Source organism: Salmo salar, chromosome 21 (genome assembly GCF_965601325.2).
Source record: "Salmo salar chromosome 21, fSalSal1, whole genome shotgun sequence".
In the NCBI taxonomy this organism is placed as follows: Eukaryota; Metazoa; Chordata; class Actinopteri; order Salmoniformes; family Salmonidae; genus Salmo; species Salmo salar.
The window spans coordinates 20,788,959-20,933,137 of record NC_138311.1 but is presented as its reverse complement, the minus strand read 5'-3'; the positions used below and the strand labels follow the sequence as shown (position 1 = coordinate 20,933,137).

The 144,179-nt window shown below is 42.1% G+C and overlaps 5 protein-coding genes and 1 long non-coding RNA gene across 12 annotated transcripts; 3 read left to right on the top strand and 3 right to left on the bottom strand.

Moving 5' to 3' along the window:
- Positions 1 to 15,846: 15,846 nt before the first annotated feature.
- On the bottom strand, positions 15,847 to 28,855 carry LOC106581924 (uncharacterized). The gene is made up of 3 exons (XR_014382013.1): positions 28,582 to 28,855; positions 19,800 to 19,935; positions 15,847 to 16,095 (listed from the first exon to the last, which is right to left on the bottom strand). It is a non-coding gene; the product is annotated as an uncharacterized LOC106581924 (long non-coding RNA).
- Positions 27,931 to 46,338, top strand: LOC106581923 (NGFI-A-binding protein 1). Its single transcript, XM_014164398.3, has 8 exons — positions 27,931 to 28,193; positions 32,377 to 33,215; positions 33,544 to 33,677; positions 34,776 to 34,827; positions 37,021 to 37,140; positions 37,972 to 38,155; positions 42,639 to 42,803; positions 43,009 to 46,338. Exons 1-8 carry the CDS (start codon positions 28,169 to 28,171, stop codon positions 43,095 to 43,097), a joined length of 1,608 nt encoding a protein of 535 aa, XP_014019873.1. The 5' UTR covers positions 27,931 to 28,168; the 3' UTR covers positions 43,098 to 46,338.
- Positions 46,339 to 70,377: 24,039 nt separating this feature from the next.
- gpm6bb (glycoprotein M6Bb) lies at positions 70,378 to 120,818 on the top strand. 4 transcript variants are annotated; one of them, XM_014164393.3, is made up of 7 exons: positions 70,378 to 70,622; positions 111,235 to 111,421; positions 113,973 to 114,129; positions 114,510 to 114,678; positions 115,235 to 115,308; positions 115,795 to 115,860; positions 118,136 to 120,818. In XM_014164393.3, exons 1-7 carry the CDS (start codon positions 70,619 to 70,621, stop codon positions 118,283 to 118,285), a joined length of 807 nt encoding a protein of 268 aa, XP_014019868.1. In that variant the 5' UTR covers positions 70,378 to 70,618; the 3' UTR covers positions 118,286 to 120,818. The 4 variants fall into 4 exon arrangements, with proteins under 4 accessions (XP_014019868.1, XP_014019870.1, XP_014019869.1 ...); XM_014164395.3 differs by lacking the exon at positions 118,136 to 120,818 and adding an exon at positions 116,504 to 117,728; XM_014164394.3 differs by lacking the exons at positions 70,378 to 70,622; positions 118,136 to 120,818 and adding exons at positions 96,926 to 97,223; positions 116,504 to 117,728.
- A 116-nt stretch (positions 120,819 to 120,934) lies between these two features.
- ofd1 (OFD1 centriole and centriolar satellite protein) lies at positions 120,935 to 132,852 on the bottom strand. Its single transcript, XM_014164391.3, has 22 exons — positions 132,538 to 132,852; positions 132,254 to 132,454; positions 131,605 to 131,673; positions 131,488 to 131,515; positions 131,291 to 131,398; positions 131,070 to 131,206; positions 130,801 to 130,974; positions 130,556 to 130,662; positions 130,334 to 130,453; positions 128,872 to 128,945; positions 128,678 to 128,769; positions 127,191 to 127,380; positions 126,043 to 126,173; positions 125,664 to 125,775; positions 124,245 to 124,994; positions 123,724 to 123,886; positions 123,534 to 123,634; positions 122,132 to 122,257; positions 121,739 to 121,896; positions 121,459 to 121,647; positions 121,279 to 121,352; positions 120,935 to 121,107 (listed from the first exon to the last, which is right to left on the bottom strand). Exons 1-22 carry the CDS (start codon positions 132,631 to 132,633, stop codon positions 121,068 to 121,070), a joined length of 3,240 nt encoding a protein of 1,079 aa, XP_014019866.1. The 5' UTR covers positions 132,634 to 132,852; the 3' UTR covers positions 120,935 to 121,067.
- Positions 132,853 to 133,000: 148 nt separating this feature from the next.
- On the top strand, positions 133,001 to 138,904 carry trappc2 (trafficking protein particle complex subunit 2). 2 transcript variants are annotated; one of them, XM_082966890.1, is made up of 5 exons: positions 133,001 to 133,116; positions 133,325 to 133,445; positions 133,674 to 133,820; positions 136,428 to 136,509; positions 136,599 to 138,904. In XM_082966890.1, the coding sequence occupies exons 2-5, from the start codon at positions 133,351 to 133,353 to the stop codon at positions 136,695 to 136,697; spliced, it is 423 nt and encodes a 140-aa protein (XP_082823016.1). In that variant the 5' UTR covers positions 133,001 to 133,116; positions 133,325 to 133,350; the 3' UTR covers positions 136,698 to 138,904.
- A 306-nt stretch (positions 138,905 to 139,210) lies between these two features.
- On the bottom strand, positions 139,211 to 142,852 carry LOC106581920 (ras-related protein Rab-9A). Of its 3 annotated transcripts, none has more exons than XM_014164386.3 (4): positions 142,533 to 142,852; positions 141,936 to 142,069; positions 141,792 to 141,821; positions 139,211 to 141,689 (listed from the first exon to the last, which is right to left on the bottom strand). In XM_014164386.3, the coding sequence occupies exon 4, from the start codon at positions 141,644 to 141,646 to the stop codon at positions 141,041 to 141,043; it is 606 nt and encodes a 201-aa protein (XP_014019861.1). In that variant the 5' UTR covers positions 141,647 to 141,689; positions 141,792 to 141,821; positions 141,936 to 142,069; positions 142,533 to 142,852; the 3' UTR covers positions 139,211 to 141,040. The 3 variants fall into 3 exon arrangements, with proteins under 3 accessions (XP_014019861.1, XP_014019864.1, XP_014019862.1); XM_014164389.3 differs by having other exon boundaries at positions 141,936 to 142,019; XM_014164387.3 differs by lacking the exon at positions 142,533 to 142,852 and adding an exon at positions 142,367 to 142,526.
- Between the last annotated feature and the right edge of the window lie 1,327 nt (positions 142,853 to 144,179).

The window sequence follows — 144,179 nt, the reverse complement described above, 5'->3', positions numbered from 1 at the left end:
GAATTGTAAAAGAAAATCATCCCTGGAATGCAAATGCAATTGAACATGAACCATCCTTGTAATGGAATTGGAATTTAATTGGAATTGAAATGTCTGAATTTGAATTTAAATTGGAAAATAAAAACATTGAATTGTATTATAATTGTGCAAATTGCAGTTACTGGAGTTAATGCATTTAACATTGAAATTGAATGCAAACTTTGTTTTGAATCAAATAATTATATACATTGTGGTATATACACACATTTTTTTACAAGTTTTCTAATGAGGAATTGACGTGCAATATATTTCCAGTTAGGTTATTTTGGTCAAATTAAAGTGATAGTTCACCAAAATTACTTAATGGTTTCATTACCCTTAAGCAGTCGATGAACTATGGCATTGTCGTTTTGTAATTTGGGTGAAGTATCCCATAAGGATGCCTTTTTATATGGAGGAAAATGTTTCATTCCACTGAGTATTGTTCACTCAATTATTCTGCATTGCTTTATAATTCTACAACATATGCCATTTAGCAGACACTTTAATCCAAAGCGATTTACAGTCATGCATACATTTTTTTTAACATAAAGGTGATCCCAAGAAGCAAACCCAATATCCTAGCTTGGCAAGAGTCATGTTCTACCACCTGAGCTACAGAGGACTACAAGTCATATCGCTTACTTTTACCTTGGAAAATACATTTTAAATGGCGTCAGGGGGCTGATTAACATGTTTCCCAGAATGCTGTTTTGTCAGTCCGTTTTTCAAATTCTTTGTTTCTATATCTGTGTTTTTGGATGTACATTGATTGTTATTTATGTTATGCAGACAAAGATAAATACAACATTTACAAAAAAAAATCTACTCTAATCTGTTAGTGATTGGATTTATTGCACCCGTTAGTGAGATGGTGGAGACAGTTAATATGGTTAAGGTTGTCTTGCTAACTTTAAACTCTTTACCTTTGCAATCAGTCTGAGTATTAAAGGTGCTTGAAGAATTATTCTAAATATTGCAAATCTGCTATTTGGTTGAATTTTAAGGGAGATTATCACTCTCAAGGTTATTGTGATTTGTTAAAATGGCTTGAGCTGGTGTGAGAATCAAATATATTCTTTGGCTGTGCTAGGCAGTAAACAAGTAATTAAAGATGTACCTTCTGGTAGCTGAACACTTACAATTACATATTATTTTATGTAGCCCTTGATAGAGGTTTAACGTGCAAGGGAATGCAATCAGTAGGTCTCTGTCACTAACAAAAACAGTCATGGGTGGTAATTCCAATGTTCATAATCGTCAGTAAGACCAAGGAGCTGATCGTGGACTACAGGAAACGGGGGTCGAGCACGCCTCCATCCACATCGACGGACCGCAGTGGAGCGGGTCGAAAGCTTCAAGGTCCTCTGAGTCCAAATCACTAAGGACTTAAAGGTCCCTAACAGTCACAATGATTCCCATGTAAAATAGCCTTTTGAGTGACTAAAATATCACCCATAATATTTGTTTTGGATAGAAATTCTCAAAATGTGTGAAAAATGACTTTTTCTCTCATGGCTGACTACCAGGAAGTGTGAAAAGACACGCTGAGTGGGCGAGGAGTTTTTATTCATGAGCTCGCCTTGACTGACAGCTCTTTGAAAATGCCTATGTCAAGCAACTTGGATGCAGTGTTGCAGTAAAATCATCTCAAGCTTATTTGGTGATAGGGCAACTCAAACAACATTGACATTGCATCAATAATGCTCCCATTTTGCATGTCTTTTGTGATGCAGTTCACAGCATCACTGATGGATGTGTTGATTTGACAACTGCTTCAGAGTTTTGAATGACCCTTCACCCCCTTTTGTTCCATGCTGGATGAAGACCTAGCTAGCAACTAGCTAACACCAGACACAGATGAAAGTGGAAACATATAAGTATCTTTGCAATAGATGAATAAGATAAACTTTTTATTATAGCTGCTGACACCCTACAGTAAAATGTTGGCACCAGTAGAGTAGCTATCTGGCTATATTAACCACACCCTCTCCGGTGTTGATTACAAGGCAGTGCTCATTTAAATTATGTAAGAGAATATCATGTTACCATGGGTGTATTAAAATGAGATTTGGGGTGATGTCACCCTATCCCCTTAATGTTGAATCCAAGTGTTTGACATGGGGAGTGGACCAGTAACTTTATGATCAAACTTTATCATTGTAGAAGCAACAGACATTTTTCATACTTTGGTCATCATACTTTGATCTGGTTTCATCCAAATATCATCCAGTTTCATGAAAAACATGAGTTTGACTATTCATGACGTTTAAAATGATACACTCACAGTCGTGAAGAAGGCGCAATAGCACCTCTTCCCCCTCAGGACATTGAAAAGGTTTGGCATGGGTTCTCAAGTCCTCAAAATTCTACAGCTGCATCATTGAGAGCATGTTGACTGGTTGCATCACTGCTTGGTATGGCAGCAGCACCACCCTCGATCGCATGGCGCTACAGAGGGTGGTGCAGACAGCCCACAATGAGAGGAGTTCCTTACTAATTAGTGACCTTAATTCATCAATCAAGTACAAGGGTAGAACGAAAAACCCGCAGACACTCGGCCCTCCATCGAATGAGTTTAACATGTGCCATAGCCTCTTCATAGACTGTTCTCTCTGCTTCTGCACGGCAAGCATCAAGTCTGACACCAACAGGCTCCTGAACAGCTTCTATCCCCAAGCCATAAGACTTCTAAATAGCCAACAGAATGGCTACACGGACTATCTGAGTTAACCTTTGTATTTTACACTGAACAAAAATATAAATGCAAAATGTAAAGTGTTGGTCACATGTTTCATGAGCTGAAATAAAAGATCCCAGAAATGTTCCATACCCACAAAAACCTTATTTCTCTAAAGTTGTGTGCACAAATTTGTTTACATTCCTGTTAGTGAGCATTTCTCCTTTGCTAAGATAATCCATTCATCTGACAGGTGTGGCATATCAAGAAGCTGACTAAAAAGCATGTTGATTACACAGGGGAACCTTGTGCTGGGGACAGTAAAAGGCCACTCTAAAATGTGCAGTTTTGTCACAGAACACAATGCCACAATGTCTCAAGTTTTGAGGGAGCGTGCAATTGGCATGCTGACTGCAGAAATTTCCACCAGAGCTGATGCCAAATAATTGAATGTTAATTTATCTACCATAAGCCACCGCCAACGTAATTTGAGAGAATTTGGCAGTACGTCCAACCGGCCTCACAACCATAGACCATGTGTATGGCATCGTGTGGGCGAGTGGTTTGCTAATTTCAACATTGTGAACAGAGTGCCCCATGATGGCGTTGGGGTTATGGTATGGGCAGGCATAAGCTACGAACAACGAAAAAAAAATGGGCCTCATAATGGACCTCAGGATCTCATCACAGTATATCTGTATTTCTGTGCATTCAAATTGCCATTGATAAAATGCAATTGTGTTTGTTGTCCGTAGCTTATGCCTGCCCATACCATAACCCCACCACCACCATGGAGCACTCTGTTCACAACATTGACATCAGCAAACCGCTCACCCACACGACATCATACACGCTGTCTGCCATCTGCCTGGTACAGTTGAAACCGGGGTGCATCCATAAAGAGCACAGTTCTCCAGTGTGCCAGTGGTTATTGAAGGTGAGCATTTGCCCACTGAAGGTCAGGTTAAAAGACCCAGGTGAGGACGACGAGGATGCAGCTGACCTTCCCTGAGACAAATATTAAGATATGTCATTTGTAGCTAGTAACTATGTTATTGTAATACTCACTTTCCTAAAAAAATAAAGGAGAGCCACACACTCTAGGAGCTCAGATGCAAAAATATTTATGTCTAACGTTTCGACAGACAAGCTGTCTTAATCAGGGTATAATGACAAACACTGCAGGATGACTCATTTATATAGTGTCAAAAGACACACAGGTGTCTGTAATCATGGCCGGTTGTGGCCTGATATCATTGGTCAATTCTCATATTAAAATAACATACAAAAAAACATAAATGCATAACGTACGATCAAAGATTCAATTTGGCTACATAAGCCAAAGATTTTACAATAGCAAAATCACAATAATCACAAGAATGGCTTCAGATCAAAGTCTACGTTAAGACCGAAGGGAGCAGGGGTCTTTAAATTAAAGATCCAAGCCTCTCGTTTTAACAATAAATTGTCGAGGTCACCCCCTCACACTAGGGAGGGTGACATGTTCGATGCCAATATAACGTAGAGACGAAATCGAGTGGTTTTCTTCCAAAAAGTGGGCCGCAACTGGGTAAGTCGAGTTTTTGCACCTAATGGTGCTACGATGCTCTGAGATTCATACTTTTAATACACGCTTTGTTTTACCCACATCATTTTTACCACAAGGACAAGTTATAAGATAATAACTGCCTTAGTGGAGCACGTGATAACACCTTTGTTTGGGATTTGTTTCCCTGTTTGGGGGTGTTTGAAGGATCTACATTTATAAGTGCCATTGCATTGAGCACAGCCATAACACTTGTAGTTTCCATCCAGTAGTGCCGCAAATACACGTTGTGCAGGGATATCTTGGGGTGGTCAATCAGAGTTTACCAGTTGATCTCTGAGGTTTCTGCCCGAAGAGAATACGACCAAGGGAGGGTCCGAAAACACATTACCGATTCTATCATCGGATCTTAGAATGTGCCAATGTTTGTGAACGATTCCCTTAATACTCACTTTCCTACCAGACCGTCAGGTCAGTGAGCATGATGGCTTAGCTACAATAAGTTATGGTGAATTTTACAATAACCCACTTGTAACTACTTGACAGTCAGACATTGAACATTCACTTTCTCTGAACCAGCTTCCATTAAGCTACTAGAAAATGCACAGTAATCTCTTAACTGTGCACCGCTTAATTTTCACAAAGAGTACATATCTGACTATGTCGATACGGGTGCTCAAGCTTCATCAACATAACGATAAAACCACCTAAACTGGTACAGCATTTCCACTAACAGTTGGCACAAATACAAAATATTTTAGACCAGGCCCTCAAATATGCTAATGAGCCCCACCAGCACAATGCCCCCAGCTACTTTTCAAAGTGCAGTAACTCTGGGATGCTGGCTTTCTAGGCAGAGTTCCCCTGCCCAGTGTCTGTGTTTTTTTGCCCATCTTAATCTTTTCTTCTTATTGGCCAGTCTGAGATATGGCTTTTTCTTTGCAACTCCGCCGTGAAGGCCAGCATCCTCTTCACTCTTGACGTTGAGACTGGTGTTTTGAGGGTACTATTTAATTAATCTGCCAGTTGAGGACTTGTGAGGTGTCTGTTTCTCAAACTAGACACTCTAATGTACTTGTCCTCTTGCTCAGTTGTGCACCGGGGCCTCCCACTACTCTTTCAATTTTGGTTAGAGCCAGTTTGCTCTGTTCCGTGAAGGGAGTAGTACACAGCGTTGTACGATATCTTCAGTTTCTTGGCAATTTCTTGCATGGAATATCCTTCATTTCTCAGAACAAGAATATACTGATGAGTTTCAGAAGAAAGTTCTTTGTTTCTGGCCATTTTGAGCCTGTAATCGAACCCACAAATGCTGATGCTCCAGATACACAACAAAACTAAAGAAGGCCAGTTTTATTGCTTCTTTAATCAGAACAACAGTTTTCAGCTGTGCTAACATAATTGCAAAAGGGTTTTGTAATGATCAATTAGCCTTTTAGAATGATAAACTTGGATTAGCTAACGCAGCATGCCATTGGAACACAGGAGGGATGGTTGCTCATAATGGGCCTATGTACGCCTATGTAGATATTCCATAAAAAATCAGCTGTTTCCAGCTACAATAGTCATTTACAACATTAACAATGTCTACACAGTATTTCTGATCAATTTTTTGTTATTTTAATGGACAAAAAATTTGCTTTTCTTTGAAAAACACGGACATTTCTATGTGACCCCAAACTTTTGAACGGTAGTGTAGTTCGTTTTTGTATATTTACTGACAAAATATAGTTCAGCTGTGGAAAAAAACTAAAGTTGTTTCCACTTTTATCACCGCAACTCAGTAGCCGGTAACTTACTCAAATTTTTTTTTTTTTACAGTTTGTGCCACAAGAGCATCTAAAGTATCTATACGTTTAAATGCATTTGAGGCATGCCAAGTTAATTTGCAGGACGGGCCAAAAAGTAGCCGACTGCATTGCGATTGACTGTAAATATATAGCAAAACACTAATACAGTGTCATATTACTGTAGAAATGTACCGTATAATGACTGTAAAATTGACCACAAAATTAACAGCAATGGCTAACAGTATTTTCTGTGTAGTTGGAACAGCAATGGCAATTTGAGGTTTTCTGTGTAGTTGTCTAATGTTGATGAGGCATATTATTCTGTTTTGTTGTTACTCTTGAATAAATACAATAGTTTTTCTTGAGTTTATTTTTAGCAAAGCTGCAATTGTGTACGAATACAGGTGTACGAATACATGTAAATTCAGTTACTGACACACACATGGTGGCGTAGCAGGATGATTGGAATGCTGTGAATCAAGAGGTTGTGAGTTCAAATCCCTGGTAAGGAACATTTTTCTTTATTTTTCTATTTTTTAAACTTTACTTTTTACTCCTTTTTCGTGATATCCAATTGGTAGTCCCATCGCTGAAACTCCCGTACGGACGGGAGAGGCAAAGGTTAAGAGCCATGTGTCCCCCGAAACACAACCCTGCCAAGCCGCACTGCTTCTTGACACACTGCTCGCTTAACCCAGAAGCCAGCCGCACCAATGTGCTGGGAGGAAACATCATACAACTGCCGACCATGTCAGTGTGCATGCGCCCGGTCCGCCACAGGAGTCACTAGAGCGCGATGGAACAAGGACATCCTGGCCAGCCAAACCCTCCCCTAACCTAGGCCAATTTTGCACTGCCTCATGGGTCTCCCAGTCATGGCTGGCTGCGACACAGCTGGGATCGAAACCGGATCTGTAGTGACGCATCAGGCACTGCGATGCAGTGCCTTAGACTGGTGCACTAATCGGGAGGCAGGTAAAGACATGTTTAATAATAATTACTGTATAAATAAACATACACAATGTAGTGTCAAAGTGTGTCAAATATGCAAGTTGAAAACACTATGTTAAAAGCACTGTGTGTATCATAATGACTTTTAGTTAACATGACATAACCTATGGAATTTTATGTCATCACGCTAAAATCCACACTTGAAACTTCATGTGAAATATCAACACGTGAAGTGTTACAAAAATCCATGGTTTTACATGATTTCACATTTCAGATAGTGTGATTTTCCACGTGAAATCATGTCATTTTTCCGTAAGGGTATAGATTTCAATACATGTTCCTTGTCCCCAAAGGGCAATTTGTTAGCAATTTTCTTTGCAGCAGCCTCAATTCGTCGGGTCATGGACTCTACAAGTTGTCGAAATTCCACAGGGATGCTTGCCCATGTTGACTCCAATGCTTCCCACGGTTGTGCCAAGTTGGCTGGATGTCCTTTGGTGGCGGAACATTCTTGGGAGACTGTTGAGTGTAAAAAAAAACAGCAGAGTTGCACTTCTTTACACACTGAAACCGGTGCGCCTGGCACCAACTACCATACCCCGTTCAAAGGCACTTCAAAATCTTTTGTCTTGCCTATTCAACCTCTGAATGGTACAAATACACAATCCATGTCTCAATTGTCTCAAGGCTTGAAAATCATTATTTAAACTGCCTCCTCCCCTTCATCTGATTGAAGTGAATTTAACAAGTGACATCGAGAGCCTAGTGGTTAGAGTGTTGGACTAGTAACCGTAAAGGTTGTAAGATCGAATCCCCGAGCTGCCAAGGTAAAAACCCACTGTTCCTAGGCTATCACTGAAAATAAGAATTTCTTCTGACTTGACAAGTTAAATAAATGTGTAAGGGATCATAGTCATCACTCTGTCATGGAAAGAGCAGATGTTCTTAATTTTTTGTACACTCAGTGTACATCATACAAACACAAAAACTGTGGTGATATAAAGGAATCTGAGAATTCAAACAGGTTGCTCATTTTGGATAACAAATCTTCAAACGTTACCAGGTTGGGATATTAACTGGAAACTGGAGTTTTGTACCACTGTGCTGGTGTATTTATCCTTGCAACAAGAGGAGAGGGATAAGGAGCAGTCTCTGTTGAAGTGCCTGGTGGTGATATTCTAACAAAGCTGCAGTTGTTGGAGACGCACGAGGCCCACTAGCAGTGAACTTCCTGCTGGGTTTAAAGTGGAGACTGAAGAGAGAGGGCTGGTGATTGACAGAAGGAGAAGGCTGAGAAGAACCAAGCCGGGGCTGAATCAGAGGCCAGGTGGGCGGATGAGTGGGGGAGACCAATCCTCAGCAGAGTTACTGTTTAATTGCTCTCTGGTTAACATCAAATACACCGAGACCTGATTTCATGCACAGATACAGCGAAGCACGTCAGGGGAAAAAAAATCTAAATGCTTGTTTTGAGCTTTTGTTCTCTTGTAGAATATTCCAGAAGGCGACAGCGTTTGCTGTTAAACATTTTGGATCATAGAACAGACACAGACACACTTGTTTGAGACTCTGAATGTTCTTTATGTATGAGACAAAGTGACATAGGCTATGTATAGTTGAAGCTAACAGTTACTTAAAACATTGTAGCTAATGTTATAATTCAGTTAAAACATTGCAGCTAATGTTAACATGCAAAAGGAAAACCTGCGTAACCTGCTGTCTTGCCAAAGTATAACTTTATGAAAGATTTCCAACTGTCCAGAATATTGACCTGTCAGTGCTTTCCTCTCGACTTTTTGGGGGGCCATTGTGATACAGGATAGTTGCACTCCAGTCTAATACACTCTGACAGGAACAAACAGACAGTGTTATTTCAATGCAGACAACATAGTTTGATCTTTGCTGCTGGTTGTGTTAAAGCACAGTATGTCAACTACATGCAAACACAGTATTTCAACTATACGCCTTACCAGCTCTACACTTGTGATATTTGGGTGAAATGAAGTGCAAAGTAAATAATATAATGTTAAACTGAATGCTTTTTCTCTCAGTTCAACCCTTCAGTATGTGTTGGAGATCCATGGTGGATACCATTCAAGTCAGCCTATGCATAGGAAGCATTTAAAAATCCGTGTAGCTTCAGGGTAGCTTCTCTAATGTCATTGAAATTATTTGGTATTGCGCACAAGGGCTTTTGCTGCTCGATCTCCGTGGCAAATAAAGGAATTACGGTTGAATTTAATCACCCGCCTTTGTGCTAAATAATATGTCAACCCCCCCACCCACACACACACACACACACACACACACACACAAAGACACACAAGCACACATGCACACACTCCCGCACATATGCATACCTACACAAAACGTTTCTTATACAAAATTCTACTTACTTAACTTTTCAAACCAGTGTTCTCTTGAAGGTCAATTCTGCAATTGCATGAGCTAGGAACATGCCTTTGATTGACATTTCATTGTAATGATGGCAATGCCTTGGAAGAGAAACACATATGGTCATGTTGTGTAGAGTGTTGCTCAGCATCCTATGTTGGTACATTGTAAGACATTTGATGGTATATTTGACATTATATTGACAGCAAAACGTTCTTCCCACGCAACAAGATTTGTTGGAATGTATGAGTTTCTTTCTTTTTTTCCCACACCATTAACTTTTTGATGATGAATCCAATATGCGTTCCTGCCTTGCAGAAATGTGTGATTTTGACGTATTTATTCTACTTATCCTGGAAACCCAATGCTATGTTTATTGCAATTTATGCAAACAGAACGAATACAACTGAAAGCAGCTGAGAATCGGAACAACATAACTATTTCCTCACAACGGATTGCTACGAGGCGTTGAATTACTATATCATATACTTCTGAGTGAAATAATGTACTTCAATATAAAAAGTAATGGTTGCGGTAAAAAAAAGAAACATTCTAGAGTTGTGAAGTTGAAGTACATTTCTGTATTCTCATCATCGATGTCCTCATCTCTTCAAGCACAATCAGTTTTAAATTGGGCCAAAATAGAGTTTTACTGTAGGTGAGGTCCTGACCCCTGGGAGACAAGGACTGTGAAGAGCCCTTACCTTATCAACACCACACTGCTGCTCCTACTCCCACTCTCTCTCTCTCTCTCTCTCTCTCTCTCTCTTTCTCTCCCTCGCTCTTTCTCTTTTTCCAACATTTTTTTCCCCTCTCTCTCTCTCTCTCTCTCTCTCTCTCTCTCTCTCTCTCTCTCTCTCTCTCTCTCTCTCTCTCATACTCTTCCTTTCTCTGTAGTTCTCTCTCCACACTCTTTGTCTCCCACTTTAGTTTGGGGCTTCATGAAATGGATTTCCATGGCCAAGCAGACACACACTAGCCTAAGATCACCATGCGCAATGCCAAGTGGTGTAAAGCTCGCCGTCATTGGACTCTGGAGCAGTGGAAATGCGTTCTCTGGAGTGATGAATCACTCTTCACTATCTGACAGTCCAACGGCCTAATCGGGGTTTGGCGGATGCCAGGAGAATGCTACCTGCCCGAATGCATAGTGCCAATAGTAAAGTTTGGTGGAGGAGGAATAGTGGTCTGTGGCTGTTTTTCATGGTTTGGGCTATGCACCTTAGTTCCAGTGAAGGGAAATCTTAACGCTATAGCATATAATGACATTATGTGCTTCCAACTTTGTGGCAACAGTTTGGGGAAGGCCCTTTCCTGTTTCAGCATGACATTGCCCCTGTGCACAAAGCGAGGTCAATACCGAAATGGTTTGTCGAGATTGGTGTGGAAGAACTTGACTAGCCTGCACAGAGCTCTGACCTCAACTCCATCGAACACCTTTTGGATGAATTGGAAGGCCGACTGCGAGCCAGGCCTAATCGCCCAACATCAGTGTCCGACCTCACTAATAATCTTGAGGCTGAATGGAAGGAGGTCCCCTCAGCAATGTTCCAACATCTAGTGGAAAGCCTTCCCAGAAGTCCCTGCACATTGTTCCAACATCTAGTGGAAATCCTTCCCTGAAGAGTGGAGCCTGTTATAGCACCAAAGGCGGGACCAACTCCATATTAATGTCCTTGATTTTGGAATGAGATGTTTGACAAGCAGGTGACCACATTGTGACGACCCTCCCGCTCTGTCTGCCGAATTCTTTCTCTCTGCTCTTGTTTTCCTTAATAGGATGTTGGTGGGTGGAGCTGGGAGGGTCGTCAGGGAAATGGGATACACCTGGGCCCGGGTGTATCCCAGGGATAAATACACCTTTCCCCCATACATCGAGGGGAAGATCTCCACGCAGACACACAGTTGTTTTTAGTATATAGGTTACATTATTTAATAAATATATGTTTGTTATTCCTTTATCTCCACTTTGTCTCCCTCTTTGTTACGGACTACGAGCCAGTTCATAGTGTATGTGTTTATTCCTGTCTGTGTATGTTTGTAATTCTTCTCTAACAGTGTCTCCAACCCACTCATAGCTTGTTTCAGGTTCCCCACATGAACAAACACACACACACACACACACACACACACACACACACACACACACACACACACACACACACACACACACACACACACACACACACACACACACACACACACACACACACAAACTGTAAACCCCAATGTGCTGTCATTACTCGAAACTTTTGAGAAAACCCGTTGCACTTAATATATCTGAGTACAGTTACTTAAAGTGATTTTGTAGTCATTACTCAAACTGATAGAGTCACTGTGACCCTGTATGGGGTCCAGTTTTGAGTTGTATCAGTGTTATCACACATGACTGTATTTGCTAGTGACATGGTTGTTGACTTCAATAATCTTCAGCCCTGTGGCCTTCACCAAGTAAGTTTGTAGGTGAATCTTATAATTAAACTCAAGATGACATTACATATATATTTGAGACCTATTGTAGTAAAATTCTGCTAACTTTCCCCAAATTCCCAGATTGTTTCCAAAAGTCCTGGTTGAAGAATTTCCAGGAATCTTCCAACCGAGATTACTGGAAACCTGGAAAATGTACAACCATACCTGCAAGTCACATTATGCTGGCTTGCAAAGTGATGTGTAATTCCTATTGGACTCCAGACAGAGTTAGGATATCCAATAGTTGTAATTTTTATTGACCCGCAACCAGTGCTGGGAAAAGGAAGCAATTGTCATACTTGAGAAAAAGTAAAGATACCTTAATAGAAAATGACTCAAGTAAAAGTGAAAGTCACCCAGTAAAATACTCCTTTAGTAAAAGTCTGAAAGTATTTGCTTTAAAATATACAGGACTTACAGTTGAAGTTGGAAGTTACATACACCTTAGCCAAATACATTTAAACTCTGTTTTTCACAATTCCTGACATTTAATCCAAGTAAAAATTCCCTGTCTTAGGCCAGTTTGATTCACCACTTAATTTTAAGAATGTGAAATGTCAGAATAATAGTAGAGAGTGATTTATTTCAGCTTTTATTTCTTTCATCACATTCCCAGTGGGTCAGAAGTTTACATACACTCAATTAGTATTTGGTAGCATTGCATTTAAATAGTTTAACTTGGGTCAAACGTTTCGGGTAGCCTTCCACAAGCTTCCCACAATAAGTTGGGTGAATTTTGGCCCATTTCTCCTGACAAAGCTGGTGTAACTGGGTCAGGTTGGTAAGCCTCCTTGCTCGCACACACTTTTTCAGTTCTGCCCACAAACTTTCTATGGGATTGAGGTCAGGGCTTTGTGATAGCCACTCCAATACCTTGACTTTGTTGTCCTTAAGCCATTTTGCCACAACTTTGGAAGTATGCATGGGGTCATTGTCCATTTGGAAGACCCATTTGCGATCAGGCTTTAACTTCCTGACTGATGTCTTGAGATGTTGCTTCAATATATCCACATAATTTTCCTCCTCATGATGCCATCTTTTTGTGAACTGCACCAGTCCCTCCTGCAGCAAAGCACCCCCACAACATGATGCTGCCACCCCCGTGCTTCACGGTTGGGATGTGTTCTTCGGCTTGCAAGCCTCCCCCCTTTTCCTCCAAACATAACGATGGTCATTATGGCCAAACAGTTCTCCAAAAAGTCCGATCTTTGTCTCCATATGCAATTGAAAACCGTAGTCTGGCTTTTTTACTGTGGTTTTGGAGCAGTGGCTTCTTCCTTGCTGAGCGGCCTTTCAGGTTATGTCTATATAGGACTCGTTTTACTGTGGATATAGATACTTTTGTACCGCTTTCCTCCAGCATCTTCACAAGGTCCTTTGCTGTTGTTCTGGAATTGATTTGCGCTTTTCACACCAAAGTACATTCATCTCTAGGAGACAGAACGCATTTCCTCCCTGAGCGTTATGATGGCTGCCTGGTCCCATGGTGTTTATACTTGCGTACTATTGTTTGTACAGATGAACGTGGTACCTTCAGGCATTTGGAAATTGCTCCCAAGGATGAACCAGACTTGTGGAGGTCTACAATTTTTTTTCTGAGATCTTGGCTGATTTCTTTTGATTTTCCCATGAAGTCAAGCAAAGAAGCAATGAGTTTGAATGTAGGCTTTGAATTACATCCACAGGTACACCTCCAATTGACTCAAATTATGTCAATTAGCCTATCAGAAGCTTCTAAAGCCATGACATCATTTTCTGGAATTTTCCAAGCTGTTTAAATGCACAGTCAACTTAGATGCTGGAGGATGCCGCTTTATATGTTTTCATACCCCACATTACTCATCTCATATGTATATACTGTACCCTATACCATCTACCGTATCTTGCCTATGCCGTTCGGCCATCACTCATTTATATATTTTTATGTACATATTCGTATTAATTCCTTTACACTTGTGTGGACAAGGTAGTTGGTATGGAATTGTTAGGTTATTACTTGTTAGATATTACTGCATGGTCGGAACTAGAAGCACAAGAATTTCGCTACACTTGCATTAACACCTGCTAACCATGTGTATGTGACAAATAAATTTGATTTGATGTAAACTTCTGACCCACTGGAATTGTGATAGATTATAATTTATAATTTACTGTGTCTGTAAACAATTGTTGGAAAAATGACTTATGTCATGCACAAAGCAGATGTCCTAACCGACTTGCCAAAACTATAGTGGTTGAAAAACGAGTTTTAATGACTCCAACCTAAGTGTATGTAAATTTCCAACTTCAACTGTAAGTATCAAAAGTAAATGTAATTGTTAATATATACTTAAGTATATAAAGTAAAAGTACAAATCATTTCAAATTACTTATATTAAGCAAACCAGATGGCACCATTTTATTTTACATTTTAAATTTATGTAAAGCCATGGGCGCACTCCAACACTCAGACATAATTTACAACGAAGCATGTGTGTTTAGTGAGTCCGCCAGATCAGAGGTTGAAGGGATGACCAGACATTTTCTCTTGATAATTGTGTGAATTGGACCCCTTTCTTGTCCTGCTAAGCATTCAAAATGTAACAAGTACTTTTCAGTGTATGGAGTAAAAAGTCAATCATATTCTTTAGGATTGTAGTGAAGTAAAAGTAAAAGTTGTCACAAATATAAAAATGTAAAGTAAAGTACAGATACCCCACAAAATTACTTAAGTAGTATTTAAAGTATTTTTACTTAAGTACTTTACACCACTGCCCGCAATCGTTATTCATAATGACTGTGACCTAAGCCATTGAAACTGGAACAACCATTTCAATACAGGAGCAAAAAATGTGTTAAAAAAAATGTACATATGTTATATTTGTATAGCATAAGATGAATCAATGAATCACTCAATGTACATGCAAAAACACTGTAGAGCATGTTGGGGGAAAAGTTCATTTGCTATCATAACTTAAAAACATGTAAATTGGTCCCATGTTTCATGGGCTGAAATAAAAGATCCCAGACATTTTTTCACACGCACAAAAAGCTTATTTCTCTAAAAGGTTGTGCAAATATTTGTTTTACATCCCTGTTAGTGAGCATTAATCCATCCACCTCACAGGTCTGGTATATCAAGAAGCTTATTAAACAGCACGATCATTACACAGGTGCACCTTGTGCTGGGGACAAAAGGCCACTCTAAAATGTGCAGTTTTATCAAACAACACAATGCCACAGATGTCTCAAGTTTTTAGGGAGCGTACAATTGGCATGCTGACTGCAGGAATGTCCACCAGAGCTGTTGCCAGATAATTGACTGTTCATTTCTCTACCATAAGCTGACTCCAATGTCATTTTAGAGACGTTGGCAGGTGTATTTGGCCAACAGATGCATATCTTTATTCCCAGTCATGTTAAATCCATAGATTAGGGCCTAAGGAATTTATTTCAATTTATTTCCTGATATGAACTGTAACTCAGTAAAATTATTGCATGTTGAGTTTATATTTTTGTTCAGTATATAATGCATCAGAAAACAAACACAACGTTGTAATGTGTGTGTGTCTAGGACTGTTATGGTGACCTAATTACCGCCAAACCGGCGGTCACAAGTCATGAAGGTAGTCAAATTCCACGTGACCATTTAGTCATGGTAATTAGGCTTCTCCAAGCTCTGATGCTGCTGATGGTCATTAGTAGCCTACCAAACTTGCTAACTGCCTGGTACTCAGCACTCTATTGTCTCTAATTACTCTGACATCAATGAAAATGTTATTGTAAATCTAATCAAACACTTCATGAGAGCCTATGAGCTCATGCTGCGCAACATTTCTATAGGCTATGCAATTGCGTGAGAAGAGTGATGGCCTCTATTAAAAAGAGGAGGATCCCATCAGCTTTCTATAGGCTAGGCCTACTATATTTATTTCTCAACTTTCCTAACATTAAGGATATTTCTTCTCTTTACAAAATGAGTATAGCTTCAAATTAAGTATATTAAACTGCTTTACAAGGGGTGTAGATATCATGATACAAGGCGAGACCCAGATGCAGACACAGGAGGCAGATGGTTGGAGTCTTACAATGTTTAATAATCCAAAAGGAGTAGGCAAGAAAATAGTCATGGACAGGCAAAAGGTCAAAACCAGATCAGAGTCCAGGAGGTATAGAGTGGCAGAAAGGCTCATGGTCAAGGCAGGCAGAATGGTCAGGCAGGCAGGTACAGAGTCCAGAACAGGCAAGGGTCAAAACCGGGAGGACTAGAAAAAAGAGAATCGCAAAGGCAGGAGTACGGGTAAAACCGCTGGTTGACTTGAAATGTACAAGATGAACTGGCACAGAGAGACAGGAAACACAGGGATAAATACACTGGGGAAAACAAGCGACACCTGGAGGGGGTGGAGACAATAACGAGGACAGGTGAAACACCAGGGTGTGACAGTAGCAGCTAACTGGCATACATAAGCAGCGCGTGAGTATCAAGTTGTGGGGAAGATATAATAATAAAAGCATTAAATGCATAATCACATTTGCGGTCACTTTCGATAATGGTGTTTTCCTGCTAATGGAACATTTGCGACGATAGACTATTGCCGTGTGTGCATTGCTGCGATTATAATGTGAAGAAATAGCCTAGTAGTTTAGCAACCTTTTAAGCTAAACGTTCTGATCTGTTGCTCATTGTGTAAAAAAGTGTTTTTGCTGCTAGTGGGTGTATTAAATTGGGATCTATTGCATCCCACAACTGTCCTAGATTATGTTTGGAATATTTATTTCTCACACAGAATTAAATAGTTCAACATTTGTAATATGGGGGATAGTAGATTGACATAGGCTAGTGCTTTTGCTGTTCGTTAGGCCTACTCATCTTGTTAGCTGATGAAAAGTAAATGTGAACAGTTCTTCCAATATCTACAATATGCACCTCGGAAATGGATAAGAACGCGCACAGTTGCGTCCCTGATGTGTCTGTCTTCACTTGTAGCCTGTGAGAAATACCCGATCATATGATGGAGAGCCATGTGAGTGAGAGGTGTTCCGGAGCACGCAGCACTCAGGGAGAAGGAAATTATAATTATTATATTCAGCTCAAGGTCACAATGGCCACTGGCCGCAAAAGGCATGCATTTTTTTATGGGGCATTACGGCCACACAAAGGGGATGCCGCTGGGAAATTCAAGTCAAGTGCTGTGCAAAAGTGAGGCCACTCTGTGCAAAAAACAAAGCAGAGTTCATGCCTTTAATGCAACTTTTTTCAAATCATCATTAAAGTTGCATCATGCAGCCTTACAATGTATTAAAAATTCAAACATATAGCCCAACGTTTGTAGAACAACTAAAGTTTGATGAATAACTCTAAATTAAGCATATAGGAATACCTATTTCTTTGTTAACCGCTCAACACAGTATGTGTGCACTCCCTCAAATCGTTTGGAGAAAATATCCTTTCTATTTTATTCATCTTTGTTCAATTGTATTCTTCATACTATTAAAGAATATAAAATAATGCCACGGAATTCTACGTAAATCTTGTCTGCTAAATTAATTAGTGTAGCCCACAGCCATATGGCATAGCCAGATGAGGACCTAACATAATGATAACTCAGAGTATGCTTTTCTGATCTGAAATAGACTACATTTTCTTCATATCATGTTTCTTTAGACCTGTCTAAAATAAATAATGGATTTATTGTGAAGGTGTAGGCTATATTACATGGAGTTATTGGACTTTTTAAAATGTAGATGTTCGAAAGGTCTGCATCAGTGTGTCGAAGCCAGGACATGCTAAATGTGTTTATGTTAATTAACGGTCTATTATCGTGAGAGCCCTATGTGCGTCACACAGACACACAGACAGACAGACAGACAGACAGACAGACAGACAGACAGACAGACAGACAGACAGACAGACAGACAGACAGACAGACAGACAGACAGACAGACAGACAGACAGACAGACAGACAGACAGACAGACAGACAGACAGACAGACAGACCACTCACACACAGGAAGTTAAACTGTTTACTTTGTGACATTTGCACATAGAACGTGTTGTCCCCACAGTCCTATCTAAGATTAAACTCTATGAACTGTAAAACTGTTTTACAACTATATAACTGATCAATAACAGAATATAACTGAACACTTGCACAAATAAACCACATTTGGATATACCAGTAAGTACAAAAACAGATTGGCAAGATTGGTCACTACATAAACATACAGGTTGGTTTTCCCAATTCTTCACACAATGATCTTGTACCACCTTTCCACTAAGGTAGTTAACCTCAGGACAAAGGACAATGGAAACTAATTTTCAGTTGAAACATTAACAAAGTGACCACCCTGCCTCTCTTTTGGAAAAAGCTGAAGGATGGGCTTGGAGAAATGTAACCACTCTCAAATTCATAGACCGAGCTATAGATGCAAGGACTGACCATGATATCACAATTATAGTTTTAACATAGTTAGTTTTTGAGGCAAAATAATGTTTGTTTACATTTACAATATTTATAAACCGAGTAAAACAAGCTTATATTTTCGGTTCTGATGTGGTGTGATAGTTGAACTAAGCTCATTCTAAGGCATTCAAAAGTTATATTCTTCAAGCATCAATGGGTAAATATGTAGTCCAAAAATGGACGTAGCAACTCTAAATTTCCCCTTTAAAGTGCAGTTCTTTCCCTGGTGGAAACTAGTATTCACCAGAGCAGATGAGAACCCTCTGACCCTGACTGAGCGGCTATGGGAAAGTAAGCTGGGAGAGCTGGGAATGACGCTTAGTTTGTTCCAAGTCCCCAGCACTCTTATCTTTGGATGCCAGACACCCCAACCCGCATGCAAACACACACACACAATACACACCCAGGCGCAAGGATCTGCCCACGCTTGCACATACATGCACTCGCAAAGACATTCACACCCTTCACTAAACACCCATGTGAACCAGTCATCTACCCACACACACATACATAACAACACTTCTGTGTACGTACATACCTGCCCACGCTTGCACACATTACACACATAAACTGAGACCTACACACTCCCACAGATGTGCTGCTTGCAAGCACAAAAATTCCCTACAATTCCGTCACATATATCACACTCATAGACATATGGTGCATATGCCCTCAGTCCCTTTTGCACCATGAACACAAACACAGACACAAACACGCAAGAACACACACACACACACACACACACACACACACACACACACACACACACACACACACACACACACACACACACACACACACACACACACACACACACACACACACACACACACACACACACACACACACACAAAGCTCCAATGCCCGCTTTAAAACAAACTTAGTGTTTTCTCACTCAGTCACACCCAGTCACACACACTGCCGTTCACCTCCCACTCATTGACACATACACACACACAGACCCTGCCAGAGTGTGTAGGTGTGTGTGCGGGGGTTTTGTAATAAGGAAGGCGAGGAGGACTTGGCTGATGGGGAGACGGGTCAGTAGATTAACAGGGTCTCTGGCAGCTGGGATAGAGAGAGGGAGGGAGGGAGAGAGAGAGATGGAGGGAGAGAGAGATGGAGAGGGTGTGAGGCATGTCTACAAGCATGTGGGAGTATGAATGTGGATGTGTGTCTCTGTGTGCATATGTGTGAGTGACTGAGTGAGGGAGTGAGTAAGAGAGAGAGAGAGGCTTGTGGTTGTGTGTGCGTGTGCTTAAGATACATAGAGAGAGGCTTGACTTTGTGGTGTGTGGTTGTGTGTGTCTAAAAGGATGATAGAGAAGCCCAGCTCAGAGGTGTGTGTGTGTGTGTGTGTGTGTGTGTGTGTGTGTGTGTGTGTGTGTGTGTGTGTGTGTGTGTGTGTGTGTGTGTGTGCGTGTGTGTGTGTGTGTGTGTGTGTGTGTGTGTGTGTGTGTGTGTGTGTGTGTGTGTGTGTGTTTGAATGAGGCCCGGCTCACTTGTTTTGTTGCGTGGGTGTGTTCATCCCAGAGTCAGAGGCTGGCTGGCCCTGCCCAGGCCTTGAGGAGGAGGAGTTAGTGTAATTGGGGAAAGTTGCCGCTGCCCACCCAAGGCCAGAAATACTGCAGTACAGACCTAGGAGAGAGGAGAGGAAGAGCTGGAATGGTGGAAGCTGTTATAGACTATTGAAAAAAGAGCCAATTATCAAGCCACGTATAGCTGCATTTTGCATTCCATGTGTTAAATATCTACACTGAATGCTAGTACATAAACAAACATTGTTGTTTTTGTCTGGGAGAGAGAGAGAGAGAGAGAGAGAGAGAGAGAGAGAGAGAGAGAGAGAGAGAGAGAGAGAGAGAAAAAACTATGGGTAATTGCCAGGCCTGCCCAGCAGTCTGTCTGCCTGGGAGGCTGGGTCAGGGAGAGGTGAGCCAGAAGCGTGGGGGATGGCCGGGGCTGCAGTGTGGAGTGCATGGGCGTAGGGAGCGCAGGGTCTACCTGTCCCTGAGGAATAGCCATCGATACAGCCTGGCTGTTACTGCTCTCTACTGCACCAGGCATCACCTCTGGCTCTGGCTGTGTGCATACATGTTTTACTATACTTGTGAGTACCAGAAGTCCTCACAAGAATAGTAAATCAACAAAAAATCTGAGAAGTGAGGACATTTTGCAGGTCCTCACTTTTAAAAAGGCTACTTTAGGTTTAGGGGTTAGGTTTAGGGTTAGAATTAGGGTTAGGTGTGTGTGCGTGCGTTTCTCTCTCTCTCTCTCTACAAAGGTTTTGATATTATATGAATGTGTTAATTGACACTATTTTGACTTTCACGTAGGGCATTGAGGACAATCAAAGTGAAGCAAATACGTCCCAAACTGATCGTTATCCTTATTAACAGCTAAACCAGGAAGTAAAGAGAAGACATTTTTCCCTTCCAGACACCAATTATCACATTCACACAGGTGAGAAAATGAGAGCATGCTGCAACTGCCTACAAGAAAGTTAAAATAACTCCTTGAGTTCTTATTGAAGTCTTATATTGTATTCTACGACAACAATGTTTTCTTGTGTGTAGGTCTTAATTTCCCCCAATTGGTACCTAATTTCCACCTAGAGTTGATTAAAAGGAGACTTGTCATTTATATCATAGTGACACAGGAAGAAATAGATACAGACCAATTAAGACCATGGCTTGGTTCTTCTATCACGTTACCTTAATGACCCTTCTTCTTGTTGCTTTACAACACTGTCATTCTACTATAGGTTTGTAAAAGACTCCCACATCACTACACTACAGGGAATTTGCATTTCAAACGTGTCTCCCCCTCAACTAACGCACCACCAAGCTTCACATCCACCACTCTCCTCTTATACCTGGGTAGTCTATTGTTCCAGTGAAGGAGGAAATAGGCCTTCTGTGTTTAGCGTATTTTAGCTGCTTTCATCTGTGCCTCCTCTTGCTGTTCATCTGATTACGTTTCATCTGAATGAGCTGTGGATGCATTTACCGAAATGGCTTTCATTCTCATGTTGATTCACCGCAACAAAACACTGAAAGGCCCTTATCAAGACCAAACTTCACCTAAACCTTACGGCAAGACTTTCTAATGGAATACCTCCAGTAAGTACGCAACCTTATTAATTCATCCCTCTAAACCTGTATTACAGGCCAGACGTAAGGCCGTGTTAGCCCATTGAGCTAAAGTCTAGGCATTATGTCTTTAAACAAAACTGAGTTTTGACTAATGACGATCACTGCCTAAACTAGAAAATAAATAATAGAAAATAAATAAAGACAGCTCAGTGTGTAGATAAAAGAGGAAAAGGGAAATAAAAACAGAGAACCTTAAATGATGACACCCTCATCCAATTGGCAGAAAATGGGATGAAAATTAGATTAAAAGCATAAATAATGCGAATTCCTGTTCGCCGGTTGTAACGATACAAAAGACAGTGCACGCATGTGAAAGTGGATTATGGTCTACACTCTGTGGTGGAGGAGAATCAGAATCAGAACTCGATTGTGGCGTCGCAGACAGCATTCACACTGAATTTGCAGGTTTTTGCGTCAGCCCTGCTCAAACACATCATTCAGATAATCATGGCCCGTTAGATGATTAGTAGAATCAGGTTTTTTAAAGCAGGACTCCAGCCTGCAGACCCATAGCTCCTCAGGAGGAATGTTGGCCACCCCTGGTCTAGATTAGAGGGTCGCTGGTTCAAAATCATGGCTGCCATACTAGTGTCAGAGAATGGAAATGCTAAATGTCACACTGTAGGTAAATGCATTGGTTACACTTTATATATATATATATATATATATATATAGAGAGAGAGAGAGAGAGAGAGAGAGAGAGAGAGAGAGAGAGAGAGAGAGAGAGAGAGAGAGAGGGAGTCACCCACAACCAGTGGATTATATGACATTTAATTTTATTCTGTTACTGTGGCATAATGAGCTCCACTGTTGCTTTAACTCATATCTAATAAGGAACAGGATTTTTAGAGTTACATGAAGAGAGAAGACTGGAGGATTAAAAATGAATCAGAAATATGAATAAACCATTTAATAAGAAAGAACCTGGATGAGGAAGGATGAGGTTTCTAAAGTGAGTCCCTACTCTCTGTGATCTGGAATACTTGACTGTAATCTTTCTCTCTGTCTCTGTCTCTCTCTCTCCCTCTGTCTCGCTCTGTCTCTATCGCTCTCTTTCTCTCTCTCTCTTTCTCTCTCTCTCTCTCTCCCTGTCTCTCTCTCTCTCTCTCCCTGTCTCTCTCTCTCTCTCTCTCTCTCTCTCTCTCTCTCTCTCTCTCTCTCTCTCTCTCTCTCTCTCTCTGAATATGTCTCGATAAAATTGGGACTCCTTGCCAGTGCCGCATACCCAATGGCTACTTATGTCTCAGATCTGATGGTGTGCAAGTCTTCCAGAATTTTTTTTTACAATATTTTGTTTCACCGTTGGCCAGTTTTTCCTATTGTTGAAAGAAGAGCCACACGTTTGGCAGTGTGTGTGCGTTTTTTTGTTTCAAAGCTCTGCTCTGCATGTTTTTTTTTCAGGGATGAGAGAAACAAAGAGTTCCGTCATGTCTTCCCTAGGCTGTTAGCCGGAGCTGGCCTACTTCCTAAAAATAGCTTCTGATACCGAGGAAGATTAAGAGTTTTAAATGTACTTCCCGCTATCACTCTCTCTGTGTCTCTATTTCCCCCATCTAGTCACCCCTCTCTCTCTTTCCCCTCCTAAGTAAAATTGAACATTGAGAACCCTGTTTATGTTTCATCTCTAGCTGCTAAAGTCGGATAGAACCAAGGCTACTTCATTCAGATTTTTTGTGAATGTATTTGTATAATAAGACTCATATTCTAATGTCACACGTCCCAATGGCCGACAGATGATTCTGATATCAATGGACTGTGATGCAACAGGTTATGGATGTTGTTTCCTCTGACAGGATCCATTTGATCATCAATCAACATTGAGTCTGTCTGACTATCAGTGCTTGTCGGAAATAACGCCTCCTGTCCATGGGAAACGTTTCATGAGGTAAATAGGAGGGGAGAGAGAGAGACGGAGGGAGGGAGGGAGGGGAGGGAGGGAGGGAGGGAGGGAGGGAGGGAGAGAGAGAGAGAGAAAGAAAGAAAGAGAGGGACAGAGAAGAAGAGAACTGAAGGGAGAGAGAGGGAATGAGAGGAAGAGAAGGAGGAGAAAAGATATGAAGGGAAAAGAGAGAGGGCGAGGTGGAGCCCATCCCTGGTGTCTGCTAGTAAAGTGTGTGTGTATGTGTGATGGAGGCTGATCCAGGGCCTGTGTGTGTGTGTGGTTGGAGAGGCTGCCTGCCTGCCTGCCTGCCTGCCAACTGAATCACTCAGCGTGGGAGTGTAAATATCCTCAAAGAGTAGTCTGTAGTCTCTGCTGCATGTGGGACCTCTCGCTCTGTCACTCTTTCTCCATCTCCCTCCTGTAGTTCATCTCTCTTCCTCCTCTCAGTCCCCCAGCACTAGTCCCTCTCCCCTGCACTTTCTCTCCCTCCACCTCTCTACCTTTATCTCTTTCTCCTATCTCTCTGTCTCTCTCTCTTTATCCATCTCCCCCTCAGTCTCCCTCCTGTTCACCTATCAGCACCAGTCCCTCTCCCTTTCTTTCTTTCTTTCTTTCTTTCTTTCTTTCTTTCTTTCTTTCTTTCTTTCTTTCTTTCTTTCTTTCTTTCTTTCTTTCTTTCTTTCTTTCTTTCTTTCTTTCTTTCTTTCTTTCTTTCTTTCTTTCTTTCTTTCTTTCTTTCTTTCTTTCTTTCTTTCTTTCTTTCTTTCTCCCTCCCTCCCTCCCTCCCTCCCTCCCTCCCTCCCTCCCTCCCTCCCTCCCTCCCTCCCTCTCCTCTCTCTCGCTCTCATTTATCTCTCCTTCCATCTCTCTTAGATCTCTCTCTCTCTCGTTCTGTGAAAAGAGCTCTGTCACTGGACATTGTTGATTTAGCAGAATGGTTTGGAGTTTAGTGTAAGTGTCCCCTGTATTTTTTGTCAGCATCTTGATGGCACTACTGTATACGTAGCCAAACACAATTTGTTCTCTGAATGCTGTTGTTTTGCTGTTGTTACTATTCTATTACAGTGGGATTGAGAAAAATAAGTGAAAGGTGGCAATGGAAAACACTTGAATTAGCCTGCAAAAATATGTAATAAATAGAGTGAAGGTTGTCCACAAGACAATATACAGTACAGAATAGCCTACTAGCCAGTGGGGTTTAGGCTTATTCAGGGACGTCATGTACCCCAAAAATCTGAGGGGGCACAAAATATGTGAGGATGGCTGCGGGGTGGTTCCAAGGGGGGCTAGCAGTGGTGGGAAAAGTAACCAATTGTCATACTTGAGTAAAAGTAAATATCCCTTAATAGAAAATGACTCAATGTAAAAGTAAAAGTCACCCAGTAAAATTCTACTTAAGTAAAAGTCTAAAAGTATTTGCTTTAAAATATACTTAAGTATTCAAAAGTAAATGTAATTACTAAAATATACTTAAGTATCAAAAGTAAAAGTAAAAGTAGATAATAATTTCATATTGCTTATATTAAGCAACCAGAAGGCAACATTTTCTTGTTTTTTTTCATTTACGGATAGCCAGATGCACACATCCAACATTCAGACATTATTTACAATGAAGCATGTGTGTTTAGTGAGTCTGCCAGATCAGAGGCAGTAGGGACATAGACCAGGGCTGTTCTGTTGTTCAGTGTGTGAATTGGACCATTTTCCTGTCCTGCTAAGCGTTCAAAATGTAACAAGTACTCTTTGGGTGTCAAGGAAAATGTATGGAGTAAAAAGTACAATATTTTCACAAGGAATGTAGTGAAAGTAGAAGTAAAAGTAGTCAAAAATATAAATAGTTAAGTAAAGTGCAGATACCCCCCAAAAAATGCTTAAATAGCACTTTAGAGTATTTTTACTTAAGTACTTTACACCACTGGGAGCTTGGCCCCCCATCTGGAAGGGTTGGGGAATTTTGCATGTGAAACAGCTTTTTCCTGCAATTTAGAGACATAATTATTATGCTTGATTCTATGTAACAAAAAAATGTCTGCATGTCTAAGCATACCTCTTGAGGTGTCTGTGTCCTGACTGGTTTTATTTTTTTAGCAACTAAATATGCTTCTCTGCATCTCTGCTAAAATTTGGGTAAAAGATATAAAGGAATGTGAGTCTTATTCAGTCCATTTAGTTATTGCTTGCTTTTCTTAAGTCGACCAACCTTGCCAGCTACTCCAACATGATTGACAGCCTGAAATTGCTTCTTGGTAGCTAGGATATTGGGAACCTATCTGCACTAGCTAAAGCCAACTTCATAAAATTGCTATGGCTAGGGCTAGTAGTAGAGGCTAGTAGGCCTACACTGTAATAAATTGCTGGAAATATACAGCAAATAATTTACATTTAGCTACTGTGATTTTACAGTAAAGCACTGAATTACCTGTTTTGCAGTACATTTAGAGCAGTGTACTGTGAATTATGGTGCGTTGTGGGAAAATGTTGTTGGTGGGGAAATAATCTCTGGCTCATTAATATATTTAGAGGCGTGCCTTGAAAGATGCTATAGTTTATTGTACCTGTTAGTGAGAATGCTGTACCAATGGAACTGATATTTGGTAGTAGTGCCTTAACAATTGAATGTGTGTAGGGACAGATGAGATTGGAAGTAATTCTTAAATCTTTACTGGTTGAGTGTCATGCCCTGTAATTATGGCCAGTTTGGAAGCTATGGTTTAGGCCTCTAGAAGTGTAAGTGATATAAAACACAGAATATTCATAAAAATGCTGCTCTCTACATATACCAAGCAGCCAACCTGCCTGTACAAATTATATGTAATTACAGTAAAATACCAACATTATGATTACAGTAGCATTTACTTTACAGTATAGTAGGCACATTTTACTGTATTGTTGCTCTGATGTTACACTAACTTGCAGGAAGCTGGTGGCAAGTTACTGTGAATATTATAGTAACATAAGAGTTTAGGTGGTTCTTGGTGCTTCAACAAACAAAGGAAAGGAGAGGTGCTCAACAACAATGACAAAAATCATGAGAATGGCTTACGAAGAAAAACTTCCCAAAGGACTAATTCCAGGTAAGAAAGAGTTGGAGCGCTCTACAAAAAAAGTCTGAGATGGATTTATTTACAGTAACGTAATTGGCACTAGCCAGAGATGGTTAAAGAAACATCAAAATACCAAATGCCTTGAACAATGTATCATTAACTACAACATTCCCAATAATGATTACAGAAATGTTTTACTTGATATTACTGTGATCTGTTTTGTTTTAAATCAACCTTAGTTTAATGCACTTACTGTACTGAGCTCATTAGAGTAATATCCAGCAATGTGCTTGGCAGGTGTTCATTTTTACATTTTGGTCATTTTGCAGATGCTCTTATTCAAAGTGACTTACAGTCACTGTGTTCAACTAAGTTAGATTAAAAAGATCACATCACAAGGAAAAAGATTATGTTACTGAGAATGTTGTTGAAGTTAAGTGGGCTACTTGCAAGTTTATTTTTGTATTAGAAAACCACATCTCTAGCTTTATCTCTCTCTCCTGGCTCTCTGTCTCTTTATCCATCCCCCTCAGTCTCCCTCCCGTTTACCTATCCTCTCAGCACCAGTCCCTCTCCCCATTGCTCTCTTTCTCCCTTCCGCTTCTCTCTCGCTCTCTCATTTCTCTCTCCTTCCTACTCTCTTAGATCTCTCTCTCTTGTTCTGTGAAAAGAGCTCTGTCACTGGACATTGTCGATTTATCAGAATGGTTTGGAGTTTAGTGTAAGTGTCCCCTGTATTTTTTGGTCAGCATCTTGATGGCACTACTGTATACGTAGCCAAACACAATTTGTTCTCTGAATGCTGTTATTTTGCTGTTGTTACTATTCTAGGTAGCCTAGTGGTTAGAGCGTTGGGCCAGTAACCGAAAGGTTGCTAGATTGAATCCCCAAGCTGACAAGGTAAAAATCTGTAGTTCTGCCCCTGAACAAGGCAGTTAACCTACTGTTCCTATGCTGTCATTGTAAATAAGAATTTGTTCTTAACTGACCTGTCTAGTTAAATAAATAAAAATACCGTGGGACTGAGAAAGATAAGTGAAAGGTGGCAATGGAAAACATTTCAATAGCCTGCAAAAATATTTGATAATAGAGTGAAGGTTGTCCATAAGACATCTGCAAGACTGTGCTTCCAATAATGCACTGTACATTCTAGAAATAATGCATGTTTCTCTAGTCAGGTGTTACAGTGTAATGCTGTCAATTTGTGTTTCAATAAAGGTCCTGTAAATCTACATACATTTACTGGCTACTGTGCAGCCAGTATTTTACTGTAAATGTATAGTAACTTACTGGCTACTGTGGTGCCAGTAATTTACTGTAAAAAATTCCTGGAAATATTTTACAGTGTAGAGAGAAATGTAACAATGTACTTTATTTATTTCTTTATTTTTACGGCGTGTGCCCCTGTGCCCACTATGAGCATGACGCCTCTGGGCCTATTTTCAGTACAACTGGCTTTTTAAAAAGCAACTGAAGCCTGTGTGTGGTGACGCGCCAGTATCTCCCTCCCTTCCCTGCTTACCGCGGTCGCTGCCTGGTGTGACATGATGCTTGGTATTCCATGCAGCAGCCTCCACGCCCCGCAGCCACCCACGCCAGGATCTGCGTCACGCAGCCGCGTGGGAGTGAGAGAGAAATGTAGCAAGAGAGGAGCAACCAACTCGGAACAGTAGGGGAGTAGGGATAAACCAACACTTAGCAGGTCCTTTATACTAAACTTCTATTACCCATACTCGTTTGGCTTCTCACCGTGAGGGGGAGAATTGAAGAGCAAGAAAGGAACGAAAGGTTGGATGAGCGGTGCGAAGAGTTCTGCAGGTACGCGCCCGCGGTGGCCGCTTTCTTTCAATTTCTAGCAGGGAGCAAATGTAAGACGCGTCCATAGATTGACTAGACATTATGCTAAAGACAGACAACTTTAGATTGGACTTTAATGGCCTAAATAATTGTGTGGGCATGGGACAGCATTACGGATAATATAAAGAAGAGAGATAGGCTAGGGACACTTGTTTATAATAGCCTATTTATGAATGTTATTGATGAAGAGAGTGCACATCCTACTGTAACTAAGCCTCATTCATTCTGTTGGCACAACATTACGACGTTTTGTATGACTTTTATATGCGGAACGTGGAGTTTTGCACTGTGCGCTGAGCTACACTGGCAGACAGTAGAAACAGGATGTTTATTTATTTTTTTTACTCACGGAGTGGGAGACGCAAACCCGTTTATTCCCGGGCGCGGGGACGGCGGCGGTGGGAGTCTATCCGCAGCTGTGTAAAGAAAGCATCTGCTTGCTCCCTCCCTTGCTTCTGTCGTTTTCCCACAGTTACTTAAATAACGTATGCTTTCCTGGTGGATTTTTAAGCCTAGTTGGCATTGAGTACGTGACTGAGAACTTCTTTGGTGCATAGGCCTGCTTGGTTCAGTGCTTTCCAATAAGGAAGTGAGTTATGCTAACCTGGGAAGGCAATTGTAAAGCATGCTTTCTCATGATATCAGGGATGATAGTCATCAGATTTAAATTAATTTGAGATGACATGATCATTTCAAACAGCGAGAGCAGGGCTTGAACCAATGACTCTGCAGTTACAGGGCCAGTGCAGAAGCTTACCTCCCCTGTGCCATAAAGGTTAGGACATCTTGGCAGAGACATAAACCTCACCTAACAGGGGCCCCAAATAGGAGGAACACATTTCCTGGGAGAAACTGAGGGATTATCCCACCACTGTCACCTTTGTAGTGTTCTGGCAAAGGGTTTTCCTCTGATTTTCAGTTTTACTTTTTGCATAGTCTACAACTACCCTTTTTTTTTTAGACCGTGATTCATACTACTGTTAGTTATTTGGATATTTTAAAGGTTTTCTAGTCAGAAGTAAGGGTACCCAAACACCAGATAGAACATCTAATAAATGCTTCATAATAGAACATAAGACATTGACAGAATTTGTCCACAGATAATGAGCATGGCACCCAGTTTCTTGGAAAATCACTATTTTCGTGTCTCTGAACCAGATTAAGTAGATGATATAGGGTATGTTTATAAAGTGATTGTACATTTCTAGATAGGCTTTATTTAGTGTATTTTAATTCCATGACTAATATTGCACGACTCAGGAGGTGCAGAAGAGGTGGATCTATGAGATTTGAAAGTCTATGTTTGAAATAAAATATGTCACCAATTACTTTTCCAAAAATATATATTTTTTATTAAGAAAACGCATTTGTCAGATCTTTTACTAAATGATGGTGCTCCAAACGCGCGCAAATTCCCATAGGAACACAGCCATTTTAAAAGCGCAGGGCTTGTGCAACGTGCCATGGCTTCATTTTTCCTCTTACAGGAATGATGGTCATATACATATGAGGAGAAAGCTGAAGTCGCTACCTACTGTATCCATTGATGTAAATATATCCTCTGTCTGATTTCCAGTTCGTCCACTAGAAAGCAGTAGGAGCTCACATGACGTCTCTTGGCCTCTTGAAACCAGTTGTGTCTGGTTTGGGTAGTGAGTCACTGTGCCAAAATGGCTGAACTGATTTTGAAGCCTGACATCTTAAAATGACCCTAGCAATTAAAAATAAATAAGACAAGACAGGTGAGGAAACTTAACGCTTATCTTCCCATTCACTTTTCCTATTGTAAACGAGTGAGATAGATCATGGAGCATGTGGAGGACGCATAGAAGTTCATGTGGATGGAGAAGGAAATGCATTGCTTTACACTGACCATCAGCCGGTACCCTTTCCATGCATACTACAGGGCCCCAAACAACCACTCAGAGTTTAACAGGTTAATATGTCATTTGAGAGCACTTTCCCAGAAACTGCTGTGCAGAGGCAATGGCCAGAAGCCCTCCAATGTTATCACACGTTTGGTGAGGGCTCTGATGAGGTTGTGTATCCTAAATGGGTTTCAACAGCCACCCCTATAAAGTCCAGCTTCTGTGTTAAATATTCAGCTCGAGTACAGCACGACCTAACTGTCTCTGCAGCACTGACAGATTGACCTTTTCTCTCCTGCGGATGATTCTTTACAGAACACGGTGGTTTTTTTGAGAAAGTTAGAGGTAGTCGATGCCATGTGCTGTTTCTGAGAATAGCCAAAACACTGGATGCTTAGAGGGGTTTTGGGAGAGGAGCAACTGCTTTCGACCTCTGATATTAAGGCGGACATGTGACTCAATCAACAATATCACAATGGGGCTTGAAAGTTGATAACTAAACAGACAAATTAATTGATTTCATATCGTCTATGTAGCATGGCGAAGGCACCAGTTATACTGTAAGTGTCGAGTAGAACACATAGCAGTACAGCAAGCTGTCCTTCCACCACGCAACTGGAAATGTAAATTGCATCGCATATTGGTTAGGTCTGATCTTTCGTCTTTATTGCAGGGCCAGAGAGGGTGAACAAGAAGCCATTTATCACTGTCCACAAACATCTAGTCCACATGAAACAAGTGACTGTTCACCTGTGCCCGTTTCAGTGTTCTGTTTCAAATTCAGCTTCTAAGGAAAGACAGAAAAAAAAATTATGTTATTGTAAACAACAGCGTCTATCTTGTGTGTCTTTGTTCCGTAGTGTGCTCGGTTAAGGTGTGTGTGGTGTGGGTAGGTGTGAGGCATGCTCCATCAGGGGGAAAAGGGGTAAAAAGGAAGCCCCTTTCGGCACGTGTTTGTCTGCATAAGGCTGACTCGCAGACAGGGAGAAGAAGAGATACAGAGTGGGAAGAGAGTAGATGTGTTTGGAAAACAGACTGTCTGCAGCCAGGTGAGATGCTGACGTTACGTTTGTGCTGCACTCATCCTCTAGCCTTCACATCCTGCCCACTGGGCAAAACTGGTTGAATCAGTGTTGTTTCCACATAATTTCACCCGAAAAAAATCAACGTGATGATGTTGAATCAACGTGGAAAACTGATTGGATTTGCAAAAAGTAAATCAACTGAAGGGAATTTGATATTTTTCTCACCCAAATTTTAAACTACATCCAATGGCATGGGGACATTTTGTTGTTGATTTCACATTAGTTGACAACTCAACCAAATGTAAATCAATACTAGATGGTGAACTGATGTCTGTGCCCAGTGGGTGTCCACTTTTGTAATCGAGTTATCAACAGACTCCATTAAGTACTGGGACTCAGTGTCACAGTCATGATCAGTTGATGAGGGGAAAAACACTGGCTACTGGATGTAACTAGCAATAATATAGCCGCCAAACAAACATTATATGGCTGGTCCAAGGGATAGAGCTAATTAGAACTGCACATCGGGATAGGCAGAAGTGTGTGTGTGTATGTGTGTGTGTATGTGTGTGTGTGTGTGTGTGTGTGTGTGTGTGTGTGTGTGTGTGTGTGTGTGTGTGTGTGTGTGTGTGTGTGTGTGTGTGTGTGTGTGTGCGTGTGTGCGTGCGTGCGTGCGTGCGTGCATGGAGGGCATAGCTTAAGTGGAGGGTGAGTCAAATCTAAATGGGCCTCTGTGCTAGCCAGCAACCTGCCCTGTATCCCGCTGTCACCTTTGCTCCATTTCACTCCCCTCACTGGCTGTGTTAGGTAGCTATAAACTATACTGGGAGTGGGGGAAGAATGCACACACACACGCACAGTGGTTGACTCCATGCTGAGAGAGAGAGAGAGAGACCACCTACGTGTGCTGCAGAGGTGGCGTCTGGTATGTGACTCTCCCTCGTCTCCAGGAGTGTGGCAGGCTGGTCTCTCCTTAAACTGTGTTCAGATCTGCCTGTCTGACTAATAATGCACCATTATCACAGCTTCACACTCTTTATTCTGCTAATCTAGCTCCACTACTTTATACCTCACACCCGGGAAGGCTAATCTACAGTACTTATTGGTTAGGCTGTAGTAGTATGTGTTTTTTATATTTTTGCTTTGGTGGAATATTCATAGATTATTTATGATTTATTTATTGTTCAAGGTTTCCGATCTGAGCTGTGCTTTGTTTCTCTGGAGGTTGATTTGCCTGTGTGTTTCGGTCAGGGATGGCGGCGGCGTTGCCCAGGACCCTGGGGGAGCTCCAGCTCTACAGGATCCTCCAGAGGGCCAACCTGCTGTCCTACTACGAGGCCTTCATCCAGCAGGGCGGCGACGACGTGCAGCAGCTGTGTGAGGCGGCCGAGGAGGAGTTCCTGGAGATCATGGCCCTGGTGGGCATGGCCAGCAAGCCCCTGCATGTAAGGAGGCTACAGAAGGCCCTGCGAGACTGGGTCACCAACCCGGCCCTGTTCAACCAGCCCCTGGCCTCTCTCCCTGTCTGCAGCATCCCTGTCTACAAGCTAGAAGCTAACGGTAATGCTAACGCTAGCACACATGTCAAAGTGCCCAAACTTCAGGCGTCGGCGTGTGTGGGGGAGCCCAGGAGAAGCGAGGCGTCGGCGTCAGTGGTGGGGGGCGAGGGAGGAGGGGGTTCGGCCTCAGGGTCTCCACTGCAGAGGGGCAGCGAGCCCCGCTTCTGGGCCTCCTTGTCCTCCCACGGTGGGGGAGGGGGACCGGAGAGCGAGCGCAGCCTGTCCCCAGCGGAGTTGACCCTGGGTCTGGCTTCCCCCTCGTCCCCCCGCGGCGAGGAGGTACTAGATGCCGCAGCGTTGAGGTCGGTGGTGGAGTGTGTGGAGCGGCTGGCCCAGGCGCTGCCCCGGAGCGACCCGGCCGACGTGAAGGAGGGGCTGAGGGGCAACAAGAAGCTGGCCAAGATGATCTGCCACATCCTGGACATGGACGAGGACGACCCGAGGAGGGCGGAGGAGATACGCAAGTACAGCGCCATCTACGGACGCTTCGACTCCAAGAGGAAGGACGGCAAGCACCTTACGCTGCACGAGGTAGAGGGGAAAGAGGGTGTGTGTTTATGGCTATCGCTGTGCAAGGAGTAGACCATTTTCAGATGTTTGTTCGTTGCTATTCTGCTTTAGATACTTTTGACCACATGCTTTCAAGCGATTGAGAAAACCTGCTTTATAACTGCATATGACCGTATCCCTGTACCTCCACTCTCTTCTTCTCTCCCTCCTCTCCTCTTCCTTCTCCTTCTCTTCCCTCTTCCCCTCTTCTCTCTTCTCTCTCTCTCTCTCTCTCTCTCTCTCTCTCTCTCTCTCTCTCTCTCTCTCTCTCTCTCTCTCTCTCTCTCTCTCTCTCTCTCTGTGTGTCTAGCTGACAGTGAATGAGGCAGCAGCTCAGTTGTGTATGAAGGAGGTGTCCCTGCTGACCAGGAGAGATGAGCTGTTTGGTCTGGCTAGACAGGTCTCCCGGGAGGTCACCTACAAATACACCTACAGGACCAGCAAGTGAGAACAGCTACCACACACACACACACACACACACACACACACACACACACACACACACACACACACACACACACACACACACACACACACACACACACACACACACACACACGCACGCACGCACATCTTGAGGATGAATGGTAATACTTTAATGTGACTGGGTGAATGCCTTCTCATGAATGGTTGATGAACAAAGTTGAAGTAAAAAATGTCACCCGATTTATTGAGTATCAGATATGGTGCTCCATCCTCCTAGTTGCCAGAGGGGAAGTGTGTTTGCGTATGTATTTCTGTGTGTGTGTGTATGTGCTTGCTACTAACCTCTCACTGCTTCTAGATGACAGGTTTAATCTGACATGCAGGTGCTTCCTGGCTGGCAACCACAAAGATGGAAAATTCCACCCAGCGCCACGTGTCTCTCTCACTTGTTCTTGTAATGATGATGTTGCATGTTGATTCATAAATCATTCTTTACACACGACAGACGTTGTCCCCACTTCCAACCTCCCTTTGGCGTACTTGACGTAACCTTAATGTGGTTGCTTTTGTGAAGTAGGCCAAGCCTAAGAAATGGGCATGTTTGTATATTGCAATCTGTGTACTGCTTTGAAATATAAGTTGTTGTCCTAAAGAACTTTGTTTGAAATGGGTTAATTTAAGCTTAGTATGTTTTTCAAGAGAGAGGAATGTTGATACATGATCAGATGGATCATTGGTGTTGCACCAGAGGTTAAAGGGAAATGAATAAACATTTGACAATGTTTTACAGGAGTTTCCATATTTAAAATGATTTTCTTGAGGCATTACAGATCAAGAAACGGTTATCCTGTACACTATTAAGAGGTTATGCCCTTTGAAATGTTCATCTTGTGAATTCTCTCTCTCTCTCTCTCTCTCTCTCTCTCTCTCTCTCTCTCTCTCTCTCTCTCTCTCTCTCTCTCTCTCTCTCCCTTTGTCTCTACCTCTGTCTTGTTCTCTCTCTCTCTCTCTCTCCCTCTGTCTTGTTCTCTCTCTCTCTGTCTCTCGCCCTCTCTCTCTCTTTCTCTCTCTCCCTGTTTGTCTCTCTCTCTCTCGCTATCTCTTTCTCTCCTGTAGGTCCCGATGTGGTGATAGAGATGAGATTTCTCCCAAGAGGATTAAAACAGAGGTGAGCCCATCTCTTTCTCACCGCATGATCCAATGACCACGGAGCTTTCCACAGAGTTTGACTTTATATAAGTTAAAGCTCACTCCTATATCCCCAGTTTCCTAACACCTGTGTGCTTTTAGATTCGAAAGGGTAAATCCCTTAACAATCCCGGATTCCCACAGACCGATAGTGCATGGTTCTGGATGGGTGTGTCCAGTGCCTTTTGTTTGCATAGCTGCCTGTCAGCCAGCTTGGCCGTGTATATGGGGCTCGGCGGACAGGGGGCGTGTCCCTCAAGACTACTGGGTGTCATAATGTAGGGGAAAGATCAAAGTTCACCGGAATAAAAACTTCCTCTGTCGAATCAGGTCACCTCCTCCTCCACGCCTTACGTAACGCCCTGAGGACCCACAGTGAGAGATTGACTGACACACCTCGCTGCGTCCACTCCTTGTCTTTTGAAGTGCGTTGGATACCGTGTAGTAGAGGGCTTTGTCTGTCAGTGTGTCAATGCTTCTTTAGTTCCGTTCCTCATAGTGTAGTGCAGGTGTTGAGTAAAGAGTTCCCCCAGAAACTCCTCTGAGTTGTTTTGAGTTGTTAAGTAAAGAGTGTCTTTGTGTAGGGAACTGTTGTGAGCTGAGCTTATGGCAGCTGTCCATTCATCTCTCTCCAGTGGTATGTTTGATGACGGTCCAAATCTCTGATGTGAGTGAGCTTCCCCTACGCCTCCACAGACCAGGGGTGGGCCAGGGTGAGACTAGCTAGCAGGCCCACGCCCCCCATCACCTTCCCCCCTGTTTCTCAGTCCTCCGGGGCAGTCACATACCAGACAATGGTAGAGCATATACAGTTATTTGTTTGAATGAATGAATGGGTGGAAGTGGATTGTTTTCATCGAAAATATATTTTCTGGAATATTTTGGAGACTGCTGAAGATATTTGCTACAGATGTAGGATCTTAATTTGATCACTCTTTTGTTTCTGCAAATATTCCTGCACAGCAGGCAATGTAAACGTATAGTGTATTCAAGGTTAAAAAGGCTTCTAAAGTTTGAAATTTCCATATTAAAATGCCCTAATAAATTAATTATAATCCACATTATATTATATTATAAAACATTTCCTGTTGCAGGATTATTTTCCTGCTGTATGACACACCTTTTCAGTTTTTTGTGGCACTTTTCTCTTACTAAAGGCGAATTATTCTCACAACCTGGTTGTTTTCTTTTAACTACATGTTACTGTGTGTCCTTGAGATGAAGTTTTACATATTTATCTCCACAAAGGACTTAACTGGAGTTAACCATGGAGAGTTAGAAAATGAATCCCCACCCACTCTTCTGCCCTACCCCCATCTCAAACACACACACACACACACACACACACACACACACACACACACACACACACACACACACACACACACACACACACACACACACACACACACACACACACACACACACACACTACTGCCACCCTCCCATTAAGAGCCAGCCACACGCCCACATTGACAACACAAAAGCCCAAATGAGCTCAGTCACGCCTACCCATAGTCCTGAGGTTTACATGACATCACCGCATGGGCGCGCTCGGAACCACCCACCCCCATGCACTTTCGCAGTTGGGTTGTCCGCACACACGATACTCATATGCTCTTTGTCGATCTGTCTCTCCCTCTCTTTCACATACACACACTCTGACTCCACACCTTTTGTGGGTGCTTTGAAGGCGTGATAAATCATAAGGTGTGGCGGTAGGATGAGCTCAGATTTACGTCACTTGTAGACATGTGTTAACCTTCCCCCTACATCCTCCACAAACCCTGTACAGAGAGGACGGACAGCCCTCTCAACCCAACCCAATCTGGCAACCCAATGTCTCCTTATTCAGACTACAATTTCAGCTTCAGAATCCCATAAACAGATCTAAGGGTAGACATGCTGAAAATATAACAGTTATTTTTCACAGGAGATAAGTGTGACAAGCATCCTCTGGTGAGACTGGGTGACATTATTTCAGCTAGACGGCATCATGAGTGGAGTATAAAAGGAGAGAAAATCTGAATGGGACCATGGTCTGATAGTGGTCTCTCTCTCTCTCTCTCTCTCTCTCTCCTCTCTCTCTCTCTCTCTCTCTCTCTCTCTCTCTCTCTCTCTCTCTCTCTCTCTCTCTCTCTCTCTCTCTCTCTCTCTCTCTCTCTCGTATCAGGAGGGCTTCTTTGACCTCCAGGAGGCCCTGCAGGCCATCCACATGAGACAAGAGACCCTGAGGGAGCAGCTGGCCACAGCCAAGTCTAAAGGAGAGGAGACCACAGGACGCAACATCCAGGTGACTACACTGACTGACTGTCTGAGGGATGGCTGGACAGACTGACGGACAAACAGACATAAAGACTGGCTGACCGACTGTATGGCTTGCTGTCTGACTGACAGACTGACTGACTGGCTAGTTGACGTTCAATCTGCTGGTGGTGCATAGGCTGGGTAATACCAATTAGAAGAAATGTGAGAAAGCGAAGATTCACCACTGCATATAATCAGCAGAGTTATTGACAAGCTATTTTGTTTTATAATACAGTTTGGATCCTCGTTTCTCATTTCTAATTGAGGAAAAAACGGAATAAGTAAAGCAGTAGCACGTCCATGCCCTCTTTGTCTGTTATGACATCATCACCAATACCCACCTAATTATCCCTCTTCAAATTGCAGGCTTATTTTCTGTTGTTTTGGAGAAACAGACAAGACAGTGTAGATGCAGGAAATGGCTGACAGATTTTTTATTTAACTAGGCAAGTCAGTTAAGAACAAATTCTTATTTACAATGATGGCCTACCGGGGAACAGTGGGTTAACTGCCTTGTTCAGGGGCAGAACGACAGATTTGTACCTTATCAGCTCAGGGATTCAATCAAGCAACATTTTGGTTACTGTCCCAACGCTCTAACCACTAGGCTACCTACCACCCCAAAAGATACATGTAAACAACGAGTATCTAGACTAGAGAAGGAATTTAAGATTGTGCTGCCCTTTTAGATGGTCTTTGATAGAACTTCAGGCTCAGTTGTTTGTGTGTTATGTGTTTTCTAATGTGTGTGGATGTGTGTGTAACATTAGACATTTATCTTTAACTGATTATATGCATCTTTGTGTGTGTGTTGTAGCTGCAGCTGGAGCATCTGCTGGCCAGGCAGATGGAGATCCTCCACGAGGCCAAGGCCCAGGACAGACTTCAGACCCTGGAGTGGAGGGTTCCTATGGGGGGCTTCAAATTCAGACACAGCACAGACCCAGAGCACCGCCACCATACCAACGGAGGCTCCACTGATAACACCAGTCTACAACCAGGTCAGACATTAGACATTTACAGTTGAAGTCGGAGGTTTACATACACCTTAGCCAAATAAATTTAAACTCAGTTTTACACAATTCCTGACATTTAAACCTAGTAAAAATTCCCTGTCTTAGGTTAGTTAGGATCACCACTTTATTTTAAGAATGTGAAATGTCAGAATAATAGTAGAGAGAATGATTTATTTCAGCTTTTATTTCTTTCATCACATTCCCAGTGGGTCAGAAGTTTACATACACTCAATTAGTATTTGGTAGCATTGCCTTTAAATTGTTTAACTTAGGTCAAATGTTTCGGGTAGCCTTCCACAAGCTTCCCACAATAAGTTGGGTGAATTTTGGCCCATTCCTCCTGACAGAGCTGAGTCAGGTTTGTAGGCCTCCTTGCTCGCACACGCTTTTTCAGTTCTGCCCACAAATTTTCTATAGGATTCAGATCAGGGCTTTGTGATGGCCACTCCAATACCTTGCCTTTGTTGTCCTTGAGCCATTTTGCCACAAATTTGGAAGAATGCTTGGGGTCATTGTCCATTTGGAAGACCCATTTGCGACCAAGCTTTAACTTCCTTACTGATGTCTTGAGATGTTGCTTCAATATATCCACATAATTTTCCTCCTCATGATGCCATCTTTTTGTGAAGTGCACCAGTCCCTTCTGCAGCAAAGCACCCCCACAACATGACGCTGCCACCCCCGTGCTTCACGGTTGGGATGGTGTTCTTCGGCTTGCAAGCCTCCCCCTTTTCCCCCCAAACATAATGATGGTCATTATGGCCAAACAGTTCTATATTTGTTTCATCAGACCAGAGGACATTTCTCCAAAAAGTATGATCTTTGTCCCCATGTGCAGTTAGTTGCAAACCGTAGTCTGGCTTTTTTTTGGCGGTTTTGGAGCAGTGGCTTCTTCCTTGCAGAGCAGCCTTTCAGGTTATGTCTATATAGGACTAGTTTTACTGTGGATATAGATACTTTTGTACCCGTTTCCTCCAGCATCTTCACAAGGTCCTTTGCTGTTGTTCTGGGATTGATTTTGCACCAAAGTACGTTAATCTGTAGGAGACAGAACACGTCTCCTTCCTGAGCAGTATGATGGCTGCGTGGTCCCATGGTATTTATACTATTGTTTGTACAGATGAATGTGGTACCTTCAGGCGTTTGAAAATTGCTCCCAAGGATGAACCAGACTTGTGGAGGTCTACAATTTTTTTCCTGAGTTCTTGGCTGATTTCTTTTGATTTTCCCATTTTCCCACTGAGTTTGAAGGAAGGCCTTGAAATATATCCACAGGTACACCTCCAATTGACTCAAATGATGTCAATTAGCCTATCAGAAGCTTCTAAAGCCATCACATCATTTTCTGTAATTTTCCAAGTTGTTTTAAGGCACAGTCAACTAAGTGTATGTAAACTTCAGACCCACTGGAATTGTAATACAGTGAATGATAAGTGAAATAATCTGTCTGTAAACAATTGTTGTAAAAATGACTTGTGTCATGCACAAAGTAACTGTCCTAACCGACTTGCCAAAACTAGTTTGTTAACAAGAAATTTGTGGAGTGGTTGAAAAACAAGTTTTAATGACTCCAACCTAAGTGTATGTAAACCTCCGACTTCAACTCTATGTTTGGAAGTGTATATTACACCGGCAGAACGAAAACATAAGTTTAGCCATAGGGGTTGAAATTATACTGAACAAAAATATAAATGCAACATGTAAAGTGAAAGTGTTGGTCCCATGTTTCATGCGCTGAAATAAAAGATCCCAGAAATTTTCCATACACACAAAAAGCTTATTTCTCTCAAATGTTTTGCACAAATTTGTTTACATCCCTGTTAGTGAGCATTTCTCCTTTGCCAAGACAATCCATCCACCTGACAGGTGTGGCATATCAAGAAGTTGATTAAACAGCATGATCTTTCCACCGGTGACCCTTGTGGCGGGGACACTGACAGGCCACTCTAAAATGTGCAGTTTTGTCACACAACATAATGCAACAGATGCAATTGGAATGCAGGAATGTCCACCAGAACTGTTGCCAAAGAATTTATGGTTAATTTCTCTACCATAAGCCGTTGTTTTGGAGAATTTGGCAGTACGTCCATCCGGCCTCACAACCGCAGACCACGTGTAACAACGCCAGCCCAGGATCTCAACATCCGGCCTCCACACCTGCGGGATCGTCTGAGACCAGCCACCCGGACAGCTGATTAAACTGTGGTTTTGCACAACCGAAGAATTTCTGCACAAACTGTCAGAAACCGTTTCAGGGAAGCTCATCTGCGTGCTTGTCATCCTCACCAGGGTCTTGACCTGACTGCAATTCGGCATTGTAACAGACTTCAGTGGGCAAATGCTCACCTTCGATAGCCGCTGGCGAAGTGTGCTCTTCATGGATGAATCCCGGTTTGAACAGTTGTCAGACAGCGTATATGGCGTTGTGTGAGAGAGCGGTTTACTGATGTCAACAGTGCCCCATGGTGGTGGTGGGGTTATGGAATGAGCAGGCATAAGCTACATTCAACGAGCACAATTGTATTTTATTGATGGCAATTTGAATGCGCAGCGATACCGTGACAAGATCCTGAGGCCCGTTGTCGTGCCATTCATCTGCCGCCATCACCTCATGTTACAGCATGATAATGCACGGGTTCATGTCGCAAGGATCTGTACACAATTCCTGGAAGCTCAAAATGTCCCAGTTCTTCCATGGCCTGCATACTCACCAGCCATGTAGATTTGACCTAGATAGTTTGGGTGTATCTATTGATATGTAGGCTACGTGTGCCATTTTCAAATGTCTGTAGTTCTAGCCTTGAGCTGTTCTTGTCTATTAATGTTCTGTGTTGTCATGTTTCATGTTGTGTGGACCCCAGGAAGAGTAGCTGCTGCTTTCGCAGCAAATACTGTAGCAAGATCAAGGGTGTGGGGTTTCCACGTCACCAGGCTCAATAACAAAACCGGTACCAGTAGCACAAATCGAATGCAAAACGGAAGTTTATTAGGGATTTTGGTACACGGGGAAAGAAGCAGGAATTCACCAGTCACCTCACAGTCCACAAGCCGTTCTCTTTGTCCATTCCGTGCTCCAGGGGTAATCCTCACACTCGGGTCCTCATCTAACCTGGTCCGGTACACAGCAGGAGGGGTGGGGGTAGTCCAACGGTCCAGGTCACAATGGGCAATCACACAGGTTTTGATCTCATTTCTCTCGCTCTTCATACCTCTCTTGTCTCTCACCTCTGCCCCTTTGTGCAGGCTGCTTCATCCTTTATCCCCAAGCGCTCCCTGGCTTAATGACCCACAGCCTTTCCTCGTTGGGGCAGGAAGTCCATATTAGGCTTGGTGGGTGGATCCAGCTACCTGCAAGATCTCTCTCCTCAATTACCACTCCCCTCACCTCTCCCTGCCGGCTGCCACAATACCAATACCAAATATGAACTGTAACTCAGTAAAGTCTTTGAAATTGTTGCATGTTGCGTTTATATTTTTGTTCAGTGTAATCAAGTGTTGAAGTTAAGTTTAGGAACAAGGGTTAGGTTAAGGTTCAGTTTAGGTGTAGTTTCAATGACATTTAGGAAAGGAAAATGCATAAAAGTTAACATTGGTTAAGCGTACCACCATCCGACACAATTATTTTTGTGCTGGTTAAATATTTTGCCTTTATGTTTCGTTTCTCAGGCAAATGTTCATTTCTTCCATTCATTTGTTAGCTGTTTGTGGAGATTTTGGGGAGTTTCAGGAAGAATCCACGTGTGTGTATAGTTCTCAGATAGGGAAAAATGTACTTACATAACCATAAATGCTATGAGTTGCTTTAAGCTTGCTTTGAGTACCATAGGCTGATATTGTATTGATCTGAAGCCCTCTTAAGAGTGCGTGGTGAACACAGAGGATAGAGGGTGACACCTTTCACACCCACAACCTCACACAGTCAACAGCATGACACTGCCGTATTAATACTGCTTATTCTCTTTCCCTTCATGCACACTCACACGCACAGACATACACACTGAAACACACGCACAGACATACACACTGAAACACAGGCATAGGCACACACAGGCACACACTCACACCAGTGGAGGCTGATGAAGCGAGGATGGCTCATACACACACATACACACACGCACACACACACACGTACACAGCATGAGTTATCTTCCTTTGTGCTCTACCTCTGGCTGATCTAATGGGTCTTCATTGACAGCATTGACAGCAATGTGGCGTGACTAACACCTTTTTATTTTATACACAGTACACACACCGCTCTTTCATTTAACAGCCTCTATTCATTACAGAGCGAGACATAGATAATGGTATTTTCTACAGAACAGACACAAATCATTATTTTGAATAACGCTGTTTTAATGGCTTTTTATGAGTTGAATTGAGTGTTAGAATAAAATGGAATAGATAAGTACTGTATTGTCATTCTGTTTTTATAAAATGTTTGGCCTTACCTAGCTGTGTGTTCCTGCAGGGGAGAGGCCACTGAACCTGCGTGTGGCGGGTCAAAGGTCAGATGGAGACATACCCCTGGGGAAACAGCTAGCCAATGAGCTGAAGAGGCATCACAGCAATGGGGAGGGAAAGACCCCGGCGACGAGTCACCATGGCAATGTCGAGGGCAAAACTTTGGCCACAGGTCTGCACCTAGAGATTCTCTATTGTAGTTAATTCACAATGAATCATTTGATATGGAATCAGCTCAAAGATTCCATCACATTTAACCTTCATTCTGAATCATTTGACACTGAATCAGCTGGTTAATTCTCTGTCATAGTTCACTCATGCTGAATCATCTGATAATAATCCAACTCCTCCTATTTGTTTTCTCTTTCTCATTCCAGAAAATGGGAACGGGGCCGACTTCTCTCAAGGGGCTCTCAACCTTTCTGACAAGAAGACCATCAAATCAGAGCCAGAGGATTCCAGATAGCACCTCTTCTCCTCCTACTCCTCCTCCTTCCTCATCCCTCTCTCATAACATAGTCGTCGTCGGTCAATACTAAAAAAGCACAGCTGCAGTAGAGCCTTAACAACCAATGTTGCCTCAAGTAAAGGGATTTTACTTTTTGTTTATTTTTTGCCAAAGCACCTAGAGAGCCTTTATTTCTTTCCTTGTAGAAGCCCAGTTTTTTGTGTTTTCACTGACTGTGCTGATTCCCCCACCCCTCTCTCCTTTCTTACTATCAAGACTGATGGCGAGTGGTCTGTAGATGTCGTTTTTGTACATACATAATTCTGACTCTGAAAAGCGTTTGTCATTAATGTTATTTAAATATGTGCTGTGTATAATAAGGAAACATATTTCTGGTGGACTATAGGATATCAGTTATGTCCAGATTGGGAAGATGGATGTCCCAGTTGTTACGAGGACAGGTTTAGCTCTGGTTTGTTAAGAGTGTATGAGGACAACACCAGAATATCCTGGTAGTATTCCCTTTCACTTCGAGTCAACCAGGATTTGGCTCAGAAAAGTCTTATTTAATTTGACAATGTGGTCCGATTTGATCAAAGCACTAACAATAGGGTGTGCAGGTCATTCGGGAAGTATTCAGACCCCTTGACTTTTTCCACATTTTGTTACATTGCAGCCTTATTCTAAAATGGATTAAGTAAGAAAATGTCCCTCATCAATCTACACACTATACCCCGTAATGACAAAGTGAAAACAGGTTTTTAGAAATGTTTGCCATTGTATATGAAAAAGCAAAACAGAAAAAGCTTAGTTACATAGGTATTCAGACCCTTTGCTGTGAGACTCAAAATTGAACTCAGATGCATCCTTTTTCCAGCGATCCTCCTTGAGATGTTTCTACAACTTGATTGGAGTCCACCTGTGGTAAATTGAATTGATTGGACATGATTTGGAAAGGCACACACATGTCTATATAAGGTCCCACAGTTGACAGTGCATGTCAGAGCCATGAGGTCGAAAGAACCTGCTCAAGAGCGCTCAGGACCTCAGACTGGGGCGAAGGTTCACCTTCCAACAGGACAACGACCCTATGCATACAGCCAAGACAACGCAGGGTTGGCTTCGGGACAAGTCTCTGAATGTCCTTGAATGGCCCAGCCAGAGTCCGGCCTTGAACCCGATCGAACATCTATGGGGAGACTTGAAAATAGCTGTGCAGCGACGCTCCCCATCCAATCTGACAGAGCTTGAAAGGATCTGCAGAGAAGAATGGGAGAAACTCCCCAAATACAGGTGTGCCAAGCTTGTAGAGTCATACCCAAGAAGACTCAAGGCTGTAATCACCGCTAAAGCTGCTTGAACAAAGTACTGAGTAAAGGGTCTGAATACTTATGTAAATGTGACATTTCAGTTATTTTCTTTTTTGAAATTTGCACCAAAAAAAAACAGCCTGTTTTTGCTTTGTCATTATGGGATATTGTGTGTAGATTGATCAGAAAAAAAAATAAACAATTTCATCAATTTTAGAATAAGGCTGTAATGTAACAAAATGTAGAAAAGTCAAAGGGTCTGAATACTTTCCAAATGCACTGTATATGGGACGACAACTTTATGTGATAACGTTGGGTGTGTATTATAGCCATCAATAATAAGCACAAGTGGTCTTAGCCGCCATATTTTCAAATGGAGACGTTGACCTTGTCGATTTTACTAAATGGAGGGAATTTAAAATAGTGTGAACCATAAAACAGTAATAACTGAATTTGAAAGCAGGGTTTACCATCGCACCTTCTCAATTTGATTAGTACAATACCAATTGTATGTTAGTAGAGCAATACCGACTAGCTGTTGTTTAGGAACCCAGTGCAAATGTCTAGTTGTCCCAGTTTTGGGGATCTTGTTCACTGTACAGTTGTTTTATTTCTTGTTGACTAGCGTTAGCCATAGTCCTAGGTAACCCCGGCCCACACCCATCCTCAAGATGACTGTAACAGATATGCACTATTGTTTGATTCTAAAATGCATCGTATGTTTTTAAAATTTCCGTCAAGTATTTTTCACATTTCTGATAGTCTCCCATGAATGATGTGCTGTACATGTTTGTATAGCAACGTTTGAGTAATGTAGTCAATGACATGCATTTCTGGGGTACTGGGGTCCTCTATTAATGTCACTTTAGATCAGGCAATTTTAGAGCCACCATCATATGAAGTCATTTTTCAGGTTTCCCTCTCAAATTCATATTTTAGTCACGTACCAGTTCAGCTGTCTCACTAATTGTATTGATGTTTAAAATGATTACCTCTTCTTTCAGTTACACTGATAGATTGTGTTCTCTATTCTCATGCAATAGTTAAAGGGAGAATTCACTAAAAATAGAAATTGTATGATTTACCACTTATTGTGTTTCATGTTTTTAGAGTACAGTATTCGATAACAATGCCTACGATGGTGTGGTTAGCTTTTGGTCAGGGGAGGCTATCCAAAGCATACTGACACATACACAATAACCAGGATAAGCCCTGAACAACTGTCGGGTTGATCATTGCAACACCATGGAGTAAAAAAAAAAACGTGAATTTTTATATTTAGTGAAGAACCAAAATGTGAGGATAAAATATACATTTTTATAATCTATTAGATGGATGTATTTTTGTTCAGAACACAAATCATTTTTAGCATGCAAATCTTTGTTCATTTACCTAAGTGGGGATTGTTATTTAATGGCCATTTTGAACACCGTATTATTAAGTCATTTGAATGCTTCAATAGATACCCCCTACGTCATGGAAATATTTTGGCAGTATGATTTATTCAGAAATGTTTACCTAATTCTACCTAATTCTGTACATGACTGTTTCTGTATTCAAAATAGCAATCTCTAAATAAGGTAAAGCAACCACAAGTTGGCTCCAACAGAAACAGATCAGCACCCAGGCTGCCACCAACCAGCTTCACAAAAGGAGGTTATCTGAACCACCTTAGCTCCCTGTGAGTTCCTGTTCCTCTCTAACACCTACCTTTGTTCTTACACTCTGTTGAACTTGTAACGGCTTTGTATTATACAGTAGAATTATACATTTATAACTGTGGGATGAAACTGTGTTTGTTGTCGATAGAAGTTGTTCTTATCACTGTTGTTGTTGGTAAAAACATAATTAGGTTATGCATTGTCATGCACCCAATTGTTTTGTAAACACTAATATATTTACTTTGTTATACAGCACATGAACATTAAACTTTATTTTTTTAGATCTGATGGTGGATTACCTTTCATGCAGCTGTCCTTTTTCCTAGAAAAATTATTGATGTGCTTTATATTGAACTACGTTGAACATAAATCGAGTTCTTTGTGGAGAGCCCAGAGTTCTGTGAAGTTCTTAGCTTGACAAACCAAAACAACTTCTGAGAACTAATTTGAGGTAAAAGTGAGGTAAATATCCTCTCCTCTGTGATAGGGTTGCAGATCCTCTCTCTGAATCGAGATAACAACCTGAGTAGATGAGGTTTGGGCAACTTTTTGTGTCCTCAGCAAATACTGTGCTAGTTTTGCGTTCAGAAAACCCCAACGAGGTGGATGTAAAAGCGTCTACGAGGGTGTACATAGTGAAAAGGCAATTCAGCCTGCACAATTCTCCATCTCTTTCAAGTCCAAAAAACAACCCACATTTGCATACAAGATTTGGAAATTCTGCCGCTGTAGTGCTTCTGAACAGAGTGATACTGATTCTCCAGCATACAGCATATTCCAGCTCAAACTCGCAAACCTTTGACTCTCAACACCATCTTAGTGTCCTTATTCATGCGTAGCCATTTAAACTCGGTTAGCATTTGGATGTTTTTGGAAAAACTTCAGAGAGGAAAGTTTCAAGTCACTGCTATGTGCTATGTTCTAAGAAACAAACAGTTATACACAGCATGTATATAGGTCAGATAGGTCCTATCAGATGCCTGGGTGTGGCTGTGTTACACATAAATATAGAACCCTGATATATTGTATATACAGTGCCTTGCAAAAGTATTCAGACCCCTTGGATTTCGTCAAATTTTATTGTGTTACGAAGTGGTACTAAAATTGATTTAATTGTCATTTTCTTGGTCAACATCTACACAAAATACTCTGTAATGTGAAAGTGGAAGGAACATGAAATGTTATTTTAAGAGAAATAAAAATGGTATAACTAAACTATAGTTGTCGTATAAGTTTTCAGCCCCTTTGTTTAGGCAAGCCTAAATTAATTCAGGAGTATAATTTTCCTTAACAAATCACAGAATAAGTTATATGGACTCCCTCTGTGTGAAATAATACTGGTTGACCAGATTTTTTAATGACTACCCCTTCCTCTGTCCCCCATACATACAACATCTATAAGGTCCCTCAGACAAGTATTGAATTTCAAGCACAGATTCAACTACAAAGACCAGGGAGCTTTTCAAAAGCCTCATAAAGAAGGGCAGTGATTGGTAGATGGGTAACAATAACAAATCAGACATTGAATATCTCTTTAAGCATGGTCAAGTTAATAATTATGCTGTGGATTATGTATTAAACCACCCAAACACATCAAAGATAAAGATGTCCTTCTGAACTGAGCTGCAGGACAGGAATGGAACTGTTCATGGATGTTACCATGAGGCCAAAGGTGATTTAAAAACAGCTACAGAGTTCAATGGCTGTGATGGGAGAAAACTGAGAATGGATCAACAACATTGTAGTGACTCCACAATACTGACCTCCACAATACTGACAGAGTGAAAAGAAGAATACAAATATACAGAATACAAATATTACAAAACATGCATCTTGTATGCAACAAGGCACTAAAATAATACTGGGGGGGGACACACAGCAAAGGAATACACTTTCTGGCCTAAATGTAAAGCCTTATCTTTGGGGCAAATCCAACACATCACTGAGTAACTGCCTCCTTATTTTCAAGCATGGTGGTGGCTGCATCATGGTATGGGTACGCTTAACATCGGCAAATACTGGGGAGTTTTTCAGGAAAAAATAAGTTGAGCTAAGCACAGGCAAAATTCTAGAGGAAAACCTGTTTCAGTCTGCTTTACACCAGAGACTGGGAGAGAAATCCACCTTTCAGCAGGACAATAACCTACAACACATTCCAACTCTACACTGGAGTTGCTTACCAAGAAGACAGTGAATGTTTCTGAGTGGCCAAGTTACAGTTTTGACTTAAATCTGCTTGAAAATCTATGGCAAGACTGGTAAATTGCTGTCTAAGCATGAATCCCAACATCTTGACACAGCTTGAAGAATTTTGAAAGGAATAATGGGCAAATATTGCACAATCCAGGTGTGCAAAGCTCTCATAGACTTATCTAAGACTCACAGCTGTAATCAATACCAAAGGTGTTTCTAACATGTATTGACTCAGAGAGCTGAATATTTATGCAACATACAATATTTTAGTTATTACATATTTATTAATATTTGTTTTATTTTTATGACTTTTTCTTCCACTTTGACGTTACAGAGTATTTTGTGTAGATTTTTTACAAAAAATTACAATTATCAACATTTTAATCCCACTTTGTAACACAATAAAATGCGAAGAAATCCTAGGGGTCTGAATAGGATTGCAAGGCGCTGTAGTGTTACACAGATGTCTAGTAAAGATACATCTGTCTGTTTGTCTTCCTAAAGTCTTATCAGTCTATCACTTTCTATTCAGGGAGTAATGGTGGACTCTATATGTCCAAATTGCATGAAACTTCTATCCTCTGACACATACAGTGGCTTGCGAAAGCATTCACCCCCTTAGCATTTTGTTGCCTTATGACCTGGAATTAAAATGGATTTTTGGGGGGTTTGTATCATTTGGTTAACACAACATATCACTTTGGAGATGCAAAATATGTTTTATTGTAAAACAAACAAGAACTAAGACAAAAACACTGAAAACTTGAACGTGCATAACAATTCACCCCCCAAAGTCAATACTTTGTAGAACCACCTTTTGCAGCAATTACAGCTGCAAGTCTCGAGGGTTGCTTTAGCAGTATGCTTAGGGTCATTGTCCTGCTGGAAGATGAATCTCCGTCCCAGTCTCAAATCTCTGGAAGACTGAAACAGGTTTCCCTCAAGAATTTCCCTGTATTTAGCACTATCATTCCTTCAATTCTGACCAGTTTCCCAGTCCCTGCCGATGGAAAAACATCCCCAAAGCATGATGCTGCCACCACCATGCTTCAATGTGGGGATGGTATTCTCGGGGTGATGAGAGGTGCTGGGTTTGCGCCAGACAGTTTTAGTCTCATCTGATCAGAGTTCCTTCTTCCATATGTTTGGGGAGTCTCCCACATGCCTTTTGGCAAACACCAAATGTGTTGCTTATTTTTTTCTGACCACTCTTCCGTAAAGCCCAGCTCTGTGGAGTGTACGGATTAAAGTGGTCCTATGGACAGACACTCCAATCTCCGCTGTGGAGCTTTGCAGCTCCTTCAGGGTTCTCTTTGGTCTCTTTGTTGCCTCTCTGATTAATGCCCTCCTTGCCTGGTCCGTGAGTTTTGGTGGGCGGCCCTCTCTTGGCAGGTTTGTTGTGGTGCCATATTCTTTTCATTTTTTAATAACGGATTTAATGGTTCTCCGTGGTATGTTGAAATTTTCTGATATTTTTTTAATAACCAACCCTGATCTGTACCTCTCCACAACTTTGTCCCTGTCCTGTTTGGAGAGCTACTTGGTCTTCATAGTGCTGCTTGCTTGGTGGTGCCCCTTGCTTAGTGGTGTTGTAGACTCTGGGGCCTTTCAGAACAGGTGTATATATACTGAGATCATGTGACACTTAGATTGCACACAGGTGGACGTTATTTAACTAATTATGTAACTTCTGAAGGTAATTGGTTGGACCAGATCTTATTTAGGGGCTTCATAGCAAAGGGGGTGAATACATATGCACGCACCACTTTTCCATTTATTATATATATTTTTTTTTTTTCCAGGCACCAATTTGGACTATTGAAATCCCCCCCAAAATCCATTTCAATTACAGGTTGTAATGCAACAAAATAGGAAAGACACCAAGGGGGTGAATACTTTTGCAAGGCACTGTACATTTGACCAAGTCTTCTTAATGCTTCTTAATGTACAACAGCCTCTGTTATTGATAAGGCTATATGGAACGGCATTCACATAAAAGGGTCACTGGGCAAAAGCTTGAGTCTTTGTTGTCCTTTGACATGTCACATCATATCAACACATTATGAAACTTCAAAATGACTCATCTCTGACGCACTGCCTGTCTCCCTACGCTTCACATGCGCTTGGACTGATAATAGAATAGTCCCCTCCGCCCACTGCAACCCACAGCCATGTGTCTACATACACACACACACAAGCCACTATGGCGTGACTCGGGGACACACCGTCGAGCCTAGCAGGACTGAAAAAAAGCGGGCACGTCGTCATGCTCATTTAGAAGGCGTTAAACTGACATTCGAGAAAGTATGGGCGGTGGTATATTATCCTGTCTTCTTTAGAGGACTTTTTTTTAAACTAATCTGTTACAGATAAACCTGAGCAGTGCAGTTGATAATTGCTCATTAAAAACCTCCACAACCTTTAAATCTTACAAATGTGCAGGCAGGCATCTGCAATGTAGTCAGCCTGAAACACAGCCATTGTGTTTGCCATGTGTTATTTTCCACAAGAGAGCTATTTTTGATCTAAATTTGGAGAATTTTAGTGCATAATTTTCCCCTCTCTTTTCTCACAATAGGCTATGTTGGCAGCTGTGTTTTTATTTTCTGTTGGGGTGTGGTAGCGAGAATGGAGTCAGAATGAAGCTTGTCTGTGCACATTCAAAAGCTCTTTCATTATGGCTGTTGAAATTGATGTGAATGCATTTCAAGTGTCAGAGTTTACAATTTCACAAGCAATGTTATAACTTGGTGTAATAGCCATCTAGTGGAAAGACTGCTGTCATTACACTAATGGATGCACCCTATATGGTTTTGTTTCCCCCCAAATGCTTCCATAAATGTTATTTTCTCTGAAAGAATCTGAGCTCCAGTCTTATGGTCTTGTTCACAATTATGGTGATAACTTGAATTACTATTGAGGACCAATCAGATACAACCCCGGAAACGATTTTCTTTATTCTTTTAGGAAGTTTCAGATAAGGTGATCTAATTCTGACATGTACACATTATTGAGATGTTTTTATTATTTAAAAAGGTATACAAATGTACTATACTAATGCCCCCATTGTCCTGGATTACTATCACTTTGTTTTGTGCTGTCATTCAAATGTGTATTTATCATCAATCATCAATACCGCGTCTGTAATTTGCTGTTGTGGGAAAAGATGAATAGCAAGGTTGAAGTAATGGGTTTGGATGTAATTCAATATATTTGATACTTGAATATTAATCCCCTTGTCCTAAAACGGACATATGTTTTCAAACTCTCTTCTGTACATCGCATGTATTTGTTCATGAGTCACAGCACAGGTTCAGCATGAATGACAAAGCTGACTGACAGAAAATATACAACATAATTAGCAGTATAGAATCAACCACCAGATGGCAGTATAGACTTGTGGACCAAAAATCAATTTTGCCCTCTGAAATGGCTAATAACTTTTATCCAGTTTAAAACAGTTTTTTCATGACCTTTTTTCCAGTTAGAATATTATAATGCCTAACGCTTCTCTTAACTCTTTGCAGAAAGGAAAGACATTGCCGAAAATAGAAAAGCCTAATAAATAATTAACATATTCCCACATGAATTAAGTTCGGGACCAAGGATTTAGGCGACTTTGACGATGTTATTCCAGTTACAAATAAAACTACTGTATGTACACAGGAGAAGTATGTCCACATTGTATCACATAGCATCATAGCATAGCTCAACCATAAAGGACATTGGGGTGAATCCTCAGTTGAAATACATATCCAGTTTAGGATTTCTCACATACTGACTAAGAGAAATAACCTGGATGCCACAGTCCTGGGAATTTGCTTGGGGCGAAACTTTAGTCTAAAAGAAATGTAGTGAATAACAACTGCCATCTGCAGTACCAACATCTGATACATGTGTTTGTGACATACTTGAGTTGGGCCATGATGACTAATGTGTGAGACTCTAGTCAGCATGTGGCATGTGGAACCTCTTATCTCTGGACGAAGGAAGTGATTGATTCGTTCTGATTATGAGGAACTGTGTAGGAAAGATCATCAGTCTGTAAGTCTGGGGTCTGTCACGTCTCAGATGATAAATGACAGACTCCAGGTCTGTTACCGTGTGGATCACCAGGTTAGAATCCAATAAAATGCTGGTTAGATTACAAATGATTTACCTTTAAGGGAGATTGGGGTAAATTGAGCAAAAGGGGTAAGTTGAGCCACCCTTGTTTCTAGGAAACCATACACTAAATGAATAATTTGACCAAATATTTAGGAAGAGGTGATCATTTCATGTAGTCTGTGAAGGAAGAAACCATATGGAAATATGAATTTATTGTGTTAGAGGCTTCATATTGATTTTATCTAAACCAAAGTATATATTTGTAAGATTATTCTATACATCAGTCGGGGTCTTTATAAGCTTCAATATGAGGTCCTAAATTTAGCATGAAAGTGCATCCTTGTAGCTGTGTGGGCTAATATAGTCCCAATGTTTGCCTTGGTGTAAGTTGAGCCAATGGCCATAGGGTAATTTGAGCCAATGGTTGAGCCAATGGAAAGTTAAGCAAATTGAAGTGTTTTTTTCCCAGGCGTAATGCAAGGCAGGTAACAACAGGGTCTGGCCTATGTTAAAAGTGTAAAAAAAAAAGTACAAAGTGTTTGTTAGGTTTTAAGCATGGGTTAAAATATGCTTAAAACTATTAAAAGACAAAAAATCTAGTGTGATTGTGTTGAATTGTGTTTGGAAAATAAAGTTAGATGTGGTTTTAAAAAGGTAGTGGTAATATTTCATTCAGTACAGGCTGTTTAACTGATTCCCCTTCTCACCCATCTGCACACAATACCCCAAAACGACAAAGTGAAAACATGTTTTTAGAATTTTTGGAAAATGTAGTTATAATTAAATACCAAAAGATCAATACTTTGCCCCATACTATTTGCCGAGAGCCCTTTTTTTGGACAAGCTATGTTATCAAAACTGCAATGTTAACATGAATTCTGAATATTTCCAGAGATGCACCACATCCTGAAATATACTGTATGTGCAAATCTTTGTTAGAGAGAATACAATATTTCCCTTGAAGGAGTGATGCTGAATGTAAAGAATGGCTCAACATACCCCACTCTCCCCTAGAGTCGTTATTGGACGACTTTACAATCTCATAGACTTGTTGCTGTAATGGCAGTTTGCATTGTGTTATTTAGATCAAGTGATTTTAGACAGGAGTTGTGCAACCCTTTAACTTTATCATCTTGAGTGTTTTCAGTTTTTCTAGCAGGTTGCCGTACATAGGCCTTAATCTAAATAATACAGACATTACACAGATGGATGCAGTGATATTTTTGTGAAAATTGATTATTCGTTTAAAAATGTGCATTTTCCTTGGTCTGGGATCTTAGACTAGGCTGTAGATACACTGCAACCAACAAGCTCCCACAGACTCCAAAACATTCACTACTCAATGTTCTCACTATTTAATTGTGCAGTTGCTAACAGATAACTAGTGTAGCTGCTTGCCCCTGTGAAACACTGTCACATAACATATCATTGATCTGTTAGAAAGGACTACTTTGTCAGGTTGCCTCTGCCCATGGCCATCTTTGCCAAGTTAAAGGGTACAACAGTAATGTATTCAGTGTGTGTTTGTTTAAAAACTAGGCCAATCTTTGGGCTTGCCTGAGCAAGCTACCCTCGCTACTCTTGATTGTCTTTCTGGTTCTGATCCATACTCATTTGGCCGGCATATTTTGTTCCAGCGAATGTCTAAGTTGTGTATCAGTACCTCGGCATACCTCCTATGTCAGAGTTGATTGCTTGATTTTATTTTGGGAAAAACAATTTGTACAGTTTAAAAACAGTTTCACAAGAAATCCAGAGGATGACACATGAACATGTAAAACCACTTCTTTACAATGTGATCCTCTGTGTAGGACAAAAACAGGACACAACACACAGAAAAATACAGTTGTCCTACTTTTCATTTTGACTAGCCTGGTGAGGACATAGCACCAGAAGGACAGTCGTCCTCTATGAGGACTCTACTATACTAGATAAATGCCTCCTTTATTCTGCGTCTCCTCCAATGTCAGCTAGTGAGGTTGGTAGAGTTGCAGTGACCCAATTATCTTTGGAAGCAGAGTCACAAGGGTCCGCTTAGATGCTCTTTGTTTTCCACTTCTCAAAACAAGGCTGTCTGATTCCGTAGAATCTGGCCGCGCCGAGGCTCTTTCTGCCACAAATCAGGGGCAGCAGATGCGACAGGACTTACCGCTCGGCTCTTCTCTATTTGAATATGTCTGTCTTTCTCTTTATATTTGTCAAAATGTACAGATAGCAACAAATAACAGTAAAGAACAAATACATTGTATTTGTTGTTGGCCTCTATAGGTCTAACAGATACCCAAGCAGCCAAAGAAACAATGATTTCCATCATATTCTCACAGTTTGCAGGCCTACTTTTTCTCTTCACAGCATATTGCTCCTTTTCATCCCTGGGGTTCATAACAAAGGTTTCTTTGCTCTCCCCTTCTGTTCCATGGGCCCTCGAAGAGATAGTTGTAGATATGACTTCCACCTCCCTTCCCTAGCCCCCAACAGTTGAGCTGTTTTCTGAGTGCCCTCTCCCTGGGGCCATAGGGGTGATAAATTACATGAGCTCAGTTCAACACACACATTGGCCACATCCACTGACATTCCTGAGTAGGTCGCCACAGCCGCACGGCCCTCCCCCTCACAACTGTCTGTTTTGATGTTAATGGCAAGGCCGTCTGTTGCGTAGCGATCCGCAATGTAGTGTCCCTCTGTACCCTGTTAAATAAATTACAGAAAACATTCAAATATTCATGCTATTTTATCTTTCTTCTCACATCCCTGACTTATTTTTTACATCTGTATGGCAACTTTGCATGGTGAATCTTTTTTCCTCCGTGTTACTGTGCGTGATGTGTAGTGTCTCGTGATTGAGATGAATCACTCTAGTCATTTGTAAGAATATCAAAATGAACATCAGAGGAATCCTTGTTTGGCTGAGGTTGACTACCCATTGCTGCCTCTCCCGGGTCCTAAACTAAATCGCATTACCCCAGTGAACCAATGTGGTCTGCTGTTCTATGTGTTCCCGTGGCCTGGTGGACCTCTCCTGGTGGTCTGATTGTCCTCTGGTTGATCCTCAACCAATCTCTATGTAAGCTACATGGTCCCTATGAAGGTCCAGTGAGGTCCAGTACAGACCATAATCATGTATCTTACACTCTTGTTCCACGCAAAGCAGACGGAGACAGTTGACAGACGGACTCTAAAGCTTGATGTTCAGTGAAGCATAAAGACATTTAAATGGAAATTGTTTTAACTATTTTGTCATGTAAGAGGTAAATACTGTAGGATTAACTGATGCTTGAGTACAGCAGAGAACAGCTAGTCAAATTCCACAATGCCTGAAGTAGACACACAGCCATGCAGGCAACAGATGTTGTCCTTTGTTTTTATGTCTCATCCTAGTGCAAAATGTAGTTGTACAGGCATTCTTTAAAGGGATAACCAACATGGCAAATTCTTTTGATAGGCGTCTTGTGGTCCGTGGTAAACAATATGGTTCCTATATATCTGGTTTCAGATGGGAATGAAACCTCCAATTCTATAATGTTAAAACAGACGTCAGTGTTCCATGACTATACCTCATGTTGTTGACTTCAAAAACTAGGTCAAAGGTTTTTGCAGTGACATTTCTGTTGGAATGCAAAATGAACCAACTAATAGTTGTATCTCTATATTTCACCATAATTATTCCAACCCTTCTTCATTTTCTATTGAATTATTATTATTATTATTATTTTTATCCAGATAAGCATTCATTGCCCTTATTGAATTTCAGATTACAATTAATTTCATTCTTCATAAAATACTGGATTGAAGTGATGTAGCATACATTGGAATGAGCTACCCAGGGCAGGTCATTTAACCCCAAATTGAAACTTGTTCCAGAGTGAAAAAGCTGGCTGCTATAGTATGCTGTACATGTACTGGGACGATATCATGGTGTAGAACCATTCTAGAGAAGAATGTAAATCATTCCAGTGAAGGTCACCTAAGTCATATGTTGGGATTTCTGCTGGATTCACGACATGACAGTCCAGTTTAGTACTAGTTTTCTCTTTGTTCTCCCTTGGTCAAGCCAGCCTTCTTTCCAGATGATCCAACTCAGGGAAAAACAGCGAGTGAAAAAAATGTGCGTATAGAATTTATTGTTGTGGAAGTATGATATGGCAGCTGAATACGTCAGACTTTGAAGCAATTTTGCACTTACTTCATCATAAACCCTGACTCATTGCAGCACAAAGGGTGTGCAAATGAGAACTAATTGGATCAGTCATATGGTTCATGTTGCAACATCAGCGCCTGTGGGTACAGCCAAGAAATTCACAAAAAGATCGAAAACATTTAAAAAGAATGAAATTGAAATCCATTGCATTAGAGTCAGAGATTAGCACACATATTTTCAGCCTTTGATAATGGAAAGGGAGAGCATCTGTTTGAGTTTACAGTTTTTCTGTAATGTCATGTTATTATCATACCCTTGTCAGAGTCCATAAGCAAATTCATTTTCTTTTTCCTCAATCACTTTTTCACATTTGATGTCCAAACTATTAAGTTATGCACTGTCAAGTCTGACTCCAAGGCAAGTAAAATGTGCATCATTAACACCCCCCCCCCCCCCCCCCCGGAATACTTTAATTTGTTTATTTTGGAGGAATAATACGGGAGGATACAGTGAAAAGTTTTGAAAATGATTCACTAACCAGGTTTCCATTCAACCTTTTTATGTGAGTAAAGTGCCTTTGGGATAAAAAAAATGTCATGTCAGGCCCGATAGAAACAGAACATTTCGACAAAACACTAGACACTAGACACTAGATGTTCTGTTATAATCTCCACCCGACACAGCCAGAAGAGGACTGGCCAACCCTCATAGCCTGGTTCCTCTCTAGGTTTCTTCCTAGGTTCTGGCCTTTCTAGGGAGTTTTTCCTAGCCACCGTGCTTCTACACCTGCATTGCTTGCTGTTTGGGGTTTTAGGCTGGGTTTCTGTACAGCACTTTGAGATATCATCTGATGTAAAAATGGGCTTTATAAATACATTTGATTTGATTTGATTTGAAGGTGGGATCTCTGTGTTGGTAAAATGTATTTAATGTTAACTTGTATTCATTATATGGTACATGGGAATTTAACTGCAAAAGGTATTTTTATGTGCACTACGTCATCACGCACAGCTTTTTATATTCAACAAGTCAATTTGATGGAAACACATCTCTGTTGGGACAATGCATATATTGTTTTTATGTGGAGTTTTGAATATTCGCATGAAAATCCATCGCCAATTGGATGGAAAACTTGCTATTGACAGACATTGGTAGCAGCATTACGTTTCATAGTTCCTCATAGGAAGGGAGTTAGAATGGTTATTCTATGGTTTTGGTCTCTATTGACGTCTCAACAAATTGTATTATTATTTTGGTCTACTTGTGAATATAAATGGATGTCATTTTTTTAATGATATCTACTGTAGCAACAAAGAGACTTCTGTACAGATGATTTGCATGGATCACCAACTTGGTGAATGAGAAAAGTGTTTAAATGGCAACTTGGTCCTTGGCCCCTTCCTTTCAGAAGGTGTGCTGGCCGGCATACTAAGTAGCCTGGATTCATTTATTGTTCATGGAGACGTTTGACAAATGTCTTATTGATGTTGTCCAGGAGCCGTCGCTCTATTTTTGAATGGGAAATCAATTAGAGGTGGCAGAGTCTGTGTCCTGAAAACCTCTAGATAACTTGGAGCTTTCCGACCTGCCATCTCTCCTTTATATCACCCAAATCCAGAGATTTAGACCTTACACTGTAAACCCCAAGGCATTGTTTTGTGCAAGCGATTAGTATTTTTTGAGGCCGGTTCAATTTTCGATATCGGTTTCGAATATTTTTCATTTGATTACTTCATTATTTCATTCCAAGTCATCATCTCATCTACATTGAGCTGCTGCCTATGCTGTCTGACAAGATCACTGTTTTAATAGTTCTTCAAGGTAAATAAGGCATACTTTTATGACTGCTGAAAACCAATTGTCAATCACTTAGATCATGTATTTTCACGTAGAGATGTAGTACCTCGCGAAGGAACAGCTTTCTATCCCTCTTGATCACGCATTCTTCGTGTCGATCCTCTCTGTGTCAACCGGTTGGAAACTACAACTCCCTAGTACATCGCACAGTTAGGCCTGATTGATTTATCTCTAGAGAAACTACACAATATGTGCCAATTGAGCTCACAGAAAAACCTAGAAGGAAATAGAATTCAAGTAATTGAACCTATGTCCATCAATTAGTTGTTTAATTTCGGTTAATCGCTCAGCACTAGAATTTGTAAAACAAATAATTTTAGTAAGTTGAAGTCAAAGTAATTCAAAAGTAATTATTACTTAAAATGTTTATGTGGTACTGACTACAAAACTAAATGAGAAGTGACAGCAACTACATTTTTGGGATTTATGTTAACAAATCAACTTTTTACCCAGCATGCTCTAATGCGGGTTAGTTTTTTGGATTTTTTTTTTAATATCTGTGTTTTTGTATGTACATTTCTATGTTTATTTAACCTGGCAAGTCAGTTAAGAACAAATTCTTATTTACAATGTCTGCCTTGTTAAGGGGCAGAATTACAGATTTTTACCTTGTCAGCTCGGGGATTCGATCCAGCAACCTTTTGGTTGTTTTGTTAATCTGCCGGCCCCAGCCTCGAACTCAGGCCCTGTGTGTAGTTAGCCGACCTTCTCTGCCCATTCATCACCATTTTATCTGTTGTTATCTTAGCTGATTAGCTGTTGTTGTCTTACCCGTTGTTGTCTTAGCTAGCTCTCCCAATCAACACCTGTAATTGAATTATGCCTCGCTTTATGTCTCTCTCTAATGTCAATATGGATTGTATACTGTTGTTCAGGATAGTTATCATTGTTTTAGTTTACTGCAGAGCCCCTAGTCCCACTCTACATGCCTCAGATACCTTTTTTGTCCCACTTCCCACACATGCGTTGACCTCACCCAGCATAACTAGTGCGTCCAGAGATGCAACCTCTCTTATCGTCACTCAATGCCTAGGTTTACCTGCACTGTACCCGCACCCTACCATACCTCTGTCTGTACATTATGCCCTGAAACTATCCTAACACGCCCAGAAATCTGTTCCTTTTATTCTCTGTCCCCAACACACTAGACGACCAGTTTTGATAGCCTTTAGCTGTACCCTCATCCTAATCCTCCTCTGTTCCTCGGGTGATGTAGAGGTTAACCCAGGCCCTGTGCATCCCAAGACGCTCTCATTTGTTGACTTCTGTAACCGTAAAAGCCTTGGTTTCATGCATGTTAACATCAGAAGCCTCCTCCCTAAGTTTGTTTTACTCACTGCTTTAGCACACTCCGTCAACCCTGATGCCCTTGCCGTGTCTGAATCCTGGCTTAGGAAGGCCACCAAAAATTCGGAGATTTCCATCCCCAACTACAACATTTTCCGTCAAGATAGAACTGCCAAAGGGGGAGGAGTTGCAATCTACTGCAGAGATAGCCTGCAAAGTTTTGTCATACTTTCCAGGTCTATGCCCAAACATTTCGAGCTTCTAATTTTAAAAATGAATCTCTCCAGAAATAAGTATCTCACTGTTGCCGCCTGTTATAGACCCCCTTCAGCTCCCAGCTGTGCCCTGGACACCATATGTGAATTGATTGCCCCCAATATATCTTCAGAGTTCATTCTGTTAGGTGACCTAAACTGGGATATGCTTAACACCCCAGCAGTCCTACAATCTAATCTAGATGCCCTAAATCTCACACAAATAATCAAGGAACCCACCAGGTACAATCCTAAATCCGTAAACATGGGCACCCTCAGATATTATCCTGACCAACTTGCCCTCCAAATACACCTCTGCTGTTTTCAATCAATCAATCAGGATCACAGCATCCGCTATGGGTCCACGGTTAAACGACCACCCCTCATCACTGTCAAACACTCTCTAAAACATTTCTGCAAACAGGCCTTTCTAATCGACCTGGCCTGGGTATCCTGGAAGGATATTGACCTCATCCCGTCAGTCGAGGATGCCTGGTCATTCTTTAAAAGTAATTTCCTCGCCATCTTAAATAAGCATGCCCCTTTCAAAAAATGTAGAACTAAGAACAGATATAGCCCTTGGTTCACTCCAGACCTGACTGCCCTTGACCAGAACAAAAACATCCTGTGGCAGACTGCACTAGCATCGAATAACCAATACACGCAGTCAGTTAGGAAAGCAAAGGCAGGCTTTTTCAAACCGACATTTGCATCCTGTAGCTCTAACACCAAAATATTTTGGGACACTATAAAGTCCATGGAGAATAAGAGCACCTCCTCCCAGCTGCCCACTGCACTGAGGCTAGGAAACACTGTCACCACCGATAAATCCACGATAATCGAGAATTTCAATAAGCATTTCTCTACGGCTGTTCATGCTTTCCTTCAGCCTACCCCAACCACAGCCAACAGCTCCACACCCCCTGCAGCTACTTGTCCAAGCCTCCCCAGCTTTTCCTTCACCCATATCCAGATAGCAGATGTTCTGAAAAAGCTGCAAAAACGGGACCCGTACAAATCAATCTGGACCCTCTCTTTCTAAAATTATGCGCCGCCATTGTTGAAACCCCTATTACCAGTCTGTTCAACTTACCTTTAATATCGTCCGAGATTCCTAAAGATTGGAAAGCTGCCGCGATCATCCCCCTCTTCAAAGGGGGTGACACTCTAGACCCAAACTGTTACAGACCTATATCCATCCTGCCCTTCTAAAGTCTTCGAAAGCCAAGTTAACAAGCAGATACTTCTCAGATAGAGTTCAGTGTGTCAAATCGGAGGGCCTGTTGTCCGGACCTCTGGCAGTCTCTATGGGGGTATCACAGGGTTCATTTCTCGGGCCGACTCTTTTCTCTATATATATCAATGATGTCGCTCTTGCCTTGATCCACCTCTACGCAGACGACATCATTTTGTATACATAGGGCCCTTCTTTGGACACTGTTAACAAACCTCCAAATGAGCTTCAATGCCATACAACACTCCTTCTGTGGCCTCCAAATGCTCTTAAACGCAAAAAAAGACAGTACTGTGCAGCCATCTTCATCGACCTGGCCAAGGCTTTCGACTCTGTCAATCACCTCATTCTTATCGGCAGACTCAATAGCCTTGGTTCCTCAAATGACTGCCTCGCCTGGTTCACCAACTACTTTGCAGACAGAGTTCATTGTGTCAAATCGGAGGGCCTGTTGTCCGGACCTCTGGCAGTCTCTATGGGGTACCACAGTGTTCAATTCTCGGGCCAACTTTTTTCTCTGTATATATCAATGATGTCGCTCTTGCTGCAGGTGATTCCCTGATCCACCTCTACGCAGACGACACCATTCTGTATACATCTGGCCCTTCTTTGGACACTGTGTTAACTAACCTCCATATGAGCTTCAATGCCATACAACACTCCTTCCGTGCAACACTCCCTCCAACTGCTCTTAAACACTAGTAAAACTAAATGCATGCTCTTCAACCGATCGCTGCCCGCACCTGCCCGCCCAACTAGCATCACTACTCTGGACGGTTCTGACTTAGAATATGTGGACAACTACAAATACCTAGGTGTCTGGCTAGACTGTAAACACTCCTTCCAGACTCATATTAAACATCTCCAATCCCAAATTAAATCTAGAATTGGCTTCCTATTTCGCAAAAAAACCTCCTTCACTCACGCCACCAAACTTACCCTCAGAAAACTGACTATCCTACCGGTCCTCGACTTTGGCGATGTCATTTACAAAATAGCTTACAACACTCTACTCAGCAAACTGGATGCAGACTATCACAGTGCCATCCGTTTTGTCACCAAAGCCACATATACCACCCACCACTGCAACCTGTATGCTCTCACCGGCTGGCCCTCGCTACATATTCGTCGCCAGACCCACTGGCTCCAGGTCATCTATAAGTGTATGCTAGATAAAGCTCCGCCTTATCTCAGCTCACTGGTCACCATAACAACACCCACCCGTAGCACGCGGTCCAGCAGATATATTTCTCTGGTCATCCCCAAAGCCAACACCTGCTTTGGCTGCCTTTCCTTCCAGTTTTCTGCTGCCAATGACGGGAACAAATTGCAAAAATCGCTGAAGTTGGAGACTTATATCTCCCTCACTAACTTTAAGCATCAGCTATCTGAGCAGCTTACCGTTCGCTGCAGATGTACACAGCCCATCTGTAAAAAGCCCATCCAACTACCAACCTCATCCCCAAATTGTTTTTAAATGAAAGTCTAACTGTTGGATGTCCTAATTCCAATAGGAATTACACATTGCTTGGCAAGCCAGCATAATGTGACTTGCAGGTAGGGTTGTAAAATTCTGGTAAATTACCCAGGTTTTCCAAAACTCCTGGCGGCTGGAAGATTCCTGGAACCTCCTAACAGGATTTTTTTACTGGAAAGTTATAGAATTTTGCCACCCTAATTGTAGGCCTGATGTGGCCTGTAAACCATGAGTTTCAGTCCACTGTAAGGATAAAGCGTGGCCTCAAAATAAGGACTAAAAGATATGTAGTGTTGTATTGAGTTGAACTCACTTGGTGAAGATCCCAGTCCTGAACAAATTCAACAACCATGTCTCTGTCACTAACTAATACAATCATGGGTGGTAACTGCAGTTCACTTGAAAAGGCATAGCACACTGGGAAATTATATTTGGTGCGTAGCTTTTTGGTGGCGTTCGTCAAAAATGTCAAGCTGATACAACTTAAAACTGGACTCCATACAGGGTCACAGTGACTCTATCGGTTTGAGTAGTGACTACAAAATCACTTTAAGTAACTGTACTCATATATTAAGTGCAACAGGTTTTCTCAAAAGTTTTCAATAATGACAGCACATTAAGGTTTACAGTGATCAAGTGCTCATTTGGCAAATGCCTAGATTCTTGAGATCTGTGCAGTTGTGAAAGGAATGTTTGGCAGAATTGACTCCTTCCTCATTACTCCAGGTTAGGGGAACCACGGCCAACAACAATAGTTCCATTGGGTAAATTGACGATTATGTTTGCTGAAATTTGGAGCATGGTTTTGAACTATTATTTTTGAATTATTCTATGATCTAAATACAGATTTTTGATATGAATAGATTTTTACCAAAGTGTATTTTTTCCATGGTAACATATGCATTTAAAATGGAACATCAGATTTGTAATATAACTTAATAGAAGACCTTCAGCTAAGGGAAGCTAATTGAAAAAGACTCTTCTCATCCCCATAGTGACACTGAAGAGCTAGTCAACTATCCTGCCATGCAAACTGGCTCCCTTAGCTCCCTCTCTCTCTCCTTATTCTCAACAAGCGGCTGATTGTAGTCTTACAAGCCACACAGATTCCCCAATAACACCACCGTCAACAAATGGGTTTTAACAAACAATTCCACAGGAAGTGAAGGTCTAAGCTGCTACTGTTGAGCAAAGGAAATAATTCTGAACAATTAAATGTGTCTGTACCTGTGAAATAGGGCACCCTGCTACCTCTACTCAGTGGTGAACCTCTTATGCAGGCCAAAATTGACATACATAAAAGGAAATATTACCTCAAAGGTCTGGGATTGATTTAACATAAGTGTTGACTAGCTGTCTATAGACATCACCAGATGAATTTGATGTGTGTGTGTGTGTCCACTGCTTTAACAGTTGTCTATCTGTCTGCTGTCTGTCTGTCAGCTGCTGTTCTACTGTACCAGCAGGCACAGTGCTGGAATGCTCCCCTTCATGACTTAGACACATGTAGTAATGTATACAGACATACAGAATCAGGGTGTTACTCACATACCAGTGTGTTCTAGAAGGTTTGCTCACGATTCATGAACTCTGTAGATATTCTTGTTGATATCGATGGCAAAATATATGACTGAGCCTGATGACAATCCTTTACTCGGAAACAGCAACTACTCCAAAACACAATTCCTTTTTTCATTAAATATAGTAAACAGTAGATTTCCCCTCGCTCTCAGTGATACCAAGAAATTCCCTTTTCTATTGGTTGTCCGTGACCTGTTGGGCGGAAGCCCTGCTTGACCATTAAGCGGCCCATTGAGAGTTGGCCATTTGGCTGACAATGAATAGACTGGGCCTGGAGAGCACTGTGGCCTCCTTGGATACCAGATAGCAATGCACTGGATCGATGGTGAATGGCATTGTGTGTTTCCCCACAGTGGCCCCACTTTATTTTTTATAATTTTTTATTTCACCTTTATTTAACCAGGTAGGCCAGTTGAGAACAAGTTCTCATTTACAACTGCGACCTGGCCAAGTTAAAGCAAAGCAGTGCGACACAGACATCAACACAGAGTTACACATGGAATAAACAAACGTACAGTCAATAACACAATAGAAAAATCTATATACAGTGTGTGCAAATGTAGTAAGACTAGGGAGGTTAGGCAATAAATAGGCCATAGTGGCAAAATAATTAGAATTAGCAATTAAAAACTGGAGGGATAGATGTGCAGAAGATGAGTGTGCAAGTAGAGATACTGGGGTAAAAAGTAGCAAAGAAAGGCATAACAATATGGGGAGGAGGTAGTTGGGTGGGCTATTTACAGATGGGCTGTGTACAGGTGCAATGATCGGTAAGCTGTTCTGACACCTGATGCTTATTTAATAAAAAATTAAAATACTTCACCTTTTTTTAACCAGGTAAGCTAGTTGAGAACAAGTTCTCATTTACAACTGCGACCTGGCCAAGATAAAGCAAAGCAGTGCGACACAAACAACAACACAGAGTTACACATGGAATAAACAAGCAACAGTCAATAACACAATAGAAAAAAAGAGTCTATATACAGTGTGTGCAAATGGCGTGAGGGGGTAGGCAATAAATAGGCCATAGTAGCGAAGTAATTACAATTTAGCAGATTAACACTGGAGTGATAAATGAGCAGATGATGTGCAAGTAGAGATACTGGAGTGCAAAAGAGCAGAAAAGCAAATAAAAACAATATGGGGATGAGGTAGGTAGATTGGGTGGGCTATTTACAGATGGACTATGTACAGCTGCAGCAATTGGTTAGCTGCTCAGATAGCTGAGGTTTAACGTTTGTGAGGGAAATATAAGTCTCCAGCTTCAGCGATTTTTGCAATTTGTTCCAGTCACTGGCAGCAAACAACTGGAAGGAAAGGCGGCCATAGGGTGTGTTGGCTTTGTTGATGACCAGAGACATATACCTGCTGGAGCGCGTGCTATGGGTGGGTGTTGTTATGGTGACCAGTGAGCTGAGATAAGGCAGAGTTTTACCTAGCATACACTTATAGATGACCTGGAGCCAGTGGGTCTGGCGACGAATATGTAGCGAGGGCCAGCCGGTGAAAGCATACAGGTCGCAGTGGTGGGTGGTAAATGGGGCTTTGGTAACAAAACGGATGGCACTGTGATAGACTGCATCCAGTTTGGTGAGTAGAGTGTTGGAAGCTATTTTGTAGATGACATCGCCGAAGTCAAGGATCAGTAGGATAGTCAGTTTTACGAGGGTAAGTTTGGCGGCGTGAGTGAAGGAGGATTTGTTGCGAAATAAGAAGCTGATTCTAGATTTAATTTTGGATTGGAGATGTTTAATATGAGTCTGGAAGGAGAGCTTACAGTCTAGCCAGACACCTAGGTATTTGTAGTTGTCCACATATTCTAAGTCAGAACCGTCCAGGGTAGTGATGCTAGTCGGGCGGGCGGGTGTGCGGGCAGCGAACGGTTGGTGAACCAGGCGAGGCAGTCATTTGAGGAACCAAGGCTATTGAGTCTGCCGATAAGAATGAGGTGATTGACAGAGTCGAAAGCCTTGGCCAGGTCGATGAAGATGGCTGCACAGTACTGTCTTTTATCGATGGCGGTTATGATATTGTTTAGTACCTTGAATGTGGCTGAGGTGCACCCGTGACCAGCTCAGAAACCGGATTGCACAGCGGAGAAGGTACGGTGGGATTCTAAATGGTCAGTGATCTGTTTGTTAACTTGGCTTTCGAAGACTTTAGAGAGGCAGGGCCGGATGGATATAGGTCTATACCAGTTTGGGTCTAGAGTGTCACCTCCTTTGAAGAGGGGGATGACCACGGCAGCTTTCCAATCTTTAGGAATCTCGGACGATATGAAAGAGAGGTTGAACAGACTGGTAATAGGGGTTGCAACAATGGCGGCGCATAATTTTAGAAAGAGAGGGTCCAGATTGTCTAGCCCAGCTGATTTGTACGGGTCCAGATTTTGCAGCTCTTTCAGAACATCTGCTATCTGGATTTGGGTGAAGGAGAAGCTGCGGAGGCTCGGGGAAAGTAGCTGCGGGGGGGGGGACGGGGACGGGGACGGGGGGGGGGGACTGTTGGCCGGGGTTGGGGTAGCAAGGAGGAAAGCATGGCCAGACGTAGGGAAATGCTTATTGAAATTTTTGATTAACATGGATTTATCGGTGGTGACCGTGTTACCTAGCCTCAGTGTAGTGGGCAGCTGGGAGGAGGTGCTCTTGTTCTCTATGGACTTTACAGTGTCCCAAAACTTTTTGGAGTTAGAGCTACATGATGCAAATTTCTGTTTGAAAAGCTAGCCTTTGCTTTCCTGACTGACTGAGTATATTGTTTCTTGAATTCCCTGTACAGTTGCATATCGCGGGGACTATTCGATGCTATTGCAGTCCGCCACAGGATGTTTTCGTGCTGATCAAGGGCAGTCAGGTCTGGAGTGAACCAAGGGCTATATCTGTTCTTAGTTCTACATTTTTTGAAAGGGCCATGCTTATTTAAGATGGTGAGGAAATTACTTTTGAAGAATGACCAGGCATCCTCGACTGACGGAATGAGGTCAATATCCTTCCAGGATACCCGAGCCAGGTCGATTAGAAAGGCCTGCTCGCAGAAGTGTTTTAGGGAGCATTTGACAGTGATGAGGGGTGGTCGTTTGACTGCGGACCCATAGCGGATGCAGGCAATGAGGCAGTGATCGCTGTGATCCTGGTTGAAAACAGCAGAGGTGTATTTGGAGGGCAAGTTGGTCAGGATAATATCTATATGGGTGCCCATCTTTACGGATTTAGGGTTGTACCTGGTGGGTTCCTTGATTATTTGTGTGAGATTGAGGGCATCTAGCTAGGATTGTAGGACTGTCGGGGTGTTAAGCATATCCCAGTTTAGGTCACCTAACAGAACGAACTCTGAAGATAGATTGGGGGCAATCAATTCACATATGGTGTCCAGGGCACAGCTGGGAGCTGAGGGGGGTCTATAACAGGCGGCAACAGTGAGAGACATATTTCTGGAGAGATTCATTTTTAAAATTAGAAGCTCGAAATGTTTGGGCATTGACCTGGAAAGTATGACAAAACTTTGCAAGCTATCTCTGCAGTAGATTGCCACTCCTCCCCCTTTGGCAGTTCTATCTTGACGGAAAATGTTGTAGTTGGGGATGGAAATCTCAGAATTTTTGGGGGCCTTCCTAAGCCAGGATTCAGACATGGGAAGGACATCAGGGTTGGCGGAGTGTGCTAAAGCAGTGAATAAAACAAACTTAGGGAGGAGGTTTCTGATGTTAACATGCATGAAACCGAGGCTTTTTCGATTACAGAAGTCAACAAATGAGACTGCCTGGGTTAACCTCCACATCACTAGAGGAACAGGGGAGGAGTAGGATGAGGGTACAGCTAAAGGCTATCAAAACTGGTTGTCTAGTGTGTTGGGGCAGAGAATAAAAGGAGCAGATTTCTGGCCGTGGTAGAATAGATTCAGGGCATAATGTGCAGACAGGGGTATGGTGGGGTGCGGGTACAGTGGAGGTAAGCCCAGGCGCTGAGTGATGATAAAAGAGGTTGCATCTCTGGACGTGCTGGTTATACTGGGTGAGGTCACTGCATGTGTGGGGGGTGGGACAAAGGAGGAATCTGAGGCATGTAGAGTGGGACTAGGAGCTCCACTGTAAACTTAAACATTGATAACTATCCTAAACAACAGTATTCAAGCCATATTGACATTTGAGAGAGACATAAAGCGAGGCATAAAGCAATCACAGGTGTTTATTGGGAGAGCTAGCTAAGACAACAACGGGTAAGACAACAACAGCAAATCAGCTAAGACAACAACAACAGGCAAAACAGCGATGAATAGGCAGAGAGGGTCGGTTAACTACACACAGGGCCTGAGTTCGAGGCTAGGGCCGACAGATAAATAAACAAAATAAACAAAATGGAGAACCGTGATAAATGAACAGTCCAGCAGGCATCAGCTATGTAGCCAAGTGATCATAGGGTCCAGTGAACAGCAATAGATGGAACAGGGAAGCCGCGGGGTAGTCATTACTACGCTAGCACGTGGGAGACACGCCGTTTAAAGTTAGCAGGCTGGGGTAAGTAGAAGCGTCTGCTCCGACGTCTGGCAATGGCCGGTTGAGGGCACAGTGGATGGAATTACGTCTGCGGACCAGTCGTGGTGGTATGGCGGGGCGCCATGTCGACAAAGGGTCCGGGCCAGATGGCAAAAGAGGTATTGTAGTTGTAGTAATTTAATTTGCTAGCCGGGAGATGCGCCTGGCTCACGGCTAACTGGTGCTAGCTCCGGGGCAGGGGCATTAGCCACTATAGGCACTCGGTAGCAGCTAGCTAGCAGCGATGATCCGCTGCAAAGGTCCAGAGCTTACGGCAAGTATCCGGTGGAGTAGTGGATTCTAGCCGTGTCCGGGAGGTATCGGCTGGGTAGCCGGGTGATCACAGAGTAGGCCGGGTGGTGGGCCTGGCTCAGGGATAGCTTCGGGGCTGGGTCACTCGGTGGCAGCTAGCTAGCTGTGATGATCAGGAGTAATGGTCCAGGTTTTACGGCAGGAATCCGGCGTTGTAGTGGAGAAAAACAGTCCGAGGCTGGTAGGTATTATCCAGGTAAAAAAAAAACGGTTGGTGCTGTGCAGAAGGTAAAGGTCGCTAGCAGTGGCTAACAATGACTAAATAGCTAGTAGCTAATTAGCTGGTTAGCCTCTGATGGCTAGCTTCCGATGGAGGCTCTGGCTATAAGGTCTAAAAAAAATTGTGGATCCGTGTCACACTGAGTGGGGCGGGTTACCGGAAGGTATATTTAATTTAAAAATAGAAAAGAGATTGAAAATGAATTGAAATATATACAAAAAAGACGAGAAATACAAAAAGTAAACGAGAGGACGACAAACCACGCCTGCACTGCTACGCCATCTTGGGGAGAAAAAAGATTGAAGTTAGTGAGGGAGATATAAGACTCCAGTTTCAGTGAATTTTGCAATTCGTTCCAGTCATTGGCAGCAGAGAACTGGAAGGAAAGGCGGCCAAAGGGGGAGTTGGCTTTGGGGATGACCAGTGAAATATACCTGCTGTAGCGCGTGGTACGGGCTCCAGAAACAGAGGGACTGGAATTTACGCCAGTGGACAGCAGGTTGGATTCACTGACACTGCAAGTCTGGGGCTAACCCAATTTAGCAGGAAAGAAAAGAAAAGCCTGAGCGGAGTTCCCACTTTGTGTTTTCAGCAGAAAAGGAAGCTAGGTTGAAGATAGCTTGTATCCCTGAAAACCGGAACGATCCGGTTGGTGGCAATTCCGCTAAGGGTGGTCTGGGGCTAACCTCTAATCTGTCATTGGTTCCTTGTCCTTGTTGTCTTTCTTGCACAGGACAGCCCAGCTGACCTGACAATTTAACACTTTATCCAAAACATTGGATTACTGGGAGCTTCAGGGGTACATCACAGGATACTGCAGCATTGAGAATAAGCCTTGGCTTACCCTGCAGTGATTAACCTGTCTCACCAGACAAATATAATTTTTGTGGTATAACTTGTTGTGTTATTTCACTGGAATTACACGTTTATTACATTCCCTCAAAACATCTCAGCTAAGGCATTATGTGGATAATTTAACCCAGGTATCGTCTTTACCCAGGCAATGGCACATTTTCATTGATTTAAATTTAGACCAGTGGTCTTTTATCTGGACCACCATAAGAATTTTCTGCATGCTGCATAACAGGGCTGAACAAAGATAAAGTATCTGGGGTTGAATGAGCAACAAACTTTTCACAGTTGTCCTCTGAAGAGGGGCGAGTTGAGGGACCTAAGCACTACGCTGTCCTGTCCTACCCAGACCTACACACTAATCCTCCGGTGGTGACGTCACTCAGCCTGTCTCCAAACGGGACGCGGTGCAGCAACAAATTTGTGGACTAGTTAGGCGTTCGTTGTGCATCTCCGGACGCAACATCACCCGTTAGCTGAACTTTTAACAGACTCCTCAACTTCGGAAACTCTGGGAAACTAAAAATGGGTAGGTTTCAAATTAAATATAAATAAATGTTTTTGTTTGACCTAACGTTTTAGATTGACCACTTTTCCCGTGATTGTTGATTATTTTTGGTCCTTCAATGAGATCTCTCCGCGCAAATCACATCTAAAGTGTCATGTTTACAATACTTTCCACCCAATTTATTTTTATCTGACCCGGTTTAGTAGGCTATCGGCATTAGAGTAGTTGACCAACTCGACACAAGACGATTATAGGGAGATAAGTCTGAAAGGATTTCCCTACTACCAGGCGCAACTCGGCATGGGCTGAGAAGTTCCAACTGGTGTTGATAACCCACATCACTATCAGCAGTCTGAGGAAGTACATTCCTCATATTGCTCTTTGGTTTCTCGACCACTAACTAAATGAGTTATTGATCACAAATACATGTTTATAATGCCATCTTGTATGAGTCATTTTCCAGTGTAGATTGGTTTTGATTGAAGAGATCATAATGTTTTGACAAGATCATTTAGTTGATGGATTGGAAATGCATTCTCCAATAGCTTATATAGAGATGTTTCAGATTGTTATTGAATAATTGGTGGTGTAATATCCGTAGAGCTTGTGGAGCTTTAGTTGCAACATGCAATATATTGAGCTGTTACTAACGAGTTTGAGAGTTGTGTGGGCGGACAGTGGATGAGTTGTAGTTTATAAACAAAAAGCTATATTATGCTATATCTTTTGGGTATCAAAACCAACGTAGAGTCCATAGACTATACACCCTCCATCAAGTTTCGCACGGTCTCAGGCAGGCTAGGCAAGTGATGCAGTGCCGTGCCAGTGAGGGGCTGGGAGTTGTACTGGGGTGTAATTCCTGTGTCCTACTTGACTCTCTGACTCAGTCCCAAGTGTTGACCATCTGTGTTTCGACCCAGGGGATGCCTGCCTGGCAATAGGGAGCTAGGCGCCAATGCTATGGATATTCAGGAACTTCTTAAAGGCTCCCAGCGGACTTATGGGCTTTGGGGCTCTAAGAGGCTGTCGGCCAGATGGGACAGACAGTATAGATTGAGAAAGAGCACTCTCATTTACCCCCAAATTGTCTATGAGACTGTTAAGCTATAGTCAGTGTCTTTTATGTTCTTAATATCATATCACACGGTCCTTCATTAATAGGAGCAGAATCATTCTCATTAATGAAGAAATAGATTGTTGATGTTCTCCAAGGCAGGCCTAAATGTTGCTTTTTTATTGGGGGAACTGAGCCTTCCCTCTCACAGGATAGATGGATTCTAAGAAAACAAATGGAATAGCGCTCTCACATAAGCCTGTTTGCAATGGTGCAGCTGAGGCTATCGGGGGACTGGGAGGAGAGAACACTGTCAGTGTGAGAATGTGTATCAGCATTCATTAATTCCCTATGAAGCTCCCACAGTGGCCTCTTTGTGTTCCTAATTTGGCCCTGCTCCTTTGTGTGCGACTTTAGTGGCTGTTGATGCCGAGGGAAGTTCACTGAATTGCAAGTTGCAGAGTAGACGGACTCCCTGTGAAATAACACATTGAGGCCCCTCATCCTGTATCTCTCTCTTTCTTTCTCTCTCTCTTTCTCTCTCTCTCTCTCTCTCTCTCTCTCAGAGGATATTGCCTTGCATTGCAATTGACCATTGTCCACTGCCTCAAGGCTCTGTTCACATTCATATGTCTCTCAGTAGGACATTAAGACAATAGGTCCCCTAGGAGGGATAGGAATGAGAAGTTAGAAGTGTATTCATTTCAACCTACCATTGAGTATAGTAGTGCTGGTGAGCTTCTTATAATGAGGTATTGGCTGGCGCTGTTGTTGAACTTTTCCCTAAGATGTTATCCATAACTCACGAGAAAGACTAATAAGACGTGATCTAGCAGCCTGTAATGACTATATTATCACTGTGGAAAAGTGGCAAACAAGCACGAGGATCTTTCCAGTGGTTCTGATGGTTGACCTGTTTTGCATAATGAAATGAATGTCTTACAGCTGTTTAGGGATATTTTTCGTTCGCCATGCTTCATAGGAATACACAGAGAAGACTCTTCTGTAGATTACATCAGGAATGCAGGCATGGACTGGTGACTACATCCCAAAAAATACAGGATGCCTTGAAGACATGGAGAATAGATGATGCCCATCAGACATTAGCCTGTAGGTTACTGGCAACTGTCTAAATGGATTCCCTGGTGTCTTTCTCTTGGAGGTGGTGTCACAATTAAAACATTCCCCACTGTTTCTCCCATGCCTCTATGGTGTTAAAGAGGCATTATAACAGTGGATATATGGACAATGTGGGAGGATGCTTGGCTCTGACTGGGACCTCCGAAGTCCAAGACTTAATTCAGTGAGGAAGCAGCATGGAGTTAGATGTTCCAGATGTTCTGCCAACGTCTACTCCTCAGCTCTATAGTCATGCGACTCTCACCTGTTTACTCAGCATCGGCCTCTGTTGCTATGCACCTCCTCCATGCCAACAGCCCAGAGTAGAGATTGTGGACTCATGCAACACTGTTATGGGATCTAAACTATCACCCCTTGGGAAATTACCATGATATAATTGAGGAAGGATAACTGTTTTATAGTGCTTGTGAGGATCATGCATGTTTATACAGTACAGCAGCTAAGAACTTAAGTTTTTGTTTGCAATACAGGGGCCTAGGAGTGGCTTCTGGCTGTTTCATTAGTCAAAGTACTTTACAGATGGCATCAATATGTTTCTGCCATTTCTTGATCTACTGACGGTTTTTATAAACTCTGAAAGGAGAGAACGGGCAGATGCGAAAAGGGGAAACTTACAAACCTGTCATTTTCCATTTTATAGAGACAATTTAATTATATGCTCCTTCACATTTAGGGCTGTCTTGTGACTGCAGGAGTTAAGGCTAAGCAAATACAGCGAATTATGGACTTACTTGACTCTGAACAATTCCTCTCTGAGCCAGACCTTGATAGCCAAAAAAATATAAATAGTTTTTCCTGCATGGAAACTCTCGAACCCCAAAAACTGTTTTGATCTGTACTTAACATAATTGTTCTCTGGAAAGAGTGATTCACCACTGGCGTCAAACCTCAAGATTTAAACATTGCACCATTGTTTATGACTGTAATCGGAGAAAGAGAGAAAAAAAAATCACTTGATCGCTAACCCAAATCAATAATGTAATTTTGAAAGATTCATTTGATTAAACATCTCATGGGTGCTGTTGTCTGTCATCCGATTGGCTTATCTCTATTACTCATGGTTTACGGGTAGCATTTAGTGGTGACATAAGTCTTGTGCCAAATGTTGTTAATCTCCCTCAATCCCCAACTCAATGTCTCCATTGACTGTCATTTCAGAACGTCATGGTTGACTACATTGACACACCAACAGAGAAAACAGACATATTGTTTATTTCTGCTTCATGGAAATTATCTATCTCAGATGTTGTCCCTCCTTGGGACTTTTTTTTAACTGCCTGTCTGCCTGGTGTTTGTGCAACCATCTGGGATGTCTGGAAGGTGTCAGGTTGTTTTTGTCACACCAAGCAGGGTTACTGTGATAGGGTTATATACACAGTGCACACGACTGTGCAGTGACCCTGCATCCTGAGAGGGACGAGAGGAAAGGAGAGGAAAGGTTCCACATCATGCCACCGGGCGAGTGTTTTTTGCTCTCAGAATCAGCGGCTTGTCAACCGATGCCTGAGCAATAACAGAGGGTGAGATCATTTTTCCCATGCTCTGAGATGATTCAAGGTTATCTCTGTGTGTGGGAGCACAGCTGGTCCAGGCTCTAGATAATGGATACTGGAACAGGGGACAGCTCATCAATAACTTCACATCCATATTTTTGTGAAGTCTGCAGAGACGCAGTTTGGCCTGTTTTCTGATCAAATACCTGGTATTCTCACATGTGACCGCTATCATTTTACCACCTGGAGTGATGAAGTTAGAAAGGATGAAGTAATAACACATTTACTCAGCCACTGATGCAACCACTTGTTTATGTTTCATCAACCACAATTTCACCCCTCCCCCCCCCTCCACATACTGTATGTTTTTGTTGTTATTATTTAGACAATTTCATTTTCAGCATTCACAATTTTTCATTACTCTTTATTATGGGTTTGCGGGCATCAAATATGCTTAATATCCATGTTAATGGGGTATTTGTTGTAATAATTTAATGATTTCTGGGCTTCTCTCCATTTGGCAGAGGATCTTACCGAGCATCTTTGGCAATTAAGCAGGAGATGAGGCCCACATATCCTCTCTGACAATCTGAGCTGCTCTGATGTGAAACCACTTAGTCCAACCAAATAAACTCTGCTATTTAATCCCTTTCTCTTTCGCTCCCCTCCTCTTTCTTCTCCTGTTCCACCTTCCCACCTCTCCTGCTGTCTCTCCCCCTTCTCTTCTTTTCCTTCTCCCCCTCTTCACTGCTCATTCTCTCCACTCGTCCACACCTCTTATCCTCTCTTCTCTGTCTTCACTGTGGATGGTTGATTGCCCAGCACCAACATTGCGGCTCCGTCCCAGCGCTCATGTTAATTTGTTGAGCTTAATAAGTCCTCCTCCTGTCACAAAGAGGGCCATTGTGTATTGTGATATGAAATGATAGGAATAGAAGTTCCTGAGTGGGAATGCTTGCTCAAGCATGGCCCGTCCCCCTCACTTTTATTAAGGGTCTATTCACTGCTCCACAGTGATGTGTGTGGGGGAGGGTGGGGGTGGGGGGTAGATTCACTCTGCTAACCTCCAGAGTTCACCCTTGTTAGAGAGTTGTCACATTGGTGCTGGAAACAGGATGGAATCTCAATGCCTAAAAATATCCAGGATATGTAAATGAGTACATCCTTCCTCCTCCAGAACACTTGTTCTGTTTGACATGGTCGGTCATAGTAAAGACATTGACTGTGCGATTTTTTGTTGAGCTTGTTTTTTTGTTTTTTTAACTGTGGGTTTTTGTTATTGAACATTACCGCCAGAGTAACAAAAACTTTTTTTTTTACAATAGCCTATTTATTAATAAAAAAATACATGCATTCTGATAGTATGAAGTACCTTATAACATGAACAAACCCATGATGGACAAAGTGTCTTCAGATACTCTGTATGCTGGCAGTGGCCCGAGCCCAGCAGAGGGGATAGGGGATATTTGCAATCTCTGTCTGTGGAAAAACAGTCTGTATCAGTGTTTTTTGTACAGCACAGAATGTGTGGTCCACACAAACATTTCCAGAAGGCCTGGGTGAAAGCCGACAGTGGGCCACAGACCGACACAAAAGCAGGCAGTTAGCCACAGACCGACACAAAAGCAGACAGTGGGCCACAGACCGACACAAAAGCAGACAGTGGGCCACAGACCGACACAAAATCAGACAGTCAGCCACAAACCGACACAAAAGCAGACAGTGGGCCACAGACCGACACAAAAGCAGACATTGGGGTACAGATAGACAAAAGGCAGACAGTGGGCCACAGACCGACACAAAAGCAGACATTGGGGCACAGATAGACAAAAGGCAGACAGTAGCCACAGACAGACATAAAAGCAGACAGTGGACCACAGACCGACACAAAGCAGACCGTGGGCCACAGATGGACACAAAAGTAGACAGTCGGCCACAGATGGACACAAAAGCAGACAGTAGCCATAGACCGACATAAAAGCAGACAGTGGACCACAGACCGACACAAAGCAGACAGTGGGCCACAGACCGACACAAAAGCAGACAGTGGGCCACAGACCGACACAAAAGCAGACAGTGGGCCACAGACCGACACAAAAGCAGACAGTGGGCCACAGACCGACACAAAAGCAGACAGTGGGCCACAGACCGATACAGTACTGATGTGCATTTACATCCTCATTGAACAAGCCACTGTAGTGCATCATGCACTGCTGCATGCTGCCCAAATCAAAGTACACAACACTGGAGAGAGAGAGAGAGAGAGAGAGAGAGAGAGAGAGAGAGAGAGAGAGACACACACACATTTTCCATGACACCAACACACCATTTACTTTCTGATACACTCTCCTCTGTCCAGCCTACGCTTGGGGACTGTATCGATGCGACGGAAATCAATAACCATTTCCAACATGACCCAGAACTATTGCCAAGCTTCGGTTAAACAAATAGCCTACACAGATCATAAAGTATATAGGCTAGGGCAAAACAGTCACTTTGTTTCAGGGTCAGGAATAGTGGCTTGACATAATTGGTATATAGTGATAGACAGCATCATGCCTAGCTACTGATAACAGGGGGCAGAGGTATCTGTAGGTTGTGACACCATTTCCTATCCTAGTAACCCAGAGGCCCCAACCCTGCTGTACTAGATCAGGATCTGGGCCAGTGAATTAGCTAGTAGGTCAGAGGGCCAGATGGGGGTTAGTGATAGTGTAGTCAAAGATGCAATTAACAAGACAGACTACTTCCTTTGGATTTGTTGGATCTTAATTTTGTGGGAGCAATAGTATTTTAATGATACGAGTACGACATCTTACTGTATCTCTGCAGAGAAAGCAAAATAACGAAATAAAATCCAATAGGACCAAAGGAGCCCCAATAATCTTTGACCTTCCATTTTATAATGTGCCTGAAACAGACAACTGGCAGACACTTTGTGGTGATTTTGCTGTCAACAGTGAGAGCTCAAGTGAAATATTGGAGCCATTCAACACACTTCAACATACTGCGGTCAGTATCTCTCATTGTCTTCTGACCTTGTTCAAAACCACCGCCTGAACTTCTCATGTTGTAGCCTTGATCTGTTTTGTTTGTATTTTAGTTCAGTTCAGTCTTTGCTTTTTATGGATACATAAAAAAATGAATAAAGAACTGTTTGACTGTGGATGGCAGTTAGGGTAGCAGCAACAGAGTTAAAGTGAGTCCAAATGATTTGGAGATTCCAGCTAATTCTCTCCAGGGTCATCTGCAGAGAGCCAGAGAGAAAATATCCCCAGAATACATTACGCCGTGGGAGACTGGGAATGTATTGTGGTGGTGGAGGACTGTTATATACCTAGACGTTTTTCCGCTTACTTTATCATGCCACCAACTTTTTGACACCTTTTCTTTATTGCAACAAAACCTGTACTTTTATTACTGCCAACCAACCAAGCCATGATTGTGGTCCCGCCAACCCCACGCCTTTCATCTTACCGTCTTTGGCACACATTGAATTATGAACATTCTATTGTTGTCTGACATCAAACTTGTCCTTGTCGGCCACAGAAATGCTTTTAATGCATTTTCTCTCTCCATTTAAATGTATGTAGTTCTGTCCATGAGCTGTTCTTGTCTATTGTCGCAGAAATGCTTTGTAATTTAGCCTGGGGGAAATGCACACTGCCATTTCATATTTTTTGATGGGTTTTTTGATGGGTAAATATTTAAAGGCAAGTTTGTGGTCATACGCACATCCTTAAAAACATAGGTGCTGGGCTAATAAAGAATACTAGTACAGAACAAGAAGGCCCGCACACTGTTAAAGCTCCCAATTCACCGCTTTTCGATTTGAAACGGATCTTCAGATCTTCGTCAGGTATTTAAAGGCTTCATCTCCAGCAACACCCCAACATCAACATACTGTTGTGAAAATGGCGCGTTGCTATGTTTTGTAGTAAAAAACATAGAGAAAGATAAGCGTTTCCAATGACATCATTAACCAAATTACTAGGCAATGCCTACTCATAATTGTTTAGAATCATACGATGCACACCAATGATGTCATTGGAAACACTTATCTTTCTCTATTTTGTTTTACTACAAAACATAGAAGCGCACCATCGCTCCGCCATTTCCTGGTTGCAAAAATGTGAATAAATCGGCTAATTTCAGTAACACATGTTGTGACAAAACAAGCAAGTATAGTGTAGATAATCATTGTACCATCTAAACTGCTGTGAAATATGTTTTCCATAACCAAAAAATAGCATTTTCAAGTTTGAGGCTGATGTACAAAACTGGAAGTAAAAGATGCAAAAACGAAACAAAGAACGGGAAGCATAGAAATAGCGCACATAGAACAGATCTACCACTTCTTAGACTTGCTTTCACAGAGAAAGACAGATCTATAGCACACATTTCTATGTGAATTTGGTTGGGTTGCCCAAAAAGTTACATATTGCAGTTTAAATACTTAATATGCATACATTTCTAACTTAAACTACAAATCGCTAGTAAGCTATCTGTCATCAGCCAGATAGCTGTTGGGGAATTTGAAAGCAAAGAAGGTGTGCGATTTTGTGATCACATCCAACATGGATCAAAAAAGCTACTTTCTGAAATCATCCTACAGAGTTTCATCCAGGTCAGATTTTTTTATTCTGTACATGATCGAACAGAGCAGATTCTAATGCGGTTCCAAATATTATTTCAATTTTATTCTGTTATATTCCTTTATATTAATTCTTACAATAAAATATAGGCCATATGTGTGTTGATTGTGATCAGGGCAGTGGAATGTAGGCTAAGTGTGTCTCTTGTCTGTTTAAAAAACATAACTATTGATTTAATTTGCATGGTGCAGCAGACCAGTAACATAAACTCAAAATATGCTATTCTATTATTTTGAAAATACATTTGATTAGTCTTATAATGTTTTTTAGGACCTGCATGAACAAATTAATAATGGATTTCTTTGTCTAGCCTGCTCATATAATTACCAGAACGTAGCATGTTTTGAGTAGCCAACTTTTTATTCACCATAACAGGAAAATGCAAGGTCATTAATTACTAATTATTTACAAGTAGGCTATGACAAGCTGCTAACTTACCGTTGTGAATGTGAAGAAATGAAAGCAGTGGAACGTCAGAATTTAAATAGGGGAATAGAAACTACAGCTCTCAGGTTACCATGACAAGGATCACAACAACAGGGTCAAAGTTGAATGTCTCTTGCTCCTTCCCTGCTAAATCAATGACTATATAAAAAGAGAATGTCCAGAAGAAAGAGGTAAAAATAGGGCTGTTTAAAAGAAACATTGACCAATTGTTTTTACAGGCAACATACTGTGAATCCTATGTGAAAGCAAAATTACAGAAGGAGGCTGTAGGACCAGCCTGTTGGCCAGGTGCCCATGGAGAATATTCAACAACTTCACAGATAGCTCTTTGTGCTCGGCTCCTTTAGCGCTGCTGCTAAACAACCGTAAGACAAAGGCATCTGGGGTTCCCCCAGTGCAGCGTTAAGAAGTGTTCACCATATGAAGAGGCATACTGGCCTGCCCTGGGCCATTCACATGCAGCCAAAAGGGTACGCTGTATCGAGCAGACTTTTAAATGCAAACTAAAGTAACCCTCTCATACTTCCTCTGGGCCTCTTCAGGACAACATGAAAAATAATACTTTTGTGAGATCTGGTTTAACACCCAAGTATCTGGTGGTGTTTACCTGTTGCATAGCTGTGGATGGATACTGCTTCTGGCATTCTGATGGAATTTGCTAATTGCCCAATAGAGTGATATCTTATTCATTTGACTCGTTTTATGTGAATAAAGAGAACTCCGTTTAATATTTATCAAGTCCAATCAAGCAAGTTCCAACCCCCAAACACTGTACAAATGTTCAATGTTTACGAAAAGATGTCAAATGAAAAGACACGAGTTCGACCAACGTCCTTATAATCCAATCATAATTGATCACTGCTATTCAAAGACACATTCAAGAGATAAATCAGTTGAACTATTCCAAAAGGTCATCATGTACACACATTGCCTAACTCCTTTTAATTGAATAATATTCTTGGATGTTACAGAATGTACACATGATGATCCCCCCCAGTCAGCTCACTGTGATTCTAATGCATGTGACTATGGAACCAGTGTCTCAGAGCGTTGACCGTGTTAGCCAAATTCTTCCGCTAGGAATGCTTTTCCTGTGGAATGAATGAAGGCTCTGAGTCAAGCTCACATTGTCCACCTGTCATCCTCCTAGGATTATCTTGATAGACATAGAAGACACCTATGCCCAGCAGATGAAAATATCCGGAATAGCTGAGCATTCTGTCTGGATAAAGCGACAGCTGCAGGAAACCCATTAGCTTGTGTATCCAGGGATCACATTTGCCGCTAAGACTGTTTGGGGATTGAAAAATTGGAATAAAGAATGTAGTTTACAGTATCTAGACGCATGACTGAGCCTCATATTCTCTCAACACAAATATGAGAGATGTAGAAAGATATCTGGTGTGTTGGCTGGTAAAGAATTATCAATATTATTGGTAACATTTATATCTTTACCAAACTATACCGGAAGCATTTTTGCTGGTGTCTAGCTAGCATCGCTATGGTTCTTTGGTTTATGGGTGTCACGCCCTGACCATAGAGAGCCTTTTATTCTCTATGTTGGTTAGGTCGGGGTGTGACTAGGGTGGGTAATCTAGGTTATTCTATTTCTATGTTGGCCTGGTATGGTTCCCAATCAGAGGCAGCTGTTTATCGTTGTCTCTGATTGGGGATCATATTTAGGCAGCCATTTCCCCACTGTGTTTTGTGGGATCTTTTTTTGTGAGCACTCCAGAACGTCACGTTTCGATTGTTCGTTTATTGTTTTGTATTTGCTGAGGTTTCACTTATAATAAAGATGTGGAACGCTACGTACGCTGCGCCTTGGTCCAGTTCTTACGACGATCGTGACAATGGGACAGTATTTAAGCTGAGAGGATTTTGTATCCTTCTAGTTCATTTATGAGGAAATGAGAAGTGAAAGCATTGAGAGCAGTGTGAGAGCTGCAAAGCCCTGGACTAAGAGAATGTCAATGGGAATGGAGCTTCAGGGCCTGGGAGAGGAAATCCCAGATGTTCCTGTCTGAAAAACAACTTGACCCCGTAACTGTGTTCAGTGAGCAACACAGACCAAGGGAGACCAGGGGAGAGGAGTTAGCGGTGCTGTATGATATTTAAACTGCTGCTATGTCTCATAATTCATTTTAATGTCGGACATCTGCTCTATAAGAAACTAATGCTGTAACAATAGAGAGGCCACAGCTGAGATGAAAAAATAAGGCAGTGAAGGAGAGAGAACATCTGGAACAGAGGGAGCGACCAGCTTCCTGGTTTACTGTTACCCAAACAGGGTTGGGACCAATTAAAGAGCTTTGTAGAACCGTATTGGGAATAGTGGACCTTATTAACCAGATGTACATGAGAAGTAGGATTCAGTGTTTCCTCTCTCCTCGTGCCATACTCACTGCTTTATGAACAGGGTGAGACGTCAGTGTGTGTGTGTGTGTGTGTGTGTGTGTGTGTGTGTGTGTGTGTGTGTGTGTGTGTGTGTGTGTGTGTGTGTGTGTGTGTGTGTGTGTGTGTGTGTGTGTGTGTGTGTGTGTGTGTGTGTGTGTGTGTGTGTGTGTGTGGCGTCATCTATTTGACTTGACCAAGTTCAAAGCTGCTGGTTTCATTTAGGCTTAACGAAATCTGTTCAAGTTGCCTGGCTGGCTTTTCAGCTATGGTCAGTTTTTTTCTGAACATAAAAAAATGGGACGAAAATTTGCTATGTTTTTAGATCTGATGTTTGGCTATTGGCACTAGAATTGAGGGACGTCTGTGTTTGTCGTCTGTGGTTCACAATTGGACGGGTGAATCTAATGAGGAATAACATGGCTTCAGAACATATTAAAGTATGCACTGTCAGATGCATGAGCCGAGCAGTTGGAGATTGGAATTCAGCTTGCAGTCTATAGTGTCTATAAAATGATGTCTATTATTTTTCACATGAAGATATACCAAACAGTTGGTTGAAACTGTGTTTTGTCCTTCAGGATGGTTTAATGTACACATTCAGCTACAGCTGAGAGCAGGAGACATTTAGAAGTACAGTACAGAGGCTGATGCTGGCATAAATGGGTCATCCACAGTCTGTGTTTTCACTGCTCCCTCTACTCTACCTCTCCTTAGGCATACCAATTGGCCCGGAAATTATCCAGTGTAAAAACAAAATAAAACGTGGGAATTTTGGGACCCTACTTGCAGTCCTGTATGAACTGGGGCACAATTATGCACTTATAACTAAAGGTACAAAGGATGACCTTACAGGGTACCACTACAGTGATAAGTGAATGGGTGAATGCAACAACCATGCTGTCACTAACAAATACAGTCATAGGTGTTAACTCTACAATTTACTCGAAAGGCAGGGCACTCCGGGAAATATTTGAATAAGGCTTTACTCTAAGCAGTGTGTTCACTTAACACGGAGTATTTTGGTCCACATACTCAACACTTTCAGTGTTGATTTAACACTTTCAGTGTTCATTACTTTAAAAAAATAACACTGGAGAATTTTCTGTGTAGAGTAATGGAATGACCCACTCCCTTACAGGTCAATGTTAATGCCCAATACTATTACTAAAATAGATTAGTTTCCATCTTCATCTTACAACACTTGTGACCCTATATTCACTTAGTCAGAATTGAATAAAGGATAACTGGTCAACACATCTCCTGGTTGGTGCCTGAGGCCAGCAGCTGGGTGGAAATGCCAAGTTCAGGTTGCAGCATGTCTTTGTCCTTCCAGGATCCAGCTCCAGGACGCAGATCATAGCTCACATAGCCGGGTTAGGAGGGTTAGGAGTGCTGCGTGGCAGAACAAAGGCATTAAAGCGAGCTGCCTCATCCATTCCTCTGTTGTCATAGCGCTGCTGATGAATCCTGACACTCCTTTAGATGCCTGGCCTGTGGAGATAGAGCGAGAGAGAGAGAGGGGGGAGCTCTGGCTGGGCTGAATGGAGAAGGAGGTCCCCGTGTTAAAGATGTCTGGGAGCCTCGAGCCCTGGAGTTAGAGTAGGGTAAACTGTTGGGTCAGGGGTGAGAGGTTGGCAGCGTGATGCTGGAGACAATAGGTATGCCGATACGGAGACCGCTGGAAGAGAAAGAGCTCCCAGCAGCTGTGAGAGAAGGAGGGAGGAGGAGGGAGTAGGGGGTGGTCATGGGAAACCCCCAAGATTAGCCTGAGAGTTTTGTCTCTGTGTTTCATTATGTCTCCATTGTGTGTGTGTGTGTGTGTGTGTGTGTGTGTGTGTGTGTGTGTGTGTGTGTGTGTGTGTGTGTGTGTGTGTGTGTGTGTGTGTGTGTGTGTGTGTGTGTGCGTGCTTGAGCGTGTACTCTCGTGCATGTCCCTATCCCCTGTGTGACAAGTAGCAAAATTAAAGACCTGATCATAGATAATGTCATGCACAATCATAGCAGCTGCAGCATGGGAACTTCTGGAAAGTGATTATAGTCTCATTAGAAACTGTTGGGACACAAGTAAAGCACTTTTCTTTGAGATAGTATCTGAACAATAAGCATATTTTTGCCCTTAATCGAATACAGGCTTATATGAAATTTAGAGTATGAGCAACCTCATGCTTTCATACATGCAAGGAATATTACATGCATTATAATTCCTTGGCCACAGGCAATGGCCAAACTGTATGATCCATACTAACCTTCTCATAGATAGCGAGGTAGGCCTACTTATCCATTCAATTCCAGCACTTTTATATTGAATTCTATAGGAGCAGCTGTTGTTACTAATGAATATTCATGTACACTGTTGATTTCTCAAGTCTGAGGTTATTCACATGGCTGGCTAACAATGTCAAGTTTGTGTGCCTCTCGTTGCCTGAAGGACATGTTCAGATGTACTGAGACGTGAGAAAGTAGCATAAAGAGGGCAAGAAAACAGTATTCAAGAGTCAAGTAACACAGTATTCTCATGATGGAGATACAGCAGATGGCTGGTAATATTAGTGTTTACTGCTGAGTAATTACAGCAATGAGTTTTTGAATTATTTATGATACAAGTAGCAGTACCATGAACCTTGTGCTGGGTTAAATTTAAAAGGCTTATGATGATGAACATTGTATTTAGGAGATTAAGTTCACAGAGGTGAGGTTCTGTTCCATGCTGTGTACGGTCCAGCGCCAATGAACAGCACACACTTCAGATCTGAGCGTATTGAGTCTTCTCTGTCTTCTTTGAAATTATAGATCAGCAGAACAAGTGGGTGCAATTTCAGTTCCATTATCGTTTGTCATCACGGAGACTTAGAGCTTTATTAGCAGGGCTGTGATGTGTCAATGTGTCCCTCTCTTCCCCTTGGAGGGAGGGAGGGAGGGAGGGAGGGAGGGAGGGAGGGATAGGCAGGCAGGCAGGCAGGCAGGCAGGCAGGCACAGTGAGGAATGGAGGGGACAGATTGACTCAGATTAGAGGGATTTCATCCACCTGTGCGGCTGCCTGACTAATGCCCATACCAAATGAGTTTTCAGACACACAGAGAGCATACACCTGGAAACAGTTTCTCTAAAAGGGTTGATCTAGCCTGGTGATCAGCCTGTTTGTATTTTAGTCAAAGACAATGATAGAAGACTTGGCTACTGTACAGTATAGTACCAGGCTAGGATAGAGCTGTTATTCTAAAAGCAGAATTGTAGCACCATTTTTTTTTCTGTACTGCTCAATGTCAAATACAGTTTGTTATTGTCACTTGGGAACAAAGAGGGTTGTGCCAATTGCTTTTTAAGAGTTCTGTTCATGACCTGTTCATGACCTTTTCTCTGAGAAGAGCCTCCCTCCCTCTCCGGTTTAAATAACTCTCAGACCTTTCTGGAGAAGATGGAATGGTTGCTGAGCAGAGAAAGGAACCCATGGCTCGCCTGTGGAGTGGAAAATGTCATTCCAAATGCTGCTATTAGTGGTTTCTTTTATTCCAGAATAATTATTGAATGAGCTGTGTTTACCCCTGTGAGCCATAGTGATGTGTTTTGTTTTGATTTACAACCCACATTTTTCTAGTGGCCCATATTTTCTGGGGTAACGAGAGAGTCTTACTGGTTCGTATTCTTTCAAAACTATAAACATACAGTACATATAGGCCAACGGGACATATCTATAAGTAGTATGGTCCGTCCATGTCATCTGGACCTGATCTTGGAGAGCTACATGTATACCTCGCTACTTGCTAATTGACTTGATAAGCGTCGCTTTTACCACAAAGAGCCTTGTCCAGGCCAGAGGCACAAGTCAAGGATCCCTTGTCTTTTCACTTTGAGTAGAGAACAGTCTTCTACACTCCATTGAAGAATGTCAACAGGCCCATTTACTTAGAAAAGGAGCCAAACGAGATGGTTTCATTCTACTTGGAAACAACTGCATTACCAAAGCGCTGTAAACTGCGTCTCATAATTTTTTTTAAATATATATATATATATATATATATATATATATATATATATATATATATATATATATATATACAGTTGAAGTTTACATACACTTAGGTTGGAGTCATTAAAACTCGTTTTTTCAACTACTCCACAAATTTCTTGTTAACGAACTATAGTTTTGGCAAGTTGGTTAGGACATCTACTTTGTGTATGACACAAGTCATTTTTCCAACAATTGTTTACAGACAGATTATTTCACTTATAATTCACTGTATCACAATTCCGGTGGGTCAGAAGTTTACATACACTAAGTTGACTGTGCCTTTAAACAGCTTGGAAAATTACAGAAAATGATGGCGTTAGAAGCTTCTGATAGGCTAATTGACATAATTTGATTCAATTGGAGGTATACCTGTGGATTTATTTCAAGGCCTACCTTCAAACTCAGTGCCTCTTTGCTTGACATCATGGGAAAATCAAAAGAAATCAGCCAAGACCTCAGAAAAAAAATTGTAGACCTCCACAAGTCTGGTTCAGCCTTGGGAGCAATTTCCAAATGCCTGAAGGTACCACATTCATCTGTACAAACAATAGTACGCAAGTATAAACACCATGGGACCACGCAGCCATCATACCGCTCAGGAAGGAGACGCATTCTGTCTCATAGAGATGAACGTACTTTGGTGTGAAAAGTGCAAATCGATCCCAGAACAACAGCAAAGGACCTTGTGAAAATGCTGGAGGAAACAGGTACAAAAGTATCTATATCCACAGTAAAACGAGTCCTATATCGACATAACCTGAAAGGCCGTTGAGCAAGGAAGAAGCCACTGCTCCAAAACCGCCATAAAAAAGCCAGACTACGGTTTGCAACTGCACATGGGGACAAAGTTTGTACTTTTTGGAGAAATGTCCTTTGGTCTGATGAAACAAAAATAGAACTGTTTGGCCATAATGACCATCGTTATGTTTGGAGGAAAAAGGGGGAGACTTGCAAGCCGAAGAACACCATCCCAACAGTGAAGCACGGGGATGGCAGAATCATGTTGTGGGGGTGCTTTGCTGCAGGAGGGACTGGTGGATATATTGAAGCAACATCTCAAGACATCAGTCAGGAAGTTAAAGCTTGGTAGCAAATGGGTCTTCCTAATGGACAATGACCCCAAGCATACTTCAAAAGTTGTGGCAAAATGACTTAAGGACAACAAAGTCAACGTATTGGAGTGGCCATCACAAAGCCCTGACCTCAATCCTATAGAAAATTGAAAAAGCATGTGTGAGCAAGGAGGCCTACAAGCCTGACTCAGTTACACCAGCTCGGTCAGGAGGAATGGGCCAAAATTCACCCAATTTATTGTGGGAAGCTTTTGGAAGGCTACCCGAAATGTTTGACCCAAGTTAAACAATTTAAAGGCAATGCTACCAAATACTAATTGAGTGTATGTAAACTTCTGACCCACTGGGAATGTGATGAAAGAAATAAAAGCTGAAATAAATCATTTTCTCTACTATTATTCTGACATTTCACATTCTTAAAATAAAGTGGTGATCCTAACTGACCTAAGACATGAAATTCTTACTTGATTAAATGTCAGGAATTGTGATAAACTGAGTTTAAATGTATTTGGCAAAGGTGTATGTAAACTTCCGACTTCAACTGTATATGTACGCAGTTATAACCCAGCCTTGTCCTGGTGGCAGCGTTAAAATGAAGACAACGTCTTGAGGCTTTCATTCTCTTCGCTATCTGCATTCTGCCCAGCCAATGGCTCTTCAAGCCTGATGGCAGTTTCCAAGGTGGAACAGACAGGAAGCACGGGTAATATGAAACATCTGGTGCTGCTCACCACAGCCAATCCCAAAGGCCCGCTGGAGGTGCCAGCTCTGGGAGTGTAAAGTCACATGAGAGGCGAAACATGGCTGCCAGGCATCCCCCAGTGTGGCTTCTCCCCTTCTCTTCTTCCTTCTCCCAGACCTAAAACGACAGCAACGCAAACATGCAATTTGAGAAGCACTGAGTCAGAGGTCCGGGGGATTATTTAGTCAAACACTAGCTAGCAATTACACCAGGCAGAGAATGTCTCCTAGACCAGAGAGAACAACACAATGAGTAGTGTGTCAAACATCAAACTAACTTCAGTAGATATGGGTTTCTAAAGAGAAGCATAGTATCTATGAAGAAGATAGCTAAGGTTAGCTAAGGTGATGAACTTTCAAACACAGCCAACATGTTGACATGGTGTCAACAACGCCTGTCAGGCTACTGGAGTTTTAAAGCACAAAATGCCTAATGTGTTGGTATGCATGAAGAGACTTGTGATGCACCACACAATGACCCTGTGGTTTGTTTGCAAGAGGTTAACAATATATCAAACTGTGGCCCCTGAAGTGTCCCCTCAAGCAGTTGAAGGAGTTTGGACATATTCCATGTGTTTTTGATCAGCATTCAAAGGCTACCACCTTGAGGTGTAAACAACATGGTGTTGTGTGAAGGGAATTTATTTCCCCAGTCCTTTAGTTGTGGATTTGTGTAAGTTTGAACTTTAGAGACCCTCGTTTAAATCTTGTCTGTCCATTTAGCGTCACTTGATTCTAAATTCACTCTGTGAGGTTTTCTTTGCAAATCCTTGTATGCAATACTTTTAGTTTACAAAGTTGACTTGATCAAATCAGTTGTTATAGCTAGCATGTCAGTTTTACTGTAAGCTCAAATATTTTCATAAGTGAAGAGGTAAACAATGTTTTCAAACTATGATTGTATTTCAATTATGTCCATTCAGTTGCGAGTTGTACATTTGTCCTAGCCCGTTGCCTTAATGAGGCTCATTACTGACAGAAAGCCTGTTGTTATATCCTCTTCCCTACATGAATCTCTCTGTAATGAATGAGGACAGTTGTTCTTAAACAGCAGTTTTTCAGCAATAAAAGAGAGGTATTTCCCAGAGGAGGTAGGTTCAAGGGCCTCAGACGGTACATCAGACCATTAGAACAATGACTGGGCAACATTAGCTACACTCCTGGGGTTAATTGGAAGCATACAAGTTGAATAATGCTTTCTTAAAGACCTTAGCAAGGTCTCCTTTACATGGACATTTGGACTGCATTTTGTTATGGGTTTGGTACATACACTGAGTATTTCAAACATTAGGAACACCTTCCTAATATTGAGTGATTTTTTTCCCCCTTTTATCCTCAGAACAGCCTCAATTTGTCGGGGCATAGACTCTGCAAGGAGTCAAAAGCGTTCCACAGGGATGCTGGCCCATGTCGACTACAATATTTCCCACAGTTGTGTCAAGTTTGGTGGATGTCCTTTGGGTGGTGGACCAGTCTTGATACACACGGGAAACATGAGCATGAAAAAAACAGCAGTGTTGTAGTTCTTGACACAAACCCATGCGCCTGGCGCCTACTATCATACCCTGTTCAAAGGCACTTAAAACTTTTGTCTTGCCCATTCACCCGCTGAATGGCACACATCCACAATCCATGTCTCAATTGTCTCAAGGCTTAAAAATCCATCTTTAACCTGTCTCCCCTTCATCTACGTTGACTGTAGTGGGCGGCAGGTAACCTAGTGGTTAGAGCTTTGGACTAGTAACCGAAAGGTTGCAAGATCGAATCCCCGAGCTGACAATGTAAAACTCTGTTGTACTACCCTTGAGCAAGGCAGTTAACCCACTGTTCCAGGCTGTCATTGAAAATAAGAATTTCTTTTTAACTGACTTGCCTAGGTAAATAAATGAATTTAACAAGTGACATCAGTAAGGGATCATAGCTTTCACCTGGTCAGTCTATGCCATGGAAAGAGCGTGTGTTTTTAATGTTTTGTAGACTCAATGTATGTGTGCGCTGCACACTAGGCTAACTATAAGTGGTAGGTTGAGACTTGTTCAGCTAGATAAACTACAGGGCTCAATGTTATATGTGTTGCATTTCAACTGCCTTTGTTCTTGTGGAGCCACTCACATTAAATGGGTCAACAAACAACAGAATGGATATGCATAACAAATCAATGACATAATGGATGGTGCAGCATGCCAACCATGACGTCAGAAATATAGAGCATGTTGACTTAGGAAGTCCTCCCAAAAAGTGACACAGTCTACTGTGGCGTGAAGTTATCTGGGGTTATCGCCAACCGAAGCCTGCTTCATGGTTTCCTGGCATAAAAGTCTACCAAAATGAATATTTCCACGCTGGCCTGCTACACCACATAACTCACAACTCATCAAACTTTATTTTTCCCTGTCCTGTCTGTCATAAACAAGGGACAGGATGTTCACAACTCCCTGCGCCCCGTCCCACCTTCCCTTACCCAGTCTCCAGTCCCAGTAAAAGGAGATAGTATGTTGAGTCTGAGCCTGTTCTGTTGTTAGTGTGTATGAATGAATGGTGTCGAGGCTGAGGCCATAGGCTTAAGGCTTGGGAACTCCTTGGTCCATGAGAACGCCTTCCTCTGTATGGGCCAAGCAGGGCACAGGTCTTCACGGGTGAGTGAGCACTCAGGGAGCATTCAGGGCCAGTCTCACGCCATAATGACTGAGCCACAATGACTGAGCCACAATGACTGAGCCATAATGATTGAGCCACAGTGCAGCTCCCTGCATTCTACTGTGCTTCATCAGCGTTCAGATTGTGCCCTTGACAAGGGGGCTGGTACACACTCTTAACACTGGTACTGAGTACGCAGTGACGTCCTGCTTTGTCAAGTACGGCCGACTGATCTTCTCACAGTCATTCAGGCAGTCAAAGTAGTGTTTGGGGATCTCAATGGCTATCATGTTTCAGCCAGAGATACATATTTGGTAGTGTTGAGATTGTTCTCATGGAAAGCTATCCATGCTTTATGAAGATAAACACACATTAACATTTCAGGCTGATGTTATATTTATATCATATCAACTTGTGCACCGCGATAGTTTGTACCATAATTACTCCAACTGTTCATTTTCTGCCTCTGAAATGTCCTGAAGTCCACAAACATGTTTGTGGTGTTAGAATACAATAAGGATAGAGACATGTGGTTTGAATGTGGAACGTAAAAGGGAGGGAGTTAATGTCTGGAAGCTGGTACTTACAGAAAAGTGCAATATCCTCACAGTCAGGGTTACACAGGCCATTCTTTTGTGTTTTTTTTCTCTTCCAAGATCTGGCCTCTTTTCTCGCTAATGTTTTCTCTGGTGGAAATAGGAATTGATTTGCTGCAGCATACCCTAGGACAATAAACATGAACTTGAGCAAATGATGTTTCCCTGTTCAGATCTTGTCTTGAGTGAAATTGGCAGTTCTTCGGAAAAATAGCATTCTGAAATGTAATTTAGATGCTTTAGAATGCGATCGTTTCAACAGTGGCCAGAGATGTAGCGTTTGTGCATGCAAAAGTAATAAAACAATGACGATCTTTGCTGCATAACATTACATATTTAGGATGATTTATGTTAAAACAACAGTCAACTGCTGATGACCTGATTAAACAAAGCCCTATTTGGCCAGGGGGAGACACACACACAGAGAGAGAGAGAGGGAGAGAGAGAGAGACTGCTTTCACATAGGATTTACGGTGGCTGTGTCCGAATAACCATACTAGTGTACCACATATTAAACTGCATACTATGTACTCATCATCGCATACTATTTAACATGTACCGTTTAGTAAAAAGTATGCTGTATGCCACAGCCGCAACGCAGTATTTGACTTTATTTATTTATTTAACCTTTATTTAACTAGGCAAGTCAGTTAAGAACAAATGTTTATTTACAATGGCGGCCTACACCGGCCAAACCCGGACGACAAGAGAGACAACACAACATAAAGAGAGACCTAAGACAACAACCTAGCAAGGCAGCAACACATGACAACACAGCATGGTAGCAACACAACATGACAACAACATGGTAGAAAAACAACATGGTAGCAGCACAAAACATGGTATTGGGCACAGACAACAGCACAAAGGGCAAGAAGATAGACACAACAATACATCAAGCAAAGCAGCCACAACTGTCAGTAAGAGTGTCCATGATTGAGTCTTTGAATGAAGAGATTGAGATAAAATTGTCCAGTTTGAGTGTTTGTTGCAGCTCGTTCTGGTCGCAAGCTGCAGTGAACTGAAAAGAGGAGCGGCCCAGGGATGTGTGTACTTTGGGGACCTTTAACAGAATGTGACTGGCAGAACGGGTGTTGTATGTGGAGGATGAGGGCTGCAGTAGATATCTCAGATACGGGGGAGTGAGGTCTAAGAGGGTTTTATAAATAAGCATCAACCAGTGGGTCTTGAGACGGGTATAAAGAGATGACCAGTTTACAGAGGAGTATAGAGTGCAGTGATGTGTCCTATAAGGAGCATTGGTGGCAAATCTGATGTCCGAATGGTAAAGAACATCTAGCTGCTCGAGAGCACCCTTACCTGCCGATCTATAAATTATGCCTCCGTAATCTACCATGGGTAGGATGGTCATCTGAATCAGGGTTAGTTTGGCACCTGGGGTGAAAGAGGAGCGATTACGATAGAGGAAACCAAGTCTAGATTTAACTTTAGCCTGCAGCTTTGATATGTGCTGAGAGAAGGACAGTGTACCGTCTAGCCATACTCCCAAGTACTTGTATGAGGTGACTACCTCAAGCTCTAAACCTTTAGAGGTAGTAATCACACCTGTGAGGAGAGGGGCATTCTTCTTAGTAAACCACATGACCTTTGTTTTGGAGGTGTTCAGAACAAGGCTAAGGGTAGAGAAAGTGCTGAAACATATATCAATTAAATTAAGTAGCCTAGTATACACACCAACATTTTTCAAAAGTTCAAATCAAAAGGCTATTGCACAGTCGAGTGCATCGCAAATTCAGAACCGCTGGATAGCAACATAATAAACTAAAGAACTGATCATTGGGAACGAGATCAGAATGACTGCTTAGGCTTGATCCATAAATTACATAATTAAATAGGTAGCTTAGCCTACAAAACTAAAACAATCCACATGTTCAAATAAAATACTATAAAACTATAATTTTTTCGCATACTCAAACGGCCTACTATTTAGGACGTAAGTATGGGTATTTGGACACGGCCGGTATGTTGCCTTTATTTCACACAGACCTATTTTTACCTCATTCTTGTGCCGGGAAGGAGCAAGAGGCATTCAACTTGGACCCTGTGATTGCAACTGTTGTCACGATAACCTGAAAGCTAGCAGCTTGCCATACATAGCCTACTTGTAAATAATTTGTAAATAATGGCCTTGTTTCTTCCTGTTGGCTACTCAAAATGTTGTTGGATAGCCTATGTTATGGTAATTATACGAGCTGGTTAGGCAAATAAATCCATTATTAATTTGTTTATACACTATGCAGGTCTTAAGAAACATTATGACTAATCAAATGTATTTTCAAAAGAACAGAATAGTATATTTTGAGTTTATTATGTTACTGGTCTGCTGCACCATGCAAATGAAATCAATAGTTATTTTTTAAAACAGACAAGAGACACACTTAGCCTACATTCCACTGCCCTGATCACGATCAACACACTTATGGCCTATATTTTATTGTAAGAATTAATATAAAGGAATATAACAGAAGAAAATTGAAATAATATTTATTGAACACATTCTAACTTCAATGTCAAGAACATGTGGAAGCGTGGTCATGTGACAAAAAAAAGTTGTATTTTGAAACAGAGCCCATGTCCTCATTTGTAGGCTGATTTCAGAAAGTTGCTTTTTTGATCCACGTTGGATGTGATCACATCGCACACTGTCTCATCTTTGAAACTCCCCAACAGTTATTTTGGCTGAAGACAGCCTACTGATTTGTAGTTTAAGTTAGAAATGTATGCATATTAACCCATCATGTATTTGCTAAATATAAGGGCCTTTAGATATTTACCTGTCAAAGTAAAAAAAAATTAAAAAAAATTAAATGGCAGTGTGCATTTCCCCAGGCTAAATGCCAAAGCATTTCTGTGACAACTGACGCAAACATTTCAAGGACAGAACTGTACATACATTTAAATGGTGCGAGAGAAAAACATTCTGTGAAGCTTTGTGGTTGACAAGGACAAGTAGAATGTTCATAATTCAATGTGTGCCAAAGACGGTAAGATGAAAGGCGACGTTTATGCTGAGGGGTTGGCAAGACTTTTAAATACATTACCTCAATCATGGCTGGGTCGGTTGGCGGAAAATAAAAGTACAGGCTTTGTTGCTGGCAATTCCTTTCAGATATAAAGAAAAGGTGTCAAACCGTTGGTGGCATGGTAAAGTTGGCGGGAAAAAAACATCTTGGTATGAAAGGTATAAGAGAGAGTGAAGGAGATGAATTCTCATGGGGAGTTCTACTGTATCTCCAAAAGAGAGAACTGAACTCTATCTCTTGGCCAGAGAAAGAAGAGCTGACTGTCGACAGGGAGGGACATGATTGTCATCATCATTCATTTGTTCGCTCTGCAGTTCTCACAATCTATTTAATTGGATAATTACAAGGTTCACCATAATGCCAAGCCTCAAATGAACCACTTATATCAATTAGCATCAAGTCACATCCAAATCACCACAGAGCTAAATCTTTGTCATCCTCACATGTAAAGTGCAAACCTGCATTTCTATCTTATGAGATTTTGCTCATGAAGAATTAGCTTTAGATGTAGTTAGCCATACTCATGTTCTGACAGTTTTTTTCCTTCTTCAAACGATGACGTCAACTCTTTAGGTTTTATAGGGGAGGTAAATGAAAAAGCTTGCAGATCTGTGCAGCCTAGCGTTTGTTGTTGTGAGACCCCTGCTAAGTTCACTTCCCTGACCCCTGAGGCTCCCCTCTCCTCTTCTCTCCCGCTGCTCCCCCTCCTCTCTGTGGTGTGGAATCCGTGAGAAGACCCCACTTTACCAGCACTCCAGCAGCAGGGCTCCACACTCAATGATGACTCTCTCATTAGCATGCCTCAGGACTCTCCCCAGACCCAGACCGATTCAGATAAACAAACACAGCCTCTCACCAAGACTCCTCTCTCTGTCTCTATATGTCCTGGTCATCTCTCTTGTTGTCTCCTTGTCTCTCTATCTCTGTCCCTGTCTGTCTCTGGTCATCTCTCCTGTTGTCTCCTTGTTTCTCTATCTCTGTCCCTGTCTGTCTCTGGCCATCTCTCCTGTTGTCTCCTTGTTTCTCTATCTCTGTCCCTGTCTGTCTCTGGCCATCTCTCTTGTTGTCTCCTTGTCTCTCTATCTCTGTGTCTGGCTGCTGTTTCTCTGTTGTCTCTCTGTTCCTATCTCTAGCTGTCTTTCTGTTTCTATCTCTATCTGTCTTTCTGTTTATATCTCTATCTGTCTTTCTGTTTCTATCTCTATCTGTCTCTCTGTTTTTATCTCTATCTGTCTTTCTGTTTCTATCTCTATCTGTCTTTCTGTTTCTATCTCTATCTGTCTTTCTGTTTCTATCTCTATCTGTCTTTCTGTTTATATCTCTATCTGTCTTTCTGTTTCTATCTCTATCTGTCTCTCTGTTTCTATCTCTATCTGTCTCTCTGTTTCTATCTCTATCTGTCTCTCTGTTTCTATCTCTATCTGTCTCTCTGTTTCTATCTCTATCTGTCTCTCTGTTTCTATCTCTATCTGTTGCTCTGTTTCTATCTCTATCTGTCTCTCTGTTTCTATCTCTATCTGTCTTTCTGTTTCTATCTCTATCTGTCCCTCTGTTTCTATCTCTATCTGTCTTTCTGTTTCTATCTCTATCTGTCTTTCTGTTTCTATCTCTATCTGTCTCTCTGTTTCTATCTCTATCTGTCTCTCTGTTTCTATCTCTATCTGTCTTTCTGTTTCTATCTCTATCTGTCTTTCTGTTTCTATCTCTATCTGTCTTTCTGTTTCTATCTCTATCTGTCTCTCTGTTTCTATCTCTATCTGTCTTTCTGTTTCTATCTCTGTCTGTCTCTCTGTTTCTATCTCTATCTGTCTTTCTGTTTCTATCTCTATCTGTCTCTCTGTTTCTATCTCTATCTGTCTTTCTGTTTCTATCTCTATCTGTCTCTCTGTTTCTATCTCTATCTGTCTTTCTGTTTCTATCTCTATCTGTCTCTCTGTTTCTATCTCTATCTGTCTCTCTGTTTCTATCTCTATCTGTCGCTCTGTTTCTATCTCTGTCTGTCTCTCTGTTTCTATATCTCTGTCTCTGTTTCTATCTCTATCTGTCTCTCTGTTTTTATCTCTATCTGTCTGTTTCCATTGCTATCTGTCTCTGTTTCTACTTCTGTTTCTCTCTGTTTCTATCTCTCTGTATTTCTGTTTTTATCTCTATCTGTCTCTGTTTCTATCTCTAGCTGAGTCTTTTCTTTCCCTCTCTGTTTCTCCCTCTCATAATTTCAGGCATCCTTTCTCAGCCTCTTCTTCACTTCTCTCTCTCTCCTTCTATTTCCTAATGCCTCTACAGTTCCATGTTTTTTTCTTTCTCTTTCGCCCATTTTCTCCCGGGATTTCCTCTTTCACCCGTACAAACACCGGAGATGCTCCTTGTGCTTGTTCGGAGGAGAGGGATCATCCACCTTTTCTTGTGTGCTTTTATGTGGGAGTTAAAAGTTACCAGATGGAGGGGAGACAGCGTTCAGAGGTTGTGAATGTATGCCACGGGAGCAGGGGGCATATGGTGCAAATCAGTGGCCTGCCCCTCTCCCCCAAACTCCCACCCTCCCCCTCCCCCTTTAACTGTGGTCGGATGGGAAAGAGAGGCTGGAGATTGTGTGCTGACATGCATTCTCCCCCATTCTCTCCCAGCAGCACACAAAACAGAGTGGGGCTTTCATCCAGTGGAGCCCCCCAGCAGCCAAGGGAGGGGGTCCCTACTCTCCCACACACATCTACTCCTGTGATGTAACCAGTCCATTCTTACCAGGCAGGCAGGGCGAGCAGCCCCCTAATTGTCATTCATGATGCGCCTCCCTGAGCCCGAGACGCCTCAGAGGAGGGAGTGTCTATGTGGGTTGAGCAGGGGGGGTCGATGTGTGTGTGAGTGAGGTGTATGGTTGATGCGACAAGTAGTTCCATAGCTACACAGACTAAATGACCAAACAGTCAGTGTAAATAAAGCAGACTTCCTGGGAAAGTGGAATCTCAAGAGACGTATGGTGGAGCATTAGGCTAGCTGGCAGCGTTGCTTCTGGACCTCTAAGCTACAACCAAATATCATCCGACAAGACCTCTGCATCTTGGAAAGGAACTGTGATATACTCGGAAGCTGTGCTTCAGTCAGGGCAGCACGAGAGAGAGAGAGAGAGAGAGAGAGCAAGGAGCGAGGGAACGTGCAAGAGAGAGAGAGAGAGAGAGAGAGGGAGGGAGAAAAAAAGAGAGCGCGAGAGTGAGTGGAGGAGAGCAAGCGAGATAGGAGGAGAAAATTCTGCTGAAAGGAAGCATTTTTGGTGGATGGGATAAAAGCAACCATGGAAACTACATCAGAAGAGAACCAAGAGCAGAGCCAGGAGAAAAAAGGTACCAGAATGAACAGTAACAAAAGAGACGTTTAACTCTTCTCACCACCTTGTTTACTGGGGCTTTAGCCGACTTGAGGCTGCTTGGGTTCACTCCACACAATAGCAGGGTAGACTGCTCAGCAGGGGGCTCCATTCACACGCTCGATATCTCATCGCTCCGCTTTAAGCAATTGCAATCGCTCTCCGTTTTCCTTCATTTAGTACAGTCGACGATGTGATGGTTGTGTGTGGCGTTGTATTTCCGTGTGTACGTCTGCTGGACAATCCACAGTAGATGACCCATGCTATATGTAGGATATGAAGAATATGTGAGAGGCTGTTGCAAGTGTATTAGTAAGGCGTTGACTGCTTGGTTTTCTGTGTCGGTGTCTCTGTCTCTCAACGTGTGGTGGATGGTGTATCTTATGTTGCTGTTGTCGTTGGCATTATTGATCCCCTTATGATGGACCTATTTCATGCCTCATCATAAGTGAACATTTATTACTCTACTGCGAGAATTGGATGTTATTGGTGGGTCGATGTTAATTAGGTTGATGAGAGAGAGAGAGAGAGAGAGAGTGTGTGTGAGGGATATGGGGATCAAGACAAAGAGACAAGCACATCATCAGTCCCATACACAGCGCTACAGATTAATCAGTCCTCTGGGGCTGGCTGATCTGTCGACACCACACACACGCACACGCAAACATGCATGCACACAACTTGTAGACATTCTCACACACACACACACACACACACACACACACACACACACACACACACACACACACACACACACACACACACACACACACACACACACACACACACACACACACACACACACACAATCACGTCTTCAGGAATCAGTTGCAGGTCAGGGTTATATTGATTTGTCTCCTCTTTCTTCTGGTTCTCCCCCAAGAGAAAAGGCTACCGTTTCATATCAAAGCACACAAATGATGTGTGTTTTTATGTCATTCATGTTAGATGTATCGAACAGTAATCAAATACAACAAAGGTAGATGGGATGTTGATTTATCGGTCATTATAGTCATTATTTGTTGGAATGATTATGTTTTGTTAGTACCGGCTCACATTTTTCTCTGATGAGGTGGACAGTTCTAGCAGGATTGTTGCTTTGTAGCATTGGCTGTTTTCCAGAGTTAAAGCTTTTGACAAGACCAGAGTGGATTTACCAACGCACTCAGTTTGTCACTACCTTTGTTTACAATGCCTTTGGAAAGTATTCAGACCCCTTGCCTTTTTCACATTTTGTTACGTTACAGACTTATTCTAACATTTATAAAAATAAAAATAAATCCTCATCAATACAATACCCCATAATGACAAAGAAAAAACAGTTTTTTAGATGTTTTTGCAAAAACTGAAATATCCCATTTCCATAAGTATTCAGACCCTTTACTCAGTACTTTGTTGAAGCACCTTTGGCAGCGATTACAGCCTCGAGTCTTCTTGGGTATGACGCTACAAGCTTGGCACACCTTTATTAGGTATCTTCTCTGCAGATCCTCACAAGCTTTGTCAGGTTGGATGGGGAGCGTCGCAGCACAGGTATTTTCAGGTCTCTCCAGAGATGTTCGATCCGGTTCAAGTCCAGGCTCTGGCTGGACTACTCAAGGACATTCAGAGACTTGTCCCCAAAGCCACCCCTGCATTGTCTTGGCTGTGTGCTTATGTTCGTTGTCCTGTTGGAAGGTGAACCTTTGCCCCAGTCTGAGGTCCTGAGTTCTCTGGAGCAGGTTTTCATCAAAGATTTCTCTGTACTTTGCTCAGTCTCCCTGTCCCTGCGGCTGAAAAACATCCCTGCAGCATGATGCTGCCACCACCATGCTTCCCAGTAGGGATGGTGCCAAGTTTCCTCCAGATGTGACGCTTGGCATTCAGGCCAAAGAGTTCAATCTTGGTTTCATCAGACCAGAGAATTCTGTTTCTCATGGTCTGAGAGTCCTTTAGGTGCCTTTTGGAAAACACCAAGGGGGCTGTCATGTGCCTTTCACTGAGGAGTGGCTTCCATCTGGCCACTCACCCATAATGGCCTGATTGGTGGAGTGCTGCAGAGATGTTTGTCCTTCTGGAAGATTCTCACATCTCCACAGAGGAACTCTGGAGCTCTGTCAGAGTGATCATCTGTTTCCTGGTCACCTCCCTGACCAAGGCCCTTCTCCCCCGATTGCTCATATTGGCCGGGCAGACAACTCTAGGAAGAGTCTTGGTGGTTCCAAACTTCTTCCATTTAAGAAGGATGGAGGCCACTGCGTTCTTGGGGACCTTCAATGCTGCAAATATTTGTTGGTACTCTTTCCCAGATCTGCCTCGACACAATTCTGTCTCAGAGCTCTACAGACAACTCCTTCAACCTCATGGCTTGGTTTTTACTCTGCCATGCACTGTCAACTGTGGGACCTTATATGGGCAGGTGTGTGCCTTTCCAAATCATGTCCAATCTATTGAATCTACCACAGGTGAACTCCAATCAAGAAACAGGATGCACCTGAGCATAATTTCGAAGTCTCATAGCAAAGGGTCTGAATACTTATATAAATAAGTTATTTCTGTTTTTTTATTTCAAATAAATTAGCAAACATTTCTAAAAACCTGTTTTTGCTTTGTCATTATGTGGTATTGTGTGTAGATTGTTGAGAAATTTGTTTTATTTAATCCATTTTAGAATAAGGCTGTAACGTAACAAAATCTGGAAAAAGGGAAGGGGTCTGAATTCTTTCCGAATGCACTGTATACCTGAAGATGTCATATCACACACACAAACGAACAAACAAACACACACAAATCTCAATCTAACATTATGTCATTATGAATTACAGTCAACAGCAGTCTGAATAGGCAACCCCAGTCATGGGCGAGCGTTAGCCGGCGAAACATTTCTTTGCTCTGCAACACAAGTAAACAATACGATCCTTTGATGTGTGAGCGAAGTTAGACCTCTTCGTCCCTAGAGAATGATCACTGTTGTCTTTCTAACTGCTGATCTACCTCGTGTCTAGGAGTGTGGAAAATCCTTATGCCTCATAAATAGTATTTTGGCCTCGCCTCAGTGAGTGGAGCAACAAGCAACAACACTTAGTCCTCGCAGCAACCAGGGCACATCTGTTAATAATGAAGATAGATGGCAGATTAGGCCGGAGAGCTGTTATTAGCTTCTCAGTGCTGCTCCGTGCTGCCACGCTGACTGGAACTTTGTGTCCCCTTTACGTATTTCGCTAGAGGGCTGTGGTGTGTGTGCTCATATAGAACAGAAGTTCATTTAAGAGTAGAGAAATAGGAGGACGTCCAACATGCTGTGTTTCTGTTTTTATTTTGTCGTTTGTTTTTTCTGTTGGCAGCTTCTACCTGGAGACTTCAGTAGGAAAAAACAACCCAACACATGTCAAATGGCATAACTGTCCTGACTGTAAATCACATCTCTATAGTATTAATAGGGAGCCAGGAAGCTACAAAGCATTTCATATGTACTGAACAAAAATATAAATGCAACATGCAACAATTTCAAATTTCATATAAGGAAATCAGTCAATTTAAATCAATTAATCGGGCCCTAATCTATGGATTTCACATGACTGGGACTACAGATATGCATCTGTTGGTCACAGATACCTTAAAAAAAAAGGTACGGGCGTGGATCAGAAAACCAGTCAGTATCTGGTGTGACCACGATTTGCCTCATGCAGCGCGACACCGTCTCATTTAGAGTTGATCAAGCTGTTGATTGCGGGCTGTGGAATGTTGTCCAACTCCTCTTCAATGGCTGTGCAAAGTTGCTGGATATTAGTGGGAACTGGAACACTCTGTCGTACATGTCGATCAAGAGGATCCCAAACATGCTCAATTGGTGACATGTCTGGGGGGTATGCGGCCTTGGAATAACTGGGACATTTTCAGCTCCTGGGAATGGTTTACAGATCCTTGCGACATAGGGCCGTGCATTGCTGAAACATGTGGCGATGGCACGACAACGGGCCTGAGGATCTCGTGACGGTATCTTTTTGCATTCAAATTGCCATTGATAAAATGCAATTGTGTTCGTTGTCCATAGCTTATGCCTGCCCGTACCATAACCCCACCGCCACCATGGGGCACTCTGTTCATAACGTTGAGATCAGCAAACTGCTCGCCCACACAACGCCATACACATGGTCTGTGGTTGTGAGGCCAGTTTGATGTACTGCCAAATTCTCTATAACAATATTGGAGGCAGCTTATGGTAGAGAAATTAACATTTCATTTTCTGGCAACAGTTCTGGTGGACAGTCATGCAGTCAGCATGCAAATTGCACACTCCCTTAAAACTGCACATTTTAGGGTAGCCTTTTATTGTCCCCATCACAAGGTGCACCTGTGTAATGATCATGCTGTTTAATCAGCTTCTTGATATGCCACACCTGTCAGGTGGATGGATTATCTTGGCAAAGCACAAATTTGTTCACAAAATTTCAGAGAAATAAGCTTTTTGTGCGTGTAGAACATTTCTGGGATCTTTTCAGCTCATAAAACATGGAACCAACACTTTACATGTTGCATTTATATTTTGGTTCAGTGTACAATGGAAGTGTTTTTTGTCATGTAATAGCTACCTGTCTGCAGTTATAGAATCCCCATACAATAATGAGAACAGCTGTTATGATCTGCATTGCTCAGCCTAAAGATTAGAGATTTTTTCTGGTGGGCTTTATTCGGACAGCCTCAGTTCCACGGTTCCCACAGAGGGTCCCAGGCAGCTGTTGGGGATTGAGAGGGTCTGAGTGGGGGCTGTGTGGTGGTGTTGACAGGCTGTGGTGGGTCACGTGACAGCTGGTGTCGAGGGATGGACGGGCATGGGGAAGCAGCCCCAGCTGTGGATGTGGAAGGGAGTGGAGTCCATGGAGGGGTCTGGAGCCAGAAACATGGGGATGAGCTACTGCAGCAGGGTTAGAGGTCAACCCCCTCTCCCACCTTCCATATCACTTTCTCTCTCTTTCGCTCTCTCGCTCTCTTTTACACACAAATGCACATAATTTCTCTCTCCTATTTCTCTATCTATCTCTAATCCTAGTCTCTTTTTCTCGTCTTTGCTCTCTCTCTCTCTCTCTCTCTCTCTCTCTCTCTGGACAGTCTGCTTTCTCCATGTCTCTCCTAATGAGCCATCTGATTGACACAGGGTATGATTCCTGTTTGTCTTGTCAGATGCCCAGATCAACAGGATGCTTCTGGAGTGTGAAGTGGGCTGCCACCCATCTCCTCCACCGCGCTTTGTGGCCAGCGCAATGCATGCTGAGCGGACAGGATGGAGCTCTGTGGTTGGCCTGCCCTGTGCTCCTGTCCAAACTAAGAGGCTGGAAGAGCAGGGCCCTGGACCAGAGCTGCTCTGGATGAGCCTTCTCCATTGAGACTGCAGCTTGGTGAATAGTCTGGGGCTACACACACTGGCTCTTTGTGTCAGGGCTCTTTTGACTGCTGTTCATACGGCAGTCTCTCTCTCTGTCTCTCTGGCTCAATCTCTCTTTGTGTTTCTGACTCAGTCTCTATAGCATGACCAGAGTAATGAGAGACTCAACAGTTTGGCATGGTGTGACTGCAGATGGTCACAGTTGTTCTGTTTTCACTTTTCACATCCCTCCTTGTCTCTCTATTTGTCTGTCTCTCAGAATACTTCTTTCCGTCTCTGTCTCTCGCTCTCTCGCCGACTTAACATCAGCCTCTGTCCCTCTTTCTGCCTCTCTCTCTCTCTCTCTCTCCCTTCTCTCTCTCTCCCTTCCATCTCTCTCTCTCTCCCTCTCTTTCTCTGTCTGTTTCTGCCGCTTTCTCAGTCTCTTTCTCAGTCTCTCTCCCTCTGTCTCTCCCTCCCTCACCCTCTCTGTCTTTTCAATCAGGAGGGAGGAGATGAGTGGAGTGAGAGTTACGGGAGTGGTTTAACCGGGATATCGGTCAGGCTCTATGAGCATGTGAATGTCATCAAAGAGAAGAGGGCCAATTAGATTTTCATTTGGAACAGTTCTCTATTCGGATTATGCCAGGAGGCTCCATCTTGTGTGTGATTACGTGTGTGTGTCACCCAGAGAGAGAGTCAACACATCCCCTTCTCTCTCCCTGAGGAGGACTTTACTACAGAAATCAAGGCCTATAATATCCTGTAATATTTGGTGTACTATAAAGGCCTGGATTTATAGAGAAGAGGTTTATAGAGAATCCTCTGATCTGACTTGTGTGTCAGGTTTAGCCAGCATGAAGGGTTTGTGTGTTGTTTCTGATCTAGTCCCTGGTGCCAGGCGATGGCCAACATGTTCTTACACTGTACATCACTCCTCTCACAACCGTATACCCGTTTACTCTCACCCCTCTACAGAAGCTCTCTGGTGAAAACGTTGTTTCAATATCATCGTTGATAAAGTTGTAATTTGCAAATGGTGAATGGGAGAGCAAATAAGCCTAAGGGCTCCGTTGAATCCATATCGCGGAAATTCTGTGTTGTAGCGCAATTGAAATTTAAAGGCAATGTTCCCGCAGTAGTGGAGGCTTAACTTCCGCTAAACGCTGCCAATGTCAGCTCAATAGGAAATGACCTTGTACATTTTACTGCGCTTTCTGTAACGCTCCAGTAATACAGATTGATTAGAGCCCTGATTGAATAGAGCCCTAGACTGCGATGGCAAAAACAGGGACTGAGTATTGTCTAGTGGCCCTGGAGACCTTAGTTATTGTTCTGACGCTACAGTGTTTCTCACAGTCTGATATTTGGACAAGAATAGCTACAGGGCTAACACTGCTCTTGTCCTATAGTGTACTATCTACACTGACATGGAAAGACTACCACACTATGTATGTGTGTGTGAGAGAGACTGTGCTTACTGCCCATCACTGTGTTAAACCACTTACCCATAGGGGACCTCCTATCTCACATCCATAATCAGTATCGGATATTATTACTCCCCTGCACTGAATGAGTCTCTGCAGAGATGAGAAGAGATAAGAAGAGATTAATACCACATAATGCAAACATGATGCATGATGGTCAATCCAGACAGCCCCTCTCTATGGTCCTTTGTGAAGGACCCATTGAGGATCTGCGTAGGCGATAGATTATGTTCTTTCAATTTCCTCCGACTCATGCACCAAAGAATAAGTCCTTTATAGTGGTTCTATGTAAATAGAGTGGTATTATTGTGGTGGTTAAACGCTAAACCATGTCAGTGGGCCTGTCTTGGTGCCAGTGTTGTTTCAGGGTTAGGGTTAGACGTAACACACAATCCAGCCAACAGCATGGCGAATGTTACTCCAGCTGAGAAAACACCACCTCCGATTTATAGAGTAATTAAACACAGCACCTTAGGAGAGAGGCACAACGCTTCTCCACGGAGAGAGAAGGAGCGTTGTGTGTGTGTGAGGAGTGGTGCTTAACAGCACTCCAAGGTGTAATAGCATCACAGTCAGTGTTGAGGGGACAGAGAGAGGTCGCATGACAGCATACTGTGGTACAGTGGAGTACAGTACAATGGCTTTCCGGTTTAACTAATGTGTTCTGGGAATTGAAAGCAGGCCAGGTCAGGCCATTGTTGTTAAAGGACCTCTTATCAAATGGATGGTAAATTGATTGGATTTGTGGCCTTTAATCACTGATGCCCCCCCCCCCCCCCCCCCCCCCCTTTCTCGCTCTCTCTGTCTCTCTCTCTCAATTAAATTTCAATTTCAATTCAAGGGGCTTTATTGGCATGGGAAACATATGTTTACATTTTTCCTATTTTGTTGCCATACAACCTGGAATTAAAATAAGATTTTTGGGGGGTTTGTATCATTTCATTTACACAACATGCCTACCACTTTGAAGATGCAAAATATTTTTGATTGTGAAATTAAACAATAAATAAGACAGACAAAAAAAAAACTTGAGTGTGCATAACTATTCACCCCCCAAAGTCAATACTTTAAAGAGCCACCTTCTGCAGAAATTACAGCTGCAAGTCTCTTTGGGTATGTCTCTATAAGCCTGGCACATCTAGCCACTGGGATTTTTGCCCATTCTTCAAGGCAGAACTGCTCCAGCTCCTTCAGGTTGGATGGGTTCCGCTGGTGTACAGCAATATTTAAGTCATACCACAGATTCTCAATTGGATTGAGGTCTGGGCTTTGACTAGGCCATTCCAAGACATTTAAATGTTTCCCCGTAAACCACTCGAGTGTTGCTTTAGCAGTATGCTTAGGGTCATTATCCTGCTGGAAGGTGAATCCCCCTTCCCAGTCTCAAATCTCTGGAAGACTGAAACAGGTATCCCTCAAGAATTTCCCTGTATTTAGCACCATCCATCATTCCTTCAATTCTGACCAGTTTCTCAGCCTCTGCTGATGAAAAACATCCCCATATCATGATCCTGCCACCACCTGTCACGACCGTCGTATGAATAATTGGACCAAGGCGCAGCGTGAGTAGAGTTCCACATTTTAATGATAGTGAAATTTCCAAAACAACAAAGATATAACGATCATGAAATACGTAGCGCACATAGGCACTCATACAAAACAATATCCCCCCTAGCAGGTGGGAAAAAGGACATACTAAGTATTAGAGATAACGATATTCAGCTGCCTCTAATTGGGAACCATACACACACACCAACATAGAAATATAATACCTAGAAACCCCCCTAGTCATGCTCTGACCTAAAACACCATAGAGAACCCCGAGGGCTCTCTATGGTCAGGGCGTGACACCACCATGCTTCACTGTGGGGATGGTGTTCTCATGGTGATGAGAGATGTCGGGTTTGCGCCAGACATAGCGTTTTCCTTGATGGCCAAAAAGCTAAATTTTTGTCTCGTCTGACAAGAGTACCTTCTTCCATATGTGTGGGGAGTCTCCCACATGCCTTTTGGCAAACACCAAACGTGTTTACTTATTTTTATCTTTAAGCAATGGCTTTTTTTCTGGCCACTCTTCCGTAAAGCCCAGCTCTGTGGAGTGTACGGCTTAAAGTGGTCCTATGGACAGATAACCCTGCAAAGCTCCACAGCTGAGATTGGAGTATCTTTGGTCTCTTTGTTTCCTCTCTGATTAATGCCCTCCTTGCCTGGTCCATGAGTTTTGGTGTGTGGCCCTCTCTTGGCAGGTTTGTTGTGGTGCCATGTTCTTTCCATTTTTTAATAATGGATTTAATGGTGCTATGTGGGATGTTGAAAGTTTCAGATATTTTTTTATAACACAACCCTGATCTGTACTTCCCCACAACTTTGTCCCTGACCTGTTTGGAGAGCTCCTTGGTCTTCATGGTGCCACTTGCTTGATGTTGCCCCTTGCTTTGTGGAGTTGCAGAATTTGGGGCCTTTCAGAACAGGTGTATATATACTGAGATTATGTGACAGATCATGTGACACTTATATTGCACACAGGTGGACTTTATTTAACTAATTATGTGACTTCTGAAGGTAATTGGTTTCACCAGATCTTATTTAGGGTCTTCATAGCAAAAAGGGTGAATACATATGCGCGCACCACTTTTAAGTACATTTTTTTTTTTTAATAAGTTATTTTTTCATTTCACTTCACCAATTTGGACTATTTTGTGTATGTCCATTACTTGAAATCCAAATAAAAATCAATTTAAATTACAGATTGTAATGCAACAAAATAGGAAAAACGCCAAGGGGGATGAATACTTTTGGAAGGCACTGTAATAAACAAAAGCGAAATAAACAATATATATTAACAGTAAATATTAAACTCACAAAAGTTCCAAAAGAATAAAAACATTTCAAATAATGTGAAAATAATTAAAGTACAAAAGGGAAAATAAATAAACATAGATCTTATTTACAATTGTTTGTTCTTCACTAGTTGCCCTTTTCTTGTGGCAACAGGTCTCAAATCTTGCTGCTCTCTCTCTCTGGACCTAGTTAGATGTTGTGTTATAAAAAAATATCGGAAACTTTCAACATCCCACATAGCACCATTAAATCCATTATTAAAAAATGGAAAGAGCATGGCATCTCTCTCTCTCGCTCTCTCTCTCGCTCTCTCTCTCTGGACCTAGTTAGATGTTGATATTGCAGCTTGACCTTCTCTCTCACAGTACAGGACAGGCAACAGAGGATGTAGGCCACTGGGGCAAAGCTGATCGATAGAGTGCCTGACTGCTACTTGGCAGCTTAGGGGCAAAGGTGAATGGATGCTATAGGTTCCCCTTGGTTCAGTCATGTGTTGAACATTGTGATGGACTGGATACAAATGTTTCCCTTCATGGTTGGATCTAATAATATCAGGGCATGAGATGTACAGTATATGTAAAGTGGCATATGATATCATGAGTGAGTAGGTGCATGTGGCAAATAAAGTTTGATTTGATTTGATGTGCTCTCTGGTATTAGTCATTTATCCTAATGAGTGATATGATATGGACAGAGGCTCGTCTTTACAGCAAACAGACACTTAATAAAGCCATCATGTCCGCATTTCAACCAAGACGTGCCACTATTGATTGAGCTCCAGTGATTTCATAATGGGTTAGTTGGAACGTTGCTATTGCTTCTGTCACTTAACTGTCTATTTGACACTATAATGATTGTGTTATGCAGCTCAGTCTTTGTCACGCTCCCCATCAGCAGTGATGTTTGTCACTTTAGGAGGGGGATTCACTGGTTGATTGTGTTAATTGGTTGGTTGGTTGGTTGGTTGGTTGGTTTTCATGACACATGACCTCCATGACTTGGAGTGAAAGCCAAATTATTTCCCCCAAGATAGGCCTACCTGACAGTAATGGATGATAGAGGACCATCACTGTGGCTGAGCTCTATATCCTGCTGGTCCTGCCTGCCATCTGTGTCTATGTGGGAAATGTGCTCCGCCTCGCCTCGAGCACGCTCACTGGGTTGTGGTTAATGCGCTGCCATGACAACTGTTATTCACCAACCCTGGGACAAAAATGTTTTTATCCCTCCGTGTGACACAAAAGGCTACGGGATGAACTTTCTGTTAACACACAACTATTGAGTGGCTCTGTTCTGGCTCCAGTATATTTATGTTTCATTTCCTTTGTCACCAGGGAAAGAGGACAAACACAAACACACTTTCAGGATTCCCACCTCATGGAAAGAGGTTTGGATTTCGATAGGCATATTCTGCCCTGTCTCTCTTATCTCAGACTTTTGCATTGGAGTAGTCTCTAGAACATGCACCAAGGGGCTGTTTATGTTCTGCTGAAATCATGGCTGGGCATTTATTGAATGCCATGTCCACTGACAGTTAGAAAGCCTCCGTTCAGGCCATATCCAATGGAGGAAACAGTTGTCTGTAACATCATTTTCCACACTTGAACAAATCAATGTGAATCTCTGAATCTATCTATACAGTTTTATGGAACACACATTAGTAAGGCCTTCACATATGCAGCTCACTCTCCAACCAGGACCAGTCCATGCTATAAATCTACAGCCTGCTGTTTGAAATACAACATCCTTCTAGACAAACATGTGGATTTTATTGGCAACACATTGTGGTCTGTTTACATACTGTCTGTCTGAGGCACTGCTCTGCTGGTGCGTCTGTACCAAATAGGCTACAGTGCCTTCGGAAAGTATTCAGAACCCATCACTTTTTCCACGTCTTGTTATGTTATAGCCTTATTCTAAAATGGATATATAAAAAAAGAAAACTCAGCAATCTACACACAATACCCCATAATGACAAAGCGCAAACAGGCTTTTAGACATTTTAGCAAATGTATTAACAATAAAAACATCAATACCTTATTTATATAAGTATTCAGACCCTTTGCTATGAGACTCGAAATTGAGCTCAGGTGCATCCTGTTTCCATTGATCACCCTTGAGATGTTTCTACAACTTCATTGGAGTCCACCTGAGGTAAATTCTATTGATTGGACATGATTTGGAAAGGCACACAGCTGTCTATATAAGGTCCTACAGTTGACAGTGCATGTCAGAGCAAGAACCAAGCCATGAGTTCGAAGGAATTGTCCGTAGAGCTCCGAGACAGGATTGTGTCGAGGCACAAATCTGGGGAAGAGTCCCAAAAAATGTCTGCAGCGTTGAAGGTCCCCAAGAACACAGTGGCCTCCATCATTCTTAAATGGAAGAAGTTTGGAACCACCAAGACTCTTCCTAGAGCTGTCCGCCTGGCCAAACTGAGCAATCGGGGGAGAAGGGCCTTGGTCAGGGAGGTGACAAAGAACCCGATGGTCACTCTAACGGAACTCTAGAGTCTTCAATGCTGCAGACATTTTTTGGTACCCTTCCCCAGATTTGTGCCTCGACACAATCCTGTTTCAGAGCTCCACGGACAATTCCTTTGACCTCATGGCTTGGTTTTAACTCTGACATGCACTGTCAAATATCTCTGCAGCACTCCACCAATCAGGCCTTTATGGAAGTGGCCAGACGGAAGCCAATCCTCAGTTAAAGGCACATGACAGCCCGCTTGGAGTTTGCCAAAAGGCACCTAAAGACTCTCGTACCATGAGAAACAAGATTCTCTGTTCTGATGAAACCAAGATTGAACTCTTTGGCACGAATGCTAAGCATCACATCTGGAGGAAACTTGGCACCATCCCTACGGTGAAGCATGGTGGTGGCAGTATCATGCTGTGGGGATGTTTTTCAGCGGCAGGACCTGGGAGAATAGTCAGGATCGAGGGAGAGATGAACGGAGCAAAGTACAGAGAGATCCTTGATGAAAACCTGCTCCAGAGCGCTCAGGACCTCAGACTGGGATGAAGGTTCACCTTCCAACAGGACAACGACCCTAAGCACACAGCCAAGACAATGCAGGAGTGGCTTTGGGACAAGCCTCTGAATGTTCTTGAGTGGCCCAGCGAGATCCCGGATTTGAACCGGATCGAACATCTCTGGAGAGACCTGAAAATAGATGTGAAGCGATGCTCCCCATCCAGCCTGACAGAGCTTGAGAGGATCTGCAGAGAAGAATGGGAGAAACTGGCCAAATGCAGGTGTGCCAAGCTTGTAGCGTCATACCCAAGAAGACTTGATCCTGTAATCGCTGCCAAAGGTGCTTCAACAAAGTACTGAGTAAATGTGCTATTTCCGAAAAACGTGTTTTTGCTTTGTCATTATGGGGTAGATTGATGAGGGAAAAAAATGATTTATTGCATTTTATAATAAGGCTGTAACGTAACAAAATTTGGAAAAAGTCAAGGTGTCTGAATACTTTCCAAAGGCACTGTGTACCATAATGCAGTATAGGAGATGGATTCTACAGTACAACTCATCTGGTCACTTAATTCTGCCATTATGAATTGCCATTGTTTTCCATTAGGGTTTGGCTGGCTTCCACAGCCCAGTAGTGACCTGTCTGCCTCCCATTAGTGCACTTTAATTCTAGCGATGAATAGTCAGGACAGGCTGCTCTTGCTGGCTGCACAGGCAGACACAGCTAGATGACCCTACTGAGTGGTAACGGTAACGTTTAGTCTCATTCTAGCATGATAATCAATGCATGATCAACCGTCACTCATCATAAATCGTCATCAAAATACCACTCCACTCTCCACTCTATGTCTGATGAGGAGTGTGTGTTGGTAGTGTGTGTTCATTGTTTTGTAGTGTATTGGTAGATAAGGATTCCGTGATGATGAGTAATTTGGAGGAGGTTGAGAAAGTCAGCACATGTTCATATTGAGTTCTGATGAATAATGAATAATTAAATGACCTCTACTGTACTGTCGTTGGTTATGCAACAGCTCATTTGAATGTTTCAGTGAGTTGAACTTGAAACGTCTCCCTAAAGTCATTACTGCAAAGATGGCTATGTATATGATTTAAATACATTGTGCACCAATTCTTCAGCTCTTCTGTGTATTATAGAGTGAAACACAACCTCCTTATATGGAGGTGTGTCACTGTTACACTGCAGCCTACAGTAAAAAGTTCACCAAAGAATTTAAAGAGAATGTAAGACAGAAAACAACTTCACTTTAACTAGTCTGTGATGAATGATGATTTCAATAAATTGACTGATCTCACACCTTCTCTCAATCTGTGTTTCCATGTAGGTTGCTTTGAGTGCTGCATCAAGTGTTTAGGTGGGGTGCCGTATGCGTCACTGGTGGCTACGATCCTGTGTTTCTCTGGCGTGGCCCTGTTCTGTGGCTGTGGCCATGTGGCCCTCACCGGCACCATCAGCATCCTGGAGAACCACTTCTCCAAGATCACCTCTGACCACGCCATGCTGACCGACGTGTGAGTGAACGCACCTCTTTATACTGAGTTGTAGACCATAACCTGACCATGAAACACAATCTAGAAGTAGGGTCTGGCTAACCATAAGTATCCTACTGTATGGTCAGAGTAGAGCAGCAATTAGATACTATTGGATCCCACCTCATCCCAAAACCTATACATCCTGATCCATGCAGTAGCACAGTGACTATATGTCTACAGCGATATCTTGAAACACATTTTTTTTCCACTTACAGTACCAGTCAAAAGTTTGGACACACCTACTCATTGAAGGGTTTTTCTTTGTTTTTACTATTTTCTACATTGTAGAATAATAGTGAAGGCATCAAAACTATGAAATAACACATATGGAATCATGTAGTAACCAAAAAAGTGTTATATTTAAGATTCTTCAAAGTAGCCACCCTCTCTCTGCCTTTGTTTATTTTAACTAGGCAAGTCAGTTAAGAACAAATTCTTATTTTCAATGACGGCCTAGGAACATTGGGTTAACTAACTGCCTTGTTCAGGGGCAGAACAACAGATTTTTACCATGTCAGCTCGGGGTTACTGGTCCAACGCTCTAACCACTAGGCTACCCTGCTGCCTTGAGGACAGCTATGCACACTCATGGCATTCTCTCAACCAGCTTCCTGGAATGCTTTTCAATTAACAGGTGTGCCTTGTGGAATTTCTTTCCTTCTTAATGCATTTGAGTCAATCATTTGTGTTGTGACAAGGTAGGGGTGGTATACAGAAGATAGCCTTATTTGGTAAAAGACCAAGTCCTTATTATGGCAAGAACAGCTCAAATAAGCAAAGAGAAACGACAGTCCCTCATTACTTTAAGACATGAAGGTCAGTCAATCCGGAAAATTTCAAGAACTTTGAAAGTTTCTTCAAGTGCAGTTGCAAAAACCATCAAGCTCTATGATGAAACTGGCTCTCATGAGGACCGCCACAGGAAAGGAAGACTCAGAGTTACCTCTGCTACAGAGGATAAGTTAATTAGAGTTAACTGCACATTAAATTGCAGCCCAAATAAATGCTTCACAGAGTTCAAGTAACAGACACATCTCAACATCAACTGTTCAGAGGAGACTACGTGAATCAGGCCTTCATGGTCAAATTGCTGCAAAGAAACCACTACTAAAGGACACCAAAAGTAGAAGAAGAGCCAAGAAACACAAGCAATGGACATTAGACCGGTGGAAATTTGTCCTTTGGTCTGATGAGTCCAAATTTGAGATTTTTGGTTCCAACCGCCATGTCTTTGTGAGACGCAGAGTAGGTGAATGGATGATCTCCGCATGTGTGGTTCCCACGGTGAATTATGGAGGTGGAGGTGTGATGGTGCTTTGCTGGTGACACTGTCAGTGATTTATTTAGAATTCAAGGCACACTTAACCAGCATGGCTACCACAGCATTCTGCAGGGATACGCCATCCCATCTGGTGTGCGCTTAGTGGGACTATCATTTGTTTTTCAACAGGACAATGACCCAACACACCTCCAGGCTGTGTAAGGGCTATTTGGCTGAGAAGGAGAGTGATGGAGTGCTGGATCAGATGACCTGGTATCCACAATCACCTGACCTAAACCCAATTGAGATGGTTTGGGATGACTTGGACCGCAGAGTGAAGGAAAAGCAGCCAACAAGTGCTCAGCATATGTGGGAACTCCTTCAAGACTGTTGGAAAAGCATTCCAGGTGAACCTGGTTGAGAGAATGCCAAGAGTGTGCAAAGCTGTCATCAAGGCAAAGGATGGCTACTTTGAAGAATCTAAAATCTTAAATATATTTTGATTTGTTAAACACTTTTTTGGTTCCCACATGATACCATATGTGTTATTTCATAGTTTTGATGTCTTCACTATTATTCTATAATGTAGAAAATAGTAAAAATAAAGAAAAACTCTTGAATGAGTAGGTGTGTCCAAACTTTTGACTTGAACATCAACCCCTTTAATCTAAATAAACTGAGTCTCCTAGTGTAAGCATAGATAAGCCCAATCCATAAATTACAAGTACTTTTATATAGTTATGTTCTTTCTTCAATGAGCTCATCACGGCGACTATTTTTAGCTGATTATATCCCCTGTCTGAACCTCATCCTGGAGACAAGGCCTAATATGGAGCTCTTCTTATCTTGATCCATTAGTCTAAGGAGAAAAACAGAGGAGAGAGAAGACAGGACAGAGCATGTGTTTTGTGTTGAGGTTGAAAGGGGAGTCTCTGTGAGTGCACTGTTTAATTGAAGATGTCTAGCAGGCCGATCGGTCTTTTAACTGATTATTTCCCCAGGCATGTATCACCTGTTATCTGTCCAGGCTGTGTTAAGGTTTTGGGACTGTTTCTCCTTTTTTTGGGGAAACTGAGCCAGTCATCCACACTCGAAGACATCTGTTTACAGTTCATCAGCCAAAGATGTTAATGATTTCAAGATTTTCACAGAATGAATGGTATAGGTTGCAGTTTTCCAACCCAAGACTAATGTAAACTAATTCAGCTCTGTGCCTTTGATCACGCACGGGACACTGAGATGGTTTATGTGTGATTTGCTCCTATACAGAATACAGCTGATGCAGTACGTCATCTATGGCATCGCCTCCTTCTTCTTCCTCTATGGGATCATCCTGCTGGCCGAGGGCTTCTACACCACCAGCGCTGTCAAGGAGCTGCACAGCGAGTTCAAGACAACCATTTGCGGGCGCTGTATTAGTGGGATGGTACGTCACTATCAACACCACTGGACTGTGATTGTCATGCGCTGAACTTACACAAAACACAAATAACCAACTCACTGCAGTCTCGACTGGCTATCAAACCCTTTTGTCAACAAGATCAAAAAACATTTTTTTAAAGTATTTCCACCAAACCACATGATGTTTTAATCCTGGGTAGATGCGATCAATCAAACAAGTTGATGAAAACCATAAAGAGAAAATTTTGTTGCAATTGGACACATAAACAGACCCTCAAAGACCTACTCGTCAAATAGGCTGTGAAAATGTTGTTTATGATTCCGTTCTGCCTAATGCTAATAGGATGCTGTGTAATTTTGTCTGTCTGTGTGTGTGTGTGTCTGTCTGTCTGTGTGTCCTCTCAGTTTGTGTTCCTGACCTACATCCTGGGTATTGCCTGGCTGGGAGTGTTTGGTTTCTCCGCCGTGCCCGTCTTCCTCTTCTACAACATGTGGTCCACCTGTGCCGCCATGAGGTCACCAGTCGCCAACTTCACCAACGTGGACTCTATCTGCGTGGACGTTCGTCAGTACGGTAAGAGAATGCCTCAGTCACAGTCAGGGTCATCTTCATTAGGCACCATGTGAAAGAAAACAGACTGAAATTAAGGAGGGACTACCTAAACTTCTCCAATAAGAAACATGTATTTTCTTTTTCTTTTAAACGTTTTTTTTACGGTGTGCTTTACTGAATATGACCCTTATTTCACCATAGTGGCTGAGAGCCAAGATGGTAGTGGGAAAAATAACGAATAGGATAACAAACCACGTGTGGCATCTTTTCTACAGCTCGATTGCCTCCCTGTCTCCTCTCAGGCAGAGTTTTATAGCAGCAATAAGACATCATAATGTTCAGTGTGTTGAGTTTTGCAGCTTTAATACACTCAACTCTCCAATTATGACATTTTAATGGTGATTTGAAGTTACAACCATTCTGTAAATTGTAATGTGATATGTGACTATGGGCCATTAACGATTTTACTCTGATTTGTTTACTGCATGACTATCTGAATTATATGAACACGTTTTATGAAGACATGATGTGAAGAATTTGCTCAGTGTAAATATTAACCTTTAACGACTGTCTGCAGGTATCATCCCCTGGAATGCTACACCAGGCAGGGCTTGTGGGTCCACACTAGGAGACATCTGTAATACTAGTGAGGTAAGGCTTCTCTTCTCTAATTTGGAGTCATTCATTCACATCTGTAATACTAGTGAGGTAAGGCTTCTCTCCTAATTCCTAGTCATTCATTCACATCTGTAATACTAGTGAGGTAAGGCTTCTCTCCTAATTCCTAGTCATTCATTCACATCTGTAATACTAGTGAGGTAAGGCTTCTCTCCTCTAATTCAGAGTCATACATTCACAGGTGACATACTGTCTATTATTTGGTGTCATTACTTTGAGATGCATGCGCTCTCAACTATATTAAGTGTTTGGGGGCCACAGAGGCGCAACAAATTGTATTCACAATGAGTTTAACTGTGATATGGGGTTCTCTCACCTAGCTATCTTAAGATAAATGCACTAACTGTAAAACGTTCTGGATAAGAGCTTCTGCTAAATTACTCAAATGTAAATGTAAGTTACTGTACTGTGGTACTGTGTTCATTCACATAAATCATAGTTTTTTCTTGTATTTTTTAGTTCTACCTGTCCTACCACCTGTACATTGTGGCATGCGCTGGAGCCGGGGCCACCGTCATTGCTCTGGTAAGCTCACCTCTCTCTCTCTCTCGCTCTCTCTCTCTCTCTCATCCTCCCACTCAGTCTATCCTTGCACGGTTTGTATCTGACTGTAGATCATGAATCCAGTGCTCCTCTCCTCATTTCCCATATGGTTTATGTAACCTCTGTAAAGCAGATTACACATAGGCTTTTCCACATCTCCAATCCCATTCGCTGTAAACCATCTCCGTAGATGCCCTTGGCCCCAGTCTTATTATAGGAAAAAGGAAACAGGGTGGAGACTTGCCTTGGCAATGTTTATACAGTATCAAGGAGAATCTCTATAAGGATATAAACATTTGAAGACTAAATCAGAGTGCTTTGAACTAAGGGCACCCCATTTCCAAAGAGTCCCATCTTGAGTGTTTTGAAAACAATGAGTATGATAGTAGAGGAAAATTCTCTGTCTAGGCCATGGAGACCATTTTGTTCTCTGATTGCTTCCAAAGATAGTTTCATACGTTTCTACTTAACTCACATCTGAAAGTGATAAACAGTAATATTTTACTAATACTTATTTTTTACAAGTAAAAATGTGAACGTTGACAGATCAGTTGTTGCCAATATGGCAGCCATGCACATTGCTGGAGTGTTCTCTTACCGCCTGTATTCTGTTCTCTTCCACCAGCTGATCTACATGATGGCTACCACTTATAACTTTGCCGTTTTGAAGTTTAAGAGTCGAGAAGACTGCTGCACTAAGTTTTAACTGGTGTTCAGAGACACAGCACAGCACAGTCTATGACACTACACTGAGTAGAGACCGCAGCCACTTACTACATGAACTAAAATCCAACAGAAAATAGACTAAACGTCTTCCCCATTAGTATTCACCTAAAGCGTAAATAGCAGAGTGTATGCGTCCTTTAGCATTTGATATCCAGGGATAGGCCTGTCGGAAGGTTCAATGGTATCCGAGGAGAGTTGTCTTCAGAATGGGGTGGTGTATAGTTAGCAGGTTTATGCTTTTCTCCAGCTCATGTTAAGATCTTATTAGGACATTAAATCAGTAATAACTCCCTTAAATGAATAGCACTCAGGCTATTGTAGAGTAGGCTTGGAGGAGGAATACAAAACACACTTAATCTGAGGACAATACAGTATTTTGAATGAGTTCTCAGGCTTCAGTCAGTGCTATGACTATCGCTCTTACATTCGGGGTGAAAAAAAAAGATTAGTTTTTTTACAAATGGTGAATTTGTCCGAGGACCAGCCAGCCTTGGCATAGTGCCCTTTCCCCATTCATGTTTTCGGTTTGATCATGTGTACTTTTGTATTTTCTTGGTGTAAGCCACAAAGTGTTACACCGAGAATTGTCAGTATTACAAGCTTCTGTCACAAACTAGCTCCTAAATCGTATAAAGATATAGACACTCTTCATCTGTAAGATGACGTAGACAAGATGAACAGTGTTGTACAGTAGCACTTCAGAAATAACTGCGCATATAACTAGTATTTTGAAGGTTTAGGACAGTACCAGGGGTATATTTAGCCTCAGTTTATGACTTCATACATTTTATAACGGAGGTTTTCCTATTTTAGAGGAGTAATGTGATTTTTTTATGCAATCTGATGCCTTCCTAGCTTCAGCTGATAGTTTTATGTTTTGTTTAATTATTTTTTCTTTGACTCATCCAGAAACTGCCAATCAGTTGTTTATTAAAGAGCCGCTGTTGTTTTTTTTAACACTGAGCCTGCATGCTTACTTGTAGTTTTTTTGTATTACTTAATCTGTTTATGATTACTTATATTCCATATTTCATAAATATTTAATTATTTCCTAAGATTTTTGAAGACTGTAGTTATTATTTTTCTCTTTCTATACAAAATAAACAATCTTTGTGTACAAAATATCCCTATTGGTCTATGTTATTGTCAAATGAAAGACAGACACTAACAAAGAACAGTACCAGTGACAGAACACAGGAAGATAAGGTTGACTCCATCTCACGTCTCAATCTAATTTCCCACTAACCTCTGACCTTCACTAACCACCATCCTCATCAAGCTTGCACGCAAAACCTCAAACCCCACTCCCCTTCATCTCCCCTTTAAAATGTCTCTTCTGTAGTATGGTTTGTTCATAGTGTAATAGTAATGTTAGTTGTGTTGATAATAATGATATAACGTTACTGTGCAGGTTTGTCTGTTGTCAGCTTAACGTTGTGTTATATGTGTGTGTGACGTAGCTCTGACTCCTGTAGCCTGCTTTGCATCTTGACATGCTCACCGGCCATCCACCCTCACCCTTCTCTTCCAGATCCACTTCCTCATGATTCTCTCAGCAAACTGGGCCTACCTAAAGGACGCCAGTCACATGCATGCCTACCAAGACATCAAAATGAAGGAAGAGCAGGAGCTGCACGACATCACGTCTCGCTCAAAGGAATGTCTCAATTCCTACACATAAGGATTACGCCCTCGTCCACCTCTTACACCTCTATCACACACACACACACACACACACACACACACACACACGCACACACACCTCCTGTAACCTGCCCTCACGCAGCGCAGTAATACAGCTCCTAACAAACTAAAGCATCAATGTCGCTTTCTGCAACTAACTAACCAAGACGTGTCGGAAGCTCTTTTGTGTTTTGTATGTGAATATATTTTTGTTTTTCTAATTGTCGAATAAGAAAAATATGCAGTTTTGAAAAATTATTTTGATCTGTTCTTTTTTTGGTTTCTTCCTAATCAGTCTTTGCTGGTGAACCTTGAAACATTGCACTATTCTAACACAAGAACGTAAAGAAATAGTGAAACTTGTTTTAGAGTGTTCTGTTCTGATTCTGGCCTGACTGTTGGCCATTTATGAATAAGGGAGAGCAGGAAGTTCGTGTCAGCGAGAAGAGAATCCGATTTCTTTTTTTTAATCAAAGATGCAGTTTTGATAACACTTCATAGCACAACATGAAACGCCTTACAAAATCAGTTATATTAAAGTAGTGCAATGTGTTGTTTTTAATTGCACACAAGTTTGGTCCTCCTGGCTTTGAATGGAGAGAATATAAGGAAGAGAAATATGAAGGCACAACAACATTCCATTGTAGAACAGAACATGCATTTGTTGGCTTCATTGACAATTTATGTTACCCCTCTGCCCATTGAAACTATGTTAGGTTTAGATTAATTTTCTCTTGATAGTAGTTTTCCTATTTTAGGGCTGACATTTAGTTTAAATAGGTATGCTAATTCTAGTTACATTCGTCACATACATAAATAATGATGCAAAATACTAATTCCCTCAGGTGTACAATAGTGGGCCTACGTAGGTACACTTTATCTACATACATAGGTATTTTACTTAACCACGTGCCCATGTGACTGTAAGCGAAACCGTGGTGGTTTCAGATTTTTAGTTTTAGTACATTTGGAAGGGAGGAATCCCTTAGACTAAAATACATGCAAAGGTTTTTTTCTTCTCTTAGAGTTTAAAAAAAAAAAAAACTCTGGCAAGTGAATGGTGCCAATAACAATTCTACTGTTAGACTGACCAAAATAGTTCATCTTAATACATCACCAAAGTGTGATGCCATGGGTAATAATTAGTATCATTTTTTTTTTTTTTTTAAATGCAGCAATTTAAAATGTCATGGTTAATGTCTTTGTGAGATGAAAAATAAATGTCAAATTTGACAGTAGAGTATGAGGATGGTATACTACCCTGTTGGACAGAGGGGCATGTATATCCAAAGTATTGGTGGGATGAATAAATGCTTCCTATTGTATAGTGTATGATCTCCCACAGTTCATTCCAAATTCCCATGTGACTTGAAATTCCCATTTGCGATTTTTAAATGTTCATCCCTATAACTACAAGATACAGGATGCTTCCATTATACTTGGTTGAGAAACAGACTGTCTGTAACGAAACATTCAATATAACATGATGTGCTTTGTTACCATGGCAGACCTTACAACTTAGACAGTGCAAGTAAAATGTGTGAATGTTATCCCTTCTACATCCAGGCTAACTCAGTCTTAGGATGTGGATCTACAAACAAAATCTGTGCTTGTATGTGTACAATGTCAAGATGTTACAAGTCAGGAATCTTTTGGTGATGTTTCAATCTTGTTTTTTTTATTGAATATACCACTTAAAAAAGAAAAAAAGTTTCAAAACCTCTTGAATTGCATCTCAGCATTGTTTTTGACATGCAATTGTTAAAATACTGACAAGTACTGATGTAATCGTTTTCTTTTAGGTAGAGAAGACACAGGGATATTGATGTTAATTCATTATTGCATGAAGGAGAAAACTGTTTCTGCAGTGATACAGGTGATGTGTAGTCATATGTACTGACAACTATCGTAGGCAGTGTTTGCCTGTTTCCTTTTTTTTTCTAACAAAAGAACCAATTAATCCATTGTATGTCCATTGTATGGCATAGTAGTCCTAGGTGTTTCCAAGTCTGACGTATGTGAATCCTCTATAGTATTTTGTAACCTAATAGTGTACCCCATTTTTTTTCTATGAGTGTTAAGGGCTTCCTTGTGAATTTATTTCAGTTGATACTTAATGCATCACAGTATTATGAATATTAATCATCACTCATCACCATATAATTGAAAATGGCAATCTCACCATGAATGGAATACAGTTCAGCCAAAGTTTAAGCCACTGTAAGTCTTGATTGACAACATCTTGTTTTGTGAACAAAGCGGTCTCAGAAATATTGTAGAACAGATGCAAAAGCGGCCTGCAGGAAGATGACTGATGTGAAGTGAATGACTTTGATCATGCAGTCTCATTATACAGTGTTTCCTGTGTATAAAGTACCAAAAAAATTATAGAAATCAAAATGGCTACTGATCAATCCCCAGGAGGACACCAATCCAACATCCTGTCTGACTGGGATCCCCTCTGACATCTCTCTCTCAACAAGCCTGTTAACTGTTTTTATGAAAATAAAGAAATACAAAATTGAACTCCACTCAATTATGTACTGCATTTATTTTCCATGTCAAATGGGCATAGAACCTAATGTCATGGTACACACACATACAAAAAAGTTGTAAGCAAGTGTCGATAAGTCACTTTGAGGCACTGTGCGATTTATAAATCGAAGGTTTATTTGTGTTAATGAACCCAAGACTGACATTTATACAACTTAAACATCTAAAAACAACAAATTAAAACGTACAGTAGTATTGTACCTTTCACACTCACACTCTGTGCCACCTCACCAGAACTCATCTGCATCTTCATGTGAGAAAGCAACGCTAAAGAGGAATAGAATCATGGTTTATTAACAGTAGTCTATGGATAGGATTGAAAAACACATGTTCTTGATAAATTGGTCTAGGAAACCTCACTGGCAGTCTCTCTGCCATATCTAAAATCTGCCCCGCTCTTCTCCTCTCTCACAAGCACTGCGAAATGTTTAGACTTACCTATCATCTTTCTCATCAGACAAACTCTCGGCCTCGGGGCTCCTGTGTTCTGGCTCCTCTCTCCCAGCAGGGCTCTAAAAAACAACACAAATTCAAACACTCGCCTGCTGCTTCCATTCCACAAGAAAAATGGGTCTTCACACTTCAGAGGACAGAAAAGTGTGTGAGTGTGTGTTGCACCTGTACATGCGGACTCTGTCTTTGCTCCATGATCATCTTCAGGTACTTCTGGAGTGGATCTTTGTCCGAGGACGGGGCTTTCTCCTCCTCAGGCTCTTCTGCCTCCTTCAGTTCTTCCTGTCCTCCTCTCTCCTCCTTCTCTTCATCTCCCCCCTCCTCCTCTCCATACTGCTGCACTTCTTCCAATAGCTAAGAAACGGATAGGTCAATCCATCAATGTTAAGGTCATTATAGAAGGAGGTGAATGTGTCAATGCAACAGCCTAGTACTTAATCCCCACCCTTTCTTTTTCCAATCTCTCCAGTTCTCTCAGCTCCCTCTCCTGGGCTTCCTCCTTTTCCCGCTGCCGTTTTTCTTCTCTCGCTCTCCTCTCTCGCTCCCACCTCAGCTCCTCTTCTTCCTCCTGTCTGGCAGGTTCATCCAACGTTTGTTGAACTTCTACAAATCAAAGTGGATTCACTTGAGTTAAAAGAATGAGCGGAATCGGTGCTCCCTGCACAGTGGTTTTAAAAACGGGACTCCCGTATTGCAGTATAGTGGTAAGCTATCAAACATCAGGTTGGATAAAACATGGGCAGAGTATGGCCATTGCATTGTGGGTGGGGTGACGGATCAGTTAGTCTAAAAGTTGGGTGTGCTCTTCTAGGGAGAGGGGATGTGCTCCCTTACTCACCCCCCTGCAGCTGAGCCTCTGTGAGGTCCCAAGGGGCCCGAGACGGGGGGACAGTCAGGGGCCCGTCAAGGGCCTCCTCCTCAGTGCCCGCCGTGTCCAGGAGCAGCTCTGGAATGTGGCTGGGCTCTGGGGGGGGGGGGGCATAGAGAGAAAGAAAGTCACAATGAGGCCCTTTATGCTCAGGCCAGGAGGACCAACACAGAATACATAATCAGCTGCCCTTCATCCTTACCATTGTGCCAGGCCAGTGAGAGGCCACTCTGGAGGCCAGTCACACATTAAAACGCAGCCATAACTGATTTAGCAGTAGGTGTTGTCGTTACAGTGATTTAGATGACCTGTGTAAATATCTGGAAAGAGTAATTCCTGATGAAGGCCACCTTAAACTGATATGTATTACTAGATGTCTAGCAGTCATTCTAAATGGGATTCCCCAGTAAAAGTATGGGACTGAATGCGACACATGGGGTTAGGAGGGGCATTTGGTATGGGCAGACATATGGCATACTGTATGGCCCGTACCCTCTGTTAGCTGGTACTGATTCAGCACTGAGAATAATAGGTGAAAACCTGCCTGGATTTGCAAACACTCCCAAATCTAATATGGATCAGTCAATCGGCTATATCAGATGCAGAAAACCTTGGATGTATCACTGATAACGAAATAGGTGAATATTTCAATGCCACTGGTCAACAACACAAACCAATATCCCAACACCATTCCTGCAGTGCTGAAGGTGTTTGCCCTGGCCCCTCCCAAGGTATGATTCCAGTATTACAGCACTACAGTGGGGAAACGCACAGGTGCTGTATGTTTAGGAAGCAAAGCATGCTGGGAGCACAGGGGGCTGTGTCATCTCTGCCTGGCGTCCTATAGAGAAGGCTTCTGCCATCTCAGATATCTCCAAGCCACAGCAATTATTAATAGACCGACTACAGCATGGCAAACTGCCGACCACGGATTAAGATGACATTTTAACCATACCGCAGTTCGATGGTTACGGTCAAGAGAGATTATATAGTGGAATGTAATAATACGACTGGACACATCAATCACAATCCAGCTTGGTGTTCTAGTGCTTTGTATTTTTCACGGTAGAATGGAAAGGTTGACTGGTTATGAAGTAAATCCCACTAGTTAAGGGCGACGATGTAGAATAAAATGCACGGAGCAGCACATAGTCGAGTTGAAGTACACTAGAGTCGTCAGTAGTGGAAATCATCGTGGAAACTAAACGCCATGTTGAAGAAAGAGAGACGGAGGAGACATTTTGGTCCAATTTCAAGTACATATTAAAAAAGTACAGAACACACCCCCCCCCCCCCATCACAGTATCCCAGGAATATAAAACAAGACGGACACCAACACAACATAACGAAACTGATCTGGGATTAACAGTACCTGGCAAAGGCTCCGTGAGATCTTCAATGGTTATCTTCTCAGGCTGAGGGGAAGACTCTGACTCGGAACTGGAGAAGATGATTTGCTGTACCTGTGGTGGACTGCAGACGAACAAACAACTGTACAACTGAACTGAATCGATCGTAATATTTTGTTTTAATGCCGACCATGTGGTGAACCCCGGTGCTACCTGCATTGGCCTCGTGCAGTGCTCCTGAGCTGAGGGCTGCGAGGTGGGGAGAGATCGGAGGTAAAGTCCCCTGAGCACGCCACCTCTCCGCGGGGCAGGGGGAGGGGGGAGAGCTGCCTCTGTGGAGACAGCACAGGAAACGCCACAGACGATACCTCAGCCTCTGAGAATGAGAGGGGGAGCAACTGTTAGTTACAAAATGTAGCAAACGACAGAAGACACAGCTTCAGCACTGTCACATGGGGATTCAAAATGTTTGTAGTGGTAGGGCTCAAAGGGGGGAAATATGGAGATGACAAGATGTCGACTAAAACTCAGAATACAATGGTATGGACTGACTCAATGACTCACAAGTTATGAATGGGATATAAAATACTAACTATACACCAAAACAAGCATTGTTTTGAGCAATGACAGTAAATTATTTCCAAAACACATTTACAGTCTTAGCAGTAAAGCGCTTGGGACATTAAATCCATCTGAAGTGAAACAACCCACTAAAACAGATTGCACGCTCCTACCTTCCACAGGCTCTGTGTGAAGCTGCCTCCTGGAGAGGGAGAGGGGTGTGGAAGACAGGCGTCTGGGGGGAGAGGAGCTGCCTTCCTGGGGGCGTCTGTCTCCTGAAAACCGGGCCTCACTGAAGTCCAGAGACTGGAAGTCCCTTCCGCTCCCTGGACCAGGGTACTGATCCTGGGACTGGTCTTCAGCGAAGGTCACTCTGGGTTGGGGAGAGGTGGGGGCTCTGGCACGCTGGGGAGGGGGTTGTCGTTGAGGGGAGAGAGGTCTGTGGGAGACCTGTGGATGCTGGGGTGAGTGGGGGCAAGGATCGGGGGGGACTTGTTGTCTTTGGGGCGAGCGAGGGCGTTGGTGAGAGATATGTTGCCTCTGAGTCGAGTGAGGGCGGGGTGATACCGGTGCTCGTTGGGGTAAGAGGCATCGCGGGGGCAGCATGTGAGACACAGTGGCGTGCACCGCCCTCTGCTGGTAGTTCCTGTAAGCTTCCTCCAGTGTCTCCGCCTCCTTCTCCAGCTCTCTGATCCTGGCCTTGGCCCCGGCCACCAGCTCAGTGTCAGAGTCTGGGGAGCTGCTGCGCCCTCGAGAGGGCATCACACCTGCTTCACACACGTCATCATAACCCGCCACCCAGGCTCTCAGGACACCTCTGTCCACATAGATATCAGGGGGCACTAGTTTATCAGGACTGAGCTCCAGCACTGAGCGGTCCACTAGGGAGGGCTTAGGGTTACGCAGGACCTCGTTCTCTAGAGCTGCCCACCGCAATCACACAGAACACACGGAACCAAGAGATCGAAGGGGGAAAAGAAATGGGGAGAGAAAGAGAAGAAGATGAGGGCAAAGACAAAATACATTTTACATTTACATTTTAGTCATTTAGCAGACAATGCATACATTTCATACATTCTTTTCTCCGTACTGGTCCCCCGTGGGAATCGAACCCACAACCCTGGTGTTGCAAACACCATGCTCTACCAACTGAGCCACACGGGACCACCACAAAATACCAACCACTATAAGGAGATAAGATGGAGAAAGTGATTTGTAGACTGATCTCAGAGAAGTCTAAGGGTGCATGTCAATGTCATGAAGTGGATTCCTCTCCTTGCCTCCATTCCTTCATCTGCACTGATCTGAGAACAGAGATTAAGCGAAAGGAGTGTATCGAAAGCCTACTGTAGGACTTCAACTTTTGAAGATCAGAGCAGGTGAAGGAACAGGAATGAAGAGAGTCAGAAAAGGCCACCATTGAGATGCAGACTACTATACAAGCTAAGCTACACAAGCTAGGCTTCATGCAAAATACAGAGATGTGAAGCAGAGCTAGATAAAGGAACTACAATATGCACACATGATTCAGGGTGACTAGCCATGTCTAAAAAAATAAAATAAGCCACAGGGACCATGCACACTCAGTGTACCTAGTTGTGTTTGTCGGAGCTGCATCTTGATGTCCTCTGCATGGGTGGTCATCCACTGAGTCCTCTCCTCACAATCTATGAGCTGGGCCTTCAACTGGGCACAGCGCTCCACCTGGTATACACAGGCACAGTCAACAAGGGGTTAAAACAGACAGAGAACACCTCCAACAGGTGGACAGAGCCAACAAGGGGTTACAGACAGAGAAGAAGACCCTGCAACAGGTGCAAGATGACATGCAGGCTCCCAATTGGACCGGAACTCAGGCGAAAGGCCTAACCATAAGCACAAAGAACTAAACGTCAAGCCAGATGTACGTTAAAGAGAAGAAGTCTCTCCACATTGTTTCCCACACTATCAGAGAAGCATTGTGTCACTGACCTCATTGTGGAGCTGGGCCTGCAGCACCTGTCTGTGGCTGTCAAACTCCTCCTCTGACAGCCTCCTGGCACTCTCCAGCCTCCTCAGCTCCGTCTGCAGCGCCAGCTGCTCAACCGACGGCCTGCCCAGATCTATGGGGAGACAATCGGCTAGGAGAGTCACAACATCCCGGCAAACCGCTTACACATTAGAGCACTCATTGTACAGTATATCCAATTACCAATCTTTAACTTTTCAATTAAGGACAAGTTGTAACGGGCTTAGGTTGGGTACTTTTCTTAAAATCATTGTGACAATGCCCCAGAAATGTCAAGAGAGGTTTTGTGGCAAAAACATTAACTTCTGATTTTCACCTGACATTATGTGATACGCTCCAGTTAATCTCCTCAGCTGGCTACAGTATATTGGTTTGGCTGAGATGGTGCTGGGAGGTTGACATTATCGAGCACATAGTACTAGCCTAACTCGGTGGTTAATGAAGCCTACTGTTAGTGAGGAAGAGAGCGGCCCATTGGTCCCCCATCCACCCTTCTCCTCTGACAGGAAGAACATTGTGTCCCTCAGAGAGGGATGAAGCATTGGCCCTCTGCCCTCTGTAAAGAGCCCTACGTCCCTCCTCCTCCGCAGTCGCCTGAACCCTCCACCCCCACATCCCCCCTGCTTTCACTTCACAAAGCCGTCTGTAAAGCCACAAACACTGCAGAGAGGGTCCCGCATTGACAGACATCTAGAGCACATCCAAAAAGACTCGGCCACAGTGCCAAGACCAGCTGGGAAGAGTAGACTGAATACTTCCCACTAGAGTCTATACAGACCCCAACCAGTCAAACCAAAAAGCCTTTGAATGCCTCAAACATGACATACTGGGTTGGAAAAGAATTTCATGCATTATTTGTATACTTCTCAAAACATTCCGTTTAGAGCATCTCTAAACTAGGTAACCTCTGAACTAACGACAGTGAAAAAAACAAACATTTCCCCCTTAGAGAAAAGGACTAGTCAAAGAGAGAGAGATGCTAGAGGCTAAAATGGAAGCAAAAAGTGAAGGGAAATTTCACTGCTTCCCCACATGCCCAGACTAAGCCCACCAATGCAAAACTGAAAGAAGGCAGTAGCATATCTCATATGGTAAGGCCACCATTCCTCACCTGCCCGTAGGCGCTGGTTCTCCTCCTGAGCTTCCTCCAGCTGTTTCTTCAGCAGCCTGAGCTGGGCCTGCTGCTCCACCCTCTCTCGCCTCAGGGTGGGGTAGTCATTCATGGTCTCCAGCCTCTCTCTCAGCAGCTCATTCTGCTGCGTTAGCAGAGAGTACTGAGACTGGGACGTGTCCAGCTCCATCTAAATTACAGAGAGTAGCATGCGTACAGTAAGGGCCGAATCAGTATGTGAAAATGTTATGTCTGTGTATCTCATGGTACAGTGCCATGCAAAAGTACTCATCCCCCTTGGAGTTTTTCCTATTTTATCACATTACAACCTGTAATTTAAATGGATTTCTATTTGGATTTCATGTAATGGACATACACAAAATAGTCCAAATTGGTGAAGTGAAATGGAAAGAAATAACTTGTTTAAGCCGTACACTCCACAGAACTGGGCTTTACGGAAGAGTGTCCAGAAAAAAAGCCACTGCTTAAGAGAAAAAAACAAGCAAACACGTTTGGTGTTCGTCAAAAGGCATGTGGGAGACTCCCCAAACATATGGAAGTTACTCTGGTCAGATGAGACTAAAATTGAGCTTTTTGGCAAGGAAAACGCTATGTCTGGCGCAAACCCAACACCTCCATCACCCCGAGAATATCATCTCCACAGTGAAGCATGGTGGTGGCAGCTTCATTATGCCGTGGGGATGTTTTTCCATCGGCAGGGACTGGGAAACTGGTCAGAATTGAAGGAATGATGGATGCCGCTAAATACAGGGAAATTCTTGAGGGAAACCTGTTTCAGTCTCCCAGAGATGTGAGACTGGGACGGAGGTTCACCTTCCAGCAGGACAATGACCCTACGCATACTGATAAAGCAACACTCGAGTGGTTTAAGGGGAAACATTTAAATGTCTTGGAATGGCCTAGTCAAAGCCCAGACCTCAATCCAATTGAGAATCTGTGGTATGACTTAAAGATTGCTGTACACCAGCAGAACCCATCCAACTTGAAGGAGCTAGAGTAGTTTTGCCTTGAAGAATGGTCAAAAATCCCAGTGGCTAGATGTGCCAAGCTTATAGAGACATACTCCAAGAGACTTGCAGCTGTAATTGCTGCAAAAGGTGGCTCTACAAAGTATTGACTTTGGGGGGGTGAATAGTTATGCACGCTCAAGTTTTCAGTTTTTTTTGTCTTATTTCTTGTTTGTTTCACAATAAAAAGTATTTTGCATCTTCAAAGTGGTAGGTATGTTGTGTAAATCAAATTATACAAACCCCCCAAAAATCCATTTTAATTCCTGGTTATAAGGCAACAAAATAGGAAAAATGCCAAGGGGGGTGAATACTTTCACAAGCCACTGTATGTCTCAGTTGTACACATTAACTTACTCAGCTTAAAACTGTATACCATCTGATGACAATCTGTCTAAGGACAATCCTACAAAACAGGGACAGTCTCTGCATTACAGTGTTATTGGTTACCAAGTTTACCTGCAATCGTCTCAACTCAGCACAAGCTCTGCTGTGTTCCTCTAGCTTGGCATCGATTGCAGCCGACTCCTTCTGCATACGAATAGTCTCCACTGAGAGAAAATGATTGTGTGAGAAGACATTTGTATAAAATGATACAAAGCACAACAGTTAATACATTGTTAATAACGACGGCCTACAGGAAAAATACAGACCTTTGTTTCTTTTTTCATTCTCTGTGAGTTTTTCAGTCCTTTTGGTGTACTCTTCATTCAACTCAAGCTGATATCTGATAGCCAGAGAAAAATATCAAATAATCACTAAAATGATTTATACAAGGTAAGCATTGACATAAACAGCATGGAATAATGACTGACAGTAACATAAATGTCATTAGCCTACATGTTATTAATATAAGACAGCAATGTAATAAACTGTGTGGTTCGAGTCCTGAATCCTGATTGGCTGATAGCCATGGTATATTTAAGCATTAAGGCCCGAGGAGGTGTGGTGTATATGGCCAATATACCACGGCTAAGGGCTGTCCTTGGGCACGATGCATTGCGGAGTGCCTTGACACAGCCCTTAGCCGTGATATATTGGCCATATACCACAAACCCCCGAGGTGCCTTATTGCTATTATAAACTGGTTACTAATGTAATTTGAGCAGTAAAAATAAATGTTTCATCATACCCGTGGTATACAGTCTGATATACCACAGTTGTCAGCCAATCAGCGTTCAGGGCTCGAACCACCCAGTTTATAACAGACTGTATACCACGGGTATAACAAAACATGTATTTTTACTGCTCTAATTATGTTGGTAACCAGCTTATAATAGGAATAAGGCACCTCGGGGGGTTGTGGTATATGGCCAATATATCACGGCTAAGGGCTGTGTCCAGGCACTCCGCAATGCATCGTGCCCAAGGACAGCCCTTAGCTGTGGTATATTGGCCATATACACCACACCTCCTCTCGCCTTATTGCTTAAATATAGTGTAATGGTAACATAATCGTATCCTGAAGTGATGCACTGCTTAGCTTACATCAAACTTCTTATACTTAGACTGTAACTATCCCAAAACCATGACATGATAGCACATTATGATACTGGCACTGGGTAGATGCTCTATTCAAGAAGCCATGCATCTGGACTGCTTGTTATACAGCCTCTGTGACCAGTACTCCTGCATGTTACACTAATGCTAACTGACAGCTGGCTATACTAGTTAGATTTACGATCTAAAAATAAGTACTATGTGGTTTGGGGTTTAAGAGGTGATAGATGTGGTGAGAGTCAAACTTATTAGCATTCAAAGCTACTTAGCCCAATTTTCAAGGCAGTACAATACACTGTATGCTATCATTCCTGCAATCCCTTTTATCAACTGAATCAGAAGGTGAACTAATTGTCCCCGATGAACTGGATCCAAGCACACAATACATGAAGAAAATATGCATAGAGGATATGAAAGTGAATGTCAGAGTATACATATTTTTGCTCTACACAAGAGTGCCACCTTCTGGATGCAGATAGAAGAGATGTAATGGAATGATGGCCTCTGTGCTGGGAGGTGAAGGGAAATCAAACAGATAGAGCAAGTAACTATCATCTTTAAAAAAGTACAGAACAGTTCAAGTAGGCTACATTTAGCAAAATGCCACCATAACACCTTGAAAGCTCATTCTTCAGCTTTTGGTCATAGGTGTCCTCCATCGTCTTGACTGCAAGTTCTCTTCTTCTCAGCAGCTCCTCCATGGTCTTGGTCTTGTCTTCCTGTATTTTGCAAGTCCTGCGGTGAATAAGCATTCTGTGAGTAACATGCTAAACCAACCCTGATAATCCCAGTATGACAATGATTCAGCATGAGTATGGCAATATGACTTCATCTTACTTTTCAAAAGCCTCTATCCTTAACCTCAGCTCAGCTTCTCTATTCCGCACGGTTTCTATTTCTTTCAACACAGCTTGTCTTTGCATATAGACGTCTTTTTCCTCAATCTGAAAAACCCAAATGAAATACAAAGTAATTCATAACCACACAACACCCGATTGCAAAAAGTTTAAGAAAATAGAACGACCCAAGTAAAACATGAATTGGCCACTGACTCGATGATTGGAGAACTGAGAATCAACTACCTCTTGTTGTTTCTGTAATCGATCGATGGCATTCTTCTCCCTATTGATCAATGCCCCTGACTTCATCTCATAAGTCCTCTCCATGTCCTGCCTCAGCTGCAAAATCTCTTTGCGAGATTTGTCTTTTTCCTCCATCTTCACTTTGGATATTTCCACATCTTTATAATGTTGCAGCTGAAGAAGCAAAAACCACCATGTTTCTCAATACAAACATTTCCAACACTAGAACATCAGAATGCATAAAGAGGCGTTGAGAAATGGAGTCATACCTTTGCATTCATTTCTGCTTGAACCTGTGCTTCAACTTCTTTTCGATATGCAGCAAGCTTAGATTCATAGGGCACCCACTTGTCTCCTTTGTAGCGGAGAGCTTCATACTCCTCATCAATCATTTTCATCTTGTCAACTGCACACACAAAATAACCCTTATTTTTTTATTAGCAGTATTTTACTATAATACTGTGTCAACTTGAGAGTGCTTCATGCTTACCAAGAGATTCTCTATAAGCTGGCGTAGTGGTGGTCTGAGTATCAGCATCACGTTGTTCTCCATGCAGATGATGGTCTGTTAATTCTATCAAGAGACTCATCAGGAAACCTGGAAGAAACATCAATAAGGGACATGCCAGGATGCTTGAGCTGACAAGAGGGGGCTTGGCATATGAAAGTAAACATCACGCAACATACCCTTATTCTCTTTCTGTGTGCTTGATGCCTGTTGAAAAATATACAAATAACCATCAATCACATCATTAGGTACAAATTATATCATTTTGTATAATTTTACCAAGATGATGTGATTACCAGAGATTTGTAAAGTGGTGACCGCGGGCTGATTTTCATAAGTTGAAGAAGGTCAGTTGAAGTGAAAATCTGGCAGGGTGTAGATGAGAGCATAGTCAACAAAGAGTATAACGTAAAGGAAGAAGCTGAGAGTTCAGCACAAGCAAAGCTGACCACACATTACTGGAGTGGGGTCATTCAGAGCTTCAACATAATAGAATGCATTGTACAGGACCAAACATAAGGTAGTGTGTAGTGATGGGGGGGATAAATCTATAGTTACATATCAGGATCTTATCATTTTGACAATATCGCAATATTATATTTGCGCTAGTTGGCTGTACCTGCACCAAAATGTCATAACTTGTTATTCTTTTTAAATAGGGAGCCAATTTGTTTTCAGCACTTTTATTTCCATGACTGATCAAAACCTTTTTTTCATGGCTCTCTCTTGTCCCTCTGCAGCAGACATATAGTGAGCAGTATGTTTGGAACATCGAATCGCAATAAAATCACAGTATTGAATCACAATACATAAAGAATTGTGAGAATTGCAATACATATTGTATCAGCACCTAAGTATCGTAATAATATCGTATCGTTGATGTCCCTGGAAATTCCCATCCCTAGTATTGTGTTACTGCTCCAAAGCATAAGTGCAAGTGCTCACCTTATCTTTGCCCATGCCACATTCAGGGTAGAACACAGACAGGGTGTACTCGTACCCAGAGTTCCTCAGATGATCTACCACCAGACTGTTAGAAGCGGTGACCAGGACAGACTCTGACTTCATAGGGACTGGCCTGGGAACAGTTTCTCCACTCAAGATGGGGTGCTTCAATTCATGGATCAACTGATTACGAAGCTGCGTCTGGAACAAGGAAATAACGTTTGACAAAGGGGGAAACAATGGTCTTTGGTAGTAAAATACTAAATACTAATGTAAATACTTACTTTAAGTGTGTCAAGCACTCCTCGATTCTTAAAGGTTTGGTAAAGCCTCTTCCTCAGCTCATCTGGGGATAAAGCCTCCTCCTTGGCAACAGACATGTTGACTTCAATTGGGGAACAGAGGATCAATCAACGAATACTTGCTAGCTGTGGAGACAAGTACCAAATTCTCTGTAACGCGACTAACATGTATATAGCTAGTGTTTATGGCACATATTCCAACGTATTCTGGTTTAAATGGCTTGCTTAGTAACCAACGGCGTCCACTCCAAGTGCCCACAGCTTTGAATTCAACGTTATCGTTTTAGTTCCGGTCGCACAGCTATGATGCGTCAATTATGTCTTTGAAATCAGAAATAAAAACAAATACATTAGTCAACTAACATATATATTACTACATATGTATACATCAGATGTAATATAAGATATACAAAGCTACTAAATCACTTTTCATTGCAAATGTATTTTATATTCAACTTTTCATGTCGTTATCAAACAGCGACGTTATTACGGAAAGGAGAGGCTCGTTTTTAACGGCTAAATACACATTTGATTTATCAAATTAAAACCATTGCTTTAGAGGTAAATACACATACCTATGGGATCTTTATGAAAATTAAGACTTTTGTAGTTTGCTTCAATGTGTTTAGCTTGACGATAATCACGTATTTGCAGCACGCTAGCTACATTAACGTTAGCTACAAGCTAATTTAGCTAGCTAGTTAAGGATTTAAGTCCAGTGTCCATATTACTACTATCCAATAATGTGTATATATTTCTGTGCACACAGAAAATTGCAGATTGCTGGAAAGAAACATGTCTGGGAGTTTCTATTTTGTCATGGTTGGGCATCATGATAATCCTGTCTTTGAAATGGAATTCTTGCCTGTTGGTAAAGCTGAGTCAAAGGAATGTATCGTTATGATATACTCAATATAGTATGTATGTGTGTGTGTGTGTGTGTAAAATACATGCATACATACATACATACACGTGTATATGTGTGTTCCTGATAACTGTCTAAAGAGGCAGCTAGCCTATATAACTATGTATTGAGATATTGGTCTACATCCAGTAGATAGAAGAGGATGCTGTAATGCCCACTCAATTACCATTCTGTCTCTTATATGTAAACAGGATGACCACCGGCATCTGAACCAGTTCATTGCGCATGCAGCCCTCGACTTGGTGGATGAAAACATGTGGCTGTCTAACAACATGTACCTGAAAACTGTGGACAAGTTCAACGAGTGGTTCGTCTCTGCCTTTGTCACTGCAGGACATATCCTTTTCTAGGTTTTACCCAATACCTACAGGTACAGTTGAAGTCGGAAGTTTACATACACTTAGGTTGGAGTCATTAAAACTCCTTTTCAACCACTCCACAAATTTCTTGTTAAACAAACTATAGTTTTGGCAAGTTGGTTAGGACATCTACTTTGTTCATGACACAAGTCATTTTCCCAACATTTGTTTACAGACAGTTTATCTCGCTTATAATTCACTGTATCACAATTCCATGGGGTTCATCTGTACAAACAATAGTATGCTAGTATAAACACCATGGGACCACGCAGCCATCATACCGCTCAGGAATGAGAAGCGTTCTGTCTCCTAGAGATGAACATACTTTGGTGCGAAAAGTGCAAATCATTCCCAGAAGAATAGCAAAGGACCTTGTGAAGATGCTGGAGGAAACAGGTACAAAAGTATCTATATCCACAGTAAAACGAGTCCTATATCGACATAACCTGAAAGGCAGCTCAGCAATGAAGAAGCCACTGCTCCAAAACCGTCATAAAAAAGCCAGACTACGGTTTGCAACTGCACATGGGGACAAAGATCGTACTTTTTGTAGAAATGTCCTCTGGCCTGATTAAACAAATATAGAACTGTTTGGCCATAATGACCATTGTTATGTTTGGAGGAAAAAGGAGGAGGCTTGTAAGCCGAAGAACACCATCCGAACCATGAAGCACGGGGGTGGCAGCATCATGTTGTGGCGGTGCTTTGCTGCAGGAGGGACTGGTGCACTTCACAAAATAGATGGCATCATGAGGGATGAAAATTGTGTGGATGTATTGAAGCAACATCTCAAGACATCAGTCAGGAAGTTAAAGCTTGGTTGCAAATGGGTCTTCCAAATGGACAATGACCTCAAGCATACTTCCAAAGTTGTGGCAAAATGGCTTAATGACAACAAAGTCAAGGTATTGGAGTGACCATCACAAAGCCCTGACCTCAATCCTCTAGAAAATGTGTGGGCAGAACTGAAAAAGCGTGTGCGAGCAAGGAGGCCTACAAACCTGACTCAGTTTCACTAGCTCTGTCAGGAGGAATGGGCCAAAATTCACCCAACTTATTGTGGTAAGCTTGTGGAAGGCTACCCAAAACGTTTGACCCAAGTTAAGCAATTTAAAGGCAATGCTACCAAATACTAATTGAGTGTATGTAAACTTCTGACCCACTGGGAATGTGATGAAAGAAATAAAAGCTGAAATAAATAATTTTCTCTACTATTATTTTGACATTTCACATTCGTATAATAAAGTGGTGATCCTAACTGACCTAAGACAGGGACTTTTTACTAGGATTAAATGTCAGGAATTGTGAAAAACTGAGTTCAAATGTATTTGGCTGAGGTGTATGTAAACTTCTGACTTCAAGTAGCCTTGTCTGAGCCAGAACAGTCCATAGTGCAGGAGCATATTTCCTGTTTCTGCAGCTTGAGTCAACAGCTACAATTCAACTCTACTTATGATGCTAGTCACAGGGACATACTCCCAATATTGAGTGCCAGGCAGAGAACCATTGGGTCCTGTTTTTTTGTCTTTGGGATCTGGTAATGAATGGTGTGGCTGTTGAGCAAGTTGAGGAGACTTAATTACTTGGTGTTACCTTAGATTGTAAACTATCATGGTCAAAACATATTGATTCAATGGTTGTAAAGATGGGGAGAGGTCTGAATGTGATAAAGAGATGCTCTGCTTTTTTGACACCACACTCCGCAAAGCAGGTCCTGTATGCTCTAGTTTAATCTTATCTTGGTTATTGTTCAGTCATGTGGTCAAGTGCTGCAAAGAAAGACCTAGGTAAGCTGCAGCTGGCCCAGAACAGAGTGGCATGTTTTGCTCTTCATTGTAATCTGAGGGTGAATATCAATAGTATGCATGCCAGTTCCTCTTGGCTAAGAGTTGAGGAAAAACTGACTGCATCGTTTCTTGTTTTTATAAGAAAAATTAATGTGTTGGAAATTCCAAATAGTTTGCATAGTCAACTTACACACAGCACTGACACACACACTTACCCCATCAGACATGGCACCAGGGGTATTTTCATAGTCCCCAGGTCCAGAACAATTTCAAGCAAACATATAGTATTATAGAGAGCCATTATTGCATGGAACTCCCTTCCATCTCATATAGAGAAAGTGAACAGCAAACCTGGTTTAAAAAAATAAAGCAACACCTCACGTCACAACGCCTATCCCCCGTGTGACCTACTTTTTGTGTGTATGTACTGACATGTATATGTAACTGAGAGATGCACACACATGTTAATGTTTTTAAATGTATGTAAAGTATTTTGTCTGTAATGTATTTTTCGTTATGTGTCGTACCCCAGTAAGACTAGCTGTCACCATTGGCATCGGCTAATGGGGATCCTAATAAAATCAAGACTTGACTGGGGATTGAACCCACAACCTACAAATTTCAGGGCGGACACCAACCACAAATCCACAGAGACCTATATAGCCCTCTGGAAACATTGCAACAAAACATAAATATTATGTCTACAGTGTTGAATTCAACAAATCGTCATTGTTACAAAGGGCCCAGACAAATAATTATTGTGTGTGTTCCATTTTTCCCTTAACCATCTCCATCACATATGAGATTCATCATGCTTCATGATGTACGACAAGAAGATGGAATCAAAAACTTCTTCAATGACGTGTACGATTTATACATTAAGGTGAGTTATCCTTGCTATATACAGGATGTTCATGTATAATTCATATTCTGATGATTTATTCTTGTTCATTATTCTGTGCTCTTTTCCAGTTTGCAATGAATCCTTTCTATGAAACCAATGCTCCAATCCGGTCGACGGCATTTGACAGGAAAGTACAGTTCCTTGGAAAGAAGCACCTCTTGAGCTGATGAACTAACCTCGACAACATGGTCGTGTAGCTTTTTGAATGTCTTCATTGTGTGCAGTTTCCAGTTGAAATATGTTTTAAGACATTCATAATATACAAATAATTTGTCTATGATCACCTGTTGTATGTGTTATAAATTCAGTATGTATTAGTGATACTTCCCAACCACTGTATAAAAGCGATTGTAAGCATGGAACATTATTGCATAATGAATGGATGGTACACTATATATATATATACAAAAGTATGTGGACACCCCTTCAAATTTGTCGATTCGGCAATTTCAGCCACACCCATTGCTGACAGGTGTATAAAATCGAGCACACAGCCATGCAACATCCATGGCTAACATTTGCAGTAGAATGGCCTTACTGAAGAGCTCAGTGACATTCAATGTGGCACCATCATAGGACGCCACCTTTCCAACAAGTCAGTTTGTCAAATTTTTGCCCTGTTAGAGCTGCCCAGGTCAACTGTAAATGCTGTTATTGTGAAGTGGGAAAGTCTAGGAGCAACAATGGCTCAGCCGTGAAGTGGTAGGCCACACATGCTCACTGAAAGGGACCGCCGAGTGCTGAAGCGTGTAAAAATTGTCTCCTAGGTTGCAACACTCACTACCGAGTTCCAAACTGCCTCTGAAAGCAACGTCAGCACAATAACTGTTCGTCGGGAGCTTAATGAAAGGGGTTTTCATGGCTGAGCAGCTGCCCACAAGCCTAAGATCACCATGCGCAATGCCAAGCATCGGCTGGAGTGGTGTAAAGCTCGCCGCCATTGGATTCTGGAGCAGTGGAAACGCGTTCTCTGGAGTGATGAATCACGCTTCGAAATCAGATGGACTAATCCGGGTTTCGCAGATGCCAGGAAAATGCTACCTGCCCAAAATGCATAGTGCCAACTGCAAAGTTTGGTGGATGAGGAATAATGATTTGGGCCAGGTCCCTTAGTTCCAGAGAAGAGAAATCTTAATGCTACAGCATACAATGACATTCTAGACGATTCTGTGCTTCCAACTTTGTGGCAACAGTTTGGGATAGGCCATTTCCTGTTTCATCATGACAATGCCCCTGTGCACAAAGCGAGGTCCATAGAGAAATGGTTTGTTGAGATCAGTGTGGAAGAACTTGACTGGCCTGCACAGAGCCCTGACCTCAACCCCGTCAAATACCTTTGGGATGAATTGGAACACTGACTGCGAGCCAGACCTAATCGCCCAACATCAGTGCCCGACCTCACTAATGCTCTTGTGGCTGCTGTGGAGACTTGCTTCCATTCAATGTTCCAACATATAATGGAAAGCCTTCCCAGAAGAGTGTAGGCTGTTATAGCAGCAAAGGGGGGACCAACTCCATATTAATGACCATGATTTTGGAACAAGATGTTCGACGATCAGGTGTCCACCTACTTTTGGTAATGTAGTGTATGTGTGAGTGCCACCAGAATTTTGTTTCCAAGTTTGATAATAATGACATGGTTTGTATGAGGCTTTTCTCTGAACTTGAATGAGCTTGTTAAACACTAGCCTGTTCAAAAGACGGTAATGTTAAAAATTCACAAAGCTGTCTGCCGCAGGGGGAATTCTCTGCCGCTGCCCAAATGCTCTGTGCAAATGCAACTATGCCCTGCACACAATAGTTTTGGAAACATTTGCAACCTTACTTTCATATAAGCATAAATAATTTTTCAAATACAAAACACTTAACGTACGCAAATCAGGAAAGTTGCACCCGGCTGTATTTTGTGGAACACTCGAAATCTGGAGTGGCATGTTCGTAGCCGGCTGCAACTTTGCTAAACTGCGCAAAGTAAGTGTACCTTTTTGTATTTGAAAGATTATTTCTTGCTTGTATGAAAGTTAAGTTCCAAAGGTTTCCAAAAAGGCGTATTTGCGTTTAAACAGAGCATCTGAATTGTAGTTCACAGCTGTGGTCCGTACCATTGGCTGAGAAGCCAAAAGGGTGGCCGACTGTAAGCTGGTTATACCCCCCCTTTGGGTTCTTGAGAGCTAGTTAAATCGATGTAAATTTGGCTGAGTTTACACAGTTAGCCCAATTCTGATGAGATCTGCTCTGATTGGTCAAAAGACCCATTATTGGCAGAATATCAGAATTAGGCTGCCCGTGTAAACTAAGCCATTCATTCCTGACGTTTGTGAAATGCTCTGACTCACTGTCCAGTTTCTCTGATTAAATACTATCATTAACATAATTTGGGTATTTCCTCTGGTGATCTTGTTCCAAATAATTCACTGGTTTACATGTTTGTGCCATACAAAGTAATGTTGATACACCAATCAATTTCTGCTAAATTGAAATCGCAGGACAATTGATTGAGGGAATGGTCTGCCTGTAATGGGTCCTTTATGAATGCAACAATCACACCAAACATTTCTCAATGACTTCCTGCTGAAGTCTTACTCTGATATCTTCATTTTTCAAAGTGTTTGTTTTCATAATTTGTAGGGGTTTTTTTCATAGTGGGGAAGAAATATAACCATGTTTTCAGGGGAAATGATTCATTCATGGACAGTTTATTCAAATAACATTTTCCATTCAACTTGCATTCCAATCATTCTGGACAACACTGCTGTAGCTAAATAATATGAAAGTGTTCTCAGCACTCTACCTGAATTAGATGAAATATGAATGAGGAATTTGATATATACAATACTGTAAAATCAATAACTGTTGAAATCCAGTCTTAGTATCAAAACTATACTAGCAAGTAAGAAAATGAAATTGATCTCCATAAATGTAATTAAAATGCATGTAAGATTAGATGTCCATAGAAAAACTGGCAGTGGGTTTTGCTGATAACATGACGATGATGAGACCGCCTATAAAGAGGTCAGTGACCTGGTAGTATGGTGCCAGCACAAAAACCTCTCCTCCAATGTCAGAAAGACAAAGAATCTGATTGTGGACGACAGGAAACGGAGGGCTGAGCACGCCCCCATCCACATCGACGGGGCTGTAGTGGAGCGGGTCGAGAGCTTCATGTTCTTTGGTGTCCACATCACTAATGAATGAACATGGTCCACACACACCGACAGCGCCTCATTCCCCTCAAGAGGCTGAAAAGATTTGGCATGGGCCTTCAGTTCTACAGCTGCACTAACTCTTGACTCATTACATACACTGCTGCTAATGCTTATTATCTATCCTGTTGCCTAGTCACTTTCCCCTACCTGTATGTACATATCTACCTCGTACCCCTGCAAATCGACTCAGTACTGGTACCCCGTGTATATAGCCAAGTTATCGTTACTCAGATTTATTTGGCATTGTTAGGAAGGGCCCGTAAGTAAGCATTTCACTGTTTACAAAGCATGTGACAAATACAATTTGATTTGAGGTACATACAGCATATTACCTTGTTCAATCATATCCACCTAATTATCACCCATCTTAATTACAATTATCCAAGATATTGCATCACTGAAATTCTGGTATGATAAAAAAACCAAAAACATCTTTACAAACTTAGTGGTAGTGAGCATAAAATGTTATGCAGTACATATACATAGGATACCAACTCAACTATTTATTGAACATTCCTCATCTCTTATCCTTCTATGAAGGTGTTAAAACATGGAGTCCATTACATAATGATAACTCATTAATTACAGTATGTTGAGAACAAATATTGCAAGGCCAGCAAGTTGTATAGAATTCTCAGCACCTATAATAAACAGTAAGAAATCATAAACCTTCATTTCTGCTTACATTTCTCCCTCTACAATAAAGTAGTGACAGTAAACCTTGAACTTAATCAAATAAAAATACTGCATAAATTACTCTATCAACATTTGTTGTTATAAATATATTATGTATATTCCTAAACCCATTCAGGTCAGTTGATTAAAGTGACTTGCTTTTAAAGTATCACATTCCGGGTCATATCTCTGGATAAGGTCCTCAATACAATTTCAATGCAATCAAATATATTTTCACTGGTAAGGCAGCACATCTCAACCTTGGTTTCAGTCACAGTGTAAGAAACCCTTTCTACAAAAAAATAAAAAAAAGGACCTTTGAGTGTGTAACATGAATTGGAAATTAAACTTTGTAAATATATTTCTGGCAACCACATTGTTGTAATATGTTTTATAATTCAAATACGGCACAGATTGAAATTATAATGCATTTCTTGGAATCTAACAAATAATACCATTCTTCAGCACCCTCTTCACATCAATGAGTCCAGAGACCAACAAGCCCAGTGGATTATCATCCACAGACACTAGCCAGTGCTTGCACATGCTATTTGAGAGAGCATGAGTGTTGATAAGCCTGTGTGTCTTCCTAGCTCCAGTTCTTTATAGGTTGTAGGCCCTACATTATATCAACAGCAGGAAGCACTGGAGCGGGGCTTTCTGTGGAGGTTAACTGTGTCTGTGGGGATGAGGTGGTCTGCCCTCTCCTCCATGGCTAGCACATTCCGCACCGCCTCCTCAAAGGCTATAGCTACGTTGGTGGAATCCTTGGCACTGGTCTCATAGTAAGGGTGATTGCCGTTATCCCGACACCACTGTTGAGCATCCTCAGCAGACACCTGCCTCTCCGTCACATCCACCTTGTTCCCCAGCACCACGAAGGGGAACTTCTCGGGCTCCTTGACGTCGGCGTAGTAGATAAACTCCTTTTTCCAGTTGGCCAGGTTGTGGAAGCTCTGGTTGTCATCCACGCTGAAGGTGAGCAGGCAGCAGTCGGAGCCGCGGTAGAAGGGAGTCCTGAGGCTGCGGAAACGCTCCTGTCCAGCCGTGTCCCAGATCTGCATGGTGACCAGACGGCTGTCCACTTCCAGGTCCTTGTTGAGGAACTCCACGCCGATGGTGTGGAAGAGGTGCGTGTCAAACTTGTTGGTGACGTAGCGGTTCATAAGGGAGCTCTTCCCCACCCCTCCATCTCCCAGCAGGATGACTTTCAGCAGGGATGACTTGGCGGTCATGGCTCTTAAACGACACGTGGACTCTTCCTCTGGAGAATAGGACCTGGAGGACAGTAATGTGTAGCTAACAACTGTAGCACAATAGCCTTCAAGTTTCTCAAACTTGTTTTTCCACCTAAAAAGTATGTCTAGGAGCTAGACTTACCTTTACTGCTCAATGTAGATATTCTGAAACCTATGGAAAACACTTGCATGTTATCACCATCTTACAACAATTAAACACTAGTGAAATCGCACAAATAGGGAGAAGTGGAATGTGGTTAACCTTCACCAAAGAGACTTGACTTACCCGTGAATTATTGAAGCCTCCCTCGGTCTCAGCTGGCCCGGATCATGTGCTACAGACAATGGCCGGGTTCTTAGTCACGTGTGTCTGTTTCGTGTCGGTCATTATAAGGTGAAGCATAGTCAACATTCAAACAGCTGGAATGAAACATTAGCAAGCAATGTGTTGACTGAACCTTCAAGTATAACTACATAACATAAACATTCAGTACAGTGACTGCACAGCTGTCTGTATTACCAGCCCTTTTACAAAACATACCGATACATAGTTAAACTGACATGTCATAGCTACTGTTTGCTAACAGTAGTTAACAAGTTAAATTGCTAACTAGTTATCTAGCTAATGTTAGTATTGTATAACTAGTTAAATAGCTAGGTAATTATGACACGGAAGAAAAAAAAGTCACGGTGAAATATTGTTTGTAACTAACTTACAATAAAAGAGGGCGCAACGCCCTCACAACAGGCTGAAGTTGGATGACAATCAATATTTAGCTAGCTTTATTACGCTAGTTAGCCTAGCTACTATAGCTATTAAGCATGCTGAAAACGATTTAGCAAACGTTAGCTAGCTAAACCTTCAGACACTTAGTTACCTTACCGTTGGCAAGTTTTGAAAAACACATCCAAGAACTGTGATAGTTAAAAGCTTTTTTTCAAGCTGTCAATTGTTTGGCTTCGATGGGAGTTAGCTAACGTTAACTAGCTGGCTCTCGCTCGCTCAACACTGATGGCTGCGTTGGCGGGCTAGCCTCTGTTTTCACTCATGTGACCCAAGAAGTCTCGAGATTTTTACAGTACTGTCAAATGTTTTCGAGTCTCATCACCCAGTTCACAATAGCAGATTATTTATAATAAAAAGCTATTTTAAACAAACGCGACTATACTGGTGACTGTTTTAGCCATAGAGATTAATAGAGGACTCATCTTTGTATCTGTGTAATTATAGCGTCTGTGACAGTATTGGGGCTATCTCCATGTTAAAGTAGTACATTTACATTTACATTTAAGTCATTTAGCAGACGCTCTTATCCAGAGCGACTTACAAATTGGTGCATTCACCTTATAATATCCAGTGGAACAACCACTTTACAATAGTGCATCTAAATCTTTTAAGGGGGGGGTTAGAAGGATTACTTTATAAAAAAAGTAAAAAAGTAGTACATCTTAAACATCTTAAAGTACATCTTAGTACATACTTAAAGAGGTACATCTTGTACATCTACATCTAGTACATCTTCTTCTTTATGATTGGCTGATCCTTCCTGATGACCCAGTTGGACATGACTCCAACAGAGTCACCAGGTGGGATCAGCCAATAAAGTTTGGAGTCCCACCCTGTTGGCTACATTAAATGGTGGAAGCCCTCAATGCAAGGGGCCAGGGTTCCTGTTTAGAAGCACAGTTTCAGGGGATATAGTTTTGCTTAGGTACTGCAGTTTAACTTAAGCCCGGCCCAGAAATGCAATTTCTATACACTCCCACATAGAGAAATCAGATTAGAATATTCCTAATAAAACACTTTAGTCATCACCCTTTTTCACAATACATCCATTGAATTTTTCAAATAATTGTTGCGAAGGCCGACAATATTAAAATATTTTTTCATCCAATGTTTGCCATGTTTGTAGGTGACGTGATGACATTGTCACTGTTCGCACTGCTCCCTGCGCGCACTGGGTGCTACCCAGATATAGACTGTACATGAATCAGTGTTTGCAAACGTGAGTAGATTACCTTGAAAAGAACGGTCAGACATCTTGAACGCAGTCTCCAGTTCTTATAATACCAATCTCGTTGCCATGCTAAAATTCTCCTTTTGGCCACTAGAGGACTCTATCATTTTCTATGGTTTTAGCCAGTAAATAGCTAGCCAGCTGCAGTACTCAGTCAACACCACTTCTGATTCTTACAGAAACAGAGCCACCAGAGGGCGATAAACACACGGTAGACAGGACTAGACCAGTACCAAAATCAAGCTACTTTTTTCATAACTTTTGACCAGAGGATAGACGAAGTTATAGATATAGCATTAGCCTGGTAAATTGGTTACGATTATTTATGATTTCTAACATTGTAGGCCCATATTTTACACAGTCTGTCAGCTGATTTGATGTCTGTAGTAGGCCTAATATTTTCATGGTGTTGTCTATTAAAGAGTAAAAACTGGCCAATTAAAGATAATTTTTCTTTTGCAATGCCTATGGAACACATTCCACTACATCAGTGGTTCCCAACCAGAGGACCC

Coding starts and splice junctions, on each gene's coding strand:
- LOC106581923 (XM_014164398.3), top strand. CDS start 28,169: ATGAGCGGTGCGAAGAGTTCTGCAG. Junction 38,156..42,638: donor TAACACCAGTCTACAACCAG/GTCAGACATTAG, acceptor GTGTTCCTGCAG/GGGAGAGGCCACTGAACCTG. Junction 42,804..43,008: donor GGGCAAAACTTTGGCCACAG/GTCTGCACCTAG, acceptor TTCTCATTCCAG/AAAATGGGAACGGGGCCGAC.
- gpm6bb (XM_014164392.3), top strand. CDS start 97,175: ATGGAAACTACATCAGAAGAGAACCAAGAGCAGAGCCAGGAGAAAAAA. Junction 97,224..111,234: donor GCAGAGCCAGGAGAAAAAAG/GTACCAGAATGA, acceptor GTTTCCATGTAG/GTTGCTTTGAGTGCTGCATC. Junction 114,130..114,509: donor GGCGCTGTATTAGTGGGATG/GTACGTCACTAT, acceptor GTGTCCTCTCAG/TTTGTGTTCCTGACCTACAT.
- ofd1 (XM_014164391.3), bottom strand. CDS start 132,633: ATGTCTGTTGCCAAGGAGGAGGCTTTATCCCCAGATGAGCTGAGGAAG. Junction 130,975..131,069: donor AAGCAGAAATGAATGCAAAG/GTATGACTCCAT, acceptor TTGCTTCTTCAG/CTGCAACATTATAAAGATGT. Junction 121,353..121,458: donor GACAGAGTCCGCATGTACAG/GTGCAACACACA, acceptor GTTGTTTTTTAG/AGCCCTGCTGGGAGAGAGGA.
- trappc2 (XM_082966890.1), top strand. CDS start 133,351: ATGTCTGGGAGTTTCTATTTTGTCATGGTTGGGCATCATGATAATCCT. Junction 133,446..133,673: donor GGTAAAGCTGAGTCAAAGGA/ATGTATCGTTAT, acceptor ATGTAAACAGGA/TGACCACCGGCATCTGAACC. Junction 133,821..136,427: donor TTTGTCACTGCAGGACATAT/CCTTTTCTAGGT, acceptor TCCATCACATAT/GAGATTCATCATGCTTCATG.
- LOC106581920 (XM_014164386.3), bottom strand. CDS start 141,646: ATGACCGCCAAGTCATCCCTGCTGAAAGTCATCCTGCTGGGAGATGGA.